The sequence below is a fragment of the Staurois parvus genome, unplaced genomic scaffold (assembly GCF_062004578.1).
Source record: "Staurois parvus isolate SC_StPar_1 unplaced genomic scaffold, SC_StPar_1.0 ptg000512l, whole genome shotgun sequence".
NCBI lineage: Eukaryota > Metazoa > Chordata > Amphibia > Anura > Ranidae > Staurois > Staurois parvus.
The window spans coordinates 390,568-519,294 of record NW_028318308.1 but is presented as its reverse complement, the minus strand read 5'-3'; the positions used below and the strand labels follow the sequence as shown (position 1 = coordinate 519,294).

At 45.6% G+C, this 128,727-nt stretch overlaps 3 protein-coding genes across 3 annotated transcripts; all 3 read right to left on the bottom strand.

Moving 5' to 3' along the window:
• Positions 1-9,802: 9,802 nt before the first annotated feature.
• On the bottom strand, positions 9,803-14,954 carry LOC149451874 (E3 ubiquitin-protein ligase TRIM21-like). The gene has a single exon (XM_089690049.1). It carries the CDS (start codon positions 14,762-14,764, stop codon positions 13,412-13,414), a length of 1,353 nt encoding a protein of 450 aa, XP_089546175.1. The 5' UTR covers positions 14,765-14,954; the 3' UTR covers positions 9,803-13,411.
• Positions 14,955-28,685: 13,731 nt separating this feature from the next.
• Positions 28,686-92,649, bottom strand: LOC149451873 (uncharacterized). Its single transcript, XM_089690051.1, has 6 exons — positions 92,530-92,649; positions 71,754-71,818; positions 55,027-55,623; positions 50,087-50,668; positions 37,293-37,895; positions 28,686-29,603 (listed from the first exon to the last, which is right to left on the bottom strand). The coding sequence occupies exons 2-6, from the start codon at positions 71,812-71,814 to the stop codon at positions 29,002-29,004; spliced, it is 2,445 nt and encodes an 814-aa protein (XP_089546177.1). The 5' UTR covers positions 71,815-71,818; positions 92,530-92,649; the 3' UTR covers positions 28,686-29,001.
• An 11,170-nt stretch (positions 92,650-103,819) lies between these two features.
• LOC149451872 (uncharacterized) lies at positions 103,820-125,639 on the bottom strand. The gene is made up of 5 exons (XM_089690033.1): positions 125,579-125,639; positions 119,828-120,427; positions 114,888-115,469; positions 109,277-109,879; positions 103,820-104,421 (listed from the first exon to the last, which is right to left on the bottom strand). The coding sequence occupies exons 1-5, from the start codon at positions 125,637-125,639 to the stop codon at positions 103,820-103,822; spliced, it is 2,448 nt and encodes an 815-aa protein (XP_089546159.1).
• Positions 125,640-128,727: the final 3,088 nt, after the last annotated feature.

Below are 128,727 nucleotides of genomic sequence, written 5' to 3'. Positions count from 1 at the left end.
GACTCCTTAAGGTGAACACAGTTCCTCCATATATCATTTCTTCTGTGACTAATAGATTATTAAGTTGTATATCTATTCTATAGTAATTTTATTTAGTAACTTATAAATGTACTATGTGTGTGGATATATATGATTTTAATTATATATATAAATTGCATGTGTTTTAGGAAACGTTAGTAGATGTAATAGTTCCGCATTTAAAATCCCGTATATAGCATTGTAATATCCCGGTGCATAGGACTGGAGTGTGAGGGCACCATTCCCCTCTCTAACATGGCGGCTGTTGTTCGGACGCTATAGGGAGGAGCGCTATAATTAGAACTGTCCAGCTTGGCGTCCGTACCCCTTATGATTAAGTCGATGACGAAACGCGTCGAGGGCTGTGACGTCAAGACGCATACAGGAACCGGAAGTTGACCGGCGGCCATTTTGGAAAAGGGAAAAAGACTGTGCGTTGGTCCCTAGATGTTTCCTGGATGGTAGCCTGGCGTTATGACGGTATTTAAAAGCGGTTTTGAATTGTAAACAATGTGAGCAGCTAGAATAAAGTGTCTTTGTGGATATTACTTTGGCGGTATTACACTATTTGTCCCTCATATGCTTTTACATATATGGTGCCTATGATATGGAGACATGGAATATCCTGCCCATATAGTGCCTTGAATGCAGTGAAATCTGGGGAAGTACTACAGGAGGGTCCCATCCATCTGACATTATAAAATACTGAAAGCAGGTTTATTGAGGAGTGTTGGTAAGGGTATGCATTCCTTACTATAATAGAAGTGGCACGCTGTGGATTTGTTTTGGAGCACTGAAAAGTGATTCACAATGCACAGTGTTTTGCACTATTTTTGAATTTACGTTTGTTCACTTGATTCACTTTTTACACTAATTACCAAAAGGAAAAATTGTATTCCTATTTGGATATTCACTAGAGTGTTGTCACGAATATTTTTGATGTATTAAAAAGATAATACACTATGTGATATTTCCTTTCTTTGAGGTTTTATCATCGTGAGAAAGGATTGGAAAGATTGGAAGGACTTTTCATTCTTATTTTATTTTCATAATTTTGGACTTATATTTCATTTATTTTTTTTGGACTTTTTTATATTTTGAACACTTATAGTAAATATATGTACGGGTTTATGGGGTGGATTGCATAAACACTAGTTTTTAAAATATTTCTTATATCATTTTGGCACATTTTTATATTATTGTTGCACATCTTCAAGGGTGAAGGTGTTATTTGTGCTATGGGGGTTTAAGATTTTGTTTTAGTTTATTTTTGAATTTGTCACTTGTTGGATTTGAAATTATTTAACCATTAGCCTCCCGGCCAATGGCCGTTTGGCGGGTTCAAATGTGCTGCTGTATTCCGGGTGCACGCCATTTGGCGTGCTCCTGCACATGCGCAGTTTGCGCTAATGCAGAGCGGCGCAGCAGCGCGATCTGTCACCGGCCGCGTACCTCGGACACGGCCGATGACAGATCTGAGTACCGGCCCCCATTGTCGGTACCATGTGACCTGCTGTGACCAATCACAGCAGGTCACATGACAGTTGTATACAATGGATGGCTTCATTCATGCCATCCATTGTATACTAGTGCCTAGCTGTGAATGGTCACAGCGATCACATGCACATGTCATGTGATTAGCTGTGACCAAATCACAGCTAAGCACAAAAAAAAAAAAAAAAAAGCTGAATGAATCGATTTCATTCAGGTAAATGCTTGCTTATAGCAAAGTAATTCTTTGCTATAAGCAAATTGTGTAAAAAAAAAAAAAAAATACTGATCACTTCCCCAAAGTAGTACAATGTTACTATGGTAACATTGTACTACTTTGGTCATAGTAAAATCTTAAAAAAAAATCTTAAAAAAAATTAAAAAAATGAAATAAAAAATTTAAAATAATAAAAAAATTAAAAAAAAAATATATATATATTTTTTTTTCATACTGTCACCAGTCAGTGTCCCTGATCACCGCCATGCCAGTTATATGATGATGCTGTACTGCACTGGTGACAGTATGTAAAAAAAAAAATTGTGAAAATAGATTTTTTAATTTTTTCATTTTCCGAAAAATGATGACAAAAAAAATACAACTTCAAAAAACTCGCCATGCCTCTTATGAAGTACGTCGGACTGTCTACTCTGCAAAAAGGGGTCATTTGGGGGATATCTGTACTGTCCTTACATTTGGGGGGATATCTGTACTGTCCTGACATTTGGGGGATATCTGTACTATTCTGACATTTGGGGGATATCTGTACCGTCCTGACATTTGGGGGATATCTGTACTGTCCTGACATTTGGGGATATCTGTACCGTCCTGACATTTGGGGGATATCTGTACTGTCCTGACATTTGGGGGATATCTGTCCTGTCCTGACATTTGGGGGATATCTGTACTGTTCTGACATTTGGGGGATATCTGTCCTGTCCTGACATTTGGGGGATATCTGTACTGTTCTGACATTTGGGGGGATATCTGTAACGTCCTGACATTTGGGGGATATCTGTACTGTCCTGACATTTGGGGGATATCTGTACTGTCCTGACATTTGGGGGATATCTGTACTGTTCTGACATTTGGGGGATATCTGTACTGTCCTGACATTTGGGGGATATCTGTACTGTCCTGACATTTGGGGGATATCTGTACTGTCCTGACATTTGGGGGATATCTGTACTGTTCTGACATTCTTGGACCTCTAGAAATTAGATTGGCCATCAGTACTTCAGGATTGATCAATATTCAGATCTATACCATAGTTTGTAAACTCTATAACTTTCCTACAAACTAAATAATACATCCTAATTTGGGTTATTTTCACCAAAGACATGTAGCAGAATACATCTCGGCCTAAATTTATGAAGAACAATTATTTATTTGTAAACTTTTATAACAGAAACAAAGAAAAACGTGTTTTTTTTTCAAAATTTTTGGTCTTTTTTTGTTAATTTAGCAAAAAATAAAAACCCCAGCGGTGATTAAATACCACCAAAAGAAAGCTCTAGTTGTGTGAAGAAAATGATAAAATTTTAGTTTGGGTACAATGTTGTATGACCGCGCAATTGTCATTCAAAGTGTGAGAGCGCTGAAACGTGAAAAATGGCCTGGGGGGGAAGGGGGTAAAATTGCCCGGTATGGAAATGGTTAAGGAAGTGGTACTTATAGATACACCTTCTCATACTTTACTCTACCCGCTCTTTCCCCTCACGGGGCACCATTGACTTTACTACTTATTGAAGATATCACAGTTGGACTATGCCTCACGGGTCTCATACCAGTCCACCATGCCATTGATACGGAGCCATGGATTGAAGTGTATGGTATTGACGTATTGTTATTGACTGTCTCTCTTTGCCATACTAGCGCATAGACTGGGTTGTGCTATACACACCCCTATTGGGTGGCTACGCTATATGTGAGCAGTACATCATATCCACACTCTTCGTTTGAAGTGCCTACTTGGGACATCTGAGGTTACTCATTATCCTATACCTGTATCCACTTCCATATATCTCCATTTCTGGGGACTGGCTGATACTGCTATTATAATCATAAGTCTTGAGACCCCCTGTGAATACGTGCGGTTGCACGAAACGCGTCAGGAGGGAACTGCAGTACAGTGATGTCACTCCGCCGCCGGCACCACGTGGGTCCCGATGGCCATCTTGAGTTATCTGAGTCACGTCTAAGGAGGACAGAGCCATGCTTGATAGCTGGGTGAGCAGAGTACGAGAATAGACCAGACCATATTCAAGAGGGTTCCTGGATCCTTACCTTAAGAGGGATTATCTCTTACATGCGCATATTGATTGCGCATCTGGTGAGTGCGCAGTCTTATATCGATTTTGGATATCACCACGTTTATTTGTCAGTAGAGATCCTCTCAACACTTAACCCACAGGGATATTGTGGACTGGGCACTCACGATTATCTTTGAATTAGTCACGACATAGTGACATATATTATGTGGACTTTAATGTGTTTTGCACTATGATGTGTTGTTCACAATAATTTATGCAGAACGAGATACTGGTTTTTATAACTATTTTATTCTATTTATTTATCTTGGATTCCATAGCACTGCACCTTTTGTTTACATATGAGTCTTGATCCTGCCATTAACATGTTTATTGCCCCTTGATTTTCTTAGTGTTCTAATTGACATCATATGATCCTTGGGGTTATTTGACATCCCAATCTGCCTGCTGATCAGGTGTGTGGTACTTGTGTGAGTGCATGTGGTTTGGACCGTGATCCCGGTACGGGTGTTTTGTTCTATTTGTATGGTAACGTTGTCATGGCTCTACATGTGTAAGGTGGAGGGAGTTGTAGCCTTGTGTGTTTTGCTATTACCATGTCAATAGACATTATATTTTAAGCTGCAGAATGTTCTCTACAGGACTTCTTTTCTAGACGGGTCCTACTCACTGGTCCATTTTCTTTATTCCCTCTATTTCACCCAGAATCTGACACACCACTCTCTGTTATCTCTCTCCTCTTCTCTCCTCCTTCCTCATCACTCTGTTTTCTCTCCATCTTCTCTCTTCCTCTCCTCCCACTATCTTCTCTCTTCCTCATCTCTCTCACTCTGTTTTTTCTCCCTCTCCCTCCCCATTATCTTTTTTCATTAATTCTCTTTCTTTTTCTTTTTCCACTCTCCACCAATATATTTTTTTCTTTCTCCTCTTCCCTCTCTCTTCTCTACTCCTCCTCACTCTCTCTTTGTCTCCTCTGCCCTCCTCTCTCTCTTCTTGCTCCTTTCTTTCTCGTCTCTCCTTTTCTCTGTTCCTTTTCTCTGATCTCTCCTCTTCACTGTTTTCTCTCCTCCTGTTTCCTCTCACTCTTTACTCTCCTCCTCTCTTTTCTCCCTCCTTCTTCCTCTCTCTCTGTATCTTTCTCTCTTCCCTCCTTTTTATTTTTTCTTCCTCCCTCTTTCTCCTATCCTGTCCCCTCCTCTCTCTCTTCTGTCCTCTTTGTTCCTGCTTCTCTTTTCTCTCTTCCTCTGTCATTTCACTCTCTACCTCTCCTCCTCCATCCTCTCTTTCTATTCTTTCCTCCTCCCTGATCTTTCTCTTCTCTCCACCTTGCTCTCTTTCTCTTCTTTCATCTTCTCTGCTTTTTTTCCTTCCCTTCCCTTCCCTTCTCTCCTTGTGACAGAGGCTTTTGGAAGGGATTAGGGGCTAGCCTTCTACCGACTGACTATGGCCCATGGAGAGAGCAGATCATTCTCTAATGATGGACAACAACGTGATGAACGCTGAGAGCGAGGCTTGGATGAACTCTCTGTATAAAAACAATAAATCTTCCCTTTTGGAGTGGATGGAAAGGTGTAATATTAATCCTGTACAGGTTAATGGTCAGAAGAAATATGGTGGCCCTCATGAGGACGGGGTTGGAGAAGCTCCTCCACTTGGCACAGAAATATTTATCAACAATCTCCCTCAAGAATTCTAAGAAGATAAAATAATTTCACTTTCACAAACCTGGAATATTGGACGAGTCTTGTCTTATGATGGACAGCTTATACAAGTGAAAGCAAACACCTGAGAGACATCAATGTGTAATGTGCTTTGTGTATTCGGGGTGGGCTTATTGCCAGTCGGTCTGGGGTGGGCTCCCTGATTAATGAAAGCATTGGCTGGATGCCTGGCTGTTGATTAGCTAAATGTTAATTAGATCTCTGTTAGCTGTTGGCTGTACTGCTTACTATTTGCATTGTTTAGGATGATGTCATCAAGCTTTTATCTAATCAGTGTGGGGTGTTTATCCCAATGTATAATATTTGTGTTTATTGTTCCTGTGGGCACTGCCCCTATTTCTGGAGTGTATAAAAGCCTGCGTTTTCTGTTTGATAAAGAGTTCCAGTTTGGCATCTAAGCTAGTCTAGTCTTGTCTAGTCTTGTGTGCAATGCCCGGTTATAATATCTTGGTCCTGGGTCCCAGTAGCAAGGAAGCAGTTCTCTGATGGAATCATCCAATTGCGGTGACAAGCGTTCTGTCGCACTCCTCTCTCTCTTCTCTCTTTCCTCCTTCTCCCCTCTTTATTTTCTTATCTTCTCTCTTGTCTGTTTCTATTCTTTTTTCCTTCCTTCTATCTATCTATCTATCTATCTATTATCTATCTATCTATAATCTATCTATCTATCTATCTATCTATCTATCTATCTATCTATCTATCTATTATCTATCTATTATCTATCTATTATCTATCTATCTATTATCTATCTATCTATCTATCTATCTATCTATCTATCTATCATCTATCTATCTATCTATCTATCTATCTATCTATCTATCTATCTATTATCTATCTATCTATTATCTATCTATCTATTATCTATCTATCTATCTATCTATCTATCTATCTATCTATCTATCTATCTATCTATTATCTATCTATCTATTATCTATCTATCTATCTATCTATCTATCTATCTATCTATTATCTATCTATCCATTATCTATCTATCTATCTATCTATCTATCTATCTATCTATCTATCTATCTATCTATCTATTATCTATCTATCTATCTATCTATCTATCTATCTATTATCTATCTATTATCTATCTATCTATTATCTATCTATCTATTATCTATCTATTATCTATCTATCTATTATCTATCTATCTATCTATCTATCTATCTATCTATCTATCTATCTATCTATTATCTATCTATCTATCTATCTATCTATCTATCTATCTATCTATCTCTTCCCCCCCCTCTCTCTCTTTTCCTTCCCCCCCCTCTCTCTCTTTTCCTTCCCCCCCCCCCTCTCTCTCTTTTCCTTCCCCCCCCTCTCTCTCTTTTCCTTCCCCCCCCCCCCTCTCTCTCTTTTCCTTCCCCCCCCCTCTCTCTCTTTTCCTTCCCCCCCCTCTCTCTCTTTTCCTCCCCCCCCCTCTCTCTCTTTTCCTTCCCCCCCCTCTCTCTCTTTTCCTCCCCCCCCCCTCTCTCTCTTTTCCTTCCCCCCCCCTCTCTCTCTTTTCCTTCCCCCCCCCCCTCTCTCTCTTTTCCTTCCTCCCCCCCTCTCTCTCTTTTCCTTCCCCCCCCCTCTCTCTCTTTTCCTTCCCCCCCCCCTCTCTCTCTTTTCCTTCCCCCCCCCTCTCTCTCTCTTCTCTCCTCCTCTTTGCTCTCTCTGTCCTTTCTTTATCTTCTCTCCTCCTCTTTGCTCTCTCTGTCCTTTCTTTATCTTCTCTCCTCCTCTTTGCTCTCTCTGTCCTTTCTCTATCACTTAATTCTCCTCTTCCTCCCCCTCTCGCTTTTCTTCTCCTCCCTCCTTTCTCTCTCTGTCTTTTTCTCTTCTTTCCTCCTCTCTGTCTTCTCCCCCTTTCCCTCTTTCTCCCCCCCTCCTTTCTCCTCTCTTTCTCTTCTCACCTTCGCTCTAGTCTCCCTTTCTTTTCTCCTCCTTTCTCTTCACTGTATTTTCTCTCCTCCTTCCCTATCTCTCCCTCTTCTCTCCTTTTCCCTCCTCTCAATCTATTCTTTCCTTCCCCCTCGTCTCACTCTCTTCTCTGCTTCTTCCCCCTTTCTATCTCTTCTCCTCATTCCTCTCTTTCTCGTGTCTACTCCTCCCTCTGTTCTCTCTCTCTTCTCTCCTTCTTCTTTCTCATTCTGTTTTCTCTCCTCCTTCTTGAATGTTTCCTCCTTTGTCTCTCTGCTCTCCTCCTCCCTTCTATCCTTGTCTTTTTTCTCCTCCTTCCTCCTCTCTTTTCCTTCTCTTTTCCTGCCTCCTTGTCCCCTTCTTCCTCCTCTCTCTCTCTATTCTTTTCTATTTTCTCATCTTTCTACTCCTTTCTCTGCCAACTCTTGTTCTCTTTATCTTCTCTCCTCCTTCCTCCTCTCTTTCTCTTCTCCTCTCTCTGCTATGTCTCTTTTCTCCCCCTTCCTCCTCTCTTTGTTTTTTTCTCCTCCTCCCTTCTCTTACTGTCTTTTCTTCTTATCTCTTCTCCTCTTTTATCTTTATCTTCTCTCCTCAAATTTCTTCTTTCTCTCCTCTACTCCTCCCTCTTTCTCTCTTTTTATCCACTGTGCTCCTCTCTCTCTTCTCCTCCCTCATCTTTCCCACTCTTTTCTTCTTTTTACTCCTCTCTTTCTCTTCTCTCCTCCTTCCTCTGCTCTCTCTCTTCCTTCTCTCTCCTTTTTCTTTCCACCTTTCTCCTCTCACTTTTTTCTCTCCTCCTTCTCTCTCTTCTCCTCTCCTCTTTGCTCTTTATCTCCTCTTTCACTCCCTCCTCTCTCTCTCTTCTCTCCTCCTTCATTCTATCTATCTCTCCTCCCATATTCATTTCCTTCATCCTCAGTGTCATTTCTGGTCTTCTCTCCTACAAGACTCATCTTACTAAGATGAGGATGGAAAGTTCACTTTTGACCTTTGAATGGTGTAAGCAGAACTACAACGACATTTCTAATAAACATCGATCTCCTAGTTATAGATAATATAAGTGTTAAAGAGGAGCTCCACCCAAAAGGGGAAGTTCTGCTTTAAGCCTTTGTCCCCCGCTCCCCATTAAGGATTGGCACCTTTGGGGTGTGGGGGAGAGCGTGTACCCAAATTTGACAGGTACCCACTCCCACTCCCACTGCGATTGCCTAGGACAATCAGAAGCAGAAATTCTCCTCCCCCCTCCCTCCTCATGGACACATGACAGGTCCCAGAATTTTTGTAGCTGTTGACTTTTTTTTTTTCAGCTGGAACTCCACTTTAATATGGAAATCTTCTGACCTTTCCATCCCGCATATTCTCTATGTATCACCTTCACACACATCCCCTCATACAAGATATCATCTCCATGGATGACGAGTATTTTGGTGAGTTGATCGATCTGATGTAGATTGGTAGCAGTGCTCATCTCCGCTCCATCTAGGCCAGGCATAGAGGACTCAGGGAAGGATCCGTCACCATTACAATGATTGGAGTCAGGATAAGAAATGACCGCCATGATCATCCTTCACTTCCACATAATATGGAGTCTTGTCATATATGGGTGGAATGGAGTCATCAGGGGGGATATAATAGAAAACTGAATTATATTTCTCTAGTTTTTATAAATGAGTTGGGAATAAGAATAATAAATTGTGCATCACATGGACAGAGAAGACAACCCCACTCCATTCAGGCACAGTTCAGGCCTCGGAGTCCGGCACTCATTAGACAATGAAGGATTCGGTAACAACTCTGTAAACAATTGCAGATCATCTACTGAACCCTTTTTTTCACAAATCACACTGATGTAAATTGTTCCCGAATCATGAAATGTGTCTGAGAGGAAAGTGTCTGTGTTGCCCCTAGCAACCAACCATGTTCCAGCTCTCATGTCCCAGTGCTGGTTGGTCAATGACCGGGAGATTCTGACCAATACGGTGTAATCATTTCTGCCAGAGCGGAGTACCTGACCTATCTCCTGTTATACTCTCTCCGAGGATCATGGGAAATGACTTCAGCCCCATCACAGCAGAATGACTCCATTCCAATATCTAGATTTCTTTGTTTTTCAGCTTCTTTACTGAAATAATAAAGACCTCAGTAGACCTCCATCATTTCAGGTCATGTCCATCTGTGAGCTGCAGAAGGCCCTGTGTGGGAGTGTCATCCTCCAGCCCCTCCCCCTATCAGCCTCTAAACTGATCCCCATTGGTGGATGTGGGTGGGGCTTCTTCTGGCTCGGATCATGTAGTGTGCAGGGGCGGGGCTCATCCTGAATATACACAGTAACCCTGGTGTCACGGCTCTTTGGGGTTCCAGAACTTCTCCTATCATAGTGAGCACAACACAACCCAATCTGAGGAAATGCTTCATCTCCATTTATTATACAGAAATCTCTTCCAATACAATACGATTCCTTCCAATCACTTCTAATTACTAGACATGATTGGGTCATACAAGATCCGAAAAATGATTGGCAGATCTGATCACATGACTCCAGTGATAGAACTAGAACATGACCAATAGAAGAATGACAATTCCTAATCGGCTCCTCTGGGGGACGGCAGACGGCTGGATGACCATAACAGATGATAGATGTCTCTGGGGTTATCATAGGGGAAATCTGAGGTGGATTGTCAGCTCTTCTGCCAAGCACAATCCAGACCCTCATCTGCAGATCTATTTCTGGATTCTTTTCTAGGAAATAAAGATTCCCGGGGACCCCTTTAGACACGGACAATACTAGTCCTATCAGCTCCTCGGTCCGGCCGTTCCCCTATAACACCAAATCCTCATCACTTCCTATCACTATATGATACAAGAACATTTCTCTGTATAAATGGAGACTTTAGGAGAAAACATTCCCAGAACAAATCTAAGAAAATCTTAGGAAAGCAATGAGGAGGTGAATGTCGGGGTGTCTTCTGTCCTTTATAGCTGAACTCCGGGCAGATAAAAGAGGAATGAATGCAGCTCTGTATACATGAATACATCATTACATGTCTTCTCTATATACAAGCCATGTGAGGACCTGAATGGGACCTGGTATCAGCCTCTCATAGTTCCTGTACAGCAGAGCTCAGACTGGGGGAGGGAGGAGGAGAACAAGGAGCCAATCAGAGGTGCTTCAGTGCAAGCAGCATGCTGATAGGAGGAGAGAGCAGAGTGATGAGCTCATCAGTCTGCTGCTTCTCCTCTTACTGTCCAGTGACAGGCTCGGGGAGGGACAAGACCTGTAAGTGCTACTGAACTGCAACAGCGAAAGATCAGGTCTCCTCTGCCAGACAGGGCTGTGCTGTGGTAGAACTGTAGAGCTGCTTATATCTCAGGACTGGATGGACAGAAATATAGATTTTTGTCAGGTAATACACTCCATATATATATATTATATCTCATCTGTGTATTTAGCCCAGAGTTCAGCTTTACCAGGAAGTGAGACAACTTCATTATTCCCCATATATCTTCCAGAGATTTCCCAGAATTCTGTCCTGTATGAAGGAGATGAGTATTTCCAGGACTGAAAACTGCCGACATCGATAGAAACAGTAAAATGAGGAATAAAATACCCGTCACCGATTATTACCATGAAGGGGACGTTACTCTGTAATACAAAACAATAATGGAAATATTTGGAGAAATGATTATTAAAATCAGCAACATTTCCAGGAACAAATCTATCAATCCCGGAACTGTCCTTGGAATCCAGACACAAATGGCAGTTATCATCCTGTCAGTTATTGAATGGCATTTATTATATTTAAAGAGCAACTGTCATGAGAGAATCATGGGGGCTGCCATTGATGAACTCTCCATTTGAGAATGCTAGTTCCCTGGCTGTCATGCTGATACTTTGGCTTCAATACCGTCTCAGTCTCTGACCCGGAACAAGTATAGAGATGAGGACACTTTTCTGATTCGTATTTACAGCATGCTTGTTCTGGGGCAGAGACTTAAAGTGGTATTACACCCAAAAACAAACATTATATAGATTGGACCTTACCAATCCTTAGATGTGGTGGCTGCATTCATTTTCTATTTTTAATCAGTTTTTTCCTATTATTTCCCCCTGGTGATCCTGCCAGTAACACTCTTCCTGTCCTAGGGTGGCTCCTGTATCTATGGAGGAGCAGTGGAGACCCCCTTGGACAGCAGCATTGTCTGGAGAGGGGGGTGTTTGATGGACGAGGAGATTGAGATGGACTTTACATAAGTGACTAACAAATGAAAGATGAACATCAGATAATACTTTTGAAGCCGTCACACCAACATTTTGTTTCCATTTTGGGATAAAGGTTTTACATAAATGAATAAAAAACGATCATTGTTATCACCTCTGTCAGTGGTAAATGGTTTGTTCCAACCCTCTAACTGCCACGTTTGCTGGACAGATTGGCCTGTTAAAGGCAGAGATGTGCATAACAAAAAAATATGTTTCTTCTAGGATTCATTTGTTAAGTAAATACATTTGTATTGTCATATCCGTTGTGTTAAAATGATTCGGCTTTAGAATTTTTTTCATATAATTGGATTCCTTGTCCTGAACTGATTTTTATTTTTGGAATTTATTTTGGATTCATTTAGGTCTTTTGAAAAAAAAAAACAGCTTGGCATAGCTGGTTGTTAAGGCATGGGCACATCCTTAACAATCATGATCCGTCTGCTGTCAGTGGGGTTCCCCGCTGACAACAGAATGGAAAGAAAAGAAGAGCCGGCATTAGAAAATGAAAAAAAACCCAGCATGGGGCCCCCCATCCTTATCAGGCCCTTCAGGGATAGTATGGATTCGGAGGGCAACCCTACACCAAAATGTTTGTAGAGAATGGCGTGAGGGTCCCCCCAAAATCCATACCAGACCATTATGCATCTAGGCAGGCCAGTAAAAGGAGGGGATGGCTGAGCGCCCCTCCCCCTCCTGGATCATACCAATCCACATGCTCTCAACATGGGTGGGTGCTTTGGGTCGAAGGGCTCCCCTCCAAAGCACCTTGGCCCTATGTTAATGAGGAAGGGCCTCTTCCCTTTAGCCTTGGCCAGGAGGTTGCGGGGGTGCAGGTGGTAGTTGATTGGAATTTCAAAGGCCCTTTTAACAAGGGGTCCCCCATATCCCAGACGCCCCTATGTACATAGTGCCCCCTACTCATTCATCAAAAAATGTGAAAAGTACATAAAAACACACAGGCATTTTTTGACACGTCCTTTATTTTAAAAGAAGGTTTATGACATCATAGGGGGCATGGCCACTCGGTGACATCACTGGGTGACCCCCGCCCCCATGTGAACTCATCAGCGGGGGAGAAGCAGCTGTCATTTGACAAGTTCGGTGGGTCGGCGGCATGAATTTATGGTGATTGGCATGGAATTTACATCGGGGGACGCTTTTAAATTTCTTTGTTTAAATAAAGGACTTGTCAAAAAACTGTCTGTGTTTTGATGTACTTTTCACATTTTGTTGGTGGATGAGTAGGGGTGCTATGTACTCCATACTCATTTACATGGGGAGAATCTGGGGACCCCCTTGTTAAAGGGGGCTTCCAGATTCTGACAAGCTACCCCCTGAACCCCCCACAGCCACCGGGCCAGGGTTGTGGGGAAGACGTCCTTGTCCGCATCAGCATGGATACATCCGAATATCCGAATAACAAAAATGTCATCTGAATTTTCATCTGTAGTGAAGTGAATCGCACATGTCTAGTTAAAGGGGGTTGGGAAATAACAGCAGAACCAACAGGTAAAAAAACAAAGTTACAGGAGGACTCAGAAAAACAAAGACTGCTGTGTCAATGTCAGTGACAGGCGGCATCATATCTGGTTTTCTTTAGTACCACAATAGACACAGCCAGGTAACTAGCATTTATCAGAAGGAGGCCTGCATACTCAGCCCTCACCACTTCCTCCAATCATTGGCTGATCAATAAACCAATCCCACCACCTGCCACTGTGATGTCACCAGACTGTGGGCGGAGTTCTCACACCTCCCGATATACCTCACATATCTTTATACAACCTTCAAATACGTTAAACCCGGCATGGAGGGGCTCAGTGAAGGTGGTGGTGAAGGTGTGGAGGTGTCGGATCGGGTCACACAGATCATAGAAGGAGATCCGCCCAGCCTCATAATCCAGATATATCCTGACTCTGTTACTGGAGGGATTGGCAGGTAAGGGGGTCTCTATACTGTCATGTCTCACTAAATACCGATCATCAGTCCTGTCCAAACCCCAGGATTTGTTATTCTTTCCAATTCCTGACCCGCGTCCTCTCCTGTCTATACTGGGGTAACACATCCCAACTATCCAGCATTTTGACCCCCCAACATCCACATCCCAGTAATGTCTCCCTGAGGAGAACCTCTGACTGCTCATCACCTGAGGATGCCACTGGAATTTCTCTGTTTTTTCTGGACGCTTCTGGTTCCTATCTGACTTGGATGCAGTTTTCCCGTCATCTGATATCTGTAGATTATTACTAGCTGTGTTTCCATCCAGTAATATGTCTGCAGCTTTCTGTATGGGGAAGGATACATTTACCTCTCTTATTATATCAGATAAACCTGTGTGTAAGACCCCCACCACACCCAGCCCCCCTCCATCATGGAGGAGGTCCTCATGTCTCTCTCTGTCCTCATCATCTCCATCCTCAGTATCACACAAGTCACCTGTGTCTGATTCCTGTAGGACAGTCAGTGGATCCGTCATGTTACACATCTCCTCAATGTCACGCATCTTCCTGGACAGCTCCTCCTTCTTTATTTCCAGATCCCGGATGAAGATGGAGACCCGCTCTGCCCTCCCGGAGATGTCCCTCAGGACTCTCTTCTCCAGGTCTTCCAGACGTCTCCTGAGGTCTATAAACAGGGCAGTGACTCTCTCGGTGTCACCAGCTTCTTCTTCTTCTACTTTCCTCCTGTGTTCCTGTAGACTCTGGACTCTCTCCTCCATCTTCTCTCTCTTTGTCAGAAGTTTCTGCAGAACATTCCTCAGTGTGTCCTTCTTCTTCTCAGAAGCCCCATCCAGTGACTCCATCTCATGTCCTTTATGTCCTCCAATCACATAACAAGACATACAGATACAGGTCTCATCCTCAGTGCAGTAATACTCCAGGATCTTCTTATGGACGGAGCATTTCCTGCTCTCCATGGACAAGGTGGGGTCAGATAAGATGTGTTCTGGGGACTTGTTGTGAGCTTTCAGGTGTTTATCACACAGAGAAACCTCACAGAGTAGACAGGATCTAACAGCAGGTACAGGAGAGTCCACACAGTGAGTACAGAAGACCCCGGACTCCTCCTGATCAGGCTGAGCAGACATGTTCTTCTGCATTGCAGGACGACCTGGAAACTTCTCTCTGCATTCAGGACAGGAATATCCTCCAGACCCCTCCTGTGTATCCAGCACACAATCAATACAGACCCGGCAGAAGTTGTGTCCACATTTCAGGGTCACAGGATCGGTATAAATGTCCAGACAGACGGAACATTCCAGCTCAGCTCTCAGCAGACACCATCGCTGACAGCAGAAGAGAAATTAAAGGAAAGTCTCTGGAACTAGAAATGCAGGTGAACCGGTCACATCTTTTCTGCCCAGGGCGAGGCTGAGCTCAGCTCTCAGTTGATTTGTTAACAAACCTTTTGATGTCAGATTAGGACACGCCCCATGATTGTGTACATTTACACTCTAAAAATCTACTCTTCTGCCTCCTCATCCACAGAAACAGGAGTCAGTTGAGTCAATGAAGCACAATATCAGCCACTTGCTGCAAGAGGATACACAGCAATTCATTGTCTCAGGTTGAGGAGGAGCACATGTTCCTGCCACATTGGCTCCAGTATTGAGGAGGGTGATAGTGATGATCAAGGCCAGATCTAGCCTGTCTGATATGGGGGTACAGTAAAAAAATGTCAGGGGAGCAGAGGATGCAAGGTCAGCAGGGTAGTGTATAGGAGTAAGTAAGGCAGTGTACAGGAGATCAACAGGGCAGAGGACAAGGGTCAGCACTTTTTGAGGCAGCATACAGAGGCCATTAGTGTAGGGCAATGTTCAGTGGGTTATCAGGGCAGTATACAGAGGGCAGCAGGGAAGAGGACAGGGAGTCTGCAGGGCAGTGTACAGGGGGTCAGCAGGGCAGAGGATGCGAGGTCAGCAGGGGAGTTTACAAGAATCAGTAGGGCAGTGTACAGTGCATCAAAAGGGCAAAGGACAAGGGTCAGCTGGGTGGACAGCAGGGGTTATCAAAGCAGAAAACCGGGATCAGCATAGCAGAGGACAGGGGGTCAGCAGGGTAGTGTGCAGGGGTCAGCAGGGCATAGGATAGGAGTCATAAGGGCAGAGGACAGGGATCAGCAAGGTAGAGGAGAAGGGTGTGGAGGGCAATGTACAGGAGTCAGCAGCATGGAGGGAAGGGGTCAGCAGAGCAGAGGATGCGGTCAGTATGGCAGAAGAGAAGGGTCTGCAGGGCAGTGTACAGGGGCCAGCAGGATGGAGGACAGGAATCAGCATGACATAGGACAGGGGTTGGGAGAACACAGAGGACCGGGGTTGGTAGCAAAAAAGTACAGGGGTCAACAGGATGGAAGATAGGGGTGAGCAGGCAGAGGACAGGGGGTCATCAGGACAGAAGACATGGGGTCAGCAGGACAGAGGACATGGGGTCAGCAGTACAAAGGAAGGGGGTCAGCGGGGCAATGTACAGGGGAACAAATCCCCCCATTCCCCCTCTTAGCCAAAATCACCTCAACCCCTCTTAACACAAACACCCAATCCCGCCTCCTAGTACATATCCACCCCATTGCTCTCCTAGCACAAATCCTCCCAAATTACCATTCCCAACACATTTAGCCTTTCCCCTTCACAAGCCTCTCATCCCAAGCACAAATGATTTTTATTTCCTCAACCACCATCCCCCCTCACACCCACTCCTTACATGAGGGAAATTGCTACAGAGGTGGTGCGGGCTGTGCTGTGCTCCTCCATGCTGCAAATGCTCCTTCATCAGGCTATTCACGCATGGTTTCTTTACCCACCCCCTATCTCCTCCAAGGGCTGATTACCTCCTAGCAGCAGGAAATGTGGGTAGGAGGCAAGTAATAAAACTGTGTACAGTCTGATCTAGAAATTCTGTATCACTAGCTGCATAGAGGAGGGGGAGAACATAGCACAACCCGCACCTCCTCCCGGCTGTCTCCTGTCTGCCGCTGCCACTTCTCTGCAGACTTTTTCATTTTAGCTCCCTGCAGCAAGCTGCCTTCCACTCCTCAGAATGTCAATGTGGTGACCAGCCTTGGGGGGAATAAATGAAATTGCGGGGGGGGGTGCACCCCACCCCACCCCAGCACCCCACCCCAGCACCCTCTTAGATCTGGTCATGGTGATGATGAGTTCTCTGACCATACTTGGGTACCAGATATAGCGAAGGGGGAGAGGAACAACATCAGTGAGGCAGGATGTCATCCACAGCGGGTCTCAGGGAAATGGAGAAAGCAGCCATCCTAATCCGCCAGATGGAAGAGGAGTGACATCCATGCCGATATGTCACTTTGTAGGTTAGCAATGCGAGAGGAGACTGAAGGGGTGAGGTGAGGAGGAGACTGAAGGGGTGAGGTGAGGAGGAGACTGAAGGGGTGAGGTGTGGAGGAGACTGAAGGGGTGAGGTGAGGAGGAGACTGAAGGGGTGAGGTGAGGAGTAGAAAGATAGATTTGTGTGTCATCAGCATAGAGATGGTATTAAAAGTCATGGGAGTTTATCAAGTGACCAAGGGAGGAGGTGTAGATGGAGAAGAGTAGGGGTCCAAGGACAGAACCTTGAGGGACCCCTACAGAAAGAGGGAGTGAAGAGGAGGAGCCAGAGTTATAGGTAACACTGAAGGAGTGCTGCGATAGGTAGGAGGAGAAGCAGGAGTGTCAGGGACCATCGCGACGCATGGGTCTGCACATGCGTAGGTGTCTGTCAAGACATGCAGGCAGCAGGGCACTAGGACCCAGGCGCACCAGGCACCTATGACGGTGCTGGGCAGGCACTAGGACCTAGGCTGCGCCTGTCAGGTGCAGGGTGGGCTACTTAAACCAGCCCTGCACAGACACAAGTTGTCGTATGGTCTGATCTTTGCTCCTGTGTTCCTGCTATTTGAGATTCGTTGCTTGCCTGAACCTGACCTCCGCTGATTTCTCCTGCTCTGACCCCCTGGCTAGTTTGACCTCTCTTCTGGATAATCCCCATACCTGATCTGAACTTCTGTTACCGACCCCAGCGAGTGACCTGACTATTCTTCTGCCTGCCGCCTTGTACTACGCTGGTCCCACTGTTACCGACCCGGCCCATATGACCACGCTTACTACTCCGCCATCCATCCATCCCACTCGGATCCCGTCTTCCACCTCTTCACGTCAGGCTCTCTACCTGCACATACCCCTGGCGGATCTCTCTACCACAGACGGGTGTACTCCGCGCCCTGGGGAATCCTGTCCTGTGGACTGCTAGAGGCCCCGCTAGGTGGTTACTAACAAGGAGAAAGCAGAGTCTTGCAGGCCAAGAGAATGGAGTTTTTTTTTGAGGAGGAGGGGATGGTCAACGGTATCAAAATCAGCAGAGAGGTCAAGCAGTAAGAGTATGGAGTAGTGGCCATTGGTTGGGATGAGTACGGAGTAGTGGCCATAGGTTGGGATGAGTACAGAGTAGTGGCCATTGGTTGGGATGAGTACGGAGTAGGGGCCATTGGTTGGGGTGAGTACGGAGTAGTGGCCATAGTTTGGGATGAGTATGGAGTAGTGGCCATTGGTTGGGATGAGTACGGAGTAGTGGCCATAGGTTGGGATGAGTACGGAGTAGTGGCCATTGGTTGGGATGAGTATGGAGTAGTGGCCATTGGTTGGGATGAGTACGGAGTAGTGGCCATTGGTTGGGATGAGTACGGAGTAGTGGCCATTGGTTGGGATGAGTATGGAGTAGTAACCCTTGGTTGGGATGAGTATGGAAGAGTGGCCATTGGTTGGGATGAGTACAGAGTAGTGTCCATTGGTTGGGATAAGTACGGAGTAGTGGCCATTGGTTAGGATGAGTACGGAGTAGTAGCCATTGGTTGGGATGAGTACGGAATAGTGGCCATAGGTTGGGATGAGTACGGAGTAGTGGCCATTGGTTGGGAGGAGTATGGAGTAGTGGCCATTGGTTGGGATGAGTACGGAGTAGTGGCCATTGGTTGGGATGAGTACGGAGTAGTGACCATTGGTTAGGATGAGTATGAAGCAGTGGCCATTGGTTGGGATGAGTACGGAGTAGTGACCATTGGTTGGGATGAGTACGGAGTAGTGGCCATTGGTTGGGATGAGTATGGAGTAGTGGCCATTGGTTTTTAGCAGTTAGTAGATCATTAGTGAGTTTTAGTAGGTCAGTTTCAGTGGAGTGTAGAGAGCGAAAGCCAGACTGTAAAGGGTCAAGAAGGTTGTTGTCAGTGAGGTAGGAGTTCAGGCGATTGTAGACTAAGTGTTCTGAGAGTTTAGAGGTAAACGGGGGCAGGGAGATGGGTCTTAAGTTGTTCAGGTTGGTGGGGTCCAGGGAGGGCTTTTTAAGTATGGGAGTGATGTGCGCATGCTTTAGAGGGGAGGGGAGGGGAAGGCACCATTAGAGATGGAGAGATAGAAGATTTGAGTGAGTGAGGGAGCATAGCATGAAAGAAGAGGGTGACCGTAGTAGTTGTGAGGGGACAGGATCCAGGTGGCAGGTAGTGAGACGGGCTTCTGAGAAAACCTTAGTGACCTCTTCGGTAGTAGAAGGTCAAAAGAGGAAAGTGTTGAGGGAGGTTTAGTATAAGGTGTGCTAAGTGGGATGGATGTCTGTGCAGTGGTGATGCCCATACGAATTGCATCAATCTTGTTTCTGAAATGATTTCCAATCTCGTAAGCAGTGAGTGAGGAACTGGGTGGAGGTGGAGAAAGTAGAAAGTTAAAAGCAGAGAAGAGACGCTGAGGACTGGATGACAAGGTATTAATAAGAGTGACAAAGTCGGCTTGTTTGGCAGCATGGAGGGAGGAATTGTATGTTAAGAGAGCAGATTTATATCGGGTGAATGCTTGCTGGGATTTGGTTTTATGCCACAATCGCTCCAGCGCACGACTATGTCGTTTAAGATTCCTGGTGTCGTCAGTCTGCCAAGATTCGGGGGCCTGATGCTTCGTGTTGATAGAGGAGCAAGTGAGTCTAGTGTGGATGAAAGGGAACTGTTGTAGACAGCAGTGGCCAGGTCAGGGCAGGACAGGGGAGAGATTCTGTCATAGAGACGGTCAGTTGCAGAGTGGAAAGGAGCCGGGTTCAAGTTGTGAAGGTTTCTGCTGGTAATTGTTTGCTGATCGGAGGGATAGGTGTTTGAAGATGAGGAGACTGTGAAGGTGATGAGATTGTGATCATAGAGAGGAAAGGGGGTGTTTGTGAGGTTGTAGGGAGTACAAAGATGGGAGAAAACAAGGTCTAAAGTATTCCCATCAGAGTGAGTGGAGGACTGTGAGTGATATCACCACTATTCCCTTCCCTTACATAATTGATGACAGCTTGGAGAACTGTTATTTGACATTCATCACTGTCAGGATCGGTCGTGTGGGACAGGAAATTTTTTTTTTCAGCAAGTCATAAGGTGAAGGACATCATGACTGATAGTGGATTTACAATGTGGGACATTTTTGGGGATTTCTATTTCTAAAGGACTTGTCAAAAGTTAAGGGGCCTTTATTTTTAGGGTACAACCTTTTTTTCTGAATGAGTAGGGGTACTATGTACCCCATAATCATTTCAGAAGGGGGTGGTATCTGGGGGCTCCTTTATTAATAAAGGGGGCTTCCAGATTATAATAAGCCCCCTGCCTAACAGACCCCCACAATTTCTGGACAAGCATTGTGGGGAAGAGGCCATATTTCTCATCAACATAGGGACAAGATACTGAGCTTGGTAGGTTCCCCCAGCAAGGCACCCACCCCATGTTGAGGGCATTGTCTTGGCAGGGAGGAGGAGGAGGTTGGGTGCATGACTGTTTCCCCCCTTTGCTGGCCATACAGGCTATATGTTCATATTAAGGGTCTAATATAGATTTTTAGGAGAACCTCATGCATTTTGTTTTTGTTTTTTTTTTGTTTTTGCATGGCGCCCCCCTTAAAGTCCATACCAGACTCAAAGCAATTTTTTCCATTGTTGCAGCAGGATGTGCTACAGCAAAAGAGACATTTACAAATCAAAAAATGGTAAATTGTACAGTTTACATTGATGGCAACTGACATTCATTGCTGGCTTTTTAAAAAGAAAAAAAAACACACACAAGCCCCTCCTAAGGTTCCCCAGAATACACAGCAGATCCTTGGAGAGTTCCTTGTGTTGTTGTTATGTTTTCAGGTCGAAGGACAGTGCCAGACTACGTTTGACTATCCCAAGAGGCAGAAACAGAATCAATATGGTCTGAAAACATGTTGTGAATGAGTCATGGACCCTTTTGGTCTCTGAACAATGGGGTTTATGGGATTCACACACCTGGAACCAAAGAGAAACTGGGCTATGTTTACAAAGGCCTTCAAGTCCCACAAATGTGTATTGTTGAAGAAACATCATCTGCACATATGAAGAAGAGCCAGCAATCTTGTATATCCCAAACAATGGCAGTTTCTATTCATTCGTCCATTTGTGGATAAAAAAATCAACTAGTGGAGAAGATACACCAAGCTAAATTACCAATAGGAAATGCTTGGAAGTCTTGCTATAAGAGGAGATGGGATCTATTCTATATTTCAGATATTCAGATAAATTATGTTCGTTTCAGGGACTCTTTTGTAAAAGGGAAAAGTCCTGGAAGACACACATCTCTAGAAAACGCTGTATGAAGGTGTATGATAGCCTCATCTCCGACTCCAGCCAGGCCGCAATGCTAACATGTTTCACTCCGCCCACAGAGCTTAGTCACTGGTTCCCCAGTTTTTAATTATTTCCAGATGCAGTATATGCTAACGCAGTCCCTCGGATCAGTGGTCGCCAACCAGTGGTCCATGGACCACTGATGGAGCATGAGAAGTTTTGGTGGTCCCCAGGGGTTCTGCTGCAAATCAACATTGTGGCGGAGGTTGTTTCCAGTGTTGTTCTTGATGTGTACTGTCAATACTGTCAGCGTGCATTGATACCCCGATACCTCTTCTGTAATTCCGGCTCCTGTGAACTCTGAGGGAGGCATGGGGAGTAGTGCAGAGAGTGGGAGTTGAAGAATGAGGGGACTTCCAATGGCAGTACTGATCACAGACTATGGGAGGGAGCACAGAGCTTCAGAACATGGATAGATAAGGAGGTGAGGTCCAATGAAGACTCTTTGTAAGGTAGCAGTGGGATGCAGGTTGCTGGGGGGGGGGGGCTGGAGAATTGTGTGTATAAGGCAGCAGTATGATTCAGGGGGAGGGGGTCAGAGAGCCAGAGCAATGTGTAAAAGACCTAGAAGGCCTGGTAGCAGCCACCAACCCACCAGCAACTCAGAAGAAGGACTAAGTGAGTAGACCTGCACCCCCTTGGCCAGATAGGGGAAGGAGCACTTCTGTGATCCAGAGGGAGGGAGGGGGTGCAGAGAGCAGAAGCATTGTGTGTGTAGCACCCCTTTAGGAGTTGCTGATGTAGTCCTGAGTAGTTGCTAATCTGGCTTTCCACCAGAGTGCTCCTTCCCCTATTTGGCCAAGCTGGTGCAGGTCTACTTACTTAGTCCTTCGTATGAGTTGATGGTGGGTTGGTGGCTGCTACCAGGCCTTCTAGCTAGGCCGCTCCTTCCCTGCCACACAGGTGGTCCTCTCTCAGGGGGGCGGTGAAATTCCAAGCTTTCCTCCTTCCACGCTTCCTGCCTGGAGGTGAGCCCCTCTCCTATCTACACCCCCTCCCAGGCTCCTGCTCTTCAGCCTCAATTCCTCATCTTCCACCCGAACTCTCCTCCAACTCTCCTACTGCTGATCAAGCTTGGTTACTCTTAAAGGCTGTCCTGGCCCCTTGCCAAGCCTCCAGTTGGGGATTGGTCAGGATCGTCTAAGAGTACAGACTAGCCACTCCTCACCTCCGCCCACTGTTTCTAGATCTTTCTCAAAAGTTCTACAACAGGGGGAAGTTTCAGAGAGCTGGTCTGCAGAGCCTCTCAGCTCTGACCCAAATTTGGCCCTGTTAGCTATCACACCCAGGCTGCTACTCAGCTCTTCTCACTAACAATTGAACTAGAGCTCCCCCTAGCTAAGTAGGAGGGTGCTACATGTGCATACGGCATCAGTGTGATCCAGGGGAGGGGGGCAGAGAGTCAGAGCATTGTGTGTATAAGGCAGCTGTGTGACCTAGGGGGAGGGGGGCAGAGAGGTGGAGCATTGTGTATATAAGGCAGCGGTGTGACCCAGGGGGAGGGGGGCAGAGAGCCACAGCATTGTGTATATAAGGCAGCGGTGTGACCCAGGGGGAGGGGGGCAGAGAGGTGGAGCATTGTGTATATAAGGCAGCGGTGTGACCCAGGGGGAGGGGGCAGAGAGCCGGAGCATTGTGTATATAAGGCAGCGGTGTGACTCAGGGGGAGGGGGGCAGAGAGCCAGAGCATTGTGTGTATAAGGCAGCGGTGTGACCCAGGGGGAGGGGGGAAGAGAGCCGGAGCATTGTGTGTATAAGGCAGTGGTGTGACCCAGGGGGAGGGGGGCAGAGAGCCAGAGCATTGTGTATATAAGGCAGCGGTGTGACCCAGAGGGAGGGGGGAAGAGAGCCGGAGCATTGTGTGTATAAGGCAGCGGTGTAACCCAAAGGGAAGGGGGCAGAGAGCCGGAGCATTGTGTATATAAGGCAGCGGTGTGACCCAGGGGGAGGGGGGCAGAGAGCCGGAGCATTGTGTGTATAAAGCAGTGGTGTGATCCAGGGGGAGGGGGGCAGAGAGCCGGAGCATTGTGTGTATAAAGCAGTGGTGTGATCCAGGGGGAGGGGGGCAGAGAGCCGGAGCATTGTGTGTATAAAGCAGTGGTGTGATCCAGGGGGAGGGGGGCAGAGAGCCACAGCATTGTGTATATAAGGCAGCGGTGTGACCTACCGCGTTTTAAACACTTTTTGCACTGAGCCTTTAGGACCGGGCCTTTTGGCCAAGTCCTGGGCAATTTTTTTGCTACAGGCCTCAGGGTCTGGTCAGTGCACAATTTGGGCACGACCACTTTTTTATTATTTTTATAGATTTATTTAATTATTTATTTATTTATTTTTACACTCCCACGTTTGTCACTTTTACTTATGTGTGTGTTTTCTTCACATGATGGAGGGTGTGGGTCCTCGGGCCTGCCCTGAAGTCTAGGGGGAGGATGTGTGCCTTTTGGTTCCTTCCTCCCCTGTCCCTAGGGGTTTTCTCTTCGGGAGAGCCCCCTGACCAAGTACTGGATGTCCGGCTTCGGCTGGGCATAAGGAACGGTGGTCCACCAGGCCTTTTGGCCAGGAGGACCAAATGGGAACCTTGTCCCTGTCAGGAGCTTCGTGCCCCGGGGGATCAGGGTAGTGGTCCAACCCCTTCGGGGGTAGGACAAAGCACACCCCTAAGTGCACTTTTTGTGTGGTGTTTTTGCACTTGCACTTTTTTGTGAAACACTTACGGGTTTTTCGTTGTAGTTTGCACGTTTGCGGACTAAAAAAAAAAAAAAAAAAAAAGCGGTGTGACCCAGGGGGAGGGGGGCAGAGAGCCACTTCAAAATTGTAAGTTTAGTGGTTCCGTGGGGCCTTAAAGGTGGGTGACCACTGCCTCTGATTGTCCATGTAGGCTTGGCAGCTGTGGAGTAAAACTGTAACATTTTTCTGTCTCCGGTCCTGGGGAAAAGACATTTGATTTCTATTTCCAAATGCAATCTGCTTGCTCTCTCCCTCAGAAAATGTTCTATCCAATAAAATTTTAAAAGGTGTGATGCAAATCCATAATTTTTTCTCTATTCAATTTAAATTAAAAAAAATACAGTTTTTTTTTCCAGATGCAATATGGACACCCAGTTGCTTGGAAATTGTGGCCTGGCCATCCAGGCTTAATAGCAGTGGTACAAAACTGTAATATTTCTCTGTGTTTGGTCCCTGAATCAAATTTTTTTTTTAATTGCAAGATGCAGTGTGCCCGCTCAGTCACTGTCCAAAAAAGGGGCTAAATGTACTTGTGGTGCTAATGTGTGATATTTCTATGATTCCAAATTCAAACAATAAAACACACATTTTTCATGTCCAAATGAAAAATGTCTGCCCAATCCCTGCTTATTAGCTGTGGTGCAAATCTGCAACACCTTCAGACTAAAAAAAAGTGATTTTCTATATCCACAAGCAATATGCTTTCTCTTTCCTTCAGAAGTCCCGACCTATCCAATAAAGGCATAAAAGGGTGCGCTTCAAATCTGTTCAACTTTTCCGTCTTCAGTCTTAGAAAAACACATAAAATCTGCCTGCTCTCTCCCCATGAAATTGTGGACTATCAAAAAGGCTTCAAAAACTTTGCTGCAAATATGTACAATCTTTTGGTCTTCAGTCTCAGAGAAAAAAGACACTTATTCAATTATTTGACATAAAATCTGCCTGCTCTCTTTGTCTGACATTGCATCTTTGCAAAAAAAAAGTACACACTATAACCAAAAAGGTTGAGTATCTGGGCTGCCGGTCCCCATATGAATTCATGTTCTTGTATTAAGAGTTTTCTTGTAAGAACACTGTCAGAGCAATATTCCTTTTAGAAACAACGCATTTAACACTCTAATAGAAATGTGTATGTAATAAAGTTGACAAAAAAATAGCAATTACTGATTTCTAAAGTCTGGCCCCCGACACTCCAAAGGCGTGATGGCACCTCTAGAGGCAGGCGGCGGGTCAGCACATCACCTCAGGGAGTGGTCCATTCCTACAATGGGGGATTGAAAGGAACATTGGGTTCCAGTAACTTTTGTCTTTTTAAACTTTTATTTTAGAAAGGTGATGAAGGTGAGGGTTAGGGATCCCAGATACCATGAAGATCACCTACAGAATCTCCAGATCCATATCCAGCTTCACAGTGTCAGAACCTTTAAGCCGACCCAGCAACACCACTATAAGCACAATCCCAAGTTCACTACATCTTTCAAGTGAGCCACCATACTCTGTGAGAAACCAACCTTCCTCTTGGCTTTCTCCAACAAGGGACCTCCCCTGGACCTTCTCCTTAGCACAGCTTCCTCCATACCAGGCAGGACAGCTTCAGGACCACTTCAGCCCACCTTATACTACTGTGCCTTAAATCAGAGCTCCATCCAGCAGCACCTCCTAAGGCCTAAGCCCAGGGGAAGAGAGCAAGCACATGGTGTGTCCTAAGAATTTATATCCTCCCCCAGCATGCACCAGTGACCTGAATGTTTTACAGGGCTGGCTAAAGGACATATAAATATTTATAACTCTGTTCTGTTTGTGAAATCTCATTCTATGAGCCCCAGTGACACCTACTGGCCTCAGTAAGGAATTACAGCCCAATTCCAGCTTAGGGTAAGACCAAATGAAAAGCTATACAATCATCCTAAACTGACTACAGCCCACCCAAAATGTAAATTTAGGTGGCAGCCCGTGTTTAGGGCAAGGGGGCTACACTCCCATGGATTTCAAAATTACTTATTTTCAAAATGTTTTAGCAGAAACAAAGAAAAAAAATTGTTTTTGACATTTTTTTTGTGTCGTTTGTTTTGTTTAGCATAAAAAGAGAAAAAAAACCCAGTGGTGATTAAATACAACCAAAAAGAAAGTGTTACAATTCCTCCTCAAAAGGAGCAATCATGTTGGTTGGAGCTTCCTACTGACGTCATCGCGTCAGGGGAAGAGAGCAAGCACATGGCCTGTCCTAAGTATTTATACCCCCCCCCCAGCATGCATCAGTGACCTGAACTTCTTACAGGGCTGGCAAAAGGACATATAAATATTTATAACTCTGTTCTGTTTGTGAAATCTCATTCTATTGCCGGGAGAACCAGTGACACCTACTGACCGCAGTAAGGAATTACAACCCAATTCAAGCTTAGGGTAAGACCAAATGCAAAGCTATGCAATCTACCTAAGCTGACTACAGCCCACCCAAAATGTAAATTTAGGTGGTAGCCCCTGTTTAGGACAAGGTGTCAGGGATCGCGGCGGCAAGTGACTCCGCGTATGCGCGGAGCACCGATCCAACCGATCCGACGGACTCTGAGACCTGTACGGCGGCAGCCGCGCATGCGCACTCGCGATCGCGGCCGCTCACCCGGCACCAATAGCAGGGCAGGGCGCACTATTTAAACCTGCCCTGCACTAACACCCATTGCCGTATGGTCTCTTCTTTGTGTTCCTGTGTTCCTAGATTTGTTGCTGACCCTGCCTGAACCTGACCTCCGCTGACTTCTCCTGCTCTGATCCCCCGGCTAGTCTGACTTCTCTTCTGCATACTCCGTACCTGATCTGAACCCCTGTTGCCGACCCCTGCAAGTGACCTGACTATTCTTCCGCCTGCCGCCTTGTACTACGCTGACCCCACTGTTACTGACCCGGCTCGTTGACCACGCTTACTACTCTGCCATCCATCCATCCCGCTCGGATCCAGTCTTCCACCTCTTCACATCAGGCTCTCTACCTGCACATACCTCTGGCGGGTCCCGCTGCCACAGACGGGGGTACTCAGGGGTCGCGACCTGGTCTTTGTCTGCTCCAAGCCCATCCCCACCATCAGGGGCTCTGGCGAACAAGCAGACTGGGGCTTAGACTCCGCGCCCTGGGGAATCCTGTCCTGTGGACTGCTAGGGGCCCCGCTAGGTGGTTTATAACACAAGGAGGCTACACTCCCATGGATTTCAAAATTACTTATTTGTAAAATGTTATAGCAGAAACGAAGTAAAACATTTTTTGGAAATTTTGTTTTGTTTAGCAGAAATGAAAAAAAAAGAAAAAAAAAACAGTGGTGATTAAATACCATCAAAAAGAAAGCGTTACAATTCCTCCTCACAAGGAGCAATCACGTTGGGCAGAGCTTCCTACTGACGTCATCGCGTACCAGGAAGTAGATGTCCACGCCTGGTTGGTGAATATTTATACATGCACATGTGTTTTACCTTTGTGGAAGTGCACTTCTTTATATGATAAAGCATTTTAACAAGCATTGTTTTACACTATGGAGAGGCTCTTTTCTTTGCTTTACATGAATCACCAAATGAAAATCTATACAATCATCCTAAACTGACTACAGACCACCCAAAATTTAAATTTAGGTGGTAGCCCCTGTTTAGGACAAAGGGGGCTACACTCCCATGGATTTCAATGGGGGTTGGATTCAACATCCACATTTTGGTGAAGTACCCAAGACCAAAACTGGGTACATTTTTGCTCATTGCTAATTGTAACTTTGATGAATATCATCAGTAGATGCCAGTTATCTGCAGGGCGGTGATTATTCCTGGACTTACCAGGTCATAGGTACCACACTTATTGCCCCCTGGACTTGGACTTACCAGGTCATAGGTACCACACTCATTGCCCCCTGGACTTGGACTTACCAGGTCATAGGTACCACACTCATTGCCCCCTGGACTTGGACTTACCAGGCCATAGGTACCACACTCATTGCCCCCTGGACTTGGACTTACCAGGTCATAGGTACCACACTCATTGCCCCCTGGACTTGGACTTACCAGGTCATAGGTACCACACTTATTGCCCCCTGGACTTGGACTTACCAGGTCATAGGTACCACACTCATTGCCCCCTGGACTTGGACTTACCAGGTCATAGGTACCACACTCATTGCCCCCTGGACTTGGACTTACCAGGTCATAGGTACCACACTCATTGCCCCCTGGACTTGGACTTACCAGGTCATAGGTACCACACTCATTGCCCCCTGGACTTGGACTTACCAGGTCATAGGTACCACACTTATTGCCCCCTGGACTTGGACTTACCAGGTCATAGGTACCACACTCATTGCCCCCTGGACTTGGACTTACCAGGTCATAGGTACCACACTCATTGCCCCCCTGGACTTGGACTTACCAGGTCATAGGTACCACACTCATTGCCCCCCTGGACTTGGACTTACCAGGTCATAGGTACCACACTCATTGCCCCCCTGTGCTAGGCTGGTAGTGTACAATGGATCTCCTCTTTGGTTCTGCCCCTTATTACCTCTTACAAACACTTGGAGTAGAAGGAAAGGGGGGACAAGTGACTAAAACTAACCAATTAGATTTCAGGTTTTATATCAAAGTAAAAACACGAGAATGCAGCTTGTACATTGCCTCTATATATTTTTTATTTCAGATGATTTATGTGAATTATTTATGGTGTTACGATGATAGGATTATAAATCAACCAGGACTATTATGTTACCACTGAGAAAAAAAAATCCTTCGATTTCAAATCTTGTTTTTAATTTGTTTTAGCTACTCTGTGAAAACATCGATTCCTTCATTGTTTGATCTACACTTATCATTATCAACCCTCATTGCTGATGGGGATGACAAATAAATCATCATCTCTGTAATTCAGAACCAACAATTGGGGCATCTTAAATACAAAGTGTAAATGATGAGCTCATTCGTTTTCACTGAAGTCTGGGCTGGACAAGAACTTCCCCTTTGATTTCATAGTATAGAGATACCCAATTAATGACATTTCCATTGTGTCTGCCAGAGATGACTTTATGGATGTCTTCTGGTGTCAGGACATAATCCCACATGTGGACATCACTTATTTCACCAACCAATGACTGCTTAGCATCAAACCCTCCACCAAAAGAGTCTTGTTCCTGTCCCAGGACAATGCTGGTCTCAGCTGCAATAGAAGACCCTTTCATGGAGACTCTTCTGGGGTAGAGTTTCCCATTGACCCAAAGTTGGACCACTCCAGTGTTGGAGTCCCAGGTCACACAGATGTGCCTCCAGTTCAAAGACTCCGAGTCTATCCTAAAATTTGTGACTTCCTGGTTGATGGATACAAAACAAGTGTTTGGGGGCTGTAAGTAGATGAAAAAGGCGTTGTCCTTCCCGGGAGTAGCAAGAGAGAAGGGAGTATAGGGGCGGGAAAGGTCAGTATAGGAACGTAGACAGACGCTGACTTCCTGCAATGGTCTTGTAATTTCAGGTCTTAGAATGACATGAGCTGTGCTGGTTTCTTTGGGGAAGACGAAGACTTTACTCTCCAAGCCTAGGGAAGGAACCAGACGAAACGCATTACTGCTTTAGATGCTGAACTATAAATTCATAAATTATTTACAGATACTAGAAATGTTTTTAAAAAATGGATACACTCATACAGAATATCTCAGGAACATCATTATCTATTTCCATTCTGTGAATAAATACGAGGTTTGCAGATCCAGTAACGAATGTGGTTTGGCACCTTTTTGCATCATTGAAGTTGTCTAGTCAAGAATGTTATATTGAACTCCAAACGTCCTGATAATATTTTGATTAAAGCGGCGACCTAAGTTGTCGAAGTGTGGGAGCCCTAACACCACCGGGTATATAAACCGGCTGCCATGTTCATTAACCACTTGCCTACTGGACACTTTTACCCCCCTCCTGGCCAGACCATTTTTCAGCTTTCCGAGCTGTCGCAATTTGAATGCCAATTGAGCGGTCATGCAACACTGTACCCATATTACATTTTTATCATTTTTTTCTCTCGCATAAATAGAAAAAAAGACCGAAAATTTTGGAAAAAAACGTTGTTCTTTGTTTTGATAAAAATTTACAAATGGTAATTTTTCTCCTTCTCTGATGTGCGTTGGTGAGGCTGCACTAATAGGCAGCACTGATGGGCACAGATTGGCAGCACTGACAGGTACAGATTGGCAGCACTGCTGGGTACTGATGGACAGAACTGTTGGTAACTGAAGGGCAGCACTGATGGGCACTGATGGACACTTTTGAGGCTGTACTAATAATTAGGGCACTGATAACACTTCAAAAAATTTTTATTTTTTGCCAGTTTTGGAAACAAAAGGATCCATTTCTTAATGAATTTCACATTCTGAGTTCAAATATAACAATGAAATTTGTCAATTGGCTCTAGTTTTTCTGTAAACGGAAAGTTTTCTACTATAGGCGTAATGACTACATAATGCACAATAATTATATAGATAGATGTCTTTCCACAAATATACAGCAAGTGATATTGACTACATAACAAAGCCTAAATGGCATAATATATTGCATAGGATTACCAAGAAAAATGATAGCCATAAGCTAAGTTGAATCATTTTAATACTTAGGATTCTCACTAGTTTTGTCTTCAGTTTGTGTCGGTTTTGCTTCTCTTGGCTTTTCTCTTGTATTCGAGGAAAGGGCTATCTCTTACAACTGCACGTGACGACACGCTTCAGGTTCTTCCTCACTTGACTCAACCACGAAGGATTCTGGTGCTTTAGGAATTGGTAGCCCCTCTCCATGAGGAACTGGACGTATTGCCGATGGAATATTTGGATAGTGCACAGATAACTTTTTCTTCTTATTTAGCCCTTTTACAATTGGAGGCACCATACAAAAGTAACAATTACTAACATGATCTGTTGGCTCTCTCCAAATCATTGGCACAGCGAAAGGCATAGATGCCTTTTTTCCATTCAACCATTGCTCCAGTGCCGTCCCACAAGAATTGCAGCATATATGTGGTGCCCAGCTCTTGTCCTGGTCTCCTATCTTGCAGCCAAAATACAAGTTGTAGGCTTTCTTAATCATTCCTGTTATCCTCCTTTTTTGTGAGATAAAAGTTATTTCACCGCAGATATAGCAGAAATTATCTGCTTTATTCACACAAGTTCGAGGCATTACTGAGTAGCCTATATAAGCAGAAAACCAAATGTAAAGACGAACTCCAATCAGCTACAGATACTGCAGCTTTTATGCAGTGAAGTGATGCAATTAAAGGCTAATATTGCATCATCTCAGTATACAGGACATTTTCTATTGGTCACCAGTATCAATTGCGCAATATGCAGCTGAAGTTGCATCATAATTTTGAATGGCTTACGTCATTAGATGGGTGAATATATCATGGAAACTAGAGCCAATCAACATTTTTTAGGGTCATTTTCGTTTTCAGCACCCCAAAATTATGTAAGATTAGCTAATTTTATGCCCAAAACTTTTTACCTGTTGAACAGTGATTAATGTAGATGTCTCCTTTGACAGGACACCACGATCACAGAGAGCGCCGGGTGCGTGCCGCTGGGGGTGTGTCCTCCAAGAACTGGACGACCACGCTGTAGCTGTCATTCGGCTATAGCTCAGTTAATATAAGTGGTTAATATATCAGTAACAATTATATAAGTCATAATAAATTGTGATAAACAAAATAACCACAAATAATAGCGCAATCCTAAATTAAATCAATAAATTAATTTGCACAAATATATATAACCACCTCCAAATATGTGCAAGTTAATAGTGCAATATCATAAATAAGGGATCTCAATATAGTCCATTCAAAAAAGTACATATATCAATGATCCTCAATCAATGAAGCTTACCACTCCCTCGGAAGAAGTCATTGGACGAAACACGTTAGGGTGTGGCTAGCCGGTGACGTCACCACGCACGCCGACGCATGTGTCCGGATCACGTGATAGCACTATCGCCATCTTGAGTGCAGGCAGGCTGGTGAGACGCTGGATATAGGGCACTGAGCCCTGATGCAACAAATGCTTTACTCTTACTTGCTTATTGTGTGCGTGAATCTGTTGGATAATATTACACTAGGCCAGGGGTGTCCAAACTTTTTTCAAAGAGGGCCAGATTGGATGAAGTGAACATGGTGGAGGGCCGAACATTTTTCCGAACATTCTTTGAACCATTACAATTAAATGCAAATAAATTATTTTATGCCAAGGTAATTGCAAACGACATACTTTTCATTTCATAACATTAAGATCAACTGACAGCTGAGTTTTCACAATGTATTGAAAATAAATAAAAAAAAAACTTACCTGCACTAATGTGAAGGGTGAAAAAGGTAGCTGGAGCTGAAGTCTCTGCTCGGCAGCCGGGAGGGGAAGAGAAACACACTTCACGCTGGAAGCCCGGCCCTGACGACACCGCCCTCTGTCGCTCCCTCTGTCACGCATGCGCACTGCTCTCAAGCAGAAGACTGTCTGCCATAGAAGGGAGGGCCGTGCGACAGCCACATTACACAGACCAGGGAGAACGCGCCGCAGTCACGCATGCGCACTGCCCTCTGCTCTCAAGCAGAAGACTGTCTGCCATAGAAGGGAGGGCCGTGGGAGGGCCACATTACACAGAGCAGGGAGGGCTGTTGGAGGGCCGTATTAAACCGACCCCCGGGCCGTAAATGGCCCGCGGGCCGGACTTTGGACATGCCTGCACTATGGCGAGTTCTTTCTTTACCCACATGTGCTAATTTGGATATGAGAGGATCTTCTTTCGGAGTTTGTTTGGTGGAATACTGGATATATATTGATATGCTGATTGATTACCAACACATGAGGATCTTCTCTTGGAGTCTGTTTGGTGAATGCTGGATATATACTAATATGCTGGTTAATTACTAGCACATGGTGAGTGTGCATTTTGATGGGGTGTTCTGAGCACTGAATATCACATTTGATGAAGGAGGATCTCAGTACTTCATTGATTGAGGATCATTGATATATGGACTTTTTTGAATGGACTATATTGAGATCCCTTATTTATGATATTGCACTATTAACTTGCACATATTTGGAGGTGGTTATATATATTTGTGCAAATTAATTTATTGATTTAATTTAGGATTGCGCTATTATTTGTGGTTATTTTGTTTATCACAATTTATTATGACTTATATAATTGTTACTGATATATTAACCACTTCTTGACTGAGCTATAGCTTTATCACAATTTATTACACTGTTCAACAGGTAAAAAGTTTTGGGCATAAAATTAGCTAATCTTACATAATTTTGGGGTGCTGAAAACGAAAATGACCCTAAAAAATGTTGATTGGCTCTAGTTTCCATGATATATTCACCCATCTAATGACGTAAGCCATTCAAAATGATGATGCAACTTCAGCTGCATATTGCGCAATTGATACTGGTGACCAATAGAAAATGTCATGTATACTGAGATGATGCAATATTAGCCTTTAATTGCATCACTTCACTGCATAAAAGCTGCAGTATCTGTAGCTGATTGGAGTTCCACAGCGTCTTTACATTTGGTTTTCTGCTTATATAGGCTACTCAGTAATGCCTCCTCACAACTTACAGGACTTAAAGGATCTGCCACTGATGGCTTGGTGCCAATACCACAGCATACGTTCAGGCATACCTTCAGAGGAGTCCATGGAGTCCATGTCTGAGAAGGTCAGGGCTGTTTTGGCGGAAAAAGGGGGGGCTATTCAATATTCAATTCAGTTTGATTTATTCATGTACTTGCTGGGTACTTTCCCTATCAACAGTGTTTAAAGAATAAGTTCACCTTTCGCAACATGTTACATGTTAAACCCATATTCAGAGTGTAACATGTAACATGTCATGAACAGACCGGCCCCTGCTCCCCCCCCCAATCCCCCTCTTTGACCAGCTAGTGGGGGATCTTCTCCCCCAGCTAACTGTCAACATTTTTAAAAGACGCCCACCTGGCCTTGTCACTCATTCACAGTCCTCTGTGAGGGGAAGACTACAAGTCCCAACAGCCAGTAATCGCTGTGAGCGTTGTGGTAGTACAAGGTGTGGGCAAGCAGATACACTGACAAGTCTGCAGGAGACCTGCATGACATCAGCGATCACGGGTACAATGCTTCATGGGCTCCTGCAACAAAAAATAATACATGCACATTTCGTTACCTGCAAAACAAATGTGCATTTATTAATTTTTGTCAAAAGGTGAACTTATCCTTTAACCACTTCCCGTCCAGTCCAGTCAGGTCTATAAACGGCAGGACGGGACCACTGCCGATGCGGGGGGACGTTTCTTAACACCACCCGCATTCTCTGCCTGTGTGTGCTCCCTGGGAGTGCAGCACCACGATCTGGTGCCCGTTGTGTCCGGATCGCTGTATGGGACCTGTGCGAGGTCCCGATTCATGTGATCCCTGATTGGCCAATCAGGGATCACATGAATAGTAGTAAGCAAGATGTCACTTCCTGACATCATTGCTTCCTACTTGTGAAATGTGTGAATGATCACAGAGGTCACATGGTACAGGGCCGTTCACAACAACCCTGTACCATGATGGTGACACTGTACTGCTAGGGTGACAGTATGTGAAAAAATTAAAAAAAATAAATAATAATATAAAAAATTAAATTAAAATGTAAAAAAAAAGAATTGAAAAATTATAATTTTTGGTTATAAACTAATTTGGGTTATTTTTTTTTAACAAAAAAGATAGATGAATACATTTTGGCCAAGATTTATGAAGAAAGATTATTTATTTGCAAAATTTTATAAGAAAAACACTTTTTAAAAAATGTTTTGGACTTTTTCATTTATATACCAAAAAAATAAAAATCCCAGCGGTGAATAAATACCACCAAAATAAATTTTTATCTGTCTCAAAAAAATGCTAAAAAATTCATATGTGTACAGTGTTGCATGACCGCGCAATTGTCATTTAAAGTGTGATATCGCTGAAAGCTGAAAATTGGCCGGGACTGGAAGGAGGGGAGGGAAGCGACCGGACTGGAAGGGGGGGAAAGCGTCCAGACTGGAATGGGGGGGAAAGCGTCCGGACTGGAAGGGGGGGAAAGCGTCCAGACTGGAAGGGGGGGAAAGCGTCCAGACTGGAATGGGGGGGGAAAGCGTCCAGACTGGAATGGGGGGGAAAGCGTCAGGACTGGAAGGAAGGGGGGGAAGCGTCAGGACTGGAAGGAAGGGGGGGAAGCGTCAGGACTGGAAGGAAGGGGGGAAAGTGTCCGGACTGGAAGGGGGGGGAAGTGTCCGGACTGGAAGGGGGGAAAGTGTCCAGACTGGAAGGGGGGGAAAGTGTCCGGACTGGAAGGGGGGGGAAAGTGTCCGGACTGGAAGGGGGGGAAAGTGTCCAGACTGGAAGGGGGGGAAGTGTCCGGACTGGAAGGAAGGGGCGGAAGTGTCCAGACTGGAAGGGGGGGAAGTGTCCGGACTGGAAGGAAGGGGGGGAAGTGTCCAGACTGGAAGGGGGGGAAGTGTCCGGACTGGAAGGAAGGGGGGGAAGTGTCCAGACTGGAAGTGGTTAAAGAGGCCTGCAAGCAACTCTTACCTTTACTTACTGCTGCCAATTGTTCGATCGCCTCCTATTGGAAGCAGACAGACGACTTGACAACACCCCATCTACTGTATATTCTCATATTCGAGAAGTTAGACTCATAAAAGCGAGAACGCTGAATGTGTGTGGGACTCCTGGGTCCACATTGATGGCTCTTTGTAGAATAAATATGGGATTTACTTTCCAAAAAGTGGCCGTTTTACTCTCTTTTTCATTCTTCTATGCTACTCCTTCCCCGTCTTACCCCTTCCCATCCTCCTACCTACATACTGGAATGCTACTCTCTCACTTGCTCCCCTTCCTACCCTCCCCAGTTGATTTTATTTGTTGGTGACTACTTATCGCTCAGGTTTTCAGGAACTCGTGCAACTTTGAGACAATACCTCACATGTGAAGTGTGATCACCATTTACTTACACTATATTGCCAGAAGCATTGGCCCCGCCCTCCCAATCATGTGATTCAGGTGTTCCAATCCCCTCCATATCATGTGATTCAGGTGTTCCAATCCCCTACATATCATGTGATTCAGGTGCTCCAATCCCCTCCATGGACACAGGTGTATACAATCAAGCCCCTAGGCATGCAGACGGCTTCTACAAACATTGGTGAAAGAATGGGTCGCTCTCAGGAGCTCAGTGACTCCAAGCGTGGTCCCGTGATAGGTGGCCACCTGGGCAATAAGTCCATCCGTGACATTTCCTGGCTACTAAATATTCCACGCTCAACTGTTAGTGGGATTATAACTAAGTGTAAGCTACTGGGAACAACAGCCACTCAGCCACCAAGTGATGGCCGATAAACTAACAACCAAAACTGGAATTGACTAAATCCTTGTCGCTTCCGGTTTCATACATCATAGAGATATTCGAGGAACGGATCTTCCTCCTTTTCCCCTATGTTCATCCACAGTGGCTTCAAGTTCCCCGGTAGGACAGGAGAGCCTGGAAACAGTGGCTTGTGGTGGGGGAAGGGGTTGGGTCCCTTCCACTCCTTGTAAAAGTGATTGGGTGGCTGTATAGCCGCTTAGATCACTTTTACAAAAAAAAGAGAATCAAAAAAGAGGCTCAAAAAACTACACCAGGGTAATGGCTGCAGCTGCAGATCCTGGTATAGCCACTTCAACCCGAGGTCGTTTATATACTGCCTAGGGGTATGACATTATTAAAAATACTCAAGAAAGGAAAAGTTTTGAACTATGAATGATAATTCTGTTTGACACAAGTAGTGCCGGGACAAGGTCATCCAGTGCCCAGGGCAAAGATTTAAACCTGTACCTCCCCAATGCCCACTTACGATGTGCAAGTTTAGGGGATCCTACACCCTGCAGTCACTTGTCAGTACTCCTGTCAGCCTTGTAACAGGAGGAAGGCACTCCTAGTAAACCATTGTGCCCAGGGCAGCCGTCCCTTCCACCCACCCTTTGTTCCGGCTCTGGACAGAAGAAATAATGAACTCAAGGTGGACCTCAGTTTTTGAAACCTACACAATCCTACAGATTTATGATCATCTTTCACTTATATTCATCATTATCGCCTCTCATTGCTGATGGGAATGGCACATAAACTCTTCTTCAATGTAACTCTGTACTGAAAGCTGGAGAATCTTATTCATGAACAAGGTGTATATAGTAAGATGACAGACTTACGTTGAGGTTTGGGCTTGACGAGAACTTCCCCTTTCATTTCACAACGTAAAGACTTCCAATTAATGATATTCCCATGGAGATCACCAGAGAGGACCTTCTGGATGTCTTCCTGAGTCAGGACATAATCCCACATGTGGACGTCACTTATTTCACCAACTAATGACTGCTTAGCATCAAACCCTCCGCCAAAAGAATCTTGGTCCTGTCCCAGAACAATACTGCTTTCAGCATCGATATCATTTCTATAACCTGATCTCATGTAACCCCTTTCGGAGGAGAGCTTTCCATTGAGCCAAAGATAGGCCTCAGCATAGTGCCAGGTCACACAAATGTGCCTCCAGTAAAAAGGCTTCCAGTTTGGTGTAAAAGCAGTCACTGCATTATTTAGGGATACCTTATAGGTGTTTGGAGGCTCTAAGTAGATGTGCAAGGCATCGGAATATCCTGGAGTAGCCATAGAGAACAAAGAATATGGGCGTGACAGATCACTGTAGGAACGTAGACAGACGCTGGCTTTCTCCAACAGCCTTGTAATTGTAGGTCTCAGAATGACATGAGCTGTATCGGTTTCTTTAGGGAAGAAGAAGATTTTACCCTCCAAGTCTAGAAATGGAAGAAAACAGACAACATCATTACTGCTACAGATCAAAGCTTTGGGTTCAAAACAAAAAGATACACTGATAAATCTCAGGAAGGTAATTATTTTCCTTTTTTGTTGTCCAAATATGTAGTTTGCAGAACCTGAACCATGTGTTTATCTGTTGCCACTCCTCTGGTGATGTAGTAGGTGGTGTCATTGCCCTTTTAATACCAGCTATGGGTGGGGCCTGGTAGTACATGTATGGGAACAGGTTGTCCCTGACCAACACCATGTAGGTCTGTGTACCTGAGTAGAGGAGAGAGTCCTCTGCAGGGCTGGAGTAGTTATGGACTCACAATGAAGAAAATGGAAGAACCTTGCTACCCCTGACCTTTGCCTAGCAGATCTGTAGCTTGGTTTTTGTAGGCCTCAGGGCCTGGGACTGCGGGTGTCAGGGTCCAGATCTGAACCTGGGAGCTCTGCAATGTCTGACTGTAGCTTTTTTGCTGTACCACATGAGATGCTAGACAGCTCCCTGTCTAATCCCTTGGACAACGTTGCCTCGTATCTTGTTCTTGGTGAACCTTGAACTCCTTGCTCCTCCCATAAACTTCCTATTTAAGCCATGTCTCTGCACTTCCTTTTTGCCAGATTATTGTTGTCACAGAGCTAGTCTCCCCCCATCCCCCGGTTCCTGCTCCCCCCCCCCCCCAGCATCCCCTCACTCTTCTGCAATCTGCCTCTGCCAAGGGAGCATCCTGCTCCTCTGGCGGAGCTCCAGAAAGTCCTGCACCTTGCTGTGCGAATCCACATGCAGGTTCCCCTCCTGTCACCCGCCTCCCTGTTTCCATGGGCACGGCGCGATCCATCTCTCCCACGCTCCGTGCCTGCTAGAGACAAAGGCTGCACTCCCTGTGTGGGGCCAGCGTAAAGGGGATGAGGCCCATTGCCATAGTAACCTGACGCTAAGTCTCAGGTTACCACAGCAACAAGAACTTGCCCAGCTCCGTATACAATGCGGAGCGGGCCCCCGGTCCTTGTGTGTAGTTCCTGGCTGCTTCCCCTGCTGGTGTGAGCGAGGTCTGAGCTGCGGCCAGACCTCCTCACTGACCCCCCTTCTCCCTCTCACTAGCCTCTCCACTGTCAGCCTTCTATGGATCCCTGTCTGTGTGGACTTTAACCCCGTGCTGCTTGAATCTCTGCCTGTGTTACTTTAACCCCGTGCTGCCTGGATCCCTGCCTGTGTGGACTTTAACCTCGTGCTGCCCGGATATCTGCCTGTGTGGACTTTAACCCCGTGCTGCCTGGATCTCTGCTTGTGTGGATTTAACCCCCCGTGTCCAGGTCCCTGCATCCAGTAAGTGGATTAACCACATGCTGCCCGGATCCTGGCCTGTGCTGGACTTAACCCCAATTCTGCCTGAAAGACTTAGCCCATTTCTGCCCGAAACCCTTGCCCGTGGACTCCTGTGTTACCCCCGCCACTCTGTCCTATTGAACCCGGTGGACTATCGCCCCCCTGCTGCCCCATATTGCCATCCTGCGAACCCTACTGTATTGCTGTGTCTTGTGTTGTTCTGTGGACTAGCTGCCCGATCGTCTGTAACGCAGTGAAACCCCCCAATAAACGCCCGTACCTCGGGTTCCATGCAATCTGTTTCCGTGTGCTCTCTCTCTGTGCTCCTAGTGCATACCTGAAGCTGTCTGTATCTTCACTACAATTTTTTACTGTCCTTTGGCTTGTTCCTTGACTATGCTTTAGCTTGATCCCAGCCTGCGACCACTTGTTACCAACCTTTGGCCTGTTTTACTGACTATGCTTCTGCTAGATCCCAACCTGCTACATCTGTTTCTGGACCCCGGTTGCTCTCCTCCTGGTGGGGAGATCCTGAAGACCACGACCTGGTACCAACACACAGCAAAAACCTCTCCACCATCAGGAGCTTTGATGTAGACCTGTCTTTGGATCACTTAGTGCTGGTCAATAGGAACCTCTCTACTGCTATAGATACTGGTCTCTGAGCCTGACAGAGGGACTTCTTGTGTGAGAAACAATATGCGAGAAAGCTTGCCTCGGGCCAGGAGAGTGAGCAACACAGTGTGGTGGTACTTCCAAAAAGGCAGATATGTGCGCATCCTATCGGGGGAACAAGCAGGACCTGAACCAGCCTGGCGGGAACCGCTGTCCAATCCAGGTCTCTTGCAAGCTTACATTTTCCATCATCTCAGTTCACCAATAAAGGGGATTCATTTTTACCTTCAAAGGTTCTCCTGAGATTTTAAGGTCTTTTTAACACGGACGTTCTGATCGGGTGCGCCTGTCCGTTTTTTAGGCAGATACAGTCGGAACCTCCATTCTCCTCTATGAAGTGTAAATGGACATGTGTCCATTTACTGTACACCCTCTGACATTCAATTCAATCTAATCTGCCAAAAAAGGGACAGAGGAGGATCCAATTCCCCTTCCATCCATCGGATCGGGTCAGATGAAAACGGACAGGCGGTCCATTTTCATCTGACCACCCATTGAGAACAGCAAGCAACTCTGTGTCGGCTCTGCAGCAGTGGAGCCGACACAGAGCTGTCATTCGCTTGCTCAGAGGGGATCAACGGACAGATCCCCCGCTGAGCAAGCGGATCCGCTAAACAGGTCTGCCCCGTGTGAAAGGACCCTAAAGGATATTTTCACCTTTCAATAAATAAATACAAACAGTTTTGCAAGTAAAAAAAAATGTGCGTTTAACAATTTCTTATTAAGAGCCTGCAAAGCATTGCACTCACGATCAGCAGATGATGGGTGCAATGCCAGGCTCCTGCAGACTGTCAGTGTAGCTGTCTGTCCATACCTTGTACAGGCAGGTAGTTACTGAATGACAGGATGAATCAATCAACTACCGAGAGTGCTCACCAGTGCCCTGGAAGTTCATTAACTTCTTGCCGACGGCTTCACCGCGGCCGGCCAGTTCTGAGTGGACGTCATATGACGTCCTCCCAGAACGCGCTCTCCTGCGCGCCCCAGGAGGCGCGCACCCGGCGATCTCCGTGATCGCTGTGTCCTACGGACACAGCTGATCACGTGATGTGGTGAAAGGCCGATCCCACCGGCCTTTTACCACGTGATCAGCGGTGTCCAATGACACGCTGATCACAGGGAAATGCAAGTGCCGGTTCTCGGCTGCACTTTCCTCACACTGTCAGATCGGTGCCCAGCAGTGACACCCGCAAGTTCTGCCCAGCAGTGCGCCCACTAGCCCCGCCCACCCGTTCCCAGCAGTGCCCCCACCTGTGCCCAGCAGTGCCCCCACCTGTGCCACTCTGCAGTGCCACCTACCTGTGCCCAGAAGTGCCACCTACATGTGCCCAGCAGTGCCACCCACCTGTGCCCACCCACCAGTGCCACCCACCTGTGCCCACCAGTGCCACCCACCTGTGCCCACCCACCAGTGCTGCCCACCAGTGCCACCCACCAGTGCAGCCCAGCAGTGCTGCCAGTCAGTGCCACCAGTCAGTGCCCAGGGGTTGTGCCAGTCAGTGCCGCCAGTCAGTGCCCAGAAGTGATGCCAGTCAGTGCCGTCTATCAGTACCCATCATCAGTGTCACCTATCAGTGCCGCCTATCAGTGCTGCATATCAGTGCCGCCTATCCGTGACCCCTAATTAGTGCTGTCTATCAGTGCCGCCTATCCGTGCCACCTCATTAGTACTGCCTATCAGTGCCCTTTAGTGCTGCCTATCAGTGCCCATCAGTGCCGCCTATCAGTGCCCATCAGTGCCGCCTCATCAACGCAAATCAGTGAAGGAGAAAAAATACCTGTTTGAAAAATTTTATAAAAGAAACAAATAAACTTTTTTTTTTTTTCAAATTTTTTGCACTTTTTTAAATTTATAGCGCAAAAAGTAAAGCGCCCAGTGGCGATTAAATACCACCAAAAGAAAGCTCTATTTGTGAGAAAAAAATGATCAAAATTTCATATGGGTACAATGTTGCATGACCGCGCAATTGTCAATCAAAGTGCGGCAGCGCTGAAAGCTGAAAATTGGCCTGGTAAGGAAGGGGGTAGAAGTGCCTGGTAGGCAGGAAGGGGGTAGAAGTGCCTGGTAGGCAGGAAGGGGGTAGAAGTGCCCGGTAGGCAGGAAGGGGGTAGAAGTGCCCGGTAGGCAGGAAGGGGGTAGAAGTGCCCTGTAGGCAGGAAGGGGTAGAAGTGCCTGGTAGGCAGGAAGGGGGTAGAAGTGCCCGGTAGGCAGGAAGGGGGTAGAAGTGCCCTGTAGGCAGGAAGGGGGTAGAAGTGCCCGGTAGGCAGGAAGGGGGTAGAAGTGCCTGGTAGGCAGGAAGGGGGTAGAAGTGCCCTGTAGGCAGGAAGGGGGTAGAAGTGCCTGGTAGGCAGGAAGGGGGTAGAAGTGCCTGGTAGGCGAGGGGTTAAGAACTACAAGCCATCCGCTGCAAATGCTGATGGTAGTTGTAACTCTCCCATTCAGAACTCTGTGAATGAATGATGCGGCTGGGTGGGCGGAGCCTCACACAACTGTGTTCTTTTTTTTTTAATTTTGACAGCGGGTGTGGGGAGAGGATCCCTGTTCCCCTGTCACAACGGTGGCCTGGGGGGGGTTGCGGGGGCTGCTGCATCAGTAACATGTTTCATGTTACACGTTACACCCTGAACACGACTGTAACATGTTATAAATAGATGAACGTATCCTTTAATTACAATAGAGGCCTCAGTTGTAAGGTATAGGGGTGCTGACACCACCAGGTATACAAACTGGCTGCCTTGCTTATTAAAGACCAAATTTTTTGACGTTAAAATATGTGTTAACATTTGCGTTGATTTTCTCATCCAATATCGGACACTTTCACCCCCTTCCTGCCCAGGCCAACTTTCAGCTTTCAGCGCTACCACACTTTGAATGACAATTGCGCGGTCACGCAACACTGAACCCAAATTTAATTTTTTTTTTACACAAATAGAGCTTTTTTTGTTGGTATTTAACCACCACTGAGTTTAATTTTTTAATATATCAATTTAAAAAGACCACAAATTTTGAATAAAAAAAAAATACAGGTGAAACTCGAACAATGAGAATCTGGAGCAAAAGTTCATTTATTTCAGTGCAGCAACTTAAAAGGTGACACTAATATATGAGACTCATTACATGCAAAGCAAGATAGTTCCAGCCGTGATTTGTCATCATTGTGATGATTATGGCTTACAGCTCATGAAAACCCCAAATCCACAATCTCAGAAAATGAGAATCTTGTGAAAAGGTGGAATAATCTCGGCTCAAAGTGTCCCACTCTAATCAGCTCATTCAGCCATAACACCTGCAAAGGGTTCCTGAGCCTTTAAATGGTCTCTCAGTCTGGTTCAGTAGGAATCACAATCATGGGAAAGACTGCTGACCTGACACCATCACTGACACCCTCCATAAGGAGGGAAAGCCTCAAAAGGGAATTGCAGAAGAAGTTGGATGTTCCCAAAGTGCTGTATCAAAGAACATTAATAGAAAGTTATGTGGAAGGGAAAAGGTGCACAAGCAGCAGGGATGACAGCAGCCTGGAGAGGATTGTCAGGAAAAGGCCATTCAAAAGTGTTGGGGACTTTCACAAGGAGTGGACTGAGGCTGGAGTCAGTGCATCAAGAGCCACCACACACAGACGGATCCTGGACATGGGCTTCAAATGTCGTATTCCTCTTGTCAAGCCGCTCCTGAACAACAAACAACGTCACAAGCATCTTACCTGGGCTAAAGAAAAACAGACCTGGTCTGTTGATCAGTGGTCCAAAGTCCTCTTTTCTGATGAGAGCAACTTTTGCATCTCATTTGGAAACCAAGGACCCCGAGTATGGAGGAAGAATGGAGAGGTCCAAGGACCCCGAGTATGGAGGAAGAATGTAGAGGTCCAAGGACCCCGAGTATGGAGGAAGAATGGAGAGGTCCAAGGACCCCGAGTATGGAGGAAGAATGGAGAGGCCCAAGGACCCCGAGTATGGAGGAAGAATGGAGAGGCCCAAGGACCCCGAGTATGGAGGAAGAATGGAGAGGTCCAAGGACCCCGAGTATGGAGGAAGAATGTAGAGGTCCAAGGACCCCGAGTATGGAGGAAGAATGGAGAGGCCCAAGGACCCCGAGTATGGAGGAAGAATGTAGAGGTCCAAGGACCCCGAGTATGGAGGAAGAATGGAGAGGCCCAAGGACCCCGAGTATGGAGGAAGAATGGAGAGGCCCAAGGACCCCGAGTATGGAGGAAGAATGGAGAGGCACAAGGACCCCGAGTATGGAGGAAGAATGGAGAGGCACACACTGCAAGATGCTTGAAGTCCAGTGTGAAGTTTCCACAGTCTGTGTTGATTTGGGGAGCCATGTCATCTGCTGGTGTTGGCCCACTGTGCTTCATTAAGTCCAGGGTCACCGCAGCCGTCTACCAGGAGATTTTGGAGCACTTCATGCTTCCTTCCACAGACGAGCTTTATGGGGACGCTGACTTCATTTTCCAGCAGGACTTGGCTCCGCCCACACTGCCAAAAGCACCAAAACCTGGTTCAATGACCGTGGGATTACTGTGCTTGATTGGCCAGCAAACTCGCCTGACCTGAACCCCATAGAGAATCTATGGGGCATTGCCAAGAGAAAGATGAGAGACATGAGACCGAACAATGCAGAAGAGCTGAAGGCCGCTATTGAAGCATCCTGGTCTTCCATAACACCTCAGCAGTGCCACAGGCTGATAGCTTCCATGCCACGCCGCATTGAGGCAGTAATTGCTGCAAAAGGGGCCCCAACCAAGTACTGAGTACATATGCAGCTTCTACTTTTCAGAGGTCCGATATTGTTCTATGTACAATCCGTGTTTTATTGATTGCATGGAATATTCTCATTTTCTGAGATTGTGGATTTGGGGTTTTCATGAGCTGTAAGCCATAATCATCACAATGATGACAAATCACGGCTGGAACTATCTTGCTTTGCATGGAATGAGTCTCATATATTAGTGTCACCTTTTAAGTTGCTGCACTGAAATCAATGAACTTTTTCACCATATTCTCATTTTTCCAGTTTCACCTGTATTGTTCTTTGTTTTTGTTTTAAAATTTTGCACCATTTCTTTGTTAAAAATAACCCAAATCAGTGTATATTATTTAGTCTGTAGGAAAGTTATAGAGTTCACAAATTATGGGATATTCAGTATGTTTGAAAAATCGATCAATCCTGATGTACTGACAGCCAACCTCATTCCTTGAGGCCCGAAAATGCCATGACCGTACAAATCCCCCCCTAAATGCCAGGACCGTACAGATCCCCCTCTAAATGCCAGGACCATACAGATTCCCCCCCAAATACCAGGACCGTACAAATCCCCCCCCAAATGCCAGGACCGCACAGATCCCCCCCAAATGCCAGGACCGTACAAATCAACCCACCCCCAAATGCCAGGGCCGTACAGATCCCCCCCCCCAAATGCCAGGGCCGTAAACCCCCCCAAATGCCAAGACCATACAAATCCCCCCTAAAATGCCAAGACTGTATAACCCCCCCCCCCCCAAATGCCAGGACCATACAAATCCCCCCCCCCAAATGTCAGGACAGTACAAATCCCCCCAAATGTCAGGACAGTACAAATCCCCCCCATATGTCAGGACAGTACAAATCCCCCCAAATGTCAGGACGGTACAAATCCCCCTTAAATGTCAGGACAGTACAAATCCCCTCAAATGTCAGGACAGTACAAATCCCCCCCAAATGTCAGGACAGTACAAATCCCCCCCAAATGTCAGGATGGTACAAATCCCCCCAAATGTCAGGACAGTACAAATCCCCTCAAATGTCAGGACAGTACAAATCCCCCCCAAATGTCAGGACAGTACAAATCCCCCCAAATGTCAGGACAGTACAAATCCCCCCAAATGTCAGGAGGTTACAAATCCCTGCAAATGTCAGGACAGAACAAATCCCCCCCAAATGTCAGGACAGTACAAATCCCCCCAAATGTCAGGATGGTACAAATCCCCCAAATGTCAGGACAGTACAAATCCCCCCAAATGTCAGGACAGTACAAATCCCCCCCCAAATGTCAGGACAGTAAAAATCCCCCCAAATGTCAGGACAGTACAAATCCCCCCCAAATGTCAGGACAGTACAAATCCCCCCAATGACCCCTTTTAAAAAGTAGACACTCTGAGGTATTTAGTAGGCATGGTGAGTTTTTTGAAGTTGTAATTTTTTGTCAAATATTTTTGGAAAAGGAAAAAATATTTTTTTTCACAATTTTTTTTATATTTTGTACATACTGTCACGAGTGCAGTAAAGCATCATCATATAACTGGTATGGCAGTAATCAGAGACACTGACTGGTGACAGGATATTAACAAAAAAGTGCAGGTTTTTTTTTTATTACCTATAATTTTTTGTTTTTTACATACTGTGACCAGGACAACACATTATAGCACTGTACTACTCTGGGGAGGTGATCAGGATTTTTTTTTACACATTATGATTTCTTATACCAGTGAATTTTACTGGTATAAGCAACCATTTTTTTAATGAAATCCATTTATTCACTGTGTACTATTGTAACTAGCTATGATTGGCCACAGCTAATCACATGCTACACATGGGCTGGGATTGGCCCTATCTGTACCAAGTGGTCACTGTGACCAATCATAGAGATCAACACAATAGTACACAATGAATGACATGAATGGCAGCCATCCATTGTCATGTGATCTGCTGTAATTGGCCACAGTGATCACATGGTACCGACAGCAGCTCGGTTCACTGATCTTTCTTTTGCTGTGCTTGGTGGAAACAGCGGGTGACAGATCACACCACAGCATGGCCTGCGGAGTATGAGCGAGGTGAAATCCTGAGAGGACATCATATGACGTCCATCCACGATGGAAGAGCTCCCATTCGCAATGGCATTACCATAGGCTGGGCGGGAAGCAGCTATTCTGGAACTTATTTTTACTTCCATAGTTGTTAGCAAGCCCTGCTGAGCTGGTGGCAGAATGTACATCAGGAGCCAATCCTCTGCTCCTCACTGCCATGGAAGGAGGTCTAGACAACAGTTCTAGTGTTGTCCCTCAACCCCCTACTTCTGCTCGTCCATTCATCATCATTCACCATCATTCACATACAACAAGAGCACTAAACAAACATCCAAGATTCCAAGGTATTTAAATGATAAAATTGTCCTTTGCAGAATAGAGGCAACGTGTTTCCAGGGCCAAGCACACTCCTCCCCCCTTCATCGGGGATTACAAATTCTGGCTGTGCTTAAATGGACTTAGATGAGCAGATATCAGATAAGACTTCACTGGGATTTGCTGCTTGGAAGGTTTCAGGAGCTCCTGTGCTTCATTCACTAACACCGGCATAACCTGCCTTCCTGAAACTTTCCAAGCAGCAAATCCCAGCGCAGTCTTATCTGATATCTGCTCATCTAAGTCCATTTAAGCACAGCCAGAATTCTTCAGCCCCGATGGGGGGGGGGAGTGGTTTTGGCCCCCGAAACGCGTTGGCTCTATTCTTTAACATATCAGTTTTATCATTAAGCAGGGGCAGACTGACAACTCATGGGGCCCCCGGGCAATAGGGGATCATCGGGCCCCTGTGTCCTTGCCCAAACTCAAAAAAGCCTATGAAAAAGGTACTAGGGGCATCTCACTGGGCCCCCTACTGACCCCGGGCCCTCGGGCAGTGCCCGAGTTTCCAAATGGTCAGTCCGCCCCTGTCATTAAGTTACCTTGGATTCTCGGACATTTGTTCAGCACTCTCACCGGATGGTATATATTTGGATTCTCAACTCTGGGTCCTCTCCCTTTTTTCTCATTTTGTAGAGCCAGTGTTCCCAGCAACAATTTCAGTGGCCCTTGGAAAATCCAAGTCAATCTCCCCCTTTGTTCTGTATCCATCATCCTTCATCATGACTGGGAGGGGGGCACAACCCCAGAACTAGAATGCAGCAGATGTGCGGCTCCCGCTGTACCTTCTGGACTCTGGCTCAGTGGGCTTAGTTACAGCGATGTGAGTAAAAATAAGTAAAATCCTGGAACACGCCCTTGCTTGGTTGCCCCTGTAGCTGTGAACAAAGCCATAGGAACATTTTTTTTCTCTGTGTTTTTTGCCCTTTTTTCAGTTATGTTCAGGATTGAAGGTTTTTCTTTTAACCAATGGAAAGCTTGTTGCTAGTGGGAGTTGATGGTCATTTAGGCTTTGAAAAACACTCATTTTCAGACGTTCCTACTGAAGTCTATTTTGGCAAAATTTCTCCATTCTGCTTCAGATGAATCCCATGTACCTTTCTGAGCATCAGGCATGGAGTTGCAGTCCCCTGAGGGCTCATATATACACAGGTACCAGTAATATATACACAGGCACCATTAGACTTCGGCTGTTGACCATTTTGGAGCTTTGAGTTTCAAGCTGTGATTCTGGCAAACTCATGGTAGTGGGGATCCTAAACCTCATTCCTATTTATAGTTCAGTATAATTGTCACAATATAGGTGCTATGTCAGCCCCAATTATTAACTCTCTCATTAATCTCTTGTGCCCAGAGGAAGTACATCCTCAATTAGTGTCCTACTCCTGCGTGCCAATGCTCCTGGCTTTAATTAATGCACCCCCTCCACCCTCCTGCCAAAAGTTCCCAAATTCAATTAAATGTGTTCTCCCCACTGTCATCCTGCTTTACAGCTCCAAATTCAATTATTGTATTTCCTTTCCTGTCTTCCTGTTTCGTGCCCCCAATGTAATTTAGCATCTCCTCCATTGCCGCCCTGCCACTATCTCTCCCCAGAGATAGCAGGTTTACACCTCTCCGCGGAAAGCTGCGAACCTCCTGTGGGGAGGATCCGGGTCACGGCATCAGGGTAACGCCACACGATCCGGACGTTCGTATCGTGCGAACGAAAGTTTGTGCGCTTACAAACACTGCCCGGACAAAGGCCGCGCTCATGTGAGCGTTACCCGTGTCCAGGGGGGTGTGCCTCGTTGCTGAGCAATGAGGCACGCTGTCCACGGCCCGCCCCAGTTACCAGCACGATCGGGAAGCATCTAGCACTGGCTTAAGAGACCAGTGCTAGGCACTCCCGATCATCCACTCTGCTGTGCAGCCACTGAGGGATCCCAGCTGTGGCGGGACCCTAGTGACCAGACTGCCTAAGCCCCATTGCAGTAGGGGGGACCCCAGAAGCTGCCAGCTCTGCCTGAGCCCACTACCTCAGCTCTGCCTGAGACCACCACGCCAGCTCTGTCTGGGACCACCACATCAGCTCTGCCTGAGACCGCTGCCAGCCTTGCCTGAGCCCGCCACATCAGCTCTGCCTGAGACCGCTGCCAGCCTTGCCTGAGCCCATCACATCAGCTCTGCCTGAGACCGCTGCCAGCCTTGCCTGAGCCCGCCACATCAGCTCTGCCTGAGACCCCTGCCAGCCTTGCCTGAGCCCGTTACATCAGCTCTGCCTGAGACCGCTGCCAGCCTTGCCTGAGCCTGTCACATCAGCTCTGCCTGAGACCGCTGCCAGCCTTGCCTGAGACCACCACATCAGCTCTGCCTGAGACCGCTGCCAGCCTTGCCTGAGCCCACCACATCAGCTCTGCCTGAGACCGCTGCCAGCCTTGCCTGAGCCCGCCACATCAGCTCTGCCTGAGACTGCCTGCCAGCACTGCATGAGTGTATGCTCCCCCCTGTTTTACCTGAACTGTCTGTGAACTGCCCCTACCTCATTGTTGGATTACAAACTGCTGTAGAGACTTTAACTTTGCCCACCGGGGCTGGATTACAATTATTTTGGGCTCTCTCTGTGTTATTCCCTATTAATGCGGCCGCCCGCCCTGCAATTTGCCCATTGAGTGACTGTTGTCTGTTTCAATAAAGCTTTAAGTGTTTGCCATCTATCTTGTGTGTTCTGTCCCGCTTACCCTCCGTCACAATAATATATTCACTTTACAAGAAAGATTGTAAACGGCTTATGAAATCACAAAAAAAGTTTTTATAATTAGGAATCTCATTCACAATTTTCCATTGTTCTATTCACTCCATGAAAACGCGGGTTCCTTGTTGGGTGATATTTCAGTTATAATTGTCATCACCACCTCTCATTATTCATGGGCGTGACAAACATATCAACTTTCAACAATTTCAATTTAATTATATGCTGAGAGTTGTGGAATCTTATTAACTGAAAAGCTGTATACAGACAGATGACAGACTTACTCTGGTGTTTAAGCTGGACAAGAACATCCCCTTTGATTTCATACTGTAGAGATAGCCAGTTAATGACATTTCCATGGAGATCACCAGAGATGACCTTCTTGATGTCTTCTGGAGTCAGGACATAATCCCACATGTGGACGTCACCTATTTCACCAACCAACGACTGAGAAGTATTAAAAGAGTCTTGTTCCTGCCCCAGGGAAATGCTGGTTTCAGCTGTGATAGAAGAACCTTTACTGGAGACTCCTTCTGGGTAGAGTTTCCCATTGACCCAAAGTTGGACCACTCCAGTGTTGGAGTCCCAGGTCACACAGGTGTGTCTCAAAGACTCCGACTCCGTCTTAAAGGTAGTGACTTCCTGGTGGATATGTACGGAACAAGTGTCTGGAGGCTGAATGCTGATCAGAAAGGCCTTTTCCTTCCCGAGAGTAGCAAGAGAGAAGACCGTATAGGAGCGTGAAAGATCCGAATAGGAGCGTAGACAGATGCTGACTTTCTGCAATGGCTTTGTGATTGTAGGTCTTAGAATGACACGAGATGTGTTGGCTTCACGGGGGAAGACGAAGACTTTACCTTTCAAGTCTAAGGAAGAAGACAGACAAAGATCATTACTGATACATATCAAGGTTTTAGATGACTCAGGATTTCGTCATAGCTAGAAGAATCTAAAATAAAAAACAATTAGATACTCTCATATATCTAAGAGAGATTAGTATATTTTATTTTAATTTGTTCATAAATATTTAGTTTCTATTCAGAAAGTAATGTGCATCAGCACTTTTGTCTTCCTAGATAGCCAATGACGGGTATGGCTTCTCTCTAAATGTTCTGTTCACATTTTAATAAAAGTGTAGGCCTCAGTTGTAGAAGTATCCCAACACTATTAGGCATAAATACTGTCTGACACATCCATTAATATATTATTAAAGCGGAGTTCCAGCTGAAAAAGAAAAAAAAATGTCAGCAGCTACAAAAACAGCAGCTGCTGACTTTTAAAATACAGCCACTTACCTGTCCCTTGGTCCAATGGTGTCCTCACCACCGCTGGTTTCACTGGCCGTCTTCTCTCCTTGGTGCTGGCATCTTTAGTGTAGGCACCAGGCTATGACAGCTTGCGGCTTCACAGCCGGGTGCCCATTGCACATTCGTGAGAAGCGCTGTGCTTTGTGAATGGCCCCGTAGTCTTCTGGTCCCAGAAGACTATGGGGAGGGAAAGAGGCCAACTTTCGTTTCCGATCGCCTAGGCCACGGGTGTCAAACTGGCAGCCCTCCAGCTGTTTCCAAACAACAAGTCCCGTGAGGCATTGCAAGATTGACAGTTACAAGCATGGCTCCCAAAGGTAGAGGCATGATGGGACTTGTAGTTTCCTAACAGATGGAGAGCCACCAGTTTGACACCCCTGGCCTAGGCGATCGCAGCGGAAGTGGGAGCGGGTACTTGTCAAATTCGGGTACCCACTCCCCAAAGGTGCCAATCCTTAATGGGTTAGGTCCAACAAGGTGCATGACATCTCCTGGACTTGTAAATAATCTCTATTATTTACATTGGGCAGCTTTATGGTATTCCTAAAAGACAGTTATTGCTGTAGTTCTAGGAGCAGCACTGATCCTTCGGATCTCATAATCTTCAACAGTAGAGTCACACGCAGCTGTTTTGCCTACCCCTCCCCTCCTCCTGCCCAGTCACAGAAGCCTTTGTAATATGTGAAATCTTTTACAGAATACAAAAGCTTCTCTGAATAGGCCACAGAAGGGAGGGATGGGCATAGCTGATCTATGTGCTTCTCTCCTCTCTCACAGTACTACGTTGCTCAGTGTATTCTCTGGCAGAACCATGAAGCTGTCAGATATAAATAATAGAGATAGGTTCAGGAGGTGACATGTACCTAATTGGACTTAAGTCATAGTGGGCCTTCACTTGTTACAAAGTGGCCAAATTCCTGGAATTCTGCTTTAATAATGATATCAGTACATTTCATTAGTATGCTAATGCTAGCAGGTTCCCCTATGACATCAAAGGACAATTGTACCTTTGATAGTAACTCCTTTTATCTTTTAGATTTCAGCTGTTGTTTTTCTACCTCTGATGGAGTTCTAGAACAAGGAGCAGATACAGAAAGAATGGAGCTGGTATAAAGATTATTCCAAAAAAATACCACTCCTAATATTAGTGATAATTAGCGGCTCATTATTCCTTTTGATGGTCTCTATGTGCAAACTTATTTACACAAATATTAAGTAACATAAATTATATGTGACAAAAAACAACAAATTATATGTTATAATAGTGCCCACAAAGCACTATACAATATAAGTCCAGTGTGATCAATAATGATTTACAAAAAACAAATTGTCCAAAAATTTTTTACTATGTGAATCCTTTGTGACTCCCAGTACAGAAATAAATAAACCACGCCCTGTGCTTCTCATACACCCCCTCTTAGGTGCGCACTCACCAGAACATAGCCTTTAATGAGCCTTATTGCATAAATTCCAGAAATCGGGGTCATCAGAACACGGCCTTTTTTGTTAGGACCGGGAGGTTCCTCCAATAATCATCCATGATAAGAATGGCAGCCAAGATCATAATATATATTCCTCTCCATAGTTACATAGAAAGAGAAGAAAAATTTGCTCCAATCGTGTATTACCAAAGGTAAACAACTTTAATTAGCCAAAATATTGCACTTACAACATTCCAAAAATCGTTAAGCCTTATATAAAATAGCCTTTCAGTGATACAGATATCACAGGTGCTCTCACCACCTCTGGATCTGCCGGACAGAACGCCGTCTCACCACCTCTGGATCTGCCGGACAGAACGCCGTCTCACCACCTCCGGATCTGTCGGACAGAACGCCGTCTCACCACCTCCGGATCTGCTGGACAGAACGCCTTCTCACCACCTCTGGATCTGCCGGACAGAACGCCGTCTCACCACCTCCGGATCTGCTGGACAGAACGCCTTCTCACCACCTCTGGATCTGCCGGACAGAACGCCGTCTCGTCACTTCCGGATCTGCCGGACAGAATGCCGTCTCACCACCTCCGGATCTGCCAGACAGAACGCCGTCTCACCACCTCCGGATCTGCCAGACAGAACGCCGTCTCACCACCTCCGGATCTGCCGGACAGAACACTGTCTCACCACCTCTGGATCTGCTGGACAAAACGCCGTCTCACCACCTCCGGATCTGCTGGACAGAACACCTTCTCACCACCTCTGGGTCTGCTGGACAGAACGCCGTCTCGTCACTTCTGTGATGGTGCAGCGGACCAGGAGTGACGCAGATACGGAGTTCTGTCTGGCAGATCCGGAGGTGGTGAGACAGCATTCTGTCCGGCAGATCCGAAGGTGGTGAGACGGCGTTCTGTCCGGCAGATCCGGAGGTGGTGAGACGGCGTTCTGTCCGGCAGATCCGGAGGTGGTGAGACGGCATTCTGTCCGGCAGATCCGGAGGTGGTGAGACGGCGTTCTGTCCGGCAGATCCGGAGGTGGTGAGACGGCGTTCTGTCCGGCAGATCCGGAGGTGGTGAGACGGCGTTCTGTCCGGCAGATCCGGAGGTGGTGAGACGGCGTTCTGTCCGGCAGATCCGGAGGTGGTGAGACGGCGTTCTGTCCGGCAGATCCGGAGGTGGTGAGACGGCGTTCTGTCCGGCAGATCCGGAGGTGGTGAGACGGCGTTCTGTCCGGCAGATCCGGAGGTGGTGAGACGGCGTTCTGTCCGGCAGATCCGGAGGTGGTGAGACGGCGTTCTGTCCGGCAGATCCGGAGGTGGTGAGACGGCGTTCTGTCCGGCAGATCCGGAGGTGGTGAGAGCACCTGTGATATCTGTATCACTGAAAGGCTATTTTATATAAAGCTTAACGATTTTTGGAATATTGTAAGTGCAATATTTTGGCTTATTAAAGTTGTTTATCTTTTTCTTCTCTTTCTATGTAACTATGGAGAGGAATATATATTATGATCTTGGCTGCCATTCGTATCATGGATGATTATTGGAGGAACCTCCCGGTCCTAACAAAAAAGGCCGTGTTCTGATGACCCTGATTTCTGGAATTTATGCAATAAGGCTCATTAAAGGCTATGTTCTGGTGAGTGCGCACCTAAGAGGGGGTGTATGAGAAGCACAGCACATGGTTTGTTTAATTATTTATTTCTGTACAGGGAGTCACAAAGGATTCACATTTTGGAATTTTTTTTTGGACAATTTTTTTTTTTGTAAATCATTGTTGATTACACTGGACTTATATTTTATGTGGGCACTATTATAACATATATAATTTGTTTTGTTTATTTTTTGTCATATATAATTTGTCACTTAATATTTGTGTAAATAAGTTTGCACATAGAGATCATCAAAAGGAATTAGTGTAACACACATATATATATACAGTATATATATATATATATATATACATACAGTATATACATATATATATAGTGCGCCGCTAATTATCACTAATATTAGGAGTGGTATTTTTTGGAATAAGTTTTACATAGTAATTTAAAGTGGCAGCTGATTGGATATAATATTGAATATTTAAAAGCATCAATATTTGCATGTTTATTGATTAACCCACTTTAAGAATCGCTCTATAAAATACCGGTATATCGATTATATTTATCTAATGTCGTTTCACGTATTAACAGTATATTGAGAAAAAGATTTTAGCAAAATTATAACATCACAAGAAAGAACTTTTATTTTAGCCCTCAGAAAAAACTCTCATCATTAGGAATCTCCAATGTTCGGTTGTTTTGGTTACTTCATGAGAATATTGATTCCTTTTCAAGTGATTTTTCACTTATAATTGTCATTGTCACCTCTCGTTGTTGATGTTCATGAAGAATGAATCAACATTGTCAGACTTACTCTGTACAGAAGGTTGGAGGATCTTAATAGTTAAAGTGTATACAGTTAAGATGACAGACTTACGCAAATTTGTGGGCTGGAGAAGAACATTTCCTTTCATTTCATAGACTAGAGACTTCCAATTAATGACATTTCCTTGAAGATCACCAGATATGACTTCCTGAAAGTCTTCTGGAGTCAGGACATAATCCCACATGTGGACGTCACTTATTTCACCAACCAATGACCGAGAAGCATTAAACCCTCCGCCGTAAGAACCTTGTTCTTGCCCGAGAATAATGCTGCTTTTAGCTGCAATAAGGGACTGTCCCGAAGCATATCTTGTGGTGTTCTTCCCATTGACACACAGTCGAACCACACCAGTTTGCGAGTCCCAGGTCACACAGATATGGTTCCAGTCCGAAGGCTCTGAGTCCCCCTTGAAAACATTGCTTGAATAGCCTGTGTATACCATATAGTTGGTGGGAGCCTGGAATCTGATTAGAAAAGCATCTTTGTATGTTGGAGTAGCTAAAGAGAATAGAGGATACCAGCGTGAAAGTTCACTGAAGGTACGTAGACAGACGCTGACTTCCTGCAATGGCTTTGTAATTGTAGGTCTTAGGATGACATGAGCTGTGTCGGTTTCTTTGGGGAAGACGAACATTTTACCCTCCAAGTCTAGGGAAGAAAACACACAAAACTCATTACTGATACTTATCAAAGCTTAGATAAGGAACAATAAACTCAGAATTTATTTATAGATAATAGAATACAAAACAGAAATAATTAGATACACTCATACTGTACATCTCAGAAGATCATTATAACAATCACCTGGGTGATTGTTGTGGAAAATCACCACACTTTTCCAATTTCTATCTGTCTGCTATAAACAAAAATGTCATAGGCAAACCCGTCTAGTAGTACAGCCCAGTCATTTTTAGTTCAGTAAAGCCTTCTTTGGTCCTTTAGTCCTTTGAGCATAGTATAGTATAAACTATTAGGTAGACTTAATTCCACAAAGTCCTAATTTTAAGGCAGTTCCTTCAGATATGCAAATGTCTCACTGCTATGCATTGACTATCTGCAAGCTTGGGGTAATTAGTCTATATATTTCAGTCTGTTTGTGGTGATTGATTTTCACCTCCTTTTTTCCTCTCTATGATCTAAGCCTCAATCATCTTTTATGATTTTGGCTGGTCTGGCTTTGACCAATTCCAGCCTCCCCCATTCATGTGTTCCTTATCAGTTCCTAATTGGGGTGAGGAAAGATTCCTCATTTGATCATCTCCTGTAAATTTACACCAGCTTATGGAGGAAGTCACAGATGGGGGGGGGGGGGACATGGGTATAGTAATAGATAGGGTATTGTCCTGCTTGAGCAGTTGAATACAGCAATTTAACTAAAGCAGGAAGCAGCTACAACAAAGAACTCTACTCTGATCCACTCTAGACTGACTGCAGGCAAACACCCTGAGAAACATCTACTACAAATCTGATTCCCACTCCATCTACCTTTTAATCTGCCCCCTCTACTCCTCCTTTTCATATTATTATCCTGTGTTCCCAAAATCTCATTTCTTTACCCCTCTGCTCCACCCCAAAGCTTATACATCTCATCCTCACTTCTACCATCTCCCTACTACTGCTCTCATCACCTCCTGATGATACTTTACTCACCTGCTGACCCAAACACCAGGACAGGAAGACATGTGAGCTCATGTACATCCCGCTCCCATCTTACTTGCCTCACCCTCCTTCTTCTCCTAACCTCTGGGGATATCTCCCCAAACCCTGGTCCTCCACTATTTCACCCCCACACCAGGCATCCTCTTTCTTCTCCTAACCTCTGGGGATATCTCCCCAAACCCTGGTCCTCCACTATTTCACCCCCACACCAGGCATCCTCTTTCTTCTCCTAACCTCTGGGGATATCTCCCCAAACCCTGGTCCTTCACTATCTCACCCCCACATCAGCCACCCTCCTTCTCCTAACCTCTGGGGATGTCTCCCCAAACCCTGGTCCTCCACTATCTCACCCCCACATCAGGCACCCTCCTTCTTCTCCTAACCTCTGGGGATGTCTCCCCAAACCCTGGTCCTCCACTATCTCACCCCCACACCAGGCATCCTCTTTCTTCTCCTAACCTCTGGGGATATCTCCCCAAACCCTGGTCCTCCAGTATGTCACCCCCACACCAGGCATCCTCTTTCCTCCGGGAATAGCCACAATCCGCTCAATTTAATCTCAATCCCCATGCTCCAAAAAATCACCCTCCCTTTTTCATGTGCGCTCTGTCTGTAATAAGCTCACCTCTGTCCATGACCTTTTTGTCTCCCGCTCCCTTAACCTACTAGCGATTACAGAAACCTGGCTCCAAGCAGCAGATTCCACTTCTCCCACAGTACCTTCCCATGGAGTCCTCCACTGGACACACTCGCCCAGACCCAGTGGTCGGAAAGGTGCTGGAGTTGGTTTGCTTCTATTCCCACTGAGCACCTTTCAAGTCCTCCATAACCCTCCCTCTCTATCCTTCTCTTCTTTTGAGACTCACTGCATTCGGCTCTTTTCTCCCATTTCTCTGAGGATTGCAGTGATCTGTTGGTCTCCTGGACCATTGTTGCTCTTTCTTGATGACTTCTCTGCCTGGCTACCCTACTTTCTCTCCTCGGAAATACCCGCTATCATTCTCAGAGATTTTAACATCCCCATTAATGTGAACAACCCGGCTACATCCCAACTCTTCAACATAACCTCATCTTTTGCCTTAGCAGTGTATACAGTCCCCCACTCACTCTGACGGGAATACATTAGACCTTGTTTTCTCCCATCTTTGCACTCCCTACAACCTCACAAACACCCCCTTTCCTCTTTCTGATCACAATCTCATCACCTTCACAGTGTCCTCGTCTTCAAACACCTATCCCTCCAAGCAGCCAACAATTACCCGCAGAAACCTTTAACCCTTCTCTTTTCTACTCTGCAACTGACCTCCTCTATGACAGAATCTCTCCCCTGTCCTGCCCTGACCTGGCCACTGCTGTCAACAACAGTTCACTTTCATCCACACTAGACTCACTTGCTCCTCTAACTACATGAAGCATCAGGCCCCGACCGTTACAAACGTGGCAGACTGACAGCACCAGAAATCTTAAGAGACATTCTGGACTCCAACCTATCCTTCCAGCCCCAAGTCCAATCTTTAACAAACTCATGTAGACTCCACCTCCGCAACATGCAGACTCCACCTCTGCAACATCGCCAAAATACGCACGTTCCTAACCCCAGAAACCACTAAACAGATCATCCACTCCCTCATCATATCACGACTCGACTACTGCAACTCCCTCCTCACTGGCCTGCCTCGCCGCTGGTTATCCCCTCTTCAGTCCATCCTGAATACGGCTGCCAGATTCATTCACCTTTCCAACCGCTCTGTTTCTGCCACCCCCCTCTGCCAATCCCTCCACTGGCTTCCAATTGCACAACGGATCAAATTCAAAATCCTAACACTGACGTACAAAGCTGTCCACCATACTGCCCCGAACTACATCACTGACCTAATATCCAAGTACCACCCAACACGCACACTCCGCTCTTCACAAGACCTCCTTCTCTCTAGTTCCCTGGTCTCCTCCTCCCATGCCCGCCTCCAGGACTTCTCCAGGGTGTCACCCATCCTCTGGAACTCCCTGCCCCACCCCATCAGATTATCACCTACTCTCCTCTCCTTTAGTCGCACCCTGAAAACCCATCTCTTCAGGGAAGCCTACCCCACCCCCTGCTAACTTGCCGACCTCCTCCACTCTTTCTACCACTCCATCCCCCACAGCTATCTCCTCCTGTACCACCATCCCCTTCCTCCTAGATTGTAAGCTCGAAAGGGCAGGGCCCTCGATCCCCTCATGTTTTGCATTGTATTGATATTGTTCTGTCACATTGTCTGTCCCCCTTTGTAATGTACAGCGCTGAGCGAACCATTGGCGCTTTATAAATACTGTATAATAATAATAATATAGTCGTGCGCTGGAGAGATTGTGGCGTAAAACCAAATCTCACCAAGCATTCACCCAATATAAATCTGCTTTCTTAACATACAATTACTCCCTCCATGCTGCCAAACAAGCCGACTTTGTCACTCTTATTTATACCTTGTCATCCAGTCCTCGTCGTCTCTTCTCTACTTTTAACTCTCTACTTTCCCCACCTCCATTCCCACCCAGTTCCTCACTCACTGCTTACAAGATTGCCAATTCATTTAAAAAACAATATTGATGTAATTTGTAGGGGCATCTCCGCTACACAGACATCCGTCCCACTTAGCATATCCTCTTTTGACCTTGCTACTACTGAAGAGGTCACTAAAGCATTCTCAGAAGCCCGTATCACCACCTGCACGCTACAGTCTACAATCGCCTGAGCTCCCACTTCACCGACAACAACCTTCTTGACCCTTTACTGTCTGGCTTTCGCTCACTACACTCCACTGAAACTGCCCTACTAAACCTCACTAATGATCTACTAACTGCTAAAACCAATGGCCACTACTCCGTACTCATCCCAGCCAATGGCCACTACTCCGTACTCATCCCAACCAATGGCCACTACTCCGTACTCATCCCAACCAATGGCCACTAGTCCGTACTCATCCCAGCCAATGGCCACTACTCCGTACTCATCCAAACCAATGGCCACTACTCCGTACTCATCCCAACCAATGGCCACTACTCCGTACTCATCCCAACCAATGGTCACTACTCCATACTCATCCCAACCAATGGCCACTACTGCGTACTAATCCCAACCAATGGCCACTACTCTGTACTCATCCCAACTAATAGCCACTACTCCGTACTCATCCCAACCAATGGCCACTACTCCGTACTCATCCCAACCAATGGCCACTACTCCGTACTCCTCCCAACCAATGGCCACTACTCTGTACTCATCCCAACCAATGGCCACTACTCCGTACTCATCCCAACCAATGGCCACTACTCTGTACTCATCCCAACCAATGGCCACTACTCCGTACTCATCCCAACCAATGGCCACTACTCCGTACTCATCCCAACCAATGGCCACTACTCTGTACTCATCCCAAATAATAGCCACTGCTCTGTACTCATCCCAACCTATGGCACCTACTCCATACTATTACTACTTGACCTCTCTTCAGCTTTTGATACTGTTGACCATCTCCTCCTCCTCAAAAAACTCCACTCTCTTAGGAAAAGTAAAATAAATAGACTTTATAGTCTATGTGAATATATATATAGGATCAGTCTGTACATCTCTGCTGAGCTTACATATTGTAGTAGTTAGTCATGGGTTAGCTAGCACCCTTCCTCCTAGTTTGTATGAGGATAAGGTTTCATGTGAATTTTAGCTAATGAAAGTACATAAAGGTTTATTAGGCATGCACAAGTTAAGAATACAAGTTTTATACCGTAATACACATTGATTAGGATATTTATATGGGAAAAAACATTGCAATAAGTATATATATATATTTCTATATGTTTTATGTGATTCGGATGATAGATAAAGCTATAATATTGTATCTTGTATAAGGTCACTTACACATGGCTCATGCCCACCCCACCCCCATTCCTGATTCTTATGTAATGTCAGCGAGGCTCTGAATAGAGGAACTGAGAATTGCATGTTAGAGGCTGGGGGGGGGGGGGGGCAAGGCTGAAAGTTTGTTCAACGTCTATGCATTTGTCAAAAGATGCTATAGTGAGACTACAAGGTGCAGTAGGAAAATTAGCCCACTTTTAGGAGAAAGTGGAGGCTGTATCTGCTCCTTATTGGGTAAAAGGAAGAGAACAAAGACTGGATGGGCTCCACACGAGGAGATACGATGAGCTTGGCAGACATACACACACTGCTTCTTACATATGAATACATATACAATTTTTATCTCAAGAACATAATTACATTATTAACATTGTTATACATTTTGTATATTTTATTATTGTTCTTGCAATCTTGCGCTATATTTATATTAAACCCATTTTGAATTTTTACATAAGAATGATCTCACCGATAAAAGGTATTTCTGTAAGTTTACAGAACGTCATAAGAAGCGTCATAAGAAATGTGATATTTAACATTACCAGTTCGTGACCCTCAGGTTCACCATGCTGAAAATGCAGAGACGCAGCCATGCATAGTGAATACAAAGAGGAGCTGGAGTAATGGTGGAGCCAATGCATGACCAGGTAACTAAAGATGGCTTGTCTCCGGTCCCCTCAGACCATTACCTCCTCCCTTTTCCAGTAAGTAACCACTCAGACAACAGGCTGGAGTTAACGGCCAAAACAGCCATTTATCGCAACAATCAATAAATAACATTCGAAAATAATGTAAACAGAGTACAACTGGAGCTTCGAGATCCTAGTAGGCATCAAGAAAAGAAACTACATGCGTCCTAATTAAAATAGGCCTCCAGCCGCAACACCACCAACTCGGAGACAACCACCGCAGATACCAGCATCAGAACAACTGGGAGCCGTACCTCAGAAGGGTCCCTACAAAGTACCTTTTTTGTGCCCACAGTAACCTATGAGGATCTTGCACCCCGCCGGCTACCCATCAGCACCAACCATCACAACCATAACAAGCAAGTAAACAATGGGTAGGCGGGAGGGAAGTTTTCCTTGGCTAATCTTCCTTTCCGAATGAAGACCCCCCTGCCACACCCTGTATGACCAGCCCCTGTGGCTCCACTCACTCCCACTTTAAAACACCACTTAGAACCCCCATCATGCTTTCCTACAAACTAATAGTACTCCCAGCTCCCAAACCCTTTAACCCCTGTTGTGCCGGTTCTTTGTTCGTGTTTTTCTTCTTTTATTCCGGGCCTCCCTATACAGATGAAAAAAGATCCAGGAAAGGTCAGGGCAGGCAGGAGATAGGTGAAATAAAAGAGAGAGAGAGCTAACGTTGGTACATGTGTAGTCAGTCCAACAAAGCAGCATGCAGGAGGTAGGAGCAGAGAGGCCACTGAGGATGCAGGGAGTCAGACACACAGGAGATACTGGAAATGCAGAAGAGACTAAGCCCACAGGAGGTCAGGAGCTAGGAACTGGAACAAGCAATTCAAACTGGAACAGGGAATATAAACTAGATCAATGAACTTTTGGAACAAGATCCTTGGGCTAAATATAACCTATTTCTCAGGCAATTAGCAGGGGAGGGATGCAGGCAACCATCTACGGTAAGTAGATCAGTAGGATGTGCCAGGAATCAGGAACCAAACTGAAAAAAAGCTAAAAAGAGTTTTGTTATGATCCGAGCAGGCCTACCAGTGGCAGAGGCAACCTCCGGGGATGTATAGGTACCGGGAGAGCCAGATGTGAGGAGGACGGCAAGACCTAGAAAGATGGGTCACGAGCAGCGGTCCCGTGGGGTAAGCGAGGTACAGAATCGGCAAGCAAAGAGTAGTCAAGTCACACGCAGGGTCAGCAGGATAAGTCAGTCCGCAGATAGGTCAAACAAGCCGAGGATCAGGAGTGGAGAAGGCAGAGTAGTCAGGGCAATCCGGGTCAAATGCAGGAGAAGGCAGCGTAGTCAGGAAAATCCGGGTCAAAGCACAGGAGAAGGCAGCGTAGTCAGGGTCAATCAGGGTCAAAATGCAGGTACAGGAACTCAGGATCACAGATAGACCCTGCGGCGATTAGTGACAGTGCAGGGCATCTTTAAATATTGCGCCCTGCACTGTCATTGGCCATCCAGGACGCGCCCCCGGGCTGTCATTGGCCGCTTGAGGCACGCCCGCGGCTCCTACTGCGCATGCGCGCCGTCCTGTCATCTGCGGCCCGCCGGGACCTGGTGCTTGTGTCCCGGCGTGAGCCGTCGCCAGTGCGCGTGCGCCAGCCGACAGGACGCCGCGATCCCTGACAAGTTTATTGAGACAAACACCACACTTCCAGCACCAACACCAGCAAACCATAAACAAACCAAGTGACAAAATAAAACTTATCCTGTAAAGCCCCAATTAACAACCCAACTAACTACAGCATACACAAAATGGAGGGAGCACACATGGCAGGACAAGGTCAGGAGACAAGGGGAGCAGGGAGCCAGGTACTGGGAGCAGGAAGCAGGATACAGGGAGCAGGTCACAGGAGCAGGTTTCAGGGTCAGGTACAAGGATCAGGAACGAGGCTCAAGCAAGGACACAGCTTGCGGGAAAAATACTGAAGCACTGAACCTCAGTTATGGGCCGGCTTATATACCTCTTAGCAGTCCACATCAAGTGCAGCCCAATTACCTGTACAATTCAGCTTCTGGGAGACACCCGCTTCTGGTACTACATCCTTCACTTCCAGGAACAACAGTGCCACCCAAGTAATGATACAGCTCCTGACATAGCATGACGCTAAATTGTGAGGAAGAGTGGAAGGCTGGGTAGGAAGTGGCCATTGAGCAAGGTAGAATAATCACCAGGTGTGGTGGGCAACACCCACAGCTATTAGCTCTGTGTGGCAGGAAAGTGAGAATATAACGCATGCTAGCAATGCCTCCAGTGGAGCCACAGCATCAAGTAGGTAGGGATAAACCACAAGATTGTGGAACCTCAGGCACCAGTACATCCAAAGGTGGCAGATCAGCTGCACTGTACAGCTGATCTGTGATAGTCGCTTTTTCTTGTATTACGTCCAGCCACTGAACAGTCTTCATGGCTATTATCTCTCAGATAATAGACTCCAATGTCTTTTTAAGATGAAACCTGCCTTGTCCTTGCAGTTAAAATCTATGCACTTAAGCGCAATGAAGAACCAACCATAAGGACAATCCCATAAAGTGCATTCACTGGATAGCAACCACTGCAGCTGTTCACATCATACAGATGAATCCAACAGTTCCAAAGAAAACATAGTGCTGTGGTAAGTGCAGTGATAAAAATACCTCACTAGGAGGTGTACCTTTATTAAGATAAAACAATGGGTAAAAAGTGAATACACAAGTCTGTGGCTTAGGAAAAAAGCCTGGGTCAGAATGAGCGGCCCGTCCGCTCTGATGGAAGTCTGCGTGATGGTAGTAACCGCCTGTCCAACAGTGACCACGTGGTTGTGGCATCCAGGGATTATGTCATTGCGATGTCCGAGAGACGGGGGGAAGAACCAATGTGTGGCCACAAGCTAGAGTGGAGGCTGGGCACCAGGACAACATGTTTCGCGCACATGCGCCTTTTCAAGTCCAAGATGGACGTGGTTAGTGACCATTTTATAGGAGACCATAAAGCCAGCTCCAAGAAGTACAGGGGGAGGAGACATGGACAGAGCGGACGGCTCGTCCCGCCTATACAATATCAAAATGCTGTTCACAAGGATTTAATTAGAAGATGAAGAAGGGGATATCATATCAAAAATAAAAAACATGTGCAAAAGGAGCGCCTTCCTTATTTTAAATAATAACATTACATGCTATCATAAAATGGAATAAACGGCATGACGTCATATAAAGAGTCCTGCACATATAGTGAGGAACTCTACCTAAAGACCATTTCACTATAGATTTTTTATGTTGCTATTAGGTCTAGTCATCTAACGTGTTTTTATATATTTTAGATACAGTACTGCAGCTATATTTGCGTTTATTTTTTGTGAAGAGAATGTAGCCATCAACCGGACAGTATTTATGAGTTTTATTTTTATTGTCATTTATTTTAGCCTGATTTTAATATGGTAACTTTTACTTTATTTATTACCCAATTTAATTAATAATAATTACTAACCGAGTTGTTGTAAATTCTTTATATATTTGGCTTTTTCCACAGATGCCTCCTTTCACACAAATATCCATCCACTGAACAATATTTGTGGCTTTTGCAAAGATGAAACCTAGCTCACCTCTGTCACTTGTGGCTGGAGAATTGTGGACCCACTATGCCAACTGCAGGTAGGGGGGTGGAGAGCAGGGGACTTGGGATCCCCTAGGGTTCAGAGTCTAAGCACCATCCGGTTTTCACCAGAGCTCCTGATGGTGGAGATGTGTGTTGCTGCATGCTGTTGTCACGTTTTGACACCCAAGGTTCATCCTCCACAAGGTCCAAAAGCAAAGCCATGAAAGTGGATACAAAGATGAGCTGGAGTAATGGTGGAGCCAATATGGATAATAGATCCAGGAAAAAGGCCAAAGGTCAGGGTAGGCAGCAGACAAGCAAATCAACTGACGGAGAGAAAGAGCTGAAGTTTGTAAATGGGATGTCAGTCCAACCAAGAAATAGGCAGGAAGTACCGTTATGTTCAAAATACTAGCAGTCAGACATCACTAACCGGATCAATCTCTGTTTTTGGTGGAAATGATATTTCTACATGGCAGATCATTTCCTAGCAGGTGTAGTAGAGTCATAGAAATCCAACAGACCCCACAGTCATGACATGTATGCTGCTGATTCTGTGTCATTGAATCACTCATTGAAAGGGGCGTGTTCAATATAATAGCCGTGTGGAGTTCTATTAGTGAGGTCATTCATTCTTTGAAAAACAGGTGGCAATTATTGCCCTTATTTAAGGAAGGAAGGCAGCAAATGTTGGACATGCTGGTTACAGTGCATTTCTCTCTGAAATTCTGAGGAAAATGGGTCGTTCCAGACATTGTTCAGAAGAACAGCGTACCTTGATTAAAAAGTTGATTGGAGGGGAAAACATATAAAGAAGTGCAGAAAATGATCGGCTGCTCAGCTAAAATGATGGCAAATGCTTTAAAATGGCAACCAAAACCTGAAAGACGAGGAAGAAAGTGAAAAACTACCATTGGAATGGATAGAAGAATAGCCAAAATGGGGCGGACTCAGCCAACAATCAGCTCCAGGAAGATGAAAGAAGGTGTGACGTTCCCTGTGAGGACTGTTACAATTAGAAGACGCCGATGTGAAGCCAAGCTATCTGCAAGAAGTCCCCGCAAAGTCCCACTGTTGGGAAAAAGACATGTGCTGAAGAGGTTACAATCTGCCAAAGAGCACATTGACCGGCCTAAAGAGAAATGGCGCAACATTTTGTGGGCTGATGGAAGTAAGATTGTTCTTTTTGGGTCTAGTGGGCGGAGACAGTTTGTCAGACGACCCCCAAACACTGAATTCAAGCCACAGTACACTGTGAAGACCGTGAAGCATGGTGGTGCAAGCATCATGATATGGGGATGTTCCTCATACTACGGTGTTGGGCCTTTTTATCGCATACCAGGGATCATGGATCAGTTTGAATCCATCAGAATACTTGAAGAGGTCATGCTGCCTTATGCTGAAGAGGAAATGCCCTTGAAATGGGTGTTCCAACAAGACAACGACCCCAAACACACCAGTAAACGTGCAACATCTTGGTTCCAGACCAACAAGATGGACGTTATGGAGTGGCCAGCCCAATCCTTGGATCTTCATCCAATAGAAAACTTGTGGGGTGACATCAAAAATGCCGTTTCTGAGGCAAAACCAAGAAATAGAGAAGAACTGTGGAATGTGGTCCAATCATCCTGGGCTGGAATACCTGATCACAGGGGCCAGAAGTTGGGGGACTCCATGCAACACAGATGTACAGCAGTTCTCAGAAACAGTGCGACTACAACCAAATATTCATGAAGTCATTCAAAGGAAAGCAAAATCTTCAAACATTTCTCAGTTTATATAGTGAATGTTGGAGTTTGTAAAGAAGAATACAAACACGGCCATTTTTTTGAACCGTCTAATATTCACTTTTCTTCCATTTTTTTAGAGGAACAACACAAATTTGATGTATTTTTCTTCATGTTGTGATTTGGAATAGAATGTGTCGTGTTCCCAATGCATTTGTGTGGATGGAAATAAAAGGATTAGAAGGATTTTCAGCTTCAGTCACTTTTTTCAACACACTGCTATTATTTTGAACACAACTGTAGGTTCACGGAGGCCACTGAGGATATAAGGAGTCAGATACACAGAAGAAACTCAGATTGCAGAAGAGAGCAGGACTACAGAAGGTCAGGAGTTAGGAACTGAAACAAGGAGCACAAACTGGAAACGGAACCAGAAACTCTTAGAACAGAGGCTTGGCCTAAGTATGACCTATTGCTTAGGCAATTAGAACTGATCTAAGCATGACTGAAACAATGAGGAAAATTGGAGCTGCTGGGTAGGAAGTGGCTACACTCTAAAAAATAACTCAAGCGACCTGTTACCACCACTTAATTAAATGTGTATTTCCAAGATAAAAATCCTAATTTATTGGTTTAAATAAACTTTTTCATTTAAAAACCTACTTTCATGAGTTGTGTTGAAATGATAATGTTGGAAATTACATCAACTTAATATTGTGTGTCATGTACAGTTACATTTCTGCATTCATTGTTGTACAATGAAATTGAAGTTAAGGTACCTTCATAAATTTGACTTGGTAACTTAATTTTGCTCTACATTGAGAGCTGCATTGCAAGTCTCCACCCCCATTCACTGAACACAAATCAAGTCTCAGTTGTTTCAAAAACTGTTCCTTGAACTTGATGGACTGAAAGCCAGTGCTAAAGTAATGGGTCTCAAGTACAGTATTCTCTGAAGAACGTATGTTTTCCATAGCGCAGTCATACTCAGATGACATTTTTCACTTTTATTTCAGTTCACAAAATGCTTGTGGCAGGGTAATGCGGAAAGAATATAGCAAATTGTAAGAAAGCTCACAAAATATCAACTTTCAATATCCTCCAATAGCTTCACTATATTGCCACAATTTGTTGCACAATATAGCAAAGGTCTTGTAGAGAAACAGTTTCTGCACCAGACAGACAATATTAAAAAAATCCTAATGCAAAGTGCTTACTCATTCATCAGTACAACTTTAAGGATTTGATTTTGGTGTGCAAAAAATGTCAGTTGTTTAACAATTGGATTGTTGGGCCTTGGTTCACACAATGAAGTGCATGGGAATCACAAAGGAACTGCAACACATTCCTGTGCAATTCACATGTGGTTCAGTGTAATGCATTCATTTTGAAGGAGCTCAAATCACACCACATCGCACCAAAGACATGCATGCACCAATTTTTGAACCACAGTGCAACCAGATTGCATGTTTTGTTTTGTACCATGCAATCTGGTGCCGGCAAATGCACTGTGTTTGCAACACTGACATCCACTGCAGACTGCAAGGGTAGTGCGATTTGAATGCGGTGCGCGAAATGCACACAGATTGCGGGGTTTCTGCAACACATTCTAGTGTGAGCCTAAACTGATTAATTCATTTTTGAAAGCTAGTATAAAAAAAACAAAGCTAAAATCTAATACAGAAAATCAATTTGGATCAACTTGATTTTTAACTGCTTTTTAACTTTAAAAAACTTGCTCATAATTGTAGCAATTAAGTCCACGTGACTTGAAGGTTTCTTATAAAAACTGGAAAAACTATTTGAATTAACTTAATATGTTTAAGTACTCAACTTAAAAACGTGTGTTTATAATGCCAGTAATTAAGTTGGCGGTAAATAAAAATGCATTCATTTCTATCAGAAAAGCTAATTACCTCAATGCAATGTAGTTTGTTGCTTCAACTTAATTTCACCAGACATTGTCATAACTTAAAAAGCTTCATGCAAACTGTTGCGTTTATTTTTTTTGTTGAGCCAAAACATTATTTTTTAGAGTGTATGAAGGAAGGTAAAGGAATCGGCAGGTGTGGCAGTGGCTCTATGCAGCAAGAAATTGGTAACAGAGCACATGCTTGTAGAACTATAAGTGCCAGTGAAGCCACAGCATCAAAGAGCGAAGGGAAAACACACAGGTACCAGAGGTACCAAAAGTGACATATAAGCCCTACAACTGATCTGTGACAGTATTTGTCTTTTATATTGCAGCCTTATAAAGATGCTTACAAACTGTCCAACCACTGAACAGTCTTTGTGGCTATTGTCCATGAAATAATACAATCTAATGTTTATTTTAAATGAAAACCTTCCTTGTCTTTCCCTCTTACATTGTGACCATACCAAGCTGTTTACATACTGACCAGCCACTGTACAATCATTGTGGCCAATTTCTATTTCAAAATAAAACCCATCTCTTCTCTCCCTCTTATATTGCTGCTGAACTAACCTGCTTACATACTGTCCTGCCACTGAACAAAATGTGTGGCTATTGTCTCTCATATAATACACTTTAATTTTTATCATGGGATTAAACCTGTTCACCAAAATGAAACCCAAATCTTCTCTCCCTCTTATATTGCTGCTGAACTAACCTGCTTACATACTGTCCTGCCACTGAACAAAATGTGTGGCTATTGTCTCTCATATAATACACTTTAATTTTTATCATGGGATTAAACCTGTTCACCTACTCTCCCAACACTAGCCAGATTCTACCAAACATATACTTGAAGTCTATATTTGGAATGGTTAGGAATTCACTCTGGATACAGGGATGGGAGGGGATTCAGGCAATGTTGGCTCAAAAAACTAAAACTTAACTTGTAAACTATAAAATTCTTGTTGGCACTGGCCAGATTATGTGGTGCTTAAGGCTTTAGCTTTATTATGTTTAAAAGTAAACTTTCCTATAGCTTTTAGATCTTCTATTGTGTAACAATGTGGTGCAACATGCTGGGCTGCATGGTCACCACATGTTCTCTTTAACCCATTCATGCCTGGACACGGTTTCCCTGATCACACTGAGATCCTCTGAACCTCTGGCTTCATAGGGTACCCTGGAATGTTTGGCCTTGGTACAGACACACAAGGTGACACACACGGGTTAAAATACCAATTAGAGGTTAATGTCCATCATCTGTGGCTTTTTAAATTGCAGTTAGTGTCAGTGTATAAATAGTCAATGAGTTTGTTAGCTCTTACTGATTAGGCTAGATACTGAGCCATGGGGATCAGAAAAGAACTGTCAAAAGTCCTGCGTAACAAGGTAAAGGAACTTTATAAAGATGGAAAAGGACATAAAAAGATGTCCAAAGCCTTGAATATGCCAATCAGTACTATTACAGCACCTATTAAGAAGTGGAAAGTTCGGGGATCTCTTGATACCAAGCCAAGGTCAGGTAGACTAAGAAAGATTACAGCCATAACTGACAGAAGAATTGTCCGGGATTCAAAGAAAAACCCCACAGGCAACCTCAAAAGAAATACAGGCTGCTCTGGAAAAAGATGGTGTGGTCTGAACCTGTAGCTCCATAGGGTATCCAGAGATTCTGGAAACCTGCATCGCTTGCCCATTTATGTGAGCACCAGGGGCAGACTGACCATTCGAGCACTCGGGCACTGCCCGAGGGTCCGGGCTCAGTATGGGGCCCCATGAAATGCCCCTGGTATATTTTATAGGCTTTTTTTGGGTCTGTTATGAGTGTGGGCAAGGACACAGGGGCCCCATGATCCCCTATTGCCCGGGGGCCCATGAGTTGTCAGTCCGCCCCTGGTGAGCACACCCCTTTGGAGAAGCCAGTATTCTCCAGCTGAGCATCAACATATCCTCTATAGGGCTTACAGCAATGAGTCCAACAATAGCTGGCACAAGCCCATTACCAAGAGATGTTCCAAAGAGAGAGACAGTGTGAGTTGAGGAGTAGCTGCTACCTTTATAGGGGTTTCCCAGAGCCTTAAAACCAGGAGTTGAAAGTAATCCAGAATGCCCCGATCCCCTCCTTCCCTTGTTTCCCTTCTAAGGGGAAGTTCCATAATAGATCCTTACAGCCTACATTCTACATTCAGATAAACAGGTACAACTTATGCAGGGAGATTTGTTTAATCTCTGTGTATCACCTGAGGATAGTCACTGCACAGGGCATATTGAAGGGTTTACAGCCACTTCAGGCTCACTGTTCTAGATACATCACTCACTCACTCTGGCCAAAGGGGAAATGGGCATCAATGAAAACATGCCAGAGGGTCTAACCCTTTCACATTCCATCCAAAACTAGCAAAAACATTTTTTTGTCTAATTTAACCAGTTAAGAACACTTTGAGGAAAAAGATTTGTTTCAGTTGTTTCTGGTTCCATAAGGTCTGTGCAAAGAATTTCTTCACTGGATGAACGACCCCAAATCTTGTCCAATACCAGCCCAGCTCTCCACTCTACATACTGCCAATGGGTGTCTATGAAAGCTCTGCCCTTAAAGTGTAACTAAAAGGCAAAACATGTTTTCTCTTTGTTTAGTTTTGGAAAAAATGAAGAGAGATAAAGACCCCTGCCAAGTCTTTATTGCTGTCTGTGTCCCCATTAGGGAGATTTCCCCCCTCTCTATATGTCCTGTTTACTGTTATCATTACGAAAGTAAAAACAAAATCCTAAACTTTGGGGTGTCCCCAAATAAGCAATAAAGGGGAACTCTATCAATGCGGGAAACTAATTCTGGAGACCTGGGGGGGCCCCAAGAGATTGCTTTAATTTATAGTGATTTCCTCACTTCCTATTTTGGCTACGGGAAAGGAAGTGAAGGGATATCTCCCCAATAGGAGAAATAGGGCAAACCCCCCCAAAAAAAAAACCCAGACTAGGGTTATAATCCTCTCTTACTCTATCCAAAATAAAAAAAATGTTTTGTCCCGAGTTTTACATTTACAAGCCATCTCCCTGTGTGGATGAATTGAGCTCATGGCTCAGACCACACCCAGCCCCCCGGCTCTTCAATGGAACTTAGAGATCTAAGGGCTGTTATTTCAGCGAGCAGAGCGTCCTATGGGTGGGAGAGCTGAGCTTTTCCCTGTGGAACCTCTTTTAATAATGGAGAAATGGAAAAAGCAGAGGAGCATTTGAATAGCAGAGGAAGATGGACTATTACCCATCACCGATTTCCTCCAGCAGTAAGTGTGCGCAGGTTATGCCACCTACCTTCCTGGGCAAGAGACGAGGAGACCACCAACAGCAACGCCACCAGCACCCTCAGCTCCATCTCCCTGAGAACATACAAACATGAAAAAAATAATTCATCTCAGCATTTGTTAGTAGAAACAGACATCAAATTTTATGGTTAAAGGCATCTGAACACCATCTTCAATGAATGGCCCCATAAGTCCCAACTAGAGATGAGCAAACACAAGGCCCCAACACATCATGTTCCATCGCTTCTCTCACACCCAATGACAAGTTTGGCTGATACAAAGGGGTATGGCTTCCAGGTTGATTGACCATATATGGATAGGAGAATATTTGGTCAATAACAACATAGGGTACCAGTAACATCATTGACCATATATGGTCATGTCCAAATATAGTCAATGGCATGTCTGGGGAGATGCAGACCCTTTGTTTATTACCCCTGTCATCCTCTGGACCCATCATTCTTGTTCCATCACTTCCTTCACACTGAATGACAGGTCTGGGTGATGACAACTGAAATATACAAAGGGGCTGGGACTCCTGGGTGATGTCATTGACCATATATGGATATGACCATATTTGGTCAATGACATCACAGGGTACCAGTAACATCATTGACCATACATGGTCATGTCCAAATATAGTCAATGGCATGTCTGGGGAGATGCAGACCCTTTGTTTATTACCCCTGTCATCCTCTGGACCCGTCATTCTTGTTCCATCACTTCCTTCACACTGAATGACAGGTCTGGGTGATGACAACTGAAATATACAAAGGGGCTGGGACTCCTGGGTGATGTCATTGACCATATATGGATATGACCATATTTGGTCAATGACATCACAGGGTACCAGTAACATCATTGACCATATATGGTCATGTCCAAATATAGTCAATGGCATCTCTGGGGAGATGCAGACCCTTCGTTTATTACCCCTGTCATCCTCTGGACCCGTCATTCTTGTTCCATCACTTCCTTCACATTCAATGACAGGTCTGGGTGATGACAACTGAAATATACAAAGGGGCTGGGACTCCTGGGTGATGTCATTGACCATATATGGATATGACCATATTTGGCCAATGACATCACAGGGTACCAGTAACATAATTGACTATATATGGACATGTCCAAATGTGGTCAATGGTGTCACCAGGGTAACCCAGCCCCTTTGTTTATAACTCCTGTCATCCTCCAGACCCATCATTCAGCATAAGGGATGCAACAAAGAAGATGTGTGTTGGCGGGAAGCATTTTTTTTCTTTCGTCAGGTCAGTGGGCATTGGGCGTTATGATTGGTGTGGATCTATCTTATAGTTAAGTAACTTGCCAAAGTCTATGTCTTTGTTTTTATTTACTTTTTGCATTTTTTGCAACAGAATAGAAGTACAATGTACTCCTTACTTATTCACAAAGAGGCCCGTATCTGGGGGCCCATATCAGGACCTGGGTGACCTGCTGGTGGTTCCCAGACACGAAGGGCGCAGTTACAGTGGCCACCAGTGGGAGTTTATCAGAAGGCAGCATCAGGTGGAGTCTAAATACTGGAACCCACTGGTTGCAGGGAGACACCCACTGGTGACTATTGGAACTGTGCCTTCGGCACAGTGCCAACAGCAGGTCATCCAGGTACTGACAATAACATGGCAGTGAAGCACAACTAAACCAATAACCTAACTATAATACATTATATATAACGGGGGGAAGCTGACATGAACAGGGCATGAGCGGGACTGAGACTGGGAACAAAGGGAGCAGAGGTGGGGTAACAGGATACAGGATAAGGCAGAGATCAAGATAATCAGCTTGCAGGTATAAGGCCAACACTGAAGGACTGATGAAAAGTCAAGGAAGGGGTTATATACCAGCTGGGAGACACTAGCAGCCCTTCAGCACTGAGAACCACAGTGCCACCAGCATGTGATTTAGATCCTGACTGCCCCCTTATTTTTAGTGGGGGCTTACAGATTCTAATAACCCCTGTGCCCACAGACCCCCACAACCACTGGGTCAGTGTTGTGGGAAAGAGGCCCTTGCCTTAACAATATGGGGACAAGATACTTTTCCAGTGGGGTTCCCCTTTGGCAAGGCACCCTTATCCCCCTCTTTCCTGGCCCACCATGCTCTGTGAAGGGTCTGGTGTGGTGTGGACCTCGTGCTTTTCTTATTTTTGGATGGGGTTCTGCCATAAATCAAAAGCAAATAAGAAATAAAAGCCCATGATGTGCATCCACCATCAGTCATGTTGTCCAGAAATGTGGATCCATGTTAATCACGATGCCAGACAACCACCAACCCGAATGACCGACTCACCAACACTTTTGCAGTCAGAATAATGCTTGTTAGGAAATGGAAAACTAATGTGGCACCTGACATATCTGAAGTGATGAGATATCAGACTTGATATAAATGTAAAAGAATATCCAGTATAATGAATGGGCCAACACAAGAAATGTCATGAACAATGCGACTTGTGGTTAACCTATCCAAGAGATTAAAACTGGAGGGCCAATCCCTGCAAATCTATAGCTGCATATACAAACTGGGGAGCCATGGTATTGGGGTATAGACAGTATACACCCATTCTTTGTTAATTTAGGGTCAGTTTAACCCCTTCCCTTCAAGCATATGCATATATGGGTCCACACTGAAGTGGATCTTTAACCATGGGGCCCCATAGACTGTATGTCCTGCTGTGTTTGTGCTGGGAGTGCACTGTGCAGTGTGCCCCCAGCACAGAGACCAGGATCTCACATAGTTACATAGTTAGTCTGGCTGACAAAAGGCAAAAGTCCATCCAGTTCAACCATAAAAAAAAAGAGTTATAATCCTACACCCACAGTGGATCCAGAGGAAGGCAAAAACACCAGCAAAGCACGATCCAATCTGCTCCTGCAGGGGAAACATTCCTTCCTGATCCCCCGAAAGGCAATCAGATATTCCCTGGATCAACTTTCCCTATAAATGTTATATCCAGTAATATTCTGTGTATCCAAGAAAGGATCCAGGACTTTCCTACAGCAATCCACTGAGCTGCCACACCCACCTCTGGAGGGAGTCTATTCCACATTCTCACAGCTCTTACTGTGAAGAAACCTTTCCGTGTTTGGAGATGACATTTCTTCTCCTACAGACATAAAGAGCGCCCCCTTGTCCTCTGTGATGACCTCAGGGGGAAGAACTATACCGAGTTCACTATATGATCCACTGATATATTTATACATGGAGATCATACCCCCCTTATGTATTATACATGGAGATCATATCCCCCCTTATGTATTATACATGGAGATCATATCCCCCCTTACGTATTATACATGGAGATCATATCCCCCCTTACGTATTATACATGGAGATCATATCCCCCCTTATGTATTATACATGGAGATCATATCCCCCCTTATGTATTATACATGGAGATCATATCCCCCTTATGTATTATACATGGAGATCATATCCCCCCTTATGTATTATACATGGAGATCATATCCCCCTTATGTATTATACATGGAGATCATATCCCCCTTATGTATTATACATGGAGATCATATCCCCCTTATGTATTATACATGGAGATCATATCCCCCTTATGTATTATACATGGAGATTATATCCCCCCTTATGTATTATACATGGAGATCATATCCCCCCTTATGTATTATACATGGAGATCATATCCCCCCTTATGTATTATACATGGAGATCATATCCCCCCCTTATGTATTATACATGGAGATCATGTCCCTCCTTATGTATTATACATGGACATCATATCCCCCCTTATGAATTATACATGGAGATCATATCCCCCTTATGTATTATACATGGAGATCATATCCCCCCTTATGTATTATACATGGAGATCATATCCCCCCTTATGTATTATACATGGAGATCATATCCCCCTTATGTACTATACATGGAGATCATATCCCCCCTTATGTATTATACATGGAGATCATATCCCCCCTTATGTATTATACATGGAGATCATATCCCCCTTATGTATTATACATGGAGATCATATCCCCCTTATGTATTATACATGGAGATCATATCCCCCCTTATGTATTATACATGGTGATCATATCCCCCCTTATGTATTATACATGGAGATCATATCCCCCCCTTATGTATTATACATGGAGATCATATCCCCCCCTTATGTATTATACATGGAGATCATATCCCCCCCTTATGTATTATACATGGTGATCATATACCGCTTATGTATTATACATGGAGATCATATCCCCCTTATGTATTATACATGGAGATCATATCCCCCCTTATGTATTATACATGGAGATCATATCCCCCCCTTATGTATTATACATGGAGATCATATCCCCCCCTTATGTATTATACATGGAGATCATATCCCCCCCCCTTATGTATTATACATGGAGATCATATCCCCCCCTTATGTATTATACATGGAGATCATATCCCCCCTTATGTATACATGGAGATCATATCCCCCTTATGTATTATACATGGAGATCATATCCCCCCTTATGTATTATACATGGAGATCATATCCCCCCTTATGTATTATACATGGAGATCATATCCCCCCCTTATGTATTATACATGGAGATCATATCCCCCCCTTATGTATTATACACAGAGATCATATCCCCCCTTATGTATTAAACATGGAGATCATATCCCCCCTTATGTATTATACATGGAGATCATATCCCCCCTTATGTATTATACATGGAGATCATATCCCCCCTTATGTATTATACATGGAGATCATACCCCCCTTATGTATTATACATGGAGATCATATCCCCCCTTATGTATTATACATGGAGATCATATCCCCCTTATGTATTATACATGGAGATCATATCCCCCCTTATGTATTATACATGGAGATCATATCCCCCTTATGTATTATACATGGAGATCATATCCCCCTTATGTATTATACATGGAGATCATATCCCCCTTATGTATTATACATGGAGATTATATCCCCCCTTATGTATTATACATGGAGATCATATCCCCCCTTATGTATTATACATGGAGATCATATCCCCCCTTATGTATTATACATGGAGATCATATCCCCCCCTTATGTATTATACATGGAGATCATGTCCCTCCTTATGTATTATACATGGACATCATATCCCCCCTTATGAATTATACATGGAGATCATATCCCCCTTATGTATTATACATGGAGATCATATCCCCCCTTATGTATTATACATGGAGATCATATCCCCCCTTATGTATTATACATGGAGATCATATCCCCCTTATGTACTATACATGGAGATCATATCCCCCCTTATGTATTATACATGGTGATCATATCCCCCCTTATGTATTATACATGGAGATCATATCCCCCCTTATGTATTATACATGGAGATCATATCCCCCCTTATGTATTATACATGGAGATCATATCCCCCCTTATGTATTATACATGGAGATCATATCCCCCCCTTATGTATTATACATGGAGATCATATCCCCCCTTATGTATTATACATGGAGATCATACCCCCCCTTATGTATTATACATGGAGATCATATCCCCCTTATGTATTATACATGGAGATCATATCCCCCTTATGTATTATACATGGAGATCATATCCCCCTTATGTATTATACATGGAGATCATATCCCCCCTTATGTATTATACATGGTGATCATATCCCCCTTATGTATTATACATGGAGATCATATCCCCCCCTTATGTATTATACATGGAGATCATATCCCCCTTATGTATTATACATGGAGATCATATCCCCCCTTATGTATTATACATGGAGATCATATCCCCCTTATGTTTTAATCATGGAGATCATATCCCCCCTTATGTATTATACATGGTGATCATATCCCCCCTTATGTATTATACATGGAGATCATATCCCCCTTATGTATTATACATGGAGATCATATCCCCCTTATGTATTATACATGGAGATCATATCCCCCCTTATGTATTATACATGGTGATCATATCCCCCCTTATGTATTATACATGGAGATCATATCCCCCCCTTATGTATTATACATGGAGATCATATCCCCCCCTTATGTATTATACATGGAGATCATATCCCCCCCTTATGTATTATACATGGTGATCATATACCGCTTATGTATTATACATGGAGATCATATCCCCCTTATGTATTATACATGGAGATCATATCCCCCCTTATGTATTATACATGGAGATCATATCCCCCCCTTATGTATTATACATGGAGATCATATCCCCCCCTTATGTATTATACATGGAGATCATATCCCCCCCCCTTATGTATTATACATGGAGATCATATCCCCCCCTTATGTATTATACATGGAGATCATATCCCCCCCTTATGTATACATGGAGATCATATCCCCCTTATGTATTATACATGGAGATCATATCCCCCCTTATGTATTATACATGGAGATCATATCCCCCTTATGTATTATACATGGAGATCATATCCCCCCTTATGTATTATACATGGAGATCATATCCCCCCCTTATGTATTATACATGGAGATCATATCCCCCCCTTATGTATTATACACGGAGATCATATCCCCCCTTATGTATTATACATGGAGATCATATCCCCCCTTATGTATTATATATGGAGATCATATCCCCCCCTTATGTATTATACACGGAGATCATATCCCCCCTTATGTATTATATATGGAGATCATATCCCCCCCTTATGTATTATACATGGAGATCATATCCCCCCTTATGTATTATACATGGAGATCATATCCCCCTTATGTATTATACATGGAGATCATATCCCCCTTTATGTATTATACATGGAGATCATATCCCCCTTATGTATTATACATGGAGATCATATCTAGAGATGAGCGAATCGAAGTAGGCGAAGTGGAATTCGTTTCGAATATTAGGAAAATTTCGATTCGCGTCGAATCCGAAAATTAGCAGACTTCGGATGCGCGAATCGAAATTTTTCCTAAAATGGCGGCGACATGTGCGGCGACGGAGCGGGGATGTCTGGGAAGGCGCGCAGACAAGGCGCGCTGACCCATAATGCATTCATTCATGACATGTGATCGCATTAGCCAATCAGCAGCCAGCCAGCCAGCACTGTGTAATGGTCGAGCTATAAATGGCGGCCATTTTAGAATTCTCCATTTGCCTCCAGTCATTCAACAGAGTCAGACCTGGCTGTATGCAGGGAGAGAGTTAGGGCCAGAGAAACGTTACTTAGGGACACAGAATTGTTACTCAGGGACAGACAGAATTGTTACTGAGGGATACAGAATTGTTACTGAGGGCCACAGAATCATTACTTAGGGCCACAGAAACGTTACTTAGGGCCACAGAATTGTTACTTAGGGACAGACACAGAATTGTTACAGAGGGACACAGATTTGTTACTGAGGGCCACAGAATCGTTACTTAGGGCCACAGAATTGCTACTTAGGGACAGACACAGAATTGTTAGTGAGGGACACAGATTTGTTACTGAGGGCCACAGAATCGTTACTTAGGGCCACAGAAACGTTACTTAGGGCCACAGAATTGTTACTTAGGGACAGACACAGAATTGTTATTGAGGGACACAGAATTGTTACTAAGGGCCACAGAAACGTTACTTAGGGCCACAGAAACGTTACTTAGGGCCACAGAATTGTTACTCAGGGACAGACAGAATTGTTACTGAGGGATACAGAATTGTTACTGAGGGCCACAGAATCGTCACTTAGGGCCACAGAAACGTTACTTAGGGCCACAGAATTGTTACTTAGGGACAGACAGAATTGTTACTGAGGGACACAGATTTGTTACTGAGGGCCACAGAATCGTTACTTAGGGCCACAGAATTGTTAGTTAGGGACAGACAGAATTGTTACTGAGGGACACAGATTTGTTACTGAGGGCCACAGAATCGTTACTTAGGGCCACAGAATTGTTACTTAGGGACAGACACAGAATTGTTACTTAGGGACACAGATTTGTTACTGAGGGCCACAGAATCGTTACTTAGGGCCACAGAAACGTTACTTAGGGCCACAGAATTGTTACTTAGGGACAGACACATAATTGTTATTGAGGGACACAGAATTGTTACTGAGGGCCACAGAACCGTTACTTAGGGCCACAGAAACGTTACTTAGGGCCACAGAATTGTTACTTAAGGACAGGCACAGAATTGTTACCGAGGGACACAGATTTGTTACTGAGGGCCACAGAATCGTTACTTAGGGCCACAGAATTGTTACTTAGGGACAGACACAGAATTGTTATTGAGGGACACAGAATTGTTACTGAGGGCCACAGAACCGTTACTTAGGGCCACAGAAACGTTACTTAGGGCCACAGAATTGTTACTTAGGGACAGACACAGAATTGTTACTGAGGGACACAGATTTGTTACTGAGGGCCACAGAAACGTTACTTAGGGCCACAGAAACGTTACTTAGGGCCACAGAATCGTTAGTTAGGGCCACAGAAACGTTACTTAGGGACACAGAATTGTTACTCAGGGATAGACACAGAATTGTTACTGAGGGATACAGAATTGTTACTGAGGGCCACAGAATCGTTACTTAGGGCCACAGAAACGTTACTTAGGGCCACAGAAACGTTACTTAGGGCCACAGAATTGTTACTTAGGGACAGACACAGAATTGTTACTGAGGGACACAGATTTGTTACTGAGGGCCACAGAAACGTTACTTAGGGCCACAGAATCGTTACTTAGGGCCACAGAAACGTTACTTAGGGCCACAGAAACGTTTCTTAGGGCCACAGAATTGTTACTCAGGGACAGACACAGAATTGTTACTGAGGGATACAGAATTGTTACTGAGGGACACAGAACCGTTACTTAGGGCCACAGAAACGTTACTTAGGGCCACAGAATTGTTACTTAGGGACAGACACAGAATTGTTACTGAGGGACACTGATTTGTTACTGAGGGCCACAGAAACGTTACTTAGGGCCACAGAATCGTTACTTAGGGCCACAGAAACGTTACTTAGGGCCACAGAAACTTTACTTAGGGCCACAGAATCGTTACTTAGGGACACAGAATTGTTACTCAGGGACAGACACAGAATTGTTACTGAGGGATACAGAATTGTTACTGAGGGCCACAGAAACGTTACTTAGGGACACAGAAACGTTACTTAGGGCCACAGAATTGTTACTTAGGGACAGACACAGAATTGTTACTGAGGGACACAGAATTGTTACTGAGGGCCACAGAACCGTTACTTAGGGCCACAGAAACGTTACTTAGGGACACAGAATTGTTACTCAGGGACAGACACATAATTGTTACTGAGGGCCACAGAATTGTTACTGAGGGCCACAGAACTGTTACTGAGGGCCACAGAACTGTTACTTAGGGCCACAGAAACGTTACTTAGGGCCACAGAAACGTTACTTAGGGCTACAGAAACGTTACTTAGGGCCACAGAATCGTTACTTAGGGCCACAGAAACGTTACTTAGGGCCACAGAAACTTTACTTAGGGCCACAGAATTGTTACTTGGGGACACAGAATTGTTACTCAGGGACAGACACAGAATTGTTACTGAGGGATACAGAATTGTTACTGAGGGCCACAGAAACGTTACTTAGGGCCACAGAAACGTTACTTAGGGACACAGAATTGTTACTCAGGGACAGACACAGAATTGTTACTCAGGGACAGACACAGAATTGTTACTCAGGAACACAGAATTGTTACTCAGGGACACATAATTGTTACTCAGGGACACAGAATTGTTACTGAGGGACACAGAATTGTTACTCAGGGACACAGAATTGTTACTGAAGGACACAGAATTGTTACTCAGGGACACAGAATTGTCACTGAGGGACACAGAATTGTTACTGAGGGACACAGATTTGTTACTGAGGGCCACAGAAACGTTACTTAGGGACACAGAATTGTTACTCAGGGACAGACACAGAATTGTTACTCAGGGACACAGAATTGTTACTCAGGGACACAGAATTGTTACTCAGGGACAGACACAGAATTGTTACTCAGGGACAGACACAGAATTGTTACTCAGGGACAGACACAGAATTGTTACTGAGGGACACAGAATTGTTACTGAGGGACACAGAATTGTTACTGAGGGCCACAGAACTGTTACTTAGGGCCACAGAAACGTTACTCAGGGACACAAAATTGTTACTCAGGGACAGACACAGAATTGTTACTCAGGGACACAGAATCGTTGAATTAAAGAGTATGTCAGACAACATGCAGAGGAGTGGCAGAGGAGGCAATGTTTCAGGAGCGAGCAGATGTGGCAGCAGAGGAAGGGGTCGAGGCAGCACTAGTCGCAGCCAGAGGCCAGTGCTCCCGGTGTCATCCAGCGGTCGTGTCTCCACTGACAACCCTGCCGTCATCGATTGTTTGGCTCGGTCGTCTTCCTCTTCCCAGGTCACCTCTGACACCTACAGCCAACGGTCGGTGGGTACGTCAGACACAACCGTTAGTTGGCATGGTCCGGGACCAAGCCCACTGAAATCACGTGTCCTCTACCTGCCCCTGTCCTTTGGTGTTCCCTCACCAAGCGAAGTATCGCATGCTGTGGGCTCAGCCCCACTGTACAGTGAGGAAGAGCTAACAGAGGGCGGTCAGGAACGGGGGGAGACATCCGCCTCTTCAGCAGCCAGGCGAAGAAGTAGTGGCGAGGAGAGTGGCTCGGTAGCCGGTCTAGAGACAGGTCTGTCTCCTGACCCACACGCAGCCGAGGGGGCTAGTAGTGAGGCGGAGACCCTACTTGATGATGATGAGGTTGATCGCACTTGGCAGCCTCGTCGTCATCAGGCTATTGCTTCCACATCATCAGGAGAAGAGGGTGGCAGCTTGGCAGCGAGCAAAACAGTCGGTGGGTTACCCAGGAGGCAGCAGGGTCGCAGCAGTGTCAGTGGAGGCAAACGGCCACGGAGTAGAGCACCAGCTCCACTGCAGCCTACCACCACGGCCAGTAGTGGTGCCGGTGTGCATGGAGGAAGCAGCAGTCAGCCAGTGAGGAGTATCGGGGGCAAAGTTTCCTACTCGGAGGTGTGGCAATTTTTTGTCAAGCCGCCCGAGGAAGTAAACGTAGCCGTATGTCGACTATGTGGCCAGAAAGTCAAGCGTGGCCAGGGGGCCCATGTTGGGACTACAGCGTTGCGGCAGCATATGCAGCGTCGCCATTTGGTGGCCTGGGAAAACCGTGATAAAGATACGGCGGTTCTGCCTGCCCCAGCCCCCGCTCCATCACCCGCTCCGTTACTTGCTCCGTCACCCGACGTCAATCGCCCTCCATCAGCCAGTCAAGGCTCCAACACCTCTGCTGAGGGGAGTTGTCGCTCGTTGGCATCTTCCGCTCGTTCAGATGCTCCTTCTCCTGCTACTCCTCTTCACGGATTCCGTCAGCAGTCTTTCTTGGAATCCGTTTCCAAGAGACAACAGTTTGCGAGCACGCACCCGACGGTGCAAAAGCTGAACGTCCTCCTGTCCAAGTTGCTGGTGCTGCAGTCCCTCCCTTTCCAAGTGGTGGACTCAGCACCTTTCCGAGAAATGATGGCTTGTGCCGCGCCGCGGTGGAGAGTGCCAAGCCGGCATTTCTTCGCCAAAAAGGCAGTGCCAGCCCTGCATTCACATGTAGAAGACATGGTGGGCCAGTCTTTGAGCATGTCGGTCTCTGCCAAAGTGCACGGCAGCGCCGACGTGTGGAGCTGTAACTACGGTCAGGGACAGTACATGTCATTTACGGCCCACTGGGTGAACGTGGTGCCGTCACAGCCGCACCAGCAACTTGGACAGGTCACGCCGCTTTTGCCTCCACGTTTGCACGTCCTTGGTCCACAAAAGATGTCCGCCTCTACCACCTCTTCTTCCTTCGTGTCCTCAGCCGCCACCCCCGTGCCAAGTCCCATTACCCGACCGGCATATCACATGTGCAGGGCGCAACGGTGTCACGCTGTGCTGCACCTGGTATGCCTTGGCGAACGTAGTCACACAGGGGAGGAACTTCTGAGTGTAATGAACAGAGAAATCGACAGATGGCTGTCTCCGCGCAAACTGAAAATCGGAACCATGTTGACCGACAACGGAAAGAACATGGTGTCTGCTCTGCGTCAAGGAAGGTTGTGCCATGCGCCATGCATGGCTCACATGTTCAATCTGGTTGTCAAGCGGTTCCTAAAATCCACCATCCCACTGCAAGACATCCTTAAAATGTCACGTAAACTGTGCATGCATTTCAGCCATTCCTACACCGCAAAGCACACCCTCCTTGAGCTGCAGCGGCAGAACGGAATTGCACAGCATCGCCTGATCTGCGACGTTGCAACAAGGTGGAATTCAACCCTACACATGTTAGACCGCCTTTACGAGCAGCGAAAGGCCATCACCGATTTCCTGATGTTACAAGCGGATAAAGGTACTCCCCTGTGTAACTTCGATGTCAGCCATTGGCAGCTCATGCGTGACACCTGCCGCTTGCTCAGGCCCTTTGAGGAGGCCACGCTATTCGTGAGTCGGCAGGACTATGGGATGAACGACGTCATTCCTCTGTTGCACGTCCTGGAACAAATGCTGTTAACAATGGCTGGTCAGGGTGCGGTAGACGTGGCGCACAGATCTCAACGCCACATGACCCCTGAGGGGGCAGGACAGGAAGAAGAGGAGGAGGTAGAGGAGGACATTTGTGCTCAGGAATTATTGAGTGAAATGGGTGGTTTTTCCACTCAGCGGACAGGAGTGGAGGAGCAGGAGCATCTGGTAGAGGAGGAGGAGGAGGAGACAGAGGACCCAGACGCACCGTGGCAGTATGCTGTGGAGATGGAGGCAGGGAGTCCCTCGCATTCCTTGGCACAAATGGCCCATAGCATGCTCGGTTGCTTGCGTAGCGACAGCCGAATAATAACCATCAGACAGAGGGATGACTTTTGGCTGTCCACCTTGTTGGACCCTCGCTACCGTTCAAAAATGGTGGCCTTTTTCACACCTGCTGAGAGAGAGGCCAAAATAACGTACTATAAAAACCACCTATGTAGTCAGTTGGTCTCTGCCTTTTTGCGTCAACGTCCATCCTCAGACACTGTGGGCCCTGTGCGCTCGCGTTCCGCTGCCATGGCAGCAGGGGAGGGGTGGGGTGGTAGGAGCAGTGGTAGCTCCACCAGCAGCGGCTGCCTCAGTCTGCAGTCGATGATGAGTAGCTTTCTTCACCAGCGCAGTGAGGAAACTACTAACCAGCCGCAGCAGCAGCAGCATCAGGTGGACCTGGAGCAGGACCTCAAACAACAGGCTTAGGCCTACTTGGACAGCACCCTGCCAACCGAGGTAGACAATCCCCTTGACTACTGGGCAAAGAAACTTGACCTTTGGCCCCAACTAGCTGAATTTGCACTTGAAAGGCTGTCATGCCCGGCCAGTAGTGTGGCATCGGAGCGCGTGTTTAGTGCGGCAGGAGGTATTGTAACTCCGCGGAGGACACGACTGTCCACCCAAAGTGTGGAGAGACTCACGTTTGTGAAAATGAATCAGGCGTGGATTAGTCTGGATTTCAAACCACCAGTTCCTGACACAACTGACTAAATCCGCCATGAATCATGCCTCAAACATGTGCCACTTTCAGGTCTCCGCACACTGCTGGTGTGTTCCATTTTGTCATAGGGTGCTGGCAGATTACGGGCCTCCCATAGCTGCTGCCAGGCCCCTAATCTGCCATGGGCCCCTGTACCGCCTCCTCATGCTGCTGCCAGGTCCAGAGTCTCTCATGGGTCCCTGTACGGCCTCCCATTGCTGCTGTCTCCATCCCCACACTCTGCCATGTGCCACTTTCAGGTCTCCTCACACACTGCTGGTGTGTTGAATTTTTTGACATAGGGTGCTGGCAGATTACAGGCCTCCCATAGCTGCTGCCAGGCCCCTAATCTGCCATGGGCCCCTATACCGCCTCCTCATGCTGCTGCCAAGTCCAGAGTCTGTCATGGGTCCCTGTACGGCCTCCCATTGCTGCTGTCTCCATCGCCACACTCTGCCATGTGCCACTTTCAGGTCTCCTCACACTGCTGGTGTGTTGAATTTTTTGACATAGGGTGCTGGCAGATTACGGGCCTCCCATAGCTGCTGCCAGGCCCCTAATCTGCCATGGGCCCCTATATACCGCCTCCTCATGCTGCTGCCAGGTCCAGAGCCTCTCATGGGTCCCTGTACGGCCTCCCATTGCTGCTGTCTCTATCGCCACACTCTGCCATGTGCCACTTTCAGGTCTCCTCACACACTGCTGGTGTGTTGAATTTTTTGACATAGGGTGCTGGCAGATTACGGGCCTCCCATAGCTGCTGCCAGGCCCCTAATCTGCCATGGGCCCCTATACCGCCTCCTCATGCTGCTGCCAAGTCCAGAGTCTCTCATGGGTCCCTGTGCGGCCTCCCATTGCTGCTGTCTCCATCGCCACACTCTGCCATGTGCCACTTTCAGGTCTCTTCACACTGCTGGTGTGTTGAATTTTTTGACATAGGGTGCTGGCAGATTACGGGCCTCCCATAGCTGCTGCCAGGCCCCTAATCTGCCATGGGCCCCTGTACCGCCTCCTCCTGCTGCTGCCAGGTCCACAGTGTCTCATGCCATGTGCCACTTTCAGGTCTCCTCACACTGCTGGTGTGTTCAATTTTTTGACATAGGGTGCTGGCAGATTACGGGCCTCCCATAGCTGCTGCCAGGCCCATAATCTGCCATGGGCCCCCGTACCGACTCCTCATGCTGTGACGTTGCAACAAGGTGGAATTCAACCCTACACATGTTAGACCGCCTTTACGAACAGCGAAAGGCCATCACAGATTTCCTGATGTTAAAAGCGGATAAAGGTATTCCCTGTGTAACTTCGATGTCAGCCATTGGCAGCTCATGCGTGACACCTGCCGCTTGCTCAGGCCCTTTGAGGAGGCCACGCTATTCGTGAGTCGGCAGGACTATGGGATGAACGACGTCATTCCTCTGTTGCACGTCCTGGAACAAATGCTGTTAACAATGGCTGGTCAGGGTGCGGTAGACGTGGCGCACAGATCTCAACGCCACATGACCCCTGAGGGGGCAGGACAGGAAGAAGAGGAGGAGGTAGAGGAGGACATTTGTGCTCAGGAATTATTGAGTGAAATGGGTGGTTTTTCCACTCAGCGGACAGGAGTGGAGGAGCAGGAGCATCTGGTAGAGGAGGAGGAGGAGACAGAGGACCCAGACGCACCGTGGCAGTATGCTGTGGAGATGGAGGCAGGGAGTCCCTCGCATTCCTTGGCACAAATGGCCCATAGCATGCTCGGTTGCTTGCGTAGCGACAGCCAAATAATAACCATCAGACAGAGGGATGACTTTTGGCTGTCCACCTTGTTGGACACTCGCTACCGTTCAAAAATGGTGGCCTTTTTCACACCTGCTGAGAGGGAGGCCAAAATAACGTACTATAAAAACCACCTATGTAGTCAGCTGGTCTCTGCCTGTCTGCGCCAACGTCCATCCTCAGACACTGTGGGCCCTGTGCGCTCGCGTTACGCTGCCATGGCAGCAGGGGAGGGGTGGGGTGGTAGGAGCCGTGGCAGCTCCACCAGCAGCAGCTGCCTCAGTCTGCAGTCGATGATGAGTAGCTTTCTTCACCAGCGCAGTGAGGAAACTAATAACCAGCCGCAGCAGCAGCAGCATCAGGTGGACCTGGAGCAGGACCTCAAACAACAGGCTTGGGCCTACTTGGACAGCACCCTGCCAACCGAGGTAGACAATCCCCTTGACTACTGGGCAACGAAACTTGACCTTTGGCCCCAACTAGCTGAATTTGCCCTTGAAAGGCTGTCATGCCCGGCCAGTAGCGTGGCATCGGAGCGCGTGTTTAGTGCGGCAGGAGGTATTGCAACTCCGCGGAGGACACGACTGTCCACCCAAAGTGTGGAGAGACTCACGTTTGTGAAAATGAATCAGTCGTGGATTAGTCTGGATTTCAAACCACCAGTTCCTGACACAACTGACTAAATCCGCCATGAATCATGCCCCAAACATGTGCCACTTTCAGGTCTCCTCACACTGCTGGTGTGTTCCATTTTTTGTCACAGGGTGTTGGCAGATTACGGGCCTCCCATAGCTGCTGCCAGGCCCCTAATCTGCCATGGGCCCCTATACCGCCTCCTCATGCTGCTGCCAAGTCCAGAGTCTCTCATGGGTCCCTGTACGGCCTCCCATTGCTGCTGTCTCCATCGCCACACTCTGCCATGTGCCACTTTCAGGTCTCCTCACACTGCTGGTGTGTTCCATTTTTTGTCATAGGGTGCTGGCAGATTACGGGCCTCCCATAGCTGCTGCCAGGCCCCTAATCTGCCATGGGCCCCTATACCGCCTCCTCATGCTGCTGCCAGGTCCAGAGTCTCTCATGGGTCCCTGTACGGCCTCCCATTGCTGCTGTCTCCATCGCCACACTCTGCCATGTGCCACTTTCAGGTCTCCTCACACTGCTGGTGTGTTCCATTTTTTGTCATAGGGTGCTGGCAGATTACGGGCCTCCCATAGCTGCTGCCAGGCCCCTAATCTGCCATGGGCCCCCGTACCGACTCCTCATGCTGCTGCCAGGCCCGTAATCTGTCATGGGTCCCTGTTGTCGCTTGTTGGCATATTCCGCTCGTTCAGATGCTCCTTCTCCTGCTACTCCTCTTCACGGATTCCGTCAGCAGTCTTTCTTGGAATCTGTTTCCAAGAGACAACAGTTTGCGAGCACGCACCCGACGGTGCAGATGCTGAACGTCCTCCTGTCCAAGTTGCTGCTGCCAGGCTCGTAATCTGTCATGCGCCCCTGTACCGCCTCCTCATGCTGCTGCCAGGTCCAGAGTGTGTCATGGGTCCCTGTACGGCCTCCCATTGCTGCTGTCTCCATCGCCACACTCTGCCATGTGCCACTTTCAGGTCTCCTCACACTGCTGGTGGTTACCATTTTTGTCATAGGGTGCTGTATGGCCTCCCATTGCTGCTGCCTCCACCGCCACACTGTGGCTCCACACTCTGGTTTTGGCCCCGTGACTGCCCAAATGAGTGAAGTGTGCGGTGATTCTAAGATCGACGGCACTCATCTGCATGTCATACTGACTGACAGTATTATTTCTCTTCCCCAGCAGACTCCAAGGGCATTTAAATTAAAGGTACAGTGTTCTGCACTAATATAAAGGCTCTCTGAAGCCTAGAAACACCCTTTTATAAGTTAAATTCAGAGCGAATATATTCGACTCGAATCAAAATTTTTCCACGAATTCGCCGAATCAGTCGAATCAAATTTTTGAATACTTCGCTCATCTCTAATCATATCCCCCCCCTTATGTATTATACATGGAGATCATATCCCCCCCTTATGTATTATACATGGAGATCATATCCCCCCTTATGTATTATACATGGAGATCATATCCCCCCTTCTGTATTATACATGGAGATCATATCCCCCCTTATGTATTATACATGGAGATCATATCCCACTTATGTATTATACATGGAGATCATATCCCCCCTTATGTATTATACATGGAGATCATATCCCCCCTTATGTATTATACATGGAGATCATATCCCCCTTATGTATTATACATGGAGATCATATCCCCCCCCTTATGTATTATACATGGAGATCATATCCCCCCTTATGTATTATACATGGAGATCATATCCCCCCTTATGTATTATACATGGTGATCATATCCCCCCCCCCCTTATGTATTATACATGGTGATCATATTCCCCCCTTATGTATTATACATGGAGATCATATCCCCCCTTATGTATTATACATGGAGATCATATCCCCCCTTATGTATTATACATGGAGATCATATCCCCCCTTATGTATTATACATGGAGATCATATCCCCCCTCTTATGTATTATACATGGAGGTCATATCCCCCCCTTATGTATTATACATGGAGATCATACCCCCCCTTATGTATTATACATGGAGATCATATCCCCCCTCTTATGTATTATACATGGAGATCATATCCCCCTTATGTATTATACATGGAGATCATATCCCCCCTTATGTATTATACATGGAGATCATATCCCCCCCTTATGTATTATACATGGAGATCATATCCCCCCCTTATGTATTATACATGGAGATCATATCCCCCTTATGTATTATACATGGAGATCATACCCCCCTTATGTATTATACATGGAGATCATATCCCCCCTTATGTATTATACATGGAGATCATATCTCCCCTTATGTATTATACATGGAGATCATATCCCCCCTTATGTATTATACATGGAGATCATATCCCCCCTTATGTATTATACATGGAGATCATATCCCCCTTATGTATTATACATGGAGATCATATCCCCCCTTATGTATTATACATGGAGATCACATCCCCCCTTATGTATTATACATGGAGATCATATCCCCCCCTTATGTATTATACATGGAGATCATATCTCCCCTTATGTATTATACATGGAGATCATATCCCCCTTATGTATTATACATGGAGATCATATCCCCCTTATGTATTATACATGGTGATCATATCCCCCCCTTATGTATTATACATGGAGATCATATCTCCCCTTATGTATTATACATGGAGATCATATCCCCCCTTATGTATTATACATGGAGATCATATCCCCCCTTATGTATTATACATGGAGATCATATCCCCCTTATGTATTATACATGGAGATCATATCTCCCTTATGTATTATACATGGAGATCATATCCCCCTTATGTATTATACATGGAGATCATATCCCCCCTTATGTATTATACATGGAGATCATATCCCCCCTTATGTATTATACATGGAGATCATATCCCCCCTTATGTATTATACATGGAGATCATATCCCCCCCTTATGTATTATACATGGAGATCATATCCCCCCCTTATGTATTATACATGGAGATCATATCCCCCCTTATGTATTATACATGGAGATCATATCCCCCCTTATGTATTATACATGGAGATCATATCCCCCCCTTATGTATTATACATGGAGATCATATCCCCCTTATGTATTATACATGGAGATCATATCCCCCTTATGTAATATACATGGAGATCATATCCCCCTTTATGTATTATACATGGTGATCATATCCCCCCTTATGTATTATACATGGAGATCATATCCCCCCTTATGTATTATACATGGAGATCATATCCCCCCTTATGTATTATACATGGAGATCATATCCCCCCTTATGTATTATACATGGAGATCATATCCCCCTTATGTATTATACATGGAGATCATATCCCCCCTTATGTATTATACATGGAGATCATATCCCCCTTATGTATTATACATGGAGATCATATCCCCCTTATGTATTATACATGGTTATCATATCCCCCCTTATGTATTATACATGGAGATCATATCCCCCCTTATGTATTATACATGGAGATCATATCCCCCTTATGTATTATACATGGAGATCATATCCCCCCTTATGTATTATACATTGAGATCATATCCCCCCTTATGTATTATACATGGAGATCATATCCCCCCTTATGTATTATACATGGAGATCATATCCCCCCTTATGTATTATACATGGAGACCATATCCCCCCTTATGTATTATACATGGAGATCATATCCCCCTTATGTATTATACATGGAGATCATATCCCCCCTTATGTATTATACATGGAGATCATATCCCCCTTATGTATTATACATGGAGATCATATCCCCCCTTATGTATTATACATGGAGATCATATCCCCCTTATGTATTATACATGGAGATCATAGCCCCCCTTATGTATTATACATGGAGATCATATCCCCCCTTATATATTATACATGGAGATCATATCCCCCCTTATGTATTATACATGGAGATCATATCCCCCTTATGTATTATACATGGAGATCATATCCCCCCTTATGTATTATACATGGAGATCATATCCCCCCTTATGTATTATACATGGAGATCATATCCCCCTTATGTATTATACATGGAGATCATATCCCCCCTTATGTATTATACATTGAGATCATATCCCCCCTTATGTATTATACATGGAGATCATATCCCCCCTTATGTATTATACATGGAGATCATATCCCCCCTTATGTATTATACATGGAGACCATATCCCCCCTTATGTATTATACATGGAGATCATATCCCCCTTATGTATTATACATGGAGATCATATCCCCCCTTATGTATTATACATGGAGATCATATCCCCCTTATGTATTATACATGGAGATCATATCCCCCCTTATGTATTATACATGGAGATCATATCCCCCTTATGTATTATACATGGAGATCATAGCCCCCCTTATGTATTATACATGGAGATCATATCCCCCCTTATATATTATACATGGAGATCATATCCCCCCTTATGTATTATACATGGAGATCATATCCCCCTTATGTATTATACATGGAGATCATATCCCCCCTTATGTATTATACATGGAGATCATATCCCCCCTTATGTATTATACATGGATCACATCACATGTCCTTAATCTCCTCTTCTCAAGAGAGAATAAATGCCTATGGGTACAATGTCGCATGACCACGCAATTGTCATTTTTCGTGCAACAGTCCTGAAAGGTAACATTTGGCCTGGGCAGGTAAGGGGTAGGCAAATGTTTAATAGAAATACAATTATGAAATATGAGTTATTAGAGTTTCTGATCTTTCTCATCGTCACACCAGGACAGTCACACAGACTCAGCCTAGTTCCCCAGCTTTGTGCGTTACCTGCGATCTCTCAGTACGGTGTTGTTGGTTCTGGTTGAAGCTTCTCCCTTTGTCCAGTCTCAGCCCTCAGGAGATCCTCCTGGTAATGGTGAGATGAGTGGATGGAGGGGTGTAATAAAGTTCTTTCCTCATTAGTAACTCCTCCTCTGACCTCCACCAATGAAATCAGCATTTCTCAAAAATGGAAAATACAGAACATGAGCCTCACTATTCACCACAAGGACAGAAATGACAAATTGCGCAATGTGTACTGTAACCATTGTGACATCCAGTCAATTCTTCTCTCCGGTTCCTCAATTAAACATCTCAGATATCTACTAATAAACACCCCAATAGAACTACGGACTGAGAATTTCCCAAGAAGGCAAACAACAACAAGTACGTTATTGTCAGGAAACCCAAGTTTCGCCGCGGCACACAGGTCTGCGCATACGCGGAATCCCGATGTGGACAAGCGTGCAGGCGCTAGGACATAGGCACCCGTGGCAGCTTCTGCGGCCGCGCATGCGCACTTGCGCAAGCGGACGCGCGCCTGGCACCAATGACAGCGCAGGGCGCACTTTTTAATCCGGCTCTTGCAATGCTCACATTGCCGTATGGTCTTGTTCCTTGCTGATCCTGTTCCTGTGAGAGTATCCTGTTGTTGCCGATCCCAGCCTGATCCTGATCACTGCCGATCTTCTCCTGCCCTGACCTCTGGCTCGTTTGACCATTCTTCTGCCTGTTCCCGATTATCTGATCTCCTGCTGCTGAACCTGGCCTGTGACCCGACGATTCTCTGCCTGCTGCTCTGTTCCGTTCTGCCCCCATTGTTACCGACCCGGCCTGTCTGACTCCGCTATTGTTCACAGTGTGTTCCGTCCATCCATCCTGCACGGATCCATCCAGATCTGCTCAGCCTCCTCACATCAGGCTCTTATCCAGCTATGTGCCACTGGCGGATCCCTCTACCACAGCTGGGTGTACTCGGGGGTCACGACCTGGTCTCAGTCTGCTCCAAGTCCATCTCCACCATCAGGGGCTCTGAACAAGCAGACTGGGGCTTAGACTCTGCGCCCTGAGGAATCCCAGTCTGTGGATCCATAGAGCAACCGTCAGTAGGTATCTGACAGTTATATTGGCAAAGTATTAGGTCGCCTGCCTTCCCACACACATGACTTTTAATGGCCCCCAGTCTTAGTCCGTAGGGTTCAATATTGAGTTGGCCCCGCCCTTTCCACACACATGACCTTTAATGACCTACCAGTCTTAGTCTGTAGGGTTCAATATTGAGTTGGCCCCGCCCTTTCCACACACATGACCTTTAATGGCCCCCCAGTCTTAGCCCGTAGGGTTCAATATTGAGTTGGCCCCGCCCTTTGCAGCTATAACAGCTTCAACTCTTCTGGGACGGCCCTCCACAAGGTTTAGGAGGGTGTCTATGGGAAGGTTGGACCATTCTTCCAGAAGCACATTTGTCAGGTCAGGCACTGATGTCGGGGGAGGAGGCCTGGCTCGCAGTCTCCGCTCTAATTCATCCCAAAGGTGTTCTATGGGGTTGAGGTCAGGACTCTGTGCAGGACAGTCAAGTTCCTCCACCCCAAACTGGCTCCTCCATGTCTTTATGGACCTTGCTTTGTGCACTGGTGGGCAGTCATGTTGGATCAGGAAGAGGCCATCCCCAAACTCCTCCCACAAAGTTCAGAGCATGAAATTGTCCAAAATGTCACCTTAAGAGTTCCCTTCACTGGAACTAGGGGGCCAAGCCCAACCCCTGATAAACAACCCCACACCATAATCCCCCCTCCACCAAACTTTACACTTGGCACAATGCAGTCAGGCAAGTACTGTTCTCCTGGCAACCACCAAACCCAGACACGTCCATTGGATTGCCAGACAGAGAAGTGTGATTGGTCACTCCAGAGAACACGTCTCCACTGCTCTAGAGTCCAGTGGCAGCGTGCTTTACACCACAGCATCTGACGCTTTGCATTGCACTTGGTGATGGAAGGCTTGGATGCAGCTGCTCGGCCATGGAAACCCATTCCATGAAGCTCTCTACGCACTGTTGCTGGGCTCATCTGAAGGCCACACCAAGTTTGGAGGTCTTTATCTATTGACTCTGCAGACAGTCGGTGACTTCTGCGCACTGTGCGCTTCAGCATGCGCTGACCCCGCCCTGTCATGTGACGTGGCCTACCACTTGGTGGCTGAGTGGCTGTTGTTCCCAGTTTCTTCCACTTTGTTATAATCCCACTAACAGTTGAGCGTGGAATATTTAGTAGCCAGGAAAGGTCATGGATGGACTTATTGCCCAGGTGGCCACCTATCACGGGACCACGCTTGGAGTCACTGAGCTCCTGAGAGCGACCCATTCTTTCACCAATGTTTGTAGAAGCAGTCTGCATGCCTAGGGGCTTGATTGTGTACACCTGTGTCCATGGAGGGGATTGGAACACCTGAATCACATGATATGGAGGGGATTGGAACACCTGAATCACATGATTGGGAGGGGATTGGAACACCTGAATCACATGATGTGGAGGGGATTGGAGCACCTGAATCACATGATGTGGAGGGGATTGGAACACCTGAATCACATGATATGGAGGGGATTGGAACACCTGAATCACATGATTGGGAGGGGATTGGAACACCTGAATCACATGATGTGGAGGGGATTGGAGCACCTGAATCACATGATAGGGAGGGGATTGGAACACCTGAATCACATGATTGGGAGGGGATTGGAACACCTGAATCACATGATATGGAGGGGATTGGAACACCTGAATCACATGATTGGGAGGGGATTGGAACACCTGAATCACATGATTGGGAGGGGATTGGAACACCTGAATCACATGATATGGAGGGGATTGGAACACCTGAATCACATGATTGGGAGGGGATTGGAACACCCGAATCACATGATTGGGAGGGGATTGGAACACCTGAATCACATGATTGGGAGGGGATTGGAACACCTGAATCACATGATATGGAGGGATTGGAACACCTGAATCACATGATATGGAGGGGATTGGAACACCTGAATCACATGATATGGAGGGGATTGGAACACCTGAATCACATGATATGGAGGGGATTGGAACACCTGAATCACATGATATGGAGGGGATTGGAACACCTGAATCACATGATTGGGAGGGGATTGGAACACCTGAATCACATGATTGGGAGGGGATTGGAACACCTGAATCACATGATTGGGAGGGGATTGGAACACCTGAATCAGATGATTGGGAGGGGATTGGAACACCTGAATCACATGATATGGAGGGGATTGGAACACCGGAATCACATGATTGGGAGGGGATTAGAACAATTTAATCACATAAATAGAAATCCCATTATCAGATTAAAATATAGCATCTGGCAAAAACAAACAGATGAATTCTGTACCAAACGATAAATCTTCATTGCCACACTAAAAGCATCAGGTGAGCATCGTGACTCAGCCATACACGTCCCAATATGTAGGAATATGAATACTAGTAGACATGTGCGCTTCGTTTCGTTCCAAATTGAAATTTGAGAATTTTTTTTGCTATTCGGGTAATCGAATGGATTCTAATTCCAAATTACAATAGTAATGAATCCGAAATAACTTAAATTCAAAACGAAATTCAACTCAAATTTTAATTGAATTTAACTAGACTTTGAATACGAAAAGAATAGAACAGAGCATAAAAGACTAGAATAGATGAAAATGGAAAAGAATAAAATAGAAAATAAAATAATAGAATGGAACAGAAAAGAATACAAAAGAATACAAAATAAAAGAACAGAATAAAATGGAATAGAATAGAAAAAAATAATAGAATAGAATAAAATTGAAAGAATATTTATTTCAGGTACTTATATAGCGCCGTCAATTTACGCAGCACTTTACATATATATTGTACATTCATATCAGTCCCTAACCCTCAAGGGGTGTACAATCTAAGGTCCCTAACTCACATTCATACATACACATACACATACACATGGTCTGGCCAGCCGCTGATCACTGCGGGGGTGTGCTGGGGCCCCAAACACACTTATGCAGGTAGTCAATGGTGAGCGGGGCCCTGGAGGGGGAGCACCAAGTGGAGCACTCGACACAAAGACCTCTATGAATAGATTGACCTCTGGATCACCTTGTCTCACCTGTGTGGTTGTAGAAAGTGTTGGAACTATTTTCCCCGCAGTAGGGACACATGGAGGGCCACTTTTCAAGGTGATACAGGCGGACCTCGGTGAACGAATGTCTCGGGTAACATCATTTTCAGTTTACGAATGAAAACCCATTGAAAATAATACCTCAGTTTACACATTTTGTAGAAATTTTCTTTTCGCCATACAAAGTGTATGTCAGCGCTGATTTTTAAATGCAATTGCCGGCTTTTTTTTCCCTTCACTATAGCTCACAGGATTAGCTGTCACTTTCCCCGGAGTTACAGGAAACTTTGTTTCTTTTATCTTGGGAAATAAACTAAAAGGAAACATTGTCTCTTTTATATCCGGAAACAAACTAAAAGGAAATATTATTTATTTTATCTCCGGAAACAAGCTAAAAGGAAACATAGGTTTTTTTATCTCAGGAAACAAACTAAAAGGAAACATTGTTTCTTTTATCTTGGGAAACAAACTAAAAGGAAACATTGTTTCTTTTATCTCCGGAAACAAACTAAAAGGAAACATAGTTTTTTTTTATCTCAGGAAACAAACTAAAAGGAAACATTGCTTCTTTTATCTCCGGAAACAAACTAAAAGGAAACATTATTTATTTTATCTCCGGAAACAAACTAAAAGGAGACATAGGTTTTTTTATCTTGGGAAACAAACTAAAAGGAAACATAGTTTATTTTATCTTCGGAAACAAACTAAAAGGAAACATTGTTTATTTTATCTCCGGAAACAAACTAAAAGGAAACATTGTTTCTTTTATCTCCGGAAACAAACTAAAAGGAAACATTGTTTCTTTTATCTCTGGAAACAAACTAAAAGGAAACATTGTTTCTTTTAACTTGGGGAAATAAACTAAAAGGAAACTTTCTTTCTTTTAGCTGGGGGGGGGGGAAGTGACAGCTGATTCTCTGAGTTATAATGAAGAAAAAAAAAGCCGGTAATTACATTTAAAAATGAGCATTCCTATGGGAAACCGCGTTTCGGTTTACAATTTTTTTTGCAATGCGACGTGTATGTCGGTGCCGACTTTTAAATGCAATTGTCTGATTTTATTTTCCTTCACTATAGCTCAAAAGATTAGCTGTCACTTTCCCTGGAGTTACAGAAAACTTTGTTTCTTTTTAACTTGGGGAAACAAACTAAAAGGAAACATTAAATATAAAAATAAACTGCGCTCCACTGGTATGAACAAACACAACCCCAAATATATGGAAGCTGCTACCACCTATTCCCAATACCACAGGATGTATGACATAAAAAACAATATTGGTGAAGCGCTTCACATGAAAAACTAAATAAGTAGGTGCAATGATATAAAAATACACATAAAGTGACCGCACTGTATTGAGAGGTATTGATAACTAGTGCTAAATAATCACCCAAAAAATATAAGTGCCAAGTGCTGAAAGTGCAAAACAGGTCATACGTTTGCTGACTAAATCGTAACAAAATGCAATATATGTACAGTATACATAATACACCATAACATTGCACACATATAATACATAACATTGCACACATATAATACATAACATTGCACACATATAATACATAACATTGCACACATATAATACATAACATTGCACACATATAATACATAACATTGCACACATACAATACATATAATACATAACATTGCACACATACAATACATAACATTGCATACATATAATACATAACATTGCACACATATAATACATAACATTGCACACATACAATACATAACATTGCACACATATAATACATAACATTGCACACATATAATACATAACATTGCACACATATAATACATAACATTGCACAAATATAATACATAACATTGCACACATATAATACATAACATTGCATACATACAATACATAACATCGCACACATACAATACATAACATTGCACACATATAATACATAACATTGCACACATATAATACATAACATTGCACACATATAATACATAACATTGCACACATATAATACATAACATTGCATACATACAATACATAACATCGCACACATATAATACATAACATCGCACACATATAATACATAACATTGCACACATACAATACATAACATTGCACACATACAATACATAACATTGCATACATATAATACATATAATACATAACATTGCACACATATAATACATAACATTGCATACATATAATACATAACATTGCATACATATAATACATATAATACATAACATTGCACACATATAATACATAACATTGCACACATATAATACATAACATTGCACACATATAATACATAACATTGCACACATATAATACATAACATTGCATACATATAATACATATAATACATAACATTGCACACATATAATACATAACATTGCACACATATAATACATAACATTGCATACATACAATACATAACATCGCACACATATAATACATAACATCGCACACATATAATACATAACATCGCACACATATAATACATAACATTGCACACATACAATACATAACATTGCACACATATAATACATAACATTGCACACATATAATACATAACATTGCATACATATAATACATATAATACATAACATTGCACACATATAATACATAACATTGCACACATATAATACATAACATCGCACACATATAATACATAACATCGCACACATATAATACATAACATTGCACACATACAATACATAACATTGCACACATATAATACATAACATTGCACACATATAATACATAACATTGCATACATATAATACATAACATTGCACACATATAATACATAACATTGCACACATACAATACATAACATTGCACACATATAATACATAACATTGCACACATATAATACATAACATTGCACACATATAATAGATAACATTGCACACATATAATACATATAATACATAACATTGCACACATACAATACATAACATTGCATACATACAATACATAACATTGCACACATATAATACATAACATTGCATACATACAATACATAACATTGCACACATATAATACATAACATTGCACACATATAATACATAACATTGCACACATATAATACATAACATTGCACACATATAATACATAACATTGCACACATATAATACATATAATACATAACATTGCACACATACAATACATAACATTGCACACATATAATACATAACATTGCATACATATAATACATAACATTGCACACATATAATACATAACATTGCACACATATAATACATAACATTGCATACATATAATACATAACATTGCACACATATAATACATAACATTGCACACATACAATACATAACATTGCACACATACAGTATAATACACCATAACATTGCACACATACAATACATAACATCGCACACATATAATACATAACATTGCACACATACAATACATAACATTGCACACATATAATACACCATAACATTGCATACATACAATACATAACATTGCACACATATAATACATAACATTGCACACATATAATACATAACATTGCACACATATAATACATATAATACATAACATTGCACACATACAATACATAACATCGCACACATATAATACATAACATTGCACACATACAATACATAACATTGCACACATATAATACACCATAACATTGCATACATACAATACATAACATTGCACACATATAATACATAACATTGCACACATATAATACATATAATACATAACATTGCACACATATAATACATAACATTGCACACTCTGACTGAAAGTGGAAAGTGCTCAGTAGGAGTATGAATATTGGTTAACCACTTGCCGCCCTGCCACTGTAGACATACGGCGGCAGGGCGGCACTGGCAGGCAAAACCACGTTTTAAAATGTGTGTTTTGTAAACAGATAGGGGGTGCGCGCAACGCGCGCCGCCGCCCTATCTGTCCCGCCGATCACCGCCACGGATGTCAGTTGCCAGGTCACAGCCGGACCTTACCGGCTATGTCCCGGCGATCGGCGGCAAACAGTGACAGAGAGCAGGGCTGCAGTAGCTGTACTGTCTGTCACTTCCCTGACAGCTCGAGGACGAGCTGATCGAGACAGAAGAGTTTCTCTCTCTCGATCAGCGGTGTCCCGTGCAGAACACACCCCGCCCCCTAGTAAAACACTCCCCCTCACTCCTATAACCCTTCCCTGCAAAATAAAGTTAACCCCTTCCTCCCCAGTGCCATTAGTACAGTGTCAGTGTTTTGTTTTTTTGCACTGATCACTGCATTAGTGTTTTTGGGGATGTCAGTGACCCCAAGTCAGTAGCCCCCAATGTCAGAATGTCCACCGCAGTCCCGCAGTCCCACCATAAGTTGCTGGTCGCTGCCATAAGTCACTGATCACCTCCATAATTCGCTGATTGCCGCCATTATTAGTATAAAAAAAAAAAAAAACACGGCAATGTCAGTGCTTCAATTCTTCACTCCAAACATGATGCGTGTTAGCATGCCACACGTGTATATCGTAATCCAGAAGTGGCTAAAGTGCCTCCTCACCTTAGTCATGCGACCCCTAAGGGCCACAATGCTTTAGGTACTATAGCTCCACCAGCCTGGGGATCTCTGTAATAATACTCCTGTAGTAGCTGAACCGGATATCATATGTACTCTCCAGCGCCTCAGGAAATGCACAGCCAAAAGGGAAGCCAAGGGTACCAGGACAGCGACAACCAAAGGAAATGCTCCAGGGGTGCAACCCTCCTCAGACGGGGAGATCAGCCACTGGATGGAGAGAAAACAGGAGGCGCACACACCTAGTGCATGACTACATACTAAAGTATGTTTTTATTATTTTTCACTCCTTACAATAAACCTTGGATAATGCACTAGGTGTGTGCGTGGCCTGTTTTCTCTTTACTCCTGTAGTAGCACTCCATCTCCTCTGCCAGGTCACGTATGCCCTCAGATGGTGACACCCCCGGGATAATCACAAGGCCATAGAGAGGTAGACAAAGAGCCTCCATAGTGAGATGCCGTTTATTCCATATAGCAGATGAAAACAAGCCAAAAGAGAACACTCACAGTATAGCAGATCTCATCCAGCTGGTCTCCCATGTGCTGTGGGTGTACTGCAAGGTGCTGGGTGTTCAAAGATGGCGTCTGCCGAAAGTGCTTAACCAGAACTACGTCACTGCGCTCTACACGTTACTCCACGATGTCACGTGGCTTCATCAGGATCTTTTTTGGGGATTATTTAGCATTAGTACCTTTCAATACAGTGCAGTCACTTTACATGTATTTTTATATCATTGTACCTACTTATTTAGTTTTTCATAGGAAGCGCTTCACCAATATTGTTTTTTTAAAAGGAAACATTGTTTCTTTTATTTTGGGAAACAAACTAAAAGGAAACATTGTTTTTTTTCACTCAGGGAAATAAACTAAAAGGAAACTTTCTTTTATCTCGGGAAACAAACTAAAAGGAAACATTGTTTTTTTTTCACTCAGGGAAACAAACTAAAAGGAAACTTTCTTTTATCTCGGGAAACAAACTAAAAGGAAACATTGTTTTTTTTTCACTCAGGGAACTTTCTTTCTTTTATCTGGGGGGGAAAGTGACAGCTGATTCTCTGAGCTATAGTGAAGAAAAAAAAAAAGGCCGGTAATTACATTTAAAAACCAGCACTGACCTATACTGGCAATGACTTTTTTTTTTTCACTTTTTTCTGACCTCTAGAACAGATGAATTGGTTTTCAATGCATTCCTATGGGAAACCATGTTTCGGTTTATTTTTACAAATTTTCACAATACAAAATGTCCCGGAGAAAGCATTAAATTTGTAAACTCGAGGTACACCTGTATGTCTATGTGATGTAATATAGAGGTCACATTCTGTTGTGGGTCACCATCACAAATGGGGGGCTAATTGAATCACTAGTGGCAGCGCAGCATTTATTTATACTTTGTATATACACTGGTGGTTTTGCTAGTTTATCCATACATTCCCTTCCAGTCCACTGCATTTATTTATACTTTGTATATACACTGGTGGTATTGCTAGTTTATCCATACATTCCCTTCCAGTCCACTGCATTTATTTATACTTTGTATATACACTGGTGGTATTGCTAGTTTATCCATACATTCCCTTCCAGTCCACTGCATTTATTTATACTTTGTATATACACTGGTGGTATTGCTAGTTTATCCATACATTCCCTTCCAGTCCACTGCGCAGGCTCCATTTATACACAACTTGCACATTGCCTCTATATATTCTTTATTTCAGATGATTTATGTGAATTATTGATTGTGTTACGATGATAGGATTATAAAACAACCAGGACTATTATGTTACCATTGAGGAAAAAAAAACTCCTATGATTTGGAATCCAATTTACAATTTTAATTTGTTTTATCTACTCTGTGAAAACATCGATTCCTTCATTATTCGATCTACACCTATCATTATCAATCCTCGTTATGGATGGGGAGAACAAATAAATCATCATTACGTAATTCCGGAACCAACAGTTGGGGCATCTTGTTCAAACTTTTTATTAATTTCAGAAACATGAAAAAGAAACAGGTGTAGGACAGTCCATGAACATATACAGGCATACATGAACACAGAAAAACATGGTGTCCTACAGGGAAGGAGGATTATTGCATAAAAATCTTGTTACGAGGAACCATAGAAAAACATGAAGGGACAAAGAGGTACAAGGGAAGATAGGACCTGAGAGGGGGCACTGTTTCCAATGACCATTTGGGGGTTCCATATGAAGCATGAGGAGGGAGGCAAGAGTGAGCAGGAAGAAGAAAATGAAAAAGGGGGGGGGGGAGAATTAGAAGAGACTGAAAGAGAGAGTAGAGGAGTGAGAGAAAAGGCGTGTGACTTCCAGAAGAGAATAGAAAATCTCAGGACCAGGTTTTAGGACTATCATAATGCAGATTAGAGGACATCAGGGAAGGAGCAAGGAGTCATCAAAGTTTAGTGGGAGGAAACGTTCCCCCCATGGGGTCCAGATCAACAGAAACTTAGGGAGCAAATCTAAAATGATGGCCTCAACTTGAATCATTGCTCATGTGACCGTGTTTCAAACTGCCAGCATACATTAGTTGGGGCATCTTAAATACAAAGTGTAAATGATGAGCTCATTCGTTTTCACTGAAGTCTGGGCTGGACAAGAACTTCCCCTTTGATTTCATAGTATAGAGATACCCAATTAATGACATTTCCATTGTGTCTGCCAGAGATGACTTTATGGACGTCTTCTGGTGTCAGGGCATAATCCCACATGTGGATGTCACTTATTTCACCAACCAATGACTGAGAAGCATCAAACCCTCCTCCAAAAGAGTCTTGTTCCTGTCCCAGGACAATGCTGGTCTCAGCTGCAATAGAAGACCCTTTCATGGAGACTCTTCTGGGGTAGAGTTTCCCATTGACCCAAAGTTGGACCACTCCAGTGTTGGAGTCCCAGGTCACACAGATGTGCCTCCAGTCCAAAGACTCCGAGTCTGTCCTAAAATAAGTGTCTTCCTGGTTGATGTGTACAGAACAAGTGTTTGGGGGCTGTAAGTAGATGAAAAAGGCGTTGTCCTTCCCGGGAGTAGCAAGAGAGAAGGGAGTATAGGGGCGGGAAAGGTCAGTATAGGAACGTAGACAGACGCTGACTTCCTGCAATGGTCTTGTAATTTCAGGTCTTAGAATGACATGAGCTGTGCTAGTTTCTTTGGGGAAGACGAAGACTTTACTCTCCAAGCCTAGGGAAGGAACCAGACGAAACGCATTACTGCTTTAGATGCTGAACTATAAATTCATAAATTATTTACAGATACTAGAATTTTTTTTTTAAATGGATACACTGATACAGTATATCTCAGGAACATCATTATCTATTTCCATTCTGTGAATAAATACGAGGTTTGCAGATCCAGCAACGAATGTGGTTTGGCACCTTTTTGCATCATTGAAGTTGTCTAGTCAAGAATGTTATATTGAACTCCAAACGTCCTGATAATATGTTCATTAAAATGGCGTCCTAAGTTGTCGAAGTGTGTGTAACGGAACCGACCCAGACTGTACTTGAGTACTTCTCTTAGACTCCCGCTTCCCTGTCCGAACACCGACCACAGACACCACAGCCGACCATACAAGAGTAGACACCAGTCTGTCCGAACACCGACCACAGACACCACAGCTGACCATACAAGAGTAGACACCAGTCTGTCCGAACACCGACCACTGACACCACAGCTGACCATACAAGAGTAGACACCAGTCTGTCCGAACACCGACCACTGACACCACAGCCGACCATACAAGAGTAGACGACACCAGTCTGTCCGAACACCGACCACTGACACCACAGCCGACCATACAAGAGTAGACGACACCAGTCTGTCCGAACACCGACCACTGACACCACAGCCGACCATACAAGAGTAGACGACACCAGTCTGTCCGAACACCGACCACAGACACCACAGCCGACCATACAAGAGTAGACGACACCAGTCTGTCCGAACACCGACCACAGACACCACAGCTGACCATACAAGAGTAGACACCAGTCTGTCCGAACACCGACCACAGACACCACAGCTGACCATACAAGAGTAGACACCAGTCTGTCCGAACACCGACCACAGACACCACAGCTGACCATACAAGAGTAGACGACACCAGTCTGTCCGAACACCGACCACAGACACCACAGCTGACCATACAAGAGTAGACACCAGTCTGTCCGAACACCGACCACTGACACCACAGCTGACCATACAAGACTAGACGACACCAATCTGTCCGAACACCGACCACAGACACCACAGCCGACCATACAAGAGTAGACACCAGTCTGTCCGAACACCGACCACTGACACCACAGCCGACCATACAAGAGTAGACACCAGTCTGTCCGAACACCGACCACAGACACCACAGCCGACCATACAAGAGTAGACGACACCAGTCTGTCCGAACACCGACCACTGACACCACAGCTGACCATACAAGAGTAGACGACACCAGTCTGTCCGAACATCGACCACTGACACCACCGCTGACCATACAAGACTAGACGACACCAATCTGTCCGAACACCGACCACAGACACCACAGCCAACCATACAAGAGTAGACACCAGTCTGTCCGAACACCGACCACTGACACCACAGCCGACCATACAAGAGTAGACACCAGTCTGTCCGAACACCGACCACAGACACCACAGCCGACCAGACAAGAGTAGACGACACCAGTCTGTCCGAACACCGACCACTGACACCACAGCTGACCATACAAGAGTAGACGACACCAGTCTGTCCGAACATCGACCACTGACACCACCGCTGACCATACAAGACTAGACGACACCAATCTGTCCGAACACCGACCACAGACACCACAGCCGACCATACAAGAGTAGACACCAATCTGTCCGAACACCGACCACTGACACCACCGCTGACCATACAAGACTAGACGACACCAGTCTGTCCGAACACCGACCACAGACACCACAGCCGACCATACAAGAGTAGACGACACCAGTCTGTCCGAACACCGACCACAGACACCACAGCCGACCATACAAGAGTAGATGACACCAGTCTGTCCGAACACCGACCACTGACACCACAGCTGACCATACAAGAGTAGACGACACCAGTCTGTCCGAACACCGACCACAGACACCACAGCCGACCATACAAGAGTAGACACCAGTCTGTCCGAACACCGACCACAGACACCACAGCTGACCATACAAGAGTAGACGCCAGTCTCTCTGAACATGGAATGCTTCATACAATACACACTGAGACCGATCACATGATCATACAATACACACTGAGACCGATCACATGATCGTACAATACACACTGAGACCGATCACATGATCGTACAATACACACTGAGACCGATCACATGATCGTACAATACACACTGAGACCGATCACATGATCGTACAATACACACTGAGACCGATCACATGATCGTACAATACACACTGAGACCGATCACACGATCGTACAATACACACTGAGACCGATCACACGATCATACAATACACACTGAGACCGATCACACGATCATACAATACACACTGAGACCGATCACATGATTGTACAATACGCACTGAGACCGATCACATGATCATACAATACACACTGAGACCGATCACATGATCATACAATACACACTGAGACCGATCACACGATCATACAATACACACTGAGACCGATCACATGATCATACAATACACACAGCGACTGATCACATGATCGTACACTACACACTGAGACCGATCACATGATCATATGCACATGCAGCTATATACAGGAATAGACTTCACACTCTACACAGTAAGTTCATTAGGTTAACTAGCTGGGTGACCCAAACAAAAGGTGAATGGGAATCACACCTAGACAATGGTTGGATGGATTAGGATCTCACTACAGAGCAGACAATCCGGCTCCTACACTGGAGTAGACGAGAGCCCGGTGTGATCAGCTCCTTCAATTCACATGTCTAGTTCAGAATCAACAACCAGGAATAGTCTTCATATGGCTGATAAATATTACTGTCACATCTGAAGTCATTCCAGCCGCATTCTCAGCGTCCATCAGTCACCCTGTACCCCTAAGAGATGACTTGCACATAAGAGGGATATGGGGAGCTGAGACGGGTCTCCCCACCTCTGCACAGTGAGCTGGGTTTCGTGAGCCCCCCACCCAAAGTGACTCTCATGTGGGAGCCCTAACACCACCGGGTATCTAAACCAGCTGTCATATTCATTAATATATCAGTAAAAATTATATACTGTAAGTCCATTTTTTTAGTAGGCTCACTTCTGAAAGTTACCAAAAAAACATTAACCACTCGCCTACGGGGGCAATTTTTAAAAATGTTTCATACATGTTTAAATCAGCAATTTTGGCTATAAATTACTTTTTACCCCTCCACCCCACCTAACAGTATATATATTTTAAAAGCAGAGGACCTGTTCTCCCCCAATGTCACTGACACTGCCCCCCCATGTCACTGACACTGTCCTCCCTATGTCACTGACACTGCCCCCCCATGTCACTGACACTGCCCCCCATGTCACTGACACTATCCTTCCCATGTCACTGACACCCCCCCACCATGTCACTGACACCATCCCCCCATGTCACTGACACTGCCCCCCATATCACTGTCCTCCATCCCCATATCACTGTCCTCCCCCATGTCACTGACACTGCCCCACCATGTCACTGACACTACCCCCACATGTCACTGACACTGCCCCCCCATGTCACTGACACTGCCCCTCCTAAGTCACTGACACTGTGCTCCCCCAAGTCCCTGACACTGCTTTCCCCCCATGTTATTGACACTGCCCCCCCATGTCACTGACACTGTGCTCCCACATGTCACTGGCACTGCCCCCCATGTCACTGACACTGCCCCCCATGTCTCTGACACTACCCCCCATGTCACTGACACTTTGCTCCCCCAAGTCCCTGACACTGTGCTCCCCCAAGTCACTGACACTGCCTCCCCATGTCACTAACACTGTCCTCCCCCATGTCACTGACACCACCCCCCATGTCACTGACACCCCCCCCCCCATGTCACTTACACTGCCCTCCCATGTCTCTGACACTGTGCTTCTCCCCCCCATGTCACTGACACTGTGATTCTCCCCCCCCATGTCACTGACACTGTGTTCCCACCCCCCCCATGTCACTGACACTGTACTTCTCCCCTCCATGTCACTGACACTACTCCCCCATGTCACTGACACTGCGCCCCCATGTCATTGACACTGTGCTTCTCCCCCCATGTCACTGACACCGCCACCCCATGTCACTGACACTGTGCTTCTCCCCCCATGTCACTGACACCGCCACACCATGTCACTGACACTGTGCTTCTCCCCCCATGTCACTGACACCGCCACCCCATGTCACTGACACTGTCCTCTCCCCGATTCATTATGCGCCCCAATCCGCCGATCCGATCCATCTTGCAGCCCACAAAGGATCCGCTGTGGCAGTTTGCAGCCTGTGAGGGGTTAACTGTGGTAGCTCTGTCCTAAACTCGGAGAGCGGCGATCAGCTTCTTCGGCCTGAAGTCAGTGCATGTGTACTTCATACAAGGCATACATATCTTCACAGGATGCTCATTTTACCGCTACACCGGGCGGCACATAGAGGAACAGAGAAATGCACGGTCCTCTATGTGCTGTCTGTCTGTCTCTCCTATCCAGGAGTCTCTGGCCCACCAGGCGAATACATGGTGTGACCTATGGCCAGTCTGCTCCTGCCTGTCAACCTTGCAACAGAAGGAAGGCTCTCCCAGAAAACCATTGTTCCATGTCCAGCCAACCCTCCCATCCACCCTTTGTCACAGCCCTGGACATCTGAGATAACAGACTCAAGGTGGACCTCAGTTTTTGAAACCTACGCAATCCTACAGATTTATGATCATCTTTCGCTTATATTCATCATTATCGCCTCTCATTGCTGATGGGAATGGCACATAAACTCTTCTTCATTGTAATTCTGTACTGAAAGCTGGAGAATCTTATTCATGAACAAGGTGTACATAGTAAGATGACAGACTTACTTTGAGGTTTGGGCTTGACGAGAACTTCCCCTTTCATTTCACAACGTAAAGACTTCCAATTAATGATATTCCCATGGAGATCACCAGAGAGGACCTTCTGGATGTCTTCCTGAGTCAGGACATAATCCCACATGTGGACGTCACTTATTTCACCAACTAATGACTGCTTAGCATCAAACCCTCCGCCAAAGGAATCTTGGTCCTGTCCCAGAACAATACTGCTTTCAGCATCGATATAATTGCTATAACCTGATCTCATGTATCCCCTTTCGGAGGAGAGCTTTCCATTGAGCCAAAGACAGGCCCCAGCATAGTCCCAGGTCACACAAATGTGCCTCCAGTAAAAAGGCTTCCAGTTTGGTGTAAAAGCAGTCACTGCATTATTTTGGGATACCATATAGGTGTTTGGAGGCTCGAAGTAGATGTGCAAGGCATCGGGAAATCTTGGAGTAGCCATAGAGAACAAAGAATATGGGCGTGAGAGATCACTGTAGGAACGTAGACAGACGCTGGCTTTCTCCAATGGCCTTGTAATTGTAGGTCTCAGAATGACATGAGCTGTGTCGGTTTCTTTGGGGAAGACAAAGATTTTACCTTCCAAGTCTAGAAATGGAAGAAAAAAGAGAAAGCTCTTTACTGCTACAGATCAAAGCTTTTAGGTGCAGAACACAAAATTCAGAATTTATTAATGAAAGGTAGAATCTAAAAAAAAAAAAATAGATCCACTGATAAATTGTAGGAAGGCAATTATATTCCCTTTTGTTTCATGTATAAATATGTAAAACATGAAGCCAGTACTACTGCATGTGATCTGTGATTGGTCCCTAGTAATCACATGTTACCTGGGCCAATCACAGCACCCTGTACCATGTGGGCAGTTACAGCATCACAATAGTAAACAATAAGTCATGAACAGGCGCGGACTGACAGCTCATGGGGCCCCATGCAATAGGGGATCATGGGGCCCTTGTTTCCTCGCTCACACTCATACCACACACAAAAAAGCCCCACCTACACATTGCACTGCCCACATTACAGGCGTCCATGGCCGCCATCCTCCACATATTGCAGCACAGCTGCACAGAAGGGCCCATCAGCAAACCAATGCCCAATTCATGTCTGCAGCTCAGGCTCATGGAGATTCCCCCTGGCATTGCTGGGAAGCCAGCGAACACAAAGGTGGCATGCATGACATCTCATGACCTGTCAGGTCTCTGAGGAAGAGGCAAGTCCTCGAAACGCGTCAGATTTTTGGATGTCTATACTCCCTATTGCGGACTGTTACTCAGCGCGGTGCTGACCCAGCTGTTCTTTATGATGTGCCTTGACTATATTGTCGTTTGTGAGTACAACACATACTTTATTTTTTATTAAACATTTTTTATGGTAATGCACTAGGCCTGTGCGCCCTCTGTGTGTTCTTTCCTCATTCATGACCTGTCAGGTGCCTGACGTGTTCCCAACCATGCCTCCAGGATCCTCCGTGGACCTGATCATTCGGTTATTGCAGCTCAGCTGAAAAGAGGGGGCATTTATATATCTACCCCAACATAGCCTGTATGGAAGTTCCTGACCTCTTTAGAAGCTATTGGGCATGAGAGAGAGGGGGAGGGGGGGAGAAGGGGGTAAAAGATAGAGAGGGTGAGAGAAATAGGGGGTGAGAGGGGGGATAGAGAGAGAAAAGGATAAAAGAGAGAGGGGGTGAGAGGGAGGGGGGTAAATTAGAAAGGGGTGGGAGATGAGACAGAGAGGTTGGGGTGAGAGAGAGGGGGTGAAATAAAGAGGTGGGTGAGAGAGAAAGGATGGTGAAACAAAGAGGGGGTGAGATAGAAGGGGGGGGGGTAAAAAAGAGAAGGGATGATAGAGGTAGTGAGGAGAATGAGAGAAAGAGAGGGGGTGGGAGATGAGATAAAGAGTGCATGAGAGAGAGAGGTGGGGGTGAGAAAGAGAGGGGGGTGAATGAAAGAAGGGGGTCGGAGTGGGGGTGAGGGGGTTGACAGAAAGAGGGCATGAGAGAGAGAGAGAGAGAGAGGTGGGGGTGAGAGAGAGGGGGGTGAGAGAGAGGGGTGAGATAGACGGGGGTGAAATAGAGAGGGGGTGAGGGGGGTGAGAGAGAGGTGGGGGTGAGAGAGTGGGATGAGAGAGAGGGGTGAGATAGAGGGGGGTGAAAGAGAGAGGGGGTGAGAGAGAGGTGGTGGTGTGCGAGTGGGATGAAAGACGTGTGAAATAGAGGGGGTGAAAGAGAGAGGGGATGAGGGGGGTGAGAGAGAGGTGGGGTGAGAGAGTGAGAGGAGAGAGAGGGGTGAGATAGAGGGGGGTAAAAGAGAGAAGGGGTGAGGGGGGTGAGAGAGAGGTTGGGTGAGAGAGTGAGATGAGAGAGAGGGGTGAGATAGAGGGGGGTGAAAGAGAGAAGGGGTGAGGGGTGTGAGAGAGAGGTGGGGGTGAGAGAGTGGGATGATAGAGAGGGGTAAGATGGGGGGGTGAAAAAGAGAGGGGGTGAGGGGGGTGAGAGAGAGATGTGGGTGAGGGGAGGGAGATAATGGTGGGGGTAGGGGTGAAAGAGAGGGGATTCAGAGAGAGGGGGGGGGTGAGACTCTCCCTCCCCCTCCTCACTTTCCTCCAGCTCCTTGCCACTCAGCTGCTTCCTGCACACCCTGTCCGGGCACACAGCCGGCTCTTCCATCCCCACTGGGGGCACAGACAGCACAGCTTGAGGAGATGGAAGGGGGGACATGAGTGGGTTTCTGCCGGGAACTCTTCCCAGCATGTGCTGCGTGTGTGCCCGGACCGATTTGTGTACAGACCCCGCTATCGGCAGGATGGAGGATTACTCACACACCATTGGCTCCTTCTCTCCGGTCTCTTCCCTTACCCTGGGCTCCTGGTCAGCTTCCTCTGTAGTGGTCTGCCTAGATTATCGTCGGTAATGTGATTGCTTATGAAAGATACCAGGGGCATCTCATGGGGCCCCCTTCTGACCCAGGTCCCTCGGGCAGTGCCCGAATGGTCAGTCCACCCCTGGTCATGAATGAAAGCTGAAAGTGATCATGTAATGTGATCATGTCATGTGATCAAGTGATCATGGAACAAGCAATCACAGTGTAAAACAAAAAATATTCCTGACCACCCCTCCCCCAGAGTAGCACAGTCGCACTATGGAAACACTGGACTAGTCTGATGACAGTATGTTAAAAAAAAAAAAAAGGAAATTGAAAAAAATCAAATGATAATACTACTAATAATAAATGATTTATTTATTTTACACACTGTCATCAGTTCGTATCCCTGATCACCGCCACACCAGTCATATGATGATGCTGTACTGCACTGGTGACAGGATGTTAAAAAAAAAAGAAAAAAAAATATTCCTGAATTTTCCAAAAAATTGTGACAAAAACTATTTGCTTTGTCTCTTGGTAAATACCTTGAACTGTCTACTTTCCAAAAGGGAGTCATTTGTGGGGAATTCGTACTGTCCTGACATTCCAAGGCCTCGAGAAATGAAATACATCAGGATTGATCCATTTTCAAATTTATATCCCTTAGTTTGTAAACTCTCTAAACTCTCACACAGAATACACAACGAACACTGATTTGGGTTGTTCTCGCTGAAGAAATGTAGCAGAATACATTTTGGCCTAAATTTATGGAGAAAGGTTGTAACATTTTATAACAGAAACTAATAGAAAAACGTGATTAAAAAAAGTCCTTTTTTCATTTATATAGCAGAAAATAAAAAAGAAAACAGTGGTGATCAAACACCACCAAAAGAAAGCTCTATTTGTGCAAAAAAATTTTTTATAAATGTAATTTGAGTAGAGACCGAGCAATTGCCAGCCAAAGTAGTGCAGGGTGTGATGACAACACTGCTAATGCTTCACCCTACGTGTTTCGTCCACAGAGGGATGGTAAACTTATAACCGGAGCATCTGAATTGAGTCAAGCTGCCAGTCTGATCTGATCTGATCTATCTGAACCTTACCCCTATTTATGGTTCAGTATAAAGTGTTCACTTTAAAAAAAAATGTAAACAGATTATGAAATCACAAGAAAGTGTTTTTTTATCATTAGGAATCTCGTTCACCATTTTCCGTTGATCTGGTTACGTCATGAGAACGTTGGTTCTTTGTTGGGTGATATTTCACTTATAATCACCACCTCTCGTTATTCATGGGCGTGACAAATATATTATTATAATACAGGATTTATGGCACCAACAGTTTGCTCAGTGCTTTACAATATAAGGGGGGCGGTACAATTACAATACATTTCAGTACAGAAGGAATATTAAGGCCCGGATCACGGAGCTTACAATCTAAAGGAAGGGGGAGGGGATACAAAAGGTGATAGCTGCGGGGATGATCTGGTGGAGGTCATTCAAGTACAGTTCTTAGGTGGAGGTGGGGTCGGCTTCCCTGAATAAGTGAGTTTTCAAAGATCGTCTAAAGGCAGACAGGGTGGGGGCTGACCAGACATACTGCGGTAGGGAGTTCCAGAGGATGGGAGAGGCTCTGGAGAAGTCCTGGAGGTGAGCGTGGGAGGAGGTGATGAGGGGGCTAGAGAGGAGGATATCATGGGAGGAATGGAGTGGGCGATTTGGGTGGTATCTGTAGATGAGGTTGGAGATGTAGCTAGGGGCAGTGTTGTGGATGGCTCTGTATGCTGTGGTTAGTATTTTGAATTTTATACGTTGGGTTAGTGGAAGCCAGTGGAGGGATTGGCAGAGGGGTGGAGGACACTGATTGGAGGCCAGTGGAGGGGTTGGCAGAGAGGGGTGGAGGACACTGAGTGGAGGCCAATGGAGGTATTGGCAGAGGGGGGTGGAGGACACTGAGTGGAGGCCAGTGGAAGGATTGGCAGAGAGGGGTGGAGGACACTGAGTGGAGGCCAATGGAGGTATTGGCAGAGGGGGGTGGAGGACACTGAGTGGAGGCCAGTGGAAGGATTGATTGGTAAGGTGTATGAGTCTAGCAGCAGCATTCATAATAGACTGAAGGGGGTGTAGCCTGTGTAATGGTAGACCAGTGAGGAGGGAGTTGCAGTAATGGAGGCAGGATATATCCAAGGCGTGGATAAGTTGTTTTGTGGTGTCATTGGTCAGGAAGGGCGGATTTTGGAAATGTTCCGGAGGTTGAGGCAGCAGGATTTAGCCAGTGAGTTGATGTGGGGCCCAAAGGAGAGGTCAGAGTCTAGGATTACGCCTAGCACCCTGGCATGAGGGGAAGGACCAATGGTTGTGCTGTTGATCTTAATGGTAAAGTCATGAGTGAGGGATCGGGGGGGAGGAAATGTTACAGCTCAGTTTTGGAAAGATTGAGTTTAAGGTAGTGATGTGACATGTGTGATATGTGAGGAGATTGAGGGGGTGAGCTGGGGAGTGGAGAGATAGATCTGGGTGTCATCAGCATAGAAGTGGTAATGGAAGCCATGGGAGGTTATCAATTGGCCCAGGGAGGTGGTGTAGAGAGAGAAAAGGAGGGGTGCAAGGACAGAGCCTTGGGGTACCCCAACGGAAAGAGGGAGATATCATTGTTTTCAATGTAATTATATGCTAACAGTTGGAGAATCTTATTGATTATAAAAGGTGTATACAGACAGATGACAGACTTACTCTGGTGTTTAAGCTGGACAAGAACGTCCCCTTTGATTTCATACTGTAGAGATAGCCAGTCAATGACATTTCCATGGAGATCACCAGAGATGACCTTCTTGATGTCTTCTGGAGTCAGGACATAATCCCACATGTGGACGTCACCTATTTCACCAACCAATGACTGAGAGGCATCACAATTGTCTTTTTCCCATCCCAGAACAATGCTGGTTTCAGCTGCGATAGAGGACCCCTTACTGGAGACTCCTTCCGGGTAGAGTTTCTCATCAACCCAAAGTTGGACCTCTCCAGTGTCGGAGTCCCAGGTCACACAGATGTGTCTCAAAGACTCTGACTCTGTCTTAAAGCTAGTGACTTCCTGGTGGATATATACAGAACAAGTGTCTGGAGGCTGAATGCTGATCAGAAAGGCCTTTTCCTTCCCGGGAGTAGCAAGAGAGAAGACCGTATAGGAGCGTGAAAGATCTGAATAGGAGCGTAGACAGACGCTGACTTCCTGCAATGGCTTTGTGATTGTAGGTCTTAGAATGACATGAGATGTGTTGGCTTCATGGGGGAAGACGAAGACTTTGCCCTCCATGTCTGGGGAAGAAAACAGACAAAAGATCATTAGTGCTACATGTCAAAGCTTTAGATACCGAACAATAAACTCCGAAGGTATTAGTAGAATTTAGAATGAAGAACAATTAGATCCGCTCATATGTAGCTCTACCCCCTTGGGAGTTGCTGAATTATTTTCGGGCTCCTTGTTGCTCTGGACCCCTCTCTGAAAGCCAAACCCCTGCTGACACCACAGTACACTCCTAATGATTCACCACCAGAAAGTAAACTCACACACTGATTGGAGTAAACTGGTAAGAGGTTCATAGCAACGTTCGATGTGGCTCGGTTCCACATCATCAACAGAATTGGCATGTGCAGAGTCAGGTGTTACTTGTGTCAGTTTTAACCGCTTCCCCACCACCCTATAGCAGAACTACTGCTACAGGGCAGCAGGACTGCACAAAATCACAACTATATACATGATTTTGCATTTCTAGGTGGGGGTGCCACCCTATTCCCACCACCATTGGCAGCTACAGCTGTTGATCACTGGGTCCCGGCTAGAGAATTCCCCTCCGGCACCCAGAAATCACAGAGGAACACTGACAGGGGAGAGGTCTGTATGTAAACAACACAGGTCTCTCTTGTCAGCAATAGCATGCTGCTTTGTATTGCTCTGCATAGCACAGCAATACAAAGCAGTGTGTGCACACAGTAAAACAGCACACAGTTAACCCTTTGATCACCCCAGATGTTAACCCCTTCCTGCCCAGTGCTATTAGTACAGTGTCAGTGCTTTTTTTTAGGCCTGATCACTGGTATTGGTGTCATTGGGATGTCAGTGACAGTTAGTTAGTGGCAGTTAGTGTCAGGATGCGCTGATCGCCGCCATTACTAGTATTAAAAAAAAAATTCCAGTATATATGCCGCCATTTGTAGAAACAATAACTTTCCAATCGAACCAATTAATTTACACATAGTGAGATTTCTTTGTTAGCAAAGACATGTAGAAGAATACATTTTGGCCTAAATTTATGATGAAATTAGATTTGTTTAAGTTTTTTACTGGAAATGTTTTATAGCAAAAAGTCAAAAATATATATTTTTTATTCAAAATTGTCGGCCGTTTTTGTTTATAGTGCAAAAAAATAAAAAACCTCAGAGGCGATTAAATACCACCGAAAGAAAGCGCTACTCGTGCGAAACAAAGGACGTACATTTCATTTGGGTTCAGCGTTGCATGACCGTGCAATTTTTTAGTTAAAGTAACGCAGCGCCGTATCGCAAAAAATGGCCTGGTCAGGAAGGGGGGGGGGGGGGGAATCCTCTGGAGGGCGAGGGCTTTTCTAAATATCTGGTTTAGATCCAGAAACGAATGTGCATCGGCAGCTTACATTTTCTGTCTTCCCAGATAAAGGGAGTGACTTCTCTCCACGTCTTCTGTTCATATTTTAATAAAATCAGAGGTCTCCGTTCCAGAAGTATAGGAGTCCTAAGATTATCCGGTATAAAAACTGACTTCCACATTCCTGAGTGTGTAGCCAGGTGCTGGCTGTCTGGTCACCCCCCCCACACACACGCCCCACCCCCATTGCACAGAATGCAGACGCAGCAATGTGTGATAAACGCTTCTTCTGCCATCGCTTATTCTACCCCCTCCCTCCATTGCAGAAGATGCTCAACCTAGCAGCAATGGGAGGAGGACACAGTAGCTGCAATGCACACTGGGATGTGTAGGTTGGCTGCAAGAACTACATATCCCAATAGACTCCATGCCACAAGGAGGAGTCCGAGAGGATCTTTGCTGCACTGTCCGGGAAATTTCAGGGATTTTGGCACCCAAGAGCTGGAGGAGAGAGGACCTCTGCCTCACAAGAGGACCTGTCTGGAGGAAACCTGACCCTGCAACACCTGTTTCAGCACAGCATCAGCAGCATCCACGCCAATGCTACAAGGAGGTTGGAGCATTCATCCACCACCTGCTCACACCACTGTTTGCTGGAGGCTCCAGGGAGAGATCGAGGGGGCCCCTTCCACCACAGACACCTACAACTGTGGCTTTTGGACTAGTGAGAGGGCCATAAGCCCATTTCTGACTTTGCTAAAAGAAACTGATTTGACGCCAAGTGCGCCCAGCTCATATCGTATTTATGCCAGACCTATAGTGCACCCCTTCCAACTCTATACCACCACTACACTGACCGAACTGTCACTGCATCTGACTCACCTTTACCCGGTGCCTGTCCCATATCTACACTGCATCCGTGCAAAGACTATACCTCCTCTATATGTTAGCTCAGGGGTAGGCAACCTGTGGCTCTCTAGCTGTTGTGGAACTACATTTCCCATGAGGCATTGCAAAGATTACAAAACTGACAGTTACAGCTATGACTTGCAGAGGCATGATGGAACTTGTAGTCCTGCGGCTCTCAGGTTGCCTACCCCTGTGTTAGCTGCATGCAAGTTCACCATAACTGTGGTTGAATGCACCAACGCTTCTTAAAGGGCCCCAACAATAGCTGGAAAAGAAACATCTTAAAGCAGAGCTCCAGTAAAATTTTGAAACAATAAAAGTCAGCAACTACAAAAACTGTAGCTGCTGACGTCTAAAATACAGCCACTCACCTGTCCCTCGAAAATGATAAAATCACATGAAAGAACTTTTATATTACCCCTCAGAAGATTCTCATAATTAGGTTCTTGTTTATAATTTTCGGTTGCTCTAGTTACTCCATGAAAACATTGATTTCTTGTGGTGTGGTTTTTCACTTATAATTGTCATTGCTACCTCTCATTGTTGATGTGCATGCCAAAAATTCACCAATTTTATTCTGTACTGAATGTAGGAGGATCTTTAACGTACACTATATTGCCAAAAGTATTGGGCCCGCCCTCCAAATCATTGGATTGAGGTGTTCCAATCCCCTCCATGGACACGGGTGTATACAATCAAGCCCCTAGGCATGCAGACGGCTTCTACAAACATTGGTGAAAGAATGGGTCGCTCTCAGGAGCTCAGTGACTCCAAGCGTGGTCCCGTGATAGGTGGCCACCTGGGCAATAAATCCATCCATGACATTTCCTGGCTACTAAATATTCCACGCTCAACTGTTAGTGGGAATATAACAAAGTGGAAGCAACTGGGAACAACAGCCACTCAGCCACCAAGTGGTAGGCCACGTCACATGACAGGGCGGGGTCAGCGCATGCTGAAGCGCACAGTGCGTAGAAGTCACCAACTGTCTGCAGAGTCAATAGCTAAAGACCTCCAAACTTGGTGTGGCCTTCAGATGAGCCCAACAACAGTGCGTAGAGAGCTTCATGGAATGGGTTTCCATGGCCGAGCAGCTGCATCCAAGCCTTCCATCACCTAGTTCAATGCAAAGCGTCAGGTGCTGTGGTGTAAAGCACGCCGCCACTGGACTCTAGAGCAGTGGAGACGTGTTCTCTGGAGTGATCAATCATGCTTCTCTGTCTGGCAATCCGATGAACATGTCTGGGTTTGGTGGTTGCCAGGAGAACAGTTCTTGCCGGACTGCATTGTGCCAAGTGTAAAGTCTGTCTGGGGGATTATGGTGTGGGGTTGTTTTTCAGGGGTTGGGCTTGGCCCCCTATTTCCAGTGAAGGGAACTCTTAAGGTGACATTTTGGACAATTTCATGCTCCCAACTTTGTGGGAGGAGTTTGGGGATGGCCAGTTCCTGTTCCAACATGACTGCGCACCAGTGCACAAAGCAAGGTCCATAAAGACATGGAGGAGCCAGTTTGGGGTGGAGGAACTTGACTGGCTTGCACAGAGTCCTGACCTCAACCCCATAGAGCACTTTTGGGATGAATTAGAGTGGAGACTGCGAGCCAGGCCTCCTCCCCCGACATCAGTGCCTGACCTGACAAATGTGCTTCTGGAAGAATGGTCCAACCTTCCCATAGACACCCTCCTAAACCTTGTGGACGGCCTTCCCAGAAGAGTTGAAGCTGTTATAGCTGCAAAGGGCGGGGCCAACTCAATATTGAACCCTACGGACTAAGACTGGGGCCATTAAAGGTCATGTGTGTGGAAAGGGTGGGGCCAACTCAATATTGAACCCTACGGACTAAGACTGGGGGGCCATTAAAGTTCATGTGTGTGGAAAGGCAGGCCGCCCAATACTTTTGGCAATATGGTATAGGTGTGTGCAGCCTATTGCATTAGTGTGTTCACCACAAAGCTCTAACACACACGTGTGTGTATACATATGTATGGCACATTGATCTCGCTGTTGGAACACTGAAAGAGAAGTGCGCAATCACTTCTCTTATGGCAGAGCTGGTAATAGGGAGATCTTTCCAATTTCCCTGCTGACACCCTGTGCGCACGCCTGTGGAACTTAATAATTAAAGTATAGATGACAGACTTACACAAATTTGTAGGCTGCAGAAGAACGTCCCCTTTCATTTCATAGACTAGAGACTTCCAATTAATGACATTTCCATGGAGATCACCAGAGAGGACCTTCTGGATGTCTTGCTGGGTCAGGACATAATCCCACATATGGACGTCACTTATTTCACCAACCAATGACCGAGAAGCATCAAACCCTCCACCATAAGAACCCTGTTCCTGCCCCAGAACAACGCTGGTTTCTGTTGCAATAGAAATACCTCTCATGTTAAATATTTTGGTGGAGATCTTCTCATTGGACCAAAGATGGACCACCCCAGTTTCCAAGGCCCAGGTCACACAGGTATGGCTCCAGTCTGGAGGCTCTGAGTCCCTCTTTAAAACACTGCTTGCATGGCCTATGTATACCATATAGTTGGTGGGAGCCTGGAACCTGATTAGAAAAGCATCTTTGTATGTTGGAGTAGCTAAAGAGAATAGAGGATACCAGCGTGAAAGTTCACTGAAGGTACGTAGACAGACGCTGACTTGCTGCAATGGTCTTGTAATTGTAGGTCTTAGGATGACATGAGCTGTGTCGGTTTCTTTGGGGAAAACAAACATTTTACCCTCCAAGTCTAGAAAAAAAGAAAAAACAGAAAAAAACTCATTATGGATACTTATCAAAGCTTTAGATAATGAATGATAAACTCAGAATTGATTTACAGATGATAGAACCCGACATAAGATACACTCGGGAAGATCGTTATATTTCTTTCTTTTTTGCGCACAGACGTGTCGTTTTCAGATCCAGTATGGTGTATGAAGAAAAAAAAAAACAGCTTACTGTACATTGCCCATCTTCTCATTTAACAATACTACTAATAATACACAAAATAATAATAAAAATAATAATCATTATTATTATCTCCAAAAGTTCCTCTAAAATTGTAACCACTTGTGGAGCGCCCGCCCTCAATGTACTGCGGACAGCGGCCTGTACAGGCAGAGAGACATACCCTACATTGCTGCCTACTTCCAGGTTGATGTAGCACACATGTGTGCCCCCCCAACACCCGCTATGATTGGGCACAGCAGGAGTCAGTCACCCATGATTCATGGCTGGTACCTGGTGATTGGCTGTGGGCAATCATAGCCCAGAGCCCTGTACTGACAATCAACACAGAGGGAACAATCTCTTTGTTTCTTATCTCTGCAAAGTAGGGATAAGAAACAAAGAGATCTGTAGTAAAAAAAAAAGCACACACATTACACAGACTTAGGCACACATTTAACCCCTTGATCACCCTACACATGGTGAAGACAACTTGCTAAAGTTCAAACCGGGGAAGAAAGGGGATTTAAGTGACTTTGAACGTGGCAAGGTTGTTGGTTCCAGACTGGCTGGTCTGAGTACTTCAAAAACTGCTGATCTCCTGGGATTTTCCGACACAACCATCTCTAGGGTTTACAGAGATTGGCTCCAAAAAGAGAAAATCTCCAGTGAGCGACAGTTGTGTGGAGGAAAATGCCTTGTTGTTGTCAGAGGTCAGAGGAGAATGGGCAGACAATTTGGAGATGATAGAAAGGCAACAGTAACTCCAATAAGCACTCGTTACAACCAAGGTATGCAGAATCCCATCTCTGAATGCACAACACGCACAGGTTCACCAAAATTGGACAATAGAAGATTGGAAAAACATTGCCTGGTCTGAGGAGTCTGGATTTCAGCTGTGACATTCAAATGGTAGGGTCAGAATTTGGCGTAAACAACATGAAAGCATGGATCCATCCTACCTTGGTGGTGGTGTCATGGTGGGCCCCTTAGTACCAACTGAGCATTGTTTAAATGCCATGGCCTACCCGAGTATTGTTGCTGACCATGTCCATCCCCTTATGCCTCCAGTGTCCCCATCTTCTGATGGCTCCTTCCAGCAGGATAATGCACCATGTCACAAAGCTCAAATCATCTCCAACATGACGATGAGGTCTCTGTAGTCCAATAGCCTCCACAGTCCCCACATCTCCATCCAATAGACCACCTTTGGGATGTGGTGGAACGGGAGATTCCCATCATGGATGTGCAGCCGACAAATCTGCAGCAGCTGCGTGATGCTATCATGTCAATATGGAGCAAATCTCTGAGGAATGTTTCCAACACCTTGTGGAATCTATTTCACCAAGAATGAAGACCAAAGGGGGTCCAACCTGGAACTAGCAGGGTGGACCTAATAAAGTGGCCGGTGAAGGTATATACAATTAGCTTAACGCCCTTTCAAAAATGTTTAATTCTAAGGCAGTCCTGCCTGATATGCAGGAGGATCCCAGGCGTTGGGATCTGTCAGTGTGGGGGTGAGTTTAGCCCATCTTTGGGGGATCATATACCACCGCATTAATAATATACAGCTAGATTCCATGGCTGTGGTGTCAATAGAGCAAAAAAAAAAATTCCAAACTTTAGGCTGTCCCCAGAAAGGCAATAGAGGGGAAATCTTCCAATGCAGTGTAGCGCCCCTCCAGTTATCCAGTGGGAGCTAGCTAGGGTTTTTTTAAAGTTAGAAGCTGGATAGCAGCCTGGGATGAGTCAGTCAGGTAACCTGAGGTCAGGGCTGAGACTCTGCAGGTCAGTTCTCTGATATCTTCCCCTGCTCTAGAAGCTTGAGAAGTTTCAAAAAAGCATTGGGTGGGGATGAGGAGGTGCAGATCTGCATACTTAAGGGATCTTGACCAACTTACCTGCTGTGTGCAGTGGTTTTGCACAGAGCAGCCCATATCCTCCTCTTCTTGAGTCCCCCGCGCTTCTGGCCCCTCCCTCCTGTCGGGTACCCCCATAGCAAGTAGCTTGCTATGGGGGCACCTGCTGCTCTATGTGCCCATTCATACACAGAGTCATGGCCCAGCCCCGCCCCCTCTCTCTTCTCACTGGCTCACTAGCTGTGATCGACAGCGATGGGAGCATATGGCTCCCGCTTCAGTCTCAGCCAATGAGAAGAGGAAGTCCCAGGATAGCTGAGACTCCAGTGCACATCACTGGATCAAGAGGGGGCTTAGGTGAATATAAGGGGGGCTGGGGGGGGGCTCCTACACAGAGAAGGTTTTTTTTTACCTTCATGCATAGAATGCATGAAGGTAAAAAACTTGAGCCTTTATAACCACTTTAAATATGAGAGAGCCTGACTAGGAAGTGGTCATTGTCGGGTGAAAGATGGACTGGGAGGAAGACTGGTGTGTGGAGCCTGGGAGGACACCCAAGGAGGAAGGAGATGGCAAGAAGGATCTCTCAGCCTCACCGTCCCCTGACAGAGGCCCACCTTTGTAGCAGGTAAGGAGCCAGCCCAGCAGAAGGCCTGAAGGCAGCCACCAACCCACAAGCCCACAGGAGAGGACTGAATGAGTAAACCTATACCCCCTGAGCCAAAAAAGGGGAGAGGGCAGTCAGGTGGAGAACCCAGCTAGCACCTCATCTGGGACTGTTTCATTAAAGTGGCAGTTTCTGGGTCCCCCCGCCCAGGGATTCCCTTAGGCAGCTGGGTGAAGATGAGGATTCATCTGAGATGGTACATCAGGAGGGCTGGAGAGCTCTTCAAGAAGAGACTTTGTTGTCTATGAACTTATACATAGTTGCTAAGGAGTTTGTCCTCAATTCACAGCTTCCCTCACACCCCTCAACCCCATCCAAGTTCAATAGACCTTAATATAACCAAAAAACAAACTCAGGGACTGTTTGCTGTCTCCAGTGTGCAAGGTATGCGGAAAATGCATGTTGCCTGGCTGTGAAAAACTATAGGGAGACCCAAAACTCAGTGGCCCCTAAGGGGGTAGTGTTACAAGAGATACTAATTATGGTGACCTGGGGGTCCCTAAGGGATTCCATTAATTTCCAGGGATTTTCTTTCACTTTCTGTTTTGGCTTCGGGACAAGAAGTGAAGGTAAATCTCCAGCCATGGGACAGAATGTTTTGTCTATAGTTCTGCTATAACAAGCAGCCTCCCTTTGTGCAGATGAATTCAGGTCATGGCTCAGACCTCACCCAGCCCCCGGCTCTCCTATGGAACCCAGAGATCTAAGGGCTGTAATTCAGTGAGCAGAGCATCCAATAGGAGGGGAGGGGCCAAGCCATCCAAAGCAGTGTGCCTGAGCTGACAGGGAGGAGAACTGTTAGTGAAATAAACAGTTCTTCTCCCCCATGGAAATCCTCAGTAATCACCAGGCACCGGTGACTAATCACCAGCCGGGACCCGGTGATTGACAGCCGTGGCCATGAAATGCAAAGACTATAGGAGATTTTGCGCACCCGTGCCGCCCTGTAGCAGTATTTCAGGAATCAGTTCAAATTGAGCATGCCTGTGCAATCACGGCAAACAATGTGAATTTTACTATCCATAGACAACCCTTTAAAAGCCTTTACTGGTGACCACTTTAGGTGACAGAGGAGGTCTAGTGTTGCAATTACTGTCCATGATCTGACGATTGCGGCAATACCTCACATGTGTGGGATGATCGCTGTTTGCGTGCATGCAGGACCAACGTGTGCATTCACCTTTGCGCATAAGCACAGGGGACAGGGCACTTTTTTTTTCTTAATTATTTATTTTTACTTTTAAACTGTCACTTTAATTTTTTTTTAATGTTGGATCACTTTTATTGTTGTCACTGTCACAAGGAATGTAAACATCCCCCGTGACAACCACTTGCCTGAGACAGGGAGATATCTGGGGTCAGTAAGAACACCTGTCAGGGTCTTGTCCACGGCAGAGGTTCTGGAAGATATTGCATTTCTGCCAGTACTCTGCATGGCCGCAGAAGGACACATCAGCCTCAGTTTGGTGCCAGACAGCCTTTATAAGGAGGCTCATCACTTCCTCAAGTTGCTGGATGATCTCTAGCTCTCCGTGCCCTGTTCCTGGTTCCTGTGACTTTGACACGTGATTTCCTGTTACTGACTCGGCTTGCTCCTGGACCCGTCTACTCTGCTTTACCCCTGATCTGACCTCGGCTTGGCTTACGGATACTCTCTCTCTCTCGCTCCTCTGTGTATGACCTCGGCTATCCCATCTGACTACGTCTGCTCTGATTCCCACCTGGTACCTGACCTTGGCTTGAACCGACTACCCAGTAAACATCTAAATCCCGGAAGGGCTTGTATACCATGCACAGGCGCCTCCTGTCTGCAGACCTATCTCCGTGCGCCAGCTGTGCTTCTGACTGGACCACCAACCAGCACTCCTACAGGCAACCTGTGCAACTTTGGGCCTGACTCCCGCTGTCCCACTCTCAGGGGAGTCCGGGACTTAGCCGCAAGGGAAGCCCTCTCTCCATTGGCCTCCATCACCAGGTACGTGATAACCCCAAATCCCCCCACTGTACTTAAACGCATTCAAAACACCAAGACCGGTGATTTCAAATGCTTTTGATTTTTTAAAAAATGGCGCCATTTACACATTGCGATGTGATGTCATCTGGGTTACTATATCATAGAGCCCAACAAAACCAATCTGGTCTTTGCTGGGATCTGTGATCAGCACTGGCTGGTTGATCGGGACTCCCGGTGGGAAGAAGGCGGCTGCTAGGATTGCTTTTAAAAGAGAGCCGACCGCTGGCTCTAGAAAACGGTAGCGGGATGATGCCTACAGCTGCGGGTATCATCCCAGTATAACTACTTGGGCTAATACCGGTACATCCCTGGTTGGCAAAGTAGGTAAAAAAAGGAGAAATTGGAAAGCAGAGGAGCATTTGAATAGCAGAGAAGATTGGATATTATACCTGACTGATAGGTCCTGCCACTTACCTTCCTGTGCCAGCGATGCGGGGACCACCAACAGCAACACCACCAGCACCCTCAGCTCCATCTCCCTGAGAACATACAAACATGAAAAAAATAATTCATCTCTGCTCAGCATTTTTTAAGTATAAACAGACATAAAATTTTACGGCCAAAGGCATCTGGACACCATCTTCCTTTAGTGGCCTCATAAGTCACCACTAGAGATGAACTGAAGGTTCGGTCTAAACACAAGGCCCCAACAGGTCATGTTCCATTGCTTTCCTCACACCCAATGACAGGTCCGTCTGAGGGCAGCTGATATATACAAATGGGTGTGGCTGACAGGGTGACAACATTGACCATATATAGACATGAGACTGTTTGGTCATTAATGACACGGGATACTAGTAACGTCATTGACCAAATATGGTCATGTCCAAATATAGTCAATGGCATAACTGGAGAGATCCAGACCCCTTGGTTATAACCCCTGTCATCCTCCGGACCAGGGGTGGGCTGACCATTTGGAAACTCGGGCACTGCTCGAGGGCCTGGGGTCAGTAGGGGGCCCCATGAGATGCCCCTAGTACCTTTTTCATAGGCCTTTTTGAGTTTGGGCAAGGACACAGGGGCCCCATGATCCCCTATTGCCCGGGGGCCCCATGAGTTGTCAGTCCGCCCCTGCTCTGGACCCATCATTCTTGTTCCGTCGCTTCTTTCAGGCTGAAGGACGAGTCTGGCTGATGACAACTGGTATATACAAAGGGGCAGGGCCTCCTGGGTGATGTCATTGACCATATATAGTCCATGTTTTTTAGTGTCTAAATGTGCAAATGTCCGAAAAACCGTGAATATGATCATTTTCTTCTTTAATATTCTTCCTCCAAAGTGTGAGAATTCTTCTTATTCCAATAAACCTCAAAAGAAAAAATTATATTCGCACCTAGTGCACTATTCCCATCATGTGATATGTTTCACAAAACGCACTTCTAAACTCGTGACAAACCGTGCAAAAAGTCCACCTTGTGACCTCGTGACCACTTCTGAACAACCGTCATCCTTCCTCTTCCCCTATGTAATCACCCAGAGTGGATCCAAGGAGTGCCGAAAGGACAATTCGGCCGCATTAAAAGAAATTGCTCAAGGCTTATAGATTACATTGAACAGTCGGAGGTGATTAACCACTTCCAGTCCGGACACTTTCACCCCCTTCCAGTCCGGACACTTCCCCCCCTTCCAGTCCGGACACTTTCACCCCCTTCCAGTCCGGACACTTTCACCCCCTTCCAGTCCGGACACTTTCCCCCCCTTCCAGTCCGGACACTTTCATCCCTTCCAGTCCGGACACTTTCCCCCCCTTCCAGTCCGGACACTTTCCCCCCCTTCCAGTCCGGACACTTTCATCCCTTCCAGTCCGGACACTTTCCCCCCCTTCCTGTCTGGACACTTTCACCCCCTTCCAGTCCGGACACTTTCCCCCCCTTCCAGTCCGGACACTTTCATCCCTTCCAGTCCGGACAATTTCCCCCCCTTCCAGTCCGGACACTTTCACCCCCTTCCAGTCCGGACACTTCCCCCTCTTCCAGTCCGGACACTTTCACCCCCTTCCAGTCCGGACACTTTCCCCCCCTTCCAGTCCGGACACTTTCACCCCCTTCCAGTCCGGACACTTTCCCCCCCTTCCAGTCCGGACACTTTCCCCCCCTTCCAGTCCGGACACTTTCACCCCCTTCCAGTCCAGACACTTTCACCCCCTTCCAGTCCGGACACTTTCCCCCCCCTTCCAGTCCGGACACTTTCCCCCCTTCCAGTCCGGACACTTCCCCCCCTTCCAGTCCGGACACTTTCCCCCCCTTCCAGTCCAGACACTTTCCCCCCCTTCCAGTCCGGACACTTCCCCCCCTTCCAGTCCGGACACTTTCACCCCCTTCCAGTCCGGACACTTTCCCCCCTTCCAGTCCAGACACTTTCCCCCCCTTCCAGTCCGGACACTTTCCCCCCCTTCCAGTCCGGACACTTTCACCCCCTTCCAGTCCGGACACTTTCCCCCCCTTCCAGTCCGGACACTTCCCCCCCTTCCAGTCCGGACACTTTCACCCCCTTCCAGTCCGGACACTTTCCCCCCTTCCAGTCCAGACACTTTCCCCCCCTTCCAGTCCGGACACTTTCCCCCCCTTCCAGTCCGGACACTTTCACCCCCTTCCAGTCCGGACACTTCCCCCCCTTCCAGTCCGGACACTTTCCCCCCCTTCCAGTCCGGACACTTTCCCCCCCTTCCAGTCCGGACACTTTCTCCCCCCCCTTCCAGTCCGGACACTTTCCCCCCCTTCCAGTCCAGACACTTTCACCCCCTTCCAGTCCAGACACTTCCCCCCCTTCCAGTCCGGACACTTTCACCCTCTTCCAGTCCGGACACTTTCCCGCCCTCCTGCCCAGGCCAATTTTCAGCTTTCAGTGCTATCACATTTTGAATGACAATTGCGCGGTCATGCAACACTGCACCCATATGAATGTTTTAGCATTTTTTTGAGACAGATAAAACTTTATTTTGGTGGTATTTTTTCACAGCTGGGATTTTTTTTTTGCTATATAAATGAAAAAGTCCTCCTCCAGTATGCGGCTGCCCTCTTCCAATATGCGGCTGCCCTCCTCCAATATGCGGCTGCCCTCTTCCAATATGCAGCTGCCCTCCTCCAATATGCGGCTGCCCTGCTCCAATATGTAGCTGCCCTCCTCCAATATGTAGCTGCCCTCCTTCAATATGTGGCTGCCCTCCTCCAATATGTGGCTGCCCTACTCCAATATGCGGCTGCCCTCCTCCAATATGCGGCTGCCCTCCTCCAATATGAGGCTGCCCTCCTCCAGTATGCGGCTGCCCTCCTCCAATATGCGGCTGCCCTCCTCCAATATGTAGCTGCCCTCCTTCAATATGCGGCTGCCCTCCTCCAATATGTGGCTGCCCTCCTCCAATATGCGGCTGCCCTCCTCCAATATGCGGCTGCCCTCCTCCAATATGAGGCCGCTCTCTTCCAGTATGCGGCTGCCCTCCTCCAATATGCGGCTGCCCTCCTCCAATATGCGGCTGCCCTCCTCCAATATGTGGCTGCCCTCCTCCAATATGTGGCTGCCCTCCTCCAATATGCAGCTGCCCTCCTCCAATATGAGGCTGCCCT

What these genes read in the sequence shown, in the direction of transcription:
- LOC149451874 (XM_089690049.1), bottom strand. Translation starts at nt 14,764, where the DNA reads ATGCAGAAGAACATGTCTGCTCAGCCTGATCAGGAGGAGTCCGGGGTC.
- LOC149451873 (XM_089690051.1), bottom strand. Translation starts at nt 71,814, where the DNA reads ATGGAGCTGAGGGTGCTGGTGGCGTTGCTGTTGGTGGTCTCCTCGTCT. An exon ending in TGTCCAGCTTAAACACCAGA is followed by an intron (nt 37,896 to 50,086) that starts GTAAGTCTGTCA and finishes TTCCATTTCTAG; the next exon opens with ACTTGGAGGGTAAAATCTTC. An exon ending in CGTCAAGCCCAAACCTCAAC is followed by an intron (nt 29,604 to 37,292) that starts GTAAGTCTGTCA and finishes TTCCTTCCCTAG; the next exon opens with GCTTGGAGAGTAAAGTCTTC.
- LOC149451872 (XM_089690033.1), bottom strand. Translation starts at nt 125,639, where the DNA reads ATGGAGCTGAGGGTGCTGGTGGTGTTGCTGTTGGTGGTCCCCGCATCG. An exon ending in CGCATCGCTGGCACAGGAAG is followed by an intron (nt 120,428 to 125,578) that starts GTAAGTGGCAGG and finishes CTTTTTTTCTAG; the next exon opens with ACTTGGAGGGTAAAATGTTT. An exon ending in TCTGCAGCCTACAAATTTGT is followed by an intron (nt 115,470 to 119,827) that starts GTAAGTCTGTCA and finishes TTTCTTCCCCAG; the next exon opens with ACATGGAGGGCAAAGTCTTC.